Raw genomic sequence first — 144,179 nt, forward strand, 5'->3', positions numbered from 1 at the left:
TAGGGTTATTGTTTAGAAGATAATGCTGAGAAGAAAAAAACACCCCCAGGGCTCAATACGGCTCCTGCCATTACACAAAATAAGACACTCAAAGTAGTTTGGGCACGGTGACCTCTTAATTCTGTTATTCTATTAGAGATGGGGGAAATTGAATTTGGGTGTGCGCGTGTGTGTGTTTATGGAGCACTGCAAGGGGTGTTTCAGGTTAAATGGTGCTAAGCACTTTCCCTTATCACTCTGCTTTAGAAGATTCACCTCTGACCTTTGAGAGAGGTCCTCTCAGTCTCCAGTCAGAGCCCCAAGGCAACAAACCCTCCGACATCAGACAGCCACAATCAGCTCACATCATTGCTCACAATTGCAAATGAATATTTCCCCTTTTCTTTCCATCTTAAATCCGTCAAAGAAAACTTTAACTATGTTATTAACAGTTTATGATAGATAGTTAGATGATAGATAGTTAGATGATAGAAGTTAGATGACGAAGAACACTGTGCACAGTTCTATTTAAAGATGAAAGAGGTAAAAGAGGAGAAAAAGAAAATTTGAAAGAAATAATTACATCAGGAATATGATGTGGAATATCAGGTGTCAAATGACTGTCACAATGTAAAAAGGAAAAGAGGAAAGATGAAAGCTGTTGACACAGACCTGGATGAACTCATGTTACTATGCCCACATAGCACCCAACATAAGATCTCTAGCCCCAGCATTGGTGGAAAAGAGTAGCTTACGTGGCGCACTGCTTACTAGATCATAACTGGTCAAGCGCACTTTCAGTATTGTTTATTTGTATGAAGCTGGACAGATTTGTAGTTGAATTATATTTTTATTTATATTTTAATAATAAACAAAATTGTCTCTGACAACTGATCAGTTCAAGATTTGCTTGACTTTCAGCATTGTATTTCATCAAAAAGCAAAATTATGAAAATCGAAATAGTTTTGATGTAAATTCCTAAACTGTGTCTACAATTTATAGTCATTTATTCACCCTTGCCTTGGTCTAAACCTGTATGAGCTTTTATGTTGAAAACAAAAGATATTTAAAGGGAACTGGGAACATATTATGAGAGTTGTTTAGATAAAAAATAAGTCTTTGGTGTCCCCCAAGAGTTAAAATAGTCACTTTGTTAGTTCAAGCAAAAATGTGCAGTTTTGGGGTGTGCCCTTTTAAATGCAAATGAGCTGCTGAAATTTTTGACATCACAAGGGGAGCCAAATTTCAATGACAAAATTTTCACATGCTTGCAGAGAATGGTTTACCCAAACTAAGTTACTGTTTTATTTTCACATTTTCTAAGTTGATAGAAGCACTGGGGACCCAATTATAGCACTTAACGTGAGATTTTCATGATATATCCCCCTTAAAAAAATGATGGTAACCATAGAGCTGTCAGTACCCCAGTAGGAAATAAAATGCTATGGAAGTCAATGGCTACCATCAACTATGAAAATGTCTCATACAGGTTTAGAACAACATGAAAATTAGTAACTGATGACAGAATTTTTTTTTGTTTCCTATTTTGGTAAACTCATGTTTTTCACCCAATTTCACAGTTTTTACATTTTAAAACTGACATCCAAGTAAGTAAATAAATGCATAAAATAATATGCAGCGCTCTTCATTGCTCACAGCTCCTTGCTGGTGCTGAGAAAAACTGAGTACCAGTAGCCTGCCGTTCACCCCCAGGCTCGGGTCAAAGGCCAGGGGTGAGTGACAGGGCAAGAGGGCCATGTAAGGGCTATGTTTGTTTAACTCTTGAGAGGGCGAAATAGATGCAACAACATTAGTCACAATGAAAACACACATATACATGCAAATTTAATAGGACCCGTAGGGATGATATTTGAAAATAAATTATTAACATGAAATCCATAACATGGTGGAAATGCGTATTAGGACAACTGGAGGCATTTATAGGCCTTGTTACAGTATATTATATTACCGTACATTACTCAATACTCCTGCATGTTATCAATGAAGAGGGTACAGAAAAACGTGTGTTTTGGAGATAAATCCAGTCTGGAGAGTAAGTTTCACTTATTATTTAAAATAAAAATGTGATAAATCTAATCTAACTTTTACACTGTCAATGTGAAGCTTTGAAAACCTTTTACACATACATTTTATACATTACCCATACATACAATATATGCTGTGCACAACTACTCGTACAAGCAGCTCTCTGGCATCGCATTACCACGATCGCATTGTTTTGAGCATGGCAACATTTAAAATGCATCATTTCAGTTTGTCTCTAGGGCATAGGTGCAGTGCAAACAGAAATAATGCTGTTTTGTAGGCAAATTAAAATGAATTAGTATATAAATGAAGTCACGCTGGTTGGCATCAGCAGCTCGCAACTACAGCACCTCAGACAGATTTTATTGTGTTACATGCGCTAAAAGAATCACACTCAAGTGTTTTTATAAGCATTCTTTTTATAGTGGCATTATCATTCATCTCAGTTGGTGAGCTTTAATGTCTGCCCCGTGTGATAAATACCGGGTTGTGTTTGTATCTGTACTGTAGCGACTAACTGCTTTTGTACTGTAAATAATTCTTGGTGTGTTTGTCTGTTCAGACGCATAGGCCAACGTGGGAAAGCGAACGGGTCGGGCGGGGGCGAGTGTGTGCTCGCAGAGACCTTATTACCTCTTCCAGCATGGAGTGTGTTGTGTCTCGAGTGATTGGTGATCACATTTGTAATGGCACACTGCTGCACAACGCCATTATGCCCTTTGTCATCGTACCGAGCCACTGACAGCCAACCGGCTCTCAAAGACAAGAGATATAAATGGCAAACACACACTCACATACACTCCACATGTATGTGAAATGATTTTGCCATGGGAGACTTCAGGTGTGTGTTTAAGTAGAAATTGAAGTCTCTCCAACTCCTGGCTCCTTAAGCTGTGGCATATTGATTTCTTGTTGTGCGAAGAACCGTTCAAGCCCCATTTAAGATTTCTATCCTGCACGTAGCCGGGAGCACACCGAGGCCCGTAAATTAAGGAAATTGCACATTCATCACATGCATTATTTTAAGATACTTTGGGAACGCGACAGCTTGAAGATCTACAGTGGTGCATTACAATACGGCCTGACTCCTCCCTTTCCATCTCTCCCTGGCTTGCTTTCTTCTGCTTGGGGTAATATTAGGGTCATCGGTACACGCCCATGATTTAAAGGAGGGTTTTTTTCCTGTGTTAATATTCATTTTTTCCCTTTATTCTCTCTCTCTCTGTGTGTGTGTGTAGATCGCCTTCCTAGTAGAAGCGATTGAGAGAATTTATAAGGTGCCCTAAATTAGCATTTGTAATGGGAGTGCTTCCAAGGTGAGACTGCAGATGGTGAGTGAATTACAGCGCATGTAAATTACACAGGTTAAGAGAGACAGCTCGCCTCAAAGGCGTCCGCAGACAAAGTGAAGCTTTGGGTCAGCGCAGCAGTGAATCAATCAGGCCCGATTGTTGAGAAGTGCAGCGTGTGGATGCGCGTGTCGCCTGCATCATTGTAATTTGCTATGTGCAGGATGTGCCGGCGCCCGCTCATTGTGTAGGCCGCTTGGAAATAGTACTTGTGTGTGTTTGCCCGCGATAGCGTAAACACAGATGCATTTCCAGTACCGTGCTTAATCCGCAATTCCGTTTATCTGAGAAGTCCAGCAATACACAGAGACCCTCAGAAGCTCAATAGCATTACAATACGGCATTCATTTCTGTGCTGTGAGGGCTGGTTTGAGAGTTTCTCAGAGTTTTAGGCGCTCTGGTCTTTTGTAGCAGCAGCGCGACAGAGATAAAGCCACAACTTTGTGGTTCAGTTCTGCCCACGTAAACCTCTCATTCTGAGCTGATTATGTGTACAGACCAATTACACTCTATACATACTGGGAAATATACCCATTATTGAGACATAAGACAATTATTTAGGCCTTTTAGACACAAACACACATCCTTTATTGTATGTGTGCCTGTTTATGATCTGTCATGAACTGGGTCAGACCGTAAAGCACGTCACCATCTCCAGTCCGATATCTGAATATTGATGGGAGAAATACGTCCGACAACATCTTAGAATCCTTTAAACAGATATTATTAACAGCTTTATTTAATACATAAATGTATGTGACTTTTAAAAGATGCCACTAGCATCTTTACAGACTGGGATATTGTTTATGTGCGTGTGTGAGAATAGTTAAATGTCTTGTATTCAACCTTAATAACCCCCAGTATGGCTTGAAACGGAGGAGAGAAAATGGTTTTCTTAGACTTCAATTTCTCGAATATTTTCTTTGCAACTAATGAGCACCTTAAATATGGCGCCAGACTTCAGGAAAGCCTGTGAAGGCTGACATTTTCACACACAGCAGCACCTTGTCACCACACATGATGTAGCCTCTACCTGGTTCCTGACGTTTCCGAGCGTGCGCGTGTAGGTGTGCATGCCGAAAGCTCGCTGACAGATCTGACGAGGAACGTATTCGGTAACTAAACATTTGAGAAAGTGTCCCACCATTATGAGATATATCTTATACATGCTTCTACTTGCACTGATCTGTTCACAGAAGTTCCCTCTCTCTCTCTCCCTCTTAATGTGAATCTGTCTCTTCCCCTCTCTCACAGACATAAACATCAAGCCAGGCATCTGCAAACAGTACAGTATGCCATTTAGATTTTTTCCGTATGCAATCTACGCTAAAATGGAACTTTATAGTCGAACGATAAATGTGGGTTTGTCATCATTCTGGATGAGACCCAAACAAATCTGTCCCTGCAAAATGCAAGAGCTTTTGCTAATTACAGCAGTGAAAATGGTGAAAAAGAGACAGTTAATGCCAGAGCAATTATCTGTTACATTCCATTGTAGAGAGGGAAAGGCACATCGCCCTTCAAGCAGCCTGATGTTTCCCTAGTTAAACCATATTAGGAGATGGTGCGAGTCGATGTGTCACCGAGCAGGGATTTAGACGAGAGGAGTGATGGGATAGATCCGCCCAAAATATATGACACCACTAAAATCAGAGGTATAAACACTTTGTGCTTGAGAGACAGAGGACTATGCATGCACACACACACACACACACACACACAGAGACACACATGCTGATTCCTCTCAGTGTTGTGTAGCTGTAGGGTTAGACCACCGGACCTTTCTTTTCACACTCTTGTCGTCTGCTATTTAACTGACAGCAGTTTGCTTTAATCTCCTCATTTTTTATCCCCCGGCGCCCGACAGACTTGTGAGCCATGACACATCAAGTTATTGCAAAAAAACCGAAAACAATTTCAATTTAATGCTGCAGTAGAAAAAAGGTTATATGAAGTCATATAATGAGTGCTTCATTGTCAACAACAACAAAAAGGAAACACGGCACAGAATGCATAACAGTGCCTGTGCTGTTAACATGCCAATATTTTACACATAAGATTTCCATTCACTGGCAGCTGTCAGTTACTTCAGTAAATGAACTGCCAAAATGTAGCAGAACTGTCAATTGGAGGCAAGGTAACCATGGTTACCTTTCATATCCCCAAAAATGATGAAGCTGCAGTGTGGATTTATGGAGGAATAATTAGACAGAACAACAAAATTAAAGTTACCAATTGAAAAAGGCATTCTACAATATGAAACAACAACCGAGAGTGTTTATAAATAAAAGGTTACATTGTGGATTTCCTCCTTACATAATAAAGTAGCATCTTTTTTATACAACCATTTAAGTGAAATGATGGAACAAGTACTGTCTTGTACAAGAAGTTTAACCCTTTGAGCACGAGGTGGAAATAAAACTTTAGGGTGTTTCTCATGTTTTCTTTTCCCTCTCATAATCATATCTTCTGATTAAATAACATATTTATAAAACTATTGTGCAAAACAATTTCATTAATGTCTTCATATATTGTGCACCAGTAGATAGTCATACTCATCTTAAATTAAAAAATATAAAATGATGCATAATTTAGACAGAAATTAGTTTATGTTTTTATGTACACATTTTTACACCGACCTGAATTCATAAAGGCCCCTGATTTGAGCAAACAAAAAGACTATTTTGGATTCACATATATTTCTGCACTGCAAGCTAGCTGTCCGTGTATGTATGGGCTGGTCTATCATCAGACAATGTGATTCTTTTTGGGGTGGTCGATACAACTTAGAACTTGCCTCCTCAGATATACATGAACTTGGCAATTTCCAATCTCTAATTTCTCTCATCTTTACTAATAATTTCCTTTCCTTTTCTGGGGGTTGTAAATATCGAAGTATTAAGACGTACTCAGAGGGTTAAATTGTTTATGCTGAGACCAGCATATTTATGTCACGTTAAAAAAGGAAAACATAAGAGAGAAGGAAAGAGAGATAAAGAAAAGCCCAGATTCAGTTATCAAATATTGAACTTAACCATTTCATTAAAGCATGCAGCTTACTGCATCTCAAGGATGCCAAAAAATCCAATTTACACAACTTTCAAATACATACAACTTCATTTTAGGTCTTTTTTAATTTACCTTCATATTTTATCAGTGACAAAAGCACCTCTTCACTCAACACTGCACAGTTAGAAAATTATCATTTGTTTTTCTCTGTTATCCACTTTTAAATAAAAATGCAGAAAGTCTCTAGGGCTGAATGAGTGTTCCGGGGAGGAAAACTCCCAACGATGTGCCAAAACTAAACAGTAGTTTTCTGGCATGTATGTGCAGTTAGTTCTTCGATAATTTAAGTTCTTTTAATTTTTCCTTAAGAAATGTTAGTCAGAAGGCTTGAAAAAGGACAGAGATATAGAGTTTATGTCCTTGGCAATTGCTAAGGTTTGTCAAGTTCAGAAACATACATAAGATGGTCCTCAGGGGATTTGCCATGGGTCTTACTCAGATGGAGCTTGACAGCATGCTTGCTGGCAAAAGTCCGATTACACAGTTTACACTGATATGAGGTGCCATTTGACTCCTCGTCTGGGGAAGGGGAAGGGGAGAGTGAGTGAGGGCTGGGGTTTGGGATCGAATGGCCCAAGGAATGCGCTTGGGATGAAAGCAGTTTCTCAGAGAGCCCCTTGTTGTGGCGTGAGATCTGGCTAACAAGCTGCTCTCCAGATAACTTAGCCAGGTCCCTGAGCCTAAAGCCCAGATGTGACTCAAGATGGCTGACATAGGTGGAGGGGGAACGAATCTGTGATGCACAGTCACTGCAGAAGAAGACAGGGTGGCCAGAGTCAAGATTTTTTAAGAACTTTGTGCCACCTGTCCGCCTCAGCTGGTATTTGACGTTGGCCAACCAGTGGCTGATGGTGGTCATTGAAAGGCCGGTAAAACGGGAAATATGCATGCGCTCCTGTGGACTGAGGTCTGACATAATGTATTTGCCATCACCTGTTTGCCGCAAACTGGAAGCAAACTGTGCCTGCAGGATGAGTAGATGCTGAGGATTCCAGTTGGATTGCCGACCCTTTCGTTTCTGAGCGGGAGAGATCTCCTCTGATTCCTCGGGTGTCGACCCGTCTATATCAGATCGCTCTGACAGACTAGTCGGCGTGGAGGACTTGGACGCGTGGCTTTCTGTGAGGTTACGTAACATATCAGAGATGTCAGAGAGGGCATTCTCACGCAGAGGTGAACTGGACATGAAAGAGGCCACAGCAGATGAGGCTTTGGCCATGGTGATGGTTGACAAGGGTGAAATTGAGGTTGGAGTAGAGGTGGAGGAGGACAGGGCAGCAGATCCCAGGGAGCTGTTCTTATCACTCTTGCCTTTGGTCAGATCAATAGGCTGGTCATTGTTGATGTGGTAAAAGTAGCGATCCAGGTGATCATTTGTGTTTTTGGTCTGAGAAGGAGTGGAAGCAGCTACGGCTGCCTTCTCTGCTAAGCTGTTGCTCATCTTGAAGAGCATACTCATGGGGTCAAGGGATGGCAGGGCAGGTTTGGCAGCTTTACCGAGGTGAACATTCATAACCGACTGAAGAGCACTTAAAGGGTTAACAAACGGCTGCTCAGGAGGATGATCAGTAATAATAGCGGTGCTGCTGCATAAGGTGGAAACAGGAGTTTTAGCAACATGGTCAGTGCCATTTTCCACAGATTCTTTAGTGAGTGTTTCACCATTTGTGTCTTTGTGAGCGTTTCCCCCACCATTGGTCTCAGGAGTTTTGGCTCCTTTCCTTTCCTTGGGGGACTCCCCTCGGGCAGATTCCCCTGCATCACTACTGCAAGGAGAGGGTGTGGTCCGTCTAAGCGGGGAAGACCTTGTTCCAGGATCCCTCATCTTCTCTTCTACTTTGGCCACTTTTTCTGTTACTTTTTTTACAAGCTCCTCCATGGCATGAAAATTGTTTTTGGGCAAAGGAGATGTTTGGCAGCTAGGCGGAGAGATTAGCGGTTGGTTTTTGGTAGGAGATAGAATCTCTTCTCCAGAAAACATATATTTGAGAGGGGAACTTTTCCCAGAGTTACGTAGAGAAAGTTTCATAATGTTTGGAAGCTGGTACGCAGCGTGAATACTGGGGTAGCCTCCCCAGCTGGGTGTGCCATTCTGTGCTTTGTTGATGGCAGATGTTACTGTGTTCTCTAGAGATTTTAAAATGTCAAAACCCCCCTTAGGGCTTTCTTCAAGATCTTCTTCTGTCAAGTATGGATATTTGGATGAAACATCAAACTTCTCCTCCGTTTCACTTTCTGTTGCCTTCTTGTCTCTGCAATTATTTGGCTCCTTTGTACATTCTACTTCCTTCTCCTCCTTTTTTATCTCCTTGGGTGTGATTGCAGGGGAAATACTAGGTGGAGGAGGTGCGGGTGGTGGTGGGGAGAATGCAGTGGCAGCCAGTGGCACTGACTGTACTTTATCCTCATTAGTAGATATGGTGTTAGGCGCTGTTGTGGACATGGACTCCATGATGGGTTTGCCTTTCTTGATTGCAGAGTTAGTGACCTTGATGAAGTGTCCTGTGACCATCATATGAGCTGTAAGCTCCTGTAACGTGTCGTGTGAGCTGCCACACTCCATACACTTCAGGATCTGGGATTTCCGTGACTCAAACTGCCACGCATAGCTAGCACCATTCTGGTGTCCATATCGGTTGTTGGGTGTGATGTAGGGATTAGGGGTCTTTTGCAGAAGGTCATTGGGGTCAGATAAAGAGGGCTTGGGTGTTCCAGCATTGGAGTCTGGCGAGCTGGGGAGTTCCAGCTCAATCGGGGCTCTTTTACGAGCTGAGGAGATGATCTTGGCCGCCACAGGTGTAACAGGTTCCTTCAGAGGCACTTTCTGGTAGTGTTTTGTCTTAATCATATGAACACTAAGGTCCTGCAGTGACTCAAAGGAATGGCCACAGTACATGCACTTAAGGACTTTCTGCGCATCCTCTTTCCCCTCCATCTCCAACAAAGAACGTTTGCGGGGCTTCGACCAGCGCCTGGTACCTTCACTGTCTGTCTCGTGGTTGTCGTCCCGGTAGTGGCCTGTCTCATTCATATGCACAGTGAGCTCGACTAGTGTATCGTAAGCAGCACTGCAGTCTTTGCAACGGAATTTGCTCGCACCAGTGAAGATGGAGCCATACAGTTTGGTGCTCTGTCGGTAAAGCTGCACAGTACTGAAGAGGTTTGGCTCGGCTGCTGGATGCAGAACTCTGCTCTGGTTCTGTGAAACATTCTGCAATGTCTTAGCCACAGCTGTCTGGTGCCAGTCGTATCCTCCACTACCACAACTACTGCTGCTACTACTGCTGCTGCTGCTGCTACTGTGACTGCGTGGGGGCTTTTCTGCTGGCTGCTGGGACGTATTCAAGTTCAGCGATGACCAATAGGAGTTGGTCAAGAAACTAGTGTAGATAGCTTTCATCTGCTCCAGGCTGTCTGGGCCTAATGGTGCTGCCTCCTCACCGCTTGGCGTGGCTGTTGTTGTCATCATCACCGATGAAGTTGAGGAAAGTGAAGTGAGAGGCTCCTTGGCTGAGCTGTCCTCTTCGTTCTTTATGGAGGCACTCTCAAAGTCTGACATGCGGTCACTTGACTCACTTAGGTGGGACTCGCTGTCCATTTCATGGCTGGAGAAATCAGCAGGTGGAGAGTCATGGAAGCCTGCTCTGTCTTTAAGAAGTAAGTCTTTGTCCTGGCACACATACTTCATGGCAGGTTCCTCCTCCACAGCTGAATCCTCACCCTCAACATCCTCATCAAGTAAGGCAGCATCTTTCAGCTCCTCTGGCACATATGCTGCAGGTAAAAAAAAGAGACAAAGAAAAGACATGTTATCACAGTGTCCAATTATGAAGATTTGACACATTGCATTCCCACAATGCCTTGTATAGTGGATAGACAGCTGATAGAAATGTCAGGCATCCGTGTTTTCCTACAGCACTGACAAACAAAACAATCAGTCAGACTTTTTTCATATCATAAACTGCTACAGTAATTCCTTCCCTACTTTTCTATTGCATTACATTGCCACATGGAATGAAGTTATGTTCCTCCCTTTCTTTGTTCTGAAATAAGAGTGCGACAGAAGGGGGGGGGTAAAAGAACGGAAAAAAATGACTCTTCAAACCGAAGTTGCCACCTTATTCTTCTCAAGGGGCAACAGCTTGAAATTAAAACTAAATTTGAAATTAATGAAGCACATTCTGGAGGTGGCATTCGTTTCTGAAGTAATAAATTACTTGTATCAACCTCAGAGACAGCAGTTCCTGTCTGTCAATTAATATGTCTTACGCTTCTTCAGCAGCCCCTAATGCATTTCCAAACAGACACACTCGCCATTTAAATTAAGAAAGCATTCTCACTCATTACCTTGCAAAGGCTTGCCTGCTTGTAAATAAAAATGATTGTATGTACGTTTCCGACATAAAAATCCCGGCACCAAACACATTTGCGTCAATTACGAAAGATTAGAAAAGTTGAAATTTATTATTTACAGTTAAGCCTGGAGAACACAACTGCTCATAAAAAGAAACGGTCATGTTATACACAAAACTGTATGAAGGAATAAGAAACAAAAATATATTCTTTTTTTAACTTACATTGGATGAAGACAGAAAGAGAGAGAGAGGGGTGGGAGAGCGAAAAATATAACACTGAAATAATTCCCCACATTCCTAACTGCATCTGTTAATCTCGCTTTTGACCAGGTATGTAAACATTAGAGAGAGAAGACACTCTATTGGACACACTGGTTTTCTGTGAACACATTCGATCATGTCTAAATACAGCAAATGTCACACTAGTCATAATACAACTTGTACACACACAGCATATAGATTTTATTCTAAATATAATATTTCAACTTGTATAGAAGGAAGATCTGAGGGAAAAACATTGGGCTTTTTACTTTAACAAAGACAAAAGAATTTCTAAAGAATTTACTATAATTTTAATTAACAGCAGCCCATTAAAACATGGTTTCTTGGTTTGGTAAAAATATTTTATTTAAAGGGACACTCCACTTTTTAAAAAAATATGCTCATTTTTCATCTCCCCTAGAGTTAAACATTTGATTCTTACCTGTTTGGAATCCATTCAGCCGATCTCCGGGTCTGGCGCTACCACTTTTAGCATAGCTTAGCATAATCCATTGAATCTGATTAGACCATTAGCATCGCGCTCAAAAATAACCAAAGTTTCGATATTTTTCCTATTTAAAACTTGACTCTTCTGTAGTTACATCGTGTACTAAGACCGACTGAAAATTAAAAGTTGCGATTTTCTAGGCAGATATGGAACTATACTCTCATTCTGTTGTAATAATCAAGAACTTTGCTGCCATAACATGGCTGCAGCCGGCGTAATGATATTATGCAGCAGCCGAAAATAGTGCCCTTAGTATCTTTCAATAGCAGGGGACTATTTTCAGGCACTACCTAATATCATTGCGCCTCCTGCAGCCATGTTACGGCAGTAAAGTCCTTGATTATTATGCCAGAATGAGAGTATAGTTCCTAGCCATATCTGCCTAAAAAAATCACAACTTTTAATTTTATCGTTGGTCTCAGTACACGATGTAACTACAGAAGAGTCAAGTTTTAAATGGGAAAAATATAGAAACTCTTTGGTTATTTTTTAGTACGATGCTAATGGTCAATGGATTCAATGGATTGTGTTAAGCTATGCTAAAAGTGGTAGCGCCAGACCCGGAGATCGGCTGAATGGATTCCAAAACTGTAAAAATCAAATGTTTAACTCTAGGGGAGCTGGAAAATTAGCATATTTAAAAAAAAGTGGAGTTTCCCTTTAAAGGGATAGTTCATCCAAAATGTTTAATTCTGTCAGCAACTCATCCTCATTTTTTTCTTTACCTATATGAGATTCGTTTTCTTCTAAGAAACACAAAATAAGGTACAGCGATAAACGATGGTAGGCACACAGTTGATGGTAACCCATTGATTTCCATAGTAGGAAAAACAAATACTATGGAAGACAATACTGTGTGCTTACCATCATTTATCACAATATCTTCTGGGTGAACCATCCCTTTAAGTGACAATGACATTGGCTGTCTAAAAAAACTAATTAAAGAATGAATAAAAAGATAAATAAAAGTAAAACGTTTCATTCATCTCAACATGCTTTTAATGTCTTGTAATGCGGGCTTATACAGTAATTTTTATTCTTATTAGATTACTAAAAACCTGATAGTATAGAAACAGTATTTATATCCCACCAATATAAACTGTAAACATGCCATTTCATTTTCCGACATGCTGCACTACAAAAAAAAGTAATTAGGAAAATGCATAAGTCTACGAACAAAGGCTCTTCAATATTGACAGTGAAATTTTTTACAGCATTATTATTAGGATCCATCTTCTCACACACATCACAGCCAGCCTGTGAAATCGAATCGCCCCCTACACAAATCACAACCAACTGTGATCGTGCAGCACACACAAACTTGCATGCACACGCTCACACACAGCCATCTGTTCTGAATCAGCCAAAACGACAGCTGTTTAAGAGAACAATGCCTTCGTTCAGGAAGCAGAAGAAGCAGAGCTTTACATCAAGGCCAAATAGCAATGTAAAAACCCTGTTCCTTCAAATACATCCCCTGACTTTAAATCTCCTCACGGTGATTACAACACACACACACACACACACACACACACACACACACACACACACACACACACACACACACACACACACAAAAGGTGGTAGTTGTATCAAGAAATCTTTAGCTCCCCGTAAACCACTACATGTAAAAATGTAAGGTCAACCTTGAACATAATTACACAAAATGATTAGCTGGTGATTAAAGTTAAAAATGAGGGTGGGTGTGCTGGTGGGCAAAAAAGCAAAGAACCGAGAGAGAGAGAGAGAGAGAGAGAGAGAGAGAGAGAGAGAGAGAGAGAGAGAGAGAGAGAAAGAGCGTTTGCTTATCACTTTAAACTTGTCTCACTGTAACCTTGACCTGAACTTCACTGTATGTGGAGCACAGTGTATTGCTGGTGTGTAGGAGTACACCCTACAGCAAATCTGAGGAAGACGTGCACTCATGTTTCTGTACATGTGTGTATTTTGTTCAAAATTCATTTTCAGACACCAAACAGAGAATTAGCCCTGCTTGACAACACAACAATCAGCAGTAACCCCCCTCCGGGTAACCTGAGAAAGGTGGCGAAAGACAAGAAGGCGGCAAAGGCAGGAGCTAACAAGAGAGTCCCGACAATCTGCGACACACACACAGAGTGTCTGTGCACGTCCTGGCTGTAATCCAAATCCCAAGCCCCCAGTGTACCAGGAGTCTGTGTGATCTGGCTGGGAACAATATTGAGATTTCATCCTTGGACCTTCTAAATCCAGCGCTCTGGTCCAGGCCTACCCATACCACACAGGTGCTGTTTTAATTAGAAAACAGGATGCTTGGAACCAACAGTGGTGGTGGGGTGGGGGTAAAATGAGAATGACCTCCCAATGATTTGGCATTAGACTGGAAGAAAAGCTTGATCTAATTTACACTCGGACGTCCAGGGAGACGACCAGCAGAGAATGCTGTTTATCAAGGCAGTGGAGAGCGTAACCTTGCAAACTTGTATGGCCGCCCGGGTCTGGACTATTAGAACAAATACAGTCTTTGAAATTATCAGAGCGTGAAAACCTTAATACATATCGAAATGATGAAACTGATCCTCGAACCCTTTCATCAAAATAACAAGGCTGTGCTATGTTATGCAAATATGCTTCATCTTTACAACAAAGCTTAAACGCTTTAAAGAAGCAAGGTGCCCTTCTTAGTTAAAATAAAGCATTTGCTGTAAGCCACAAATATATGCCAGATTTTGGCATAGAAGGGGATGAAAGCGCTTTAGTCTGTTCTAGTTGTCCACCGCTCTGAGTTTTCAACAGCCAGTGCTGGTATTGATATCTAGTGAGCATGGTGGCCGATGTACTGCCAATGTGATGCAATCTAATAACACTCTGTCATAATACTTATTTTCACAATACTTCAAATTAAACATTTAAAAACCATGCACATCTGTTGACAGCGCTGTTAGATTTTAAAATCGTCCAAGTGGGCACAGTTAACAGTCGGTAATGTCAGAAATATCCATTGCTAGTTTTTTTTTTTTTAAGGAGAGCGCATTTATAAGCAGAAAATAACCTCTCAGCCTATCAGGTCTTTTTGGTGTACCTTTCTCCCTATACATGAAATACGTTAGTATCTATGAACCAAGCAGACACCCTCAGCTGCTACTTCTGAATCTTGTTTGCAATCAGCCTCACTTATACAGACAGCCGTTGAAGTCGGCAGCCCAGTCCAATACTTCTGGGTGTGTGGATGAGCTGGAGAGAGTGAAAGAGTGAGTAGTTGGTAATTAAAGCTGCTATATATAGCCCCTAAAGCCCACATTTATAATGGGAGGTATCTCTCTCTAATATGCCACTATCTGCAATGTGATATCATTAGGAGGAAAATGGTTTGTAGCCTTAAGCAGACAGGCTGTCTGTGTGCGGCTGGAGAATATGAGATAGCACCAATCCACTTCTCTTCTCCTCTTTCCTCTTCTCCTCCACCCTCGCTCCTTTCCTCACCTCCCCTCCATCTCCTCTCCTCGGCTATCATGACCCGCGTTAATGAAGTTAATTGAATCTGAGATCAATAATGTTTAATTATTGCAATTTGACATGCACAGACAAATTGGTGGGGAGGCCAGGCGGGTACGTAGAGGAGATGTGTGTGTGTCCCACGCCGGGGTGGGCGAGAGGGCACGGATGGACATAGGAGGCAGAGAGAGAAGGATGGTCAGAGCAGACAGGCGTGCCATCGATTCCAGTGAGACGCCCCATCGACCAGGCCCACTGACTGATGGAGGCCCTGCTCCAAGGCTAGCCAGAAAAAAAGAGAGCTCACTAAGACCACTCTAGCCAGCCTGCCTAGCCCGCAAACGGCACATTGAGATGGATTAGATGGACGGAGGAGTGTAACAGAGAGAGAGAGAGAGAGATACCTAGTAAAAAAAAAACAACAGACAGACACGAGTAGCTTCTACCTATCATCATTGATGCTTTGGTCGTTACTTAGTGATAGTTACTATGGCGAGTAGCGCGTTTCAATTCCCCGCATCATTACTCAGATCTCACAGTTTTATTTACGATAACATTAAAAGAATATTTACAGGGGTTGTTTACAAGTTAAAGTCTATGGACAGCTGTGACTTCCACAACAATGTTGATAGTTGCATATTTTAAACCTTTATTTGCGATGCTGCACACATGCCTGCCGGGTTGCCATTGCCAGTGTATTACCGTAAAAAGCATTTTCCATTCGTTTTTACAAGCTGTGGGGCGAGTCAAATTATTGCGATAATCGACAGCATGTGACAGATGCTGTACATAGACATTAAATTGTAAACTAACCAAAATATTCCCATCAGGAATGAACCAATAGGAACAAATCAGAGGTAGTTATATATAAAAAATATTTGCATTTGTTGTTATAACAATGATTGAAAATGAGAGCCGAGAAAGTGAGAGAGAAAATGAGCTGGTGTGGATTAAAGAAAAGGAAAAAAAACAGGACTGGATGTGCCTCGACGCTGGCAGAACCGAGCGAGAGAGCTGGTAAACACAGACGCTAGCACGGCTAATCGCCCGCTCATGCCACTCAGCGGGAGAGCCCCTGACAGTGTGTGTATGTGTGTGTATGTTTACACACCCTCGCTCGCCCCCCTCGCATGTGCACGGCAACCGGTAACCACGCTTGAGAACAGAGCTTCCCCCCGCTGCCATAGCACCTCCACCAGAGTTAACACTCCTACACGGCATCAAGATTGGACAGCCTCGTACACACACACACACACACACACACACGCGCGAGCGCTCAGTCATACAAATGATCTTGTGTGCAACACAATAACGTACAAACAAAAAGTTGATTTATATTCACCAACAGGCTCAGTGCTGATGCAGGCGTTTAGAAACCCCTTGCTAAGGAAACATAAAGGGGGGATATCACAGCATTAACCTCCGATGTGAACGCAATGATCACTGATTGTTTCAATAACTGCTGAACTGAAATATTGTTTGATCATTGACTTCAATTATGTATGGTGACCAAAAAACTGTTCTGTTGACAAAATCATTTCGGAGCCAAATCCTCTGGAGATACCTCCAATGAAAACCTTAGATGTGCTTTTTGGATCTATTCCTTCAGATATTTGAACTGTGGGGTTAAAACAGCACAGCACGAACGCTCTTGTGAGTAAAAATACGCTTCACCACTTCCAAAATGCTATCAGTCACTAATGAACATCAATGTCCGCCCAGAACGTCCCACACGTTTTTGGCCAGCCTTCTTCAGAAGGTTTGTCCACAGCTTACAAAGTTCCTATAACCTGTCCATCTGTCTGTTTGTCCTCTACAAATGTCTAAAAGACAAATAACCCAATTCAGTAGGTCACTGCTCTGGCAACCCTGATAAATATAGCTACACAGCAAGAAAAAACTTTGCAAAGCCATAAAAATAAACTTGTATAACAGCCAGGTTGATATAATTGGACGATTTTTTGCATCAGTCAATAATCAAAAAATCCCGCTAAAAGTTAAATGACCAAACCAACCACTCTATTTCTACCATCTTCAACTTTGTATTCTGTATGTATTCATTCTTACAATTTTTTTAGTTTTCTGTTTTTTTTTATTTTTCAAGTAAAGCTGCTTCGCAGCAATGCAACCTTGCAAAATGCTATATGAATTAATTCAAATTGAAAATTACACATTATAAGCTTTAAACAGAAACCTATACCAGCATGCAACTAAAGTTCACAGACTCTGGCTGCGTCTAAAACTCTAAATTGCTGCCTTCTGCGGCAGCTTTCCAAGGCAGGAAGGCATCAAGGCATGTCCAAATCCAAATGTTAGGTCTACTTCTGGACTCCTGAGATCTTGTCCCACAATTCTATGCGTGTGTGCGCACGGGGAATGTGATTGGTCGAGCCTGGTCGAGTTCGAAAAAAAAATGTCGGCCAAGAAAGCGGCTGGAGCACAAATTTAGTGTAAAAAATGCATATTTTCACTTTTTACACCTTTTCATTTCATTTCTAGCGAGAAATTAGTATTGTAGTTTTCAAATATGTGATCACATGATGTTATCACAAAGGCACTCTCTGTTTATATTTCAAACACGCTGCCTTTGAAGTGTGTCCGTAAGCTATCTCTTAGCTGCCTTCATGAAAACAAGTCAGCTGCCTAAAGTTTTCGGACGCAGCCTCTATTAGTCCTATAAGCTGCATTTCAGGACATCACCAAAACTTGTGGCGGCTGAGGTTGATCTCCAAATGAAAAGCGAATGTTCTGAAGGACATATAGGGAACACTTGCAGCAGGCTTTATGCAAGAGACACTGAATGAAATCCACCTGTGCAGACTAGACCAGATGTCAGATGTTTGGCCTTTATGTAGAAGGACCATTTATATCAACAATTTAACTGGGGCAAGTTGTCACATTTTGCATGTTTAAATATGTTTCATTAAATAAAAGTATTTTGGTCCAACATCAGTTCTGCGTTTTTATATATTGAAATAATCCCACTATTTTGTCTGAAACTAAAGTTTAGTATTTACCAATAGGGGTGGGCGATAAACCGGTAGATATGATAAACCGGTAGAAATTTGTCAACCGGTAGAGATTTTGGACTATCATCTCTATTGAGGTTACGCACCCACGTCACATTGCTGTGCGCGTGGCCATAAAAACGTAACGTTTGTACACGTATTTAAGCACAGCAGTTTTAAGCCATTATAACACAGTGTTATATTTCACATCCGATGCTCATTAAGCTGCTGAGCATTTTTGCCGCTTTATTGGCCTTAAATACATATATGCGTCAGAATTCCAGTCACTGCAAGTATCCATATAAACACAACTATTTAGGGCTTAAGAGAAAGTAAACAGCTAAAAGAGAAAACGCACGTGTAACAGTATATTGGATCCGGACTTTGGTCTTAAAGGAAGTTACCTTATACCTGTTAAACAAACAGCATTGAGGAAAGAATCTCTCAATGCTCTCGACTAAATAACTTTTCTACCTTTTTTTGTGAGAATTATTAAAATTCTATGGCATTAAATATTTTAATAAGATAAAAAAAGTAGATAAAAAAACTACTGTGATACATATCGTTATCATGATATAAAATGAATCATACCGTAATATTCAATTCAATACATATTCTTACTATTTATTTTAGCAGAAAATTCTATAATATTTTTCCATTATGACAACTTGCCTATTGTTTTCTAACCTAGCCTTTTAAAAATACATAAATTAATTTGAAAATACATATAAAACAAAAGTTGGGCTTTGACTTTAAATTCTACTTAATGATTAGTCTAGTTTATGTGCGTAGACCTCAAAGAAAGATCTCAAACAATTACAAAACAGAGAAACGATGATCTCCACCAAATGATCCACCCGCCTGCCTTTGTTATTCAGACGCGCTGCACTTGGAGAAGTCACATTCCTAAAGCACAGGGCAACCGGAGGTCAGACATACACACTCACACAAACACAGGGAACTCCCAAGAGGCCAAAAGAGACAGAGGGAGGGGTGATTGCCTTTGAATGAGTTTACATGTGTATCTTACTGAGATACCCCTCTCTGAATCTCAGTTTTCCTCTGCGAGTTGCCGTTCCTCTTCTACTTTCAGTAATCTTTCCCATAACGCATCTCTCCCTCCTTCTCTCTCCCTCTGTCCCACTCAGAATCACAGGAGTGTGTCAGTCTCCCATTAGAGAGGGTTGCTGGGTAATGGGAGAGAACAGATCTGCCTTGCTGTGATCCCCAGGGCCTCGCTCGGCTCGGCTACCACACACACGCAAAACACATATTAGCAACACAATATAAACACGGTTGTGTAGGCATAAAGAAAAATATATATATAGGGAGAAACATAAGATGACGTAGAAATGAAAAAGCGGTTTGATCCAAACAAAAAAGATAGAAAATAATCCATTTAAAGTCGAATAAAGTCTCGTACACAAGCCCTGAACTTGGCAGATACGTTATAATAGGCATTTTCCAACCCATAATGCAGAGTGTTAGCCGGTGGCAGTCCACTGATTTAGGTACTACGTTGAGACGTCAATCTAAAGGCCTTGGAACAGAGAGCGGGAGAGAGAGAGGGAGAGGGGGGTTACAAAGAGAGAAAGTGGACATGGAAAGCAAAGAGGAAAAGGAGATAGAGAGAAAGAGATGCTCCTAATGGGAGACATGTAGTCATCTAGTCGCTGGCTCTCTCCATTCAGAGTGTCACTGGGTATCCATTACCTGCCACTCTCCTCTGATCTCTTTGGACAGCTCTGATCAAAAGATGTCATTTGACCTACTCGCCCGCTCGTGCCGGCCCGCCAGGGTATGCGGGCCGCGAGCGCCGAACGAGGGGGGGCTGCCTCACCCGTAAATAAAACGACATCATCGCTTCAGCGTCCCGTCATGTTCTCTGGCCGATTATGATAATAGTGGATCTGTCAGCACGTAAACGGACAGGGCAGCCGCGGCGCTAATACGCAAGATATAGCCTCTCTGCCTCTTCCTCCTTCGCTCCTGTTCCTCTCTTTATTGGGTCGGCTTTTCCCCCCTCTCCCTCTTTTTCCTCTCATTGGATGGCACCTGAGAAGCAAGCCCTGCTTGTTGAGGATGTCAGGGTTAATCTGTTAGCATCGAGCCGGGCCGGCGAGGCAAACAGAAAGAGATTTGCCTTATTCTGATTTGGAAGCAGACAGGGCAGAGGGTGTAGATGAGTTGGGAGGGGAATGATTGTCTATGATATTGCTCGCGCTGCGTTTGAGAGGTCTGCAGTCGAGCTGCAGGGCAGACGTAAAAACAGACACATAATCTAAATAAAACCCGACGGAGAAACAACACATTGGCACATGGACACATCATAGAAAATAAAGACAAACACACACACACACAGCACACTGAGGTGCTTGGACTCGGCAGAGCCGAAACGGTAAAAGACTGGGAAACGTGCAGGGTTTTAGAGGAGAGAAAAACGGCGCACAATAAAGCGAGAAAACAACACTGCTCGAAGGCAATTTAGACTGCAAAACACAAACCATTAAGTTTGTGCATTATCTTTTAATTTAATCTGGAATGATTTATAATCCATCACGCAAGGCTTCAACCATATCCAATTATTCTCTGTGCCTTGATTGACAACAAAGGTGATTTATTAAGCTAATAAAAAGTGATGTGCACCCAACCCCACCACCTCCCCAACACTGCCCCCTCCCATCCACTTTAAAAATAGCCGGTTTACAAAGACACTGTTTAGAGCAGTGTAGCTATTCACCGTCGCCCTTGGCCACAGGCCTGGGGTCAGGTTTTTGCTTTAAAATGCAATGCATAACATTAGGAGGTGTGGTGAGAAAACTGGTCCGAGATCAGTAGCGATAACAAAACTTAAAGTTTCTTCATAGAAAACACACAGGCTGCAAAAACACAGTAGTCTGATTCTTGCAAAACCAAAAAACTTGTTTATCCCAGTTGACCAGAGAAATGAATATTCAAAGCTTATAAAGTTACATCATTGGAGAAGGAGAGAGAGAGAGAGAGCTTGGAGGGAAGAGAGAGAGAGAGAGAGATGTTGGAAAACAGAAGAGGAGATGTTCTCTACGTTTTGGCAGGGAAAAACAACATTATGTCTTTGATTTGCTCATTCTGCGTGTGTGTGTCATCTTGTTGCAGCTGCTATGGGCTTAATTGTGCGCTCCATCTCTGGATATTAATGAAAAGCAGAGGGCAGAAATGTTCGGCGAAATATCAACTGCTGCTTTTCTTTGGGACGCATCTAAATAATATTAAACTGTTTACCATGCCAACAACAGGCCCAGCCACGTAATGAGCCTTGAACGCGGTGAGTCAAATGCGCCTTCCGCTAATTTTTATACGTCCCCACAGCTACGAGGCCGGTTTACATTCACACAGCTGTGGAAGTCAGGAGAACCAATACGACGTTTCACCTCCATGTATCTTGAGGCTACAGAATAGTGAGCGTGCAAATTCTTTTGACTGTACAGTATAGTAAACTGTCGATTGCACGTGCGTGTGTGTGTGTCTGTGCACGTGTTCTGAATGGCTCATAAACCACAGGAGGACACATTAATGTCCACAATGTTCAGCCTGCCCTGGTAAACACACAACCCCCTCAACTAATGATGCAATAAGAAAACAAGCCATCACAGCCCCTCCACAGAGACACACACACACACCCTAACACACCCACTGTAGCTGACAACAGATTTAAAATCCTAAAATTACATATTTAATAAGGGTGGGGAAATATGTTGGTGGTCTATTAAAGAGGTATTTACTTTTTCTCCCACAAAATTCCCAGAACTAATATAGCTAGAGGAAAATCGCAAACACACCGGCAAGTGAAGGGTAAAAAGGATTGAGAAGAATTAAAATGTTGCAAACAGCTAATTTTCCTCAGTGATTGTGCGAAACCGTGGCCTGAAACCTCATTTTATTCTTTCTGGCTTCCTTTTTCCAGATAAGCAGACATGGCTCTGGCAGTTCATTCTATCGGCTCATAAAACCGGGCCGAGGGCAGAGGACCCTGTTCGGTTACTTTACAGGCTTCCACTGTTAACAAGAGAGCAGCTCTCCTTACAGCTGTCCCGACACTGATGTGGACCTTTGCTTTGAGACGTTTAAAAATGTCGGCAAGCTACACCAGGTCACCGTGATGCTGTGGAGCCATTATTTCTCAATCTTTATCCTCTGGCCTTTTCTTCCGCTCTATTTGTGTCCATTCTATATATGTACAGAAAGAAAGAAAATCTATATAATGCACGTATAGAAGAAAGCACAGGGTGGAGGGAAAATGGCACTTGTGTGCTACGTGCCGAAATGAAACACAATAGATGTAAACAGGATGTGCAATTAAGACACCACCAATTCAGACAGGCTGCTGCATGACATGACACATCCAAAAATACAGAAGAAGGGCTGAATATATTGACCATGATATTGAAATCATCCAATGCAATTTTCAGGTTTAAACATTCCTATCCTGTTTGAAAGGATTTATTTAAATAATAAAAATAATTTTCCTGAAAAAATTGTATTGCGTGAAAAAAGATTCACGTGAATAAAGCTATTGCACAGCGTTTAAATAATTTATAATTATGGTAAAAAACAACCAAATATATATATTTGGTTGTTTATATATATAATAATCAAATGACTGCATGGATTCAATTCTTCAATTCATTGAAGAATAATTTATAATTATGGTAAAAACAACAACCAAATATATATATAATAATCAAATGAACGCATGGATTCAATTCTTCAATTCATTGTCTTAATGTGTTCATTAAGCCTGCTATCGCGGGAATTTGATTACGGAAAATATACTGATATTTTCCGTAATCAGTAAAAAATAATAAAAAAAACCCTCCCCTAACTTCACAGGGGCAAAAGCAAGTCATTCAAAAACTTCCGAACATGATCGTACAAATTAATACGAACTAGCCACCTCGTAAAATACTTACAAACTGAGATAAGATTGTGTTGGCTCACTGCATAAAAATACCATTAAAATGTAAATGATTATTTGTTTAAAACTGTAAAACTCAAGAATCTGAGGTTCCAAAGTACTGCATATCAATCAAAATTCACAACTCTTCAATGAGGTTTGTTTTTCTCGGTGTCGCATTGCATCCTGCATATTTTCTCTTTAATTTGATATCTCAAAACCTGAGCGCTTATTTAGAATAAAACTGTGATTATTCTGTTTGTCTTTCTATGATTTATTGCATGACTGAAATTAAAATGCAACCCTAGATCTTTTAAAATGGCATTCGCTCTAAAAGGGCATTCGCTTACTTTGATATTGCATTACAGACAAGTTATTCCTAAAATCACAGTGAATGATGGATAGCTTGTGCTCCATTGCCATCAACACCTCTTATAGAAAGCTGCGGTTTGATTGGTCGAGCCGCAGGGCCCTCATCCCCCTCCGCCTTGAGTCCTAGGGGCCACAGGGCCACTGATCGGGGCTGGGAACTGATAGAGTATCCATTTCAAAGGCCTGGTCTGTTCCATGGCTCCAAGGAAGGGGGGTATGAAATATAGCAGGAAGAGGAACGCCACATTTAATTATCGCATTATCACACAATGGCAAACGAACACAAATGCAGCGGACTAAAGTGAGTGATCCCAGAAACTTTAAGCATTAAAACGGCCCCTCTTTGTGTGTGTGTGTGTGTGTGTGTGTGTGTGTGTGTGTGTGTGTTGCAAGAAAGAACTAACAGCTCATATTTAGATGTTTAGATGTACAAGCTCTTTTAAACTGCCATTTAAACACACACACACACACACACACACACACACACACACACACACACACACACACACCCTCAGGGCTTATGCTTGGGAAGATCATTAACCTCTCCGTACCCAATTAAAGTGAGAGTTTGTGTGAGTGCAAGTGTGTGTGTGTGTTCAAGAGTAAATGTTTGCCTTCATGTGTGTGTGTGTGTGTGTGTGAAATATTGCATCTTTTCCTTTGAGTGTTCTTGATGGGAATGTTTTGTAAATTAATCACACAGTGGATGAAATCTGAACAAACACATGCACAAAGGCTAATCAGCGTGTCTGCTGTAAACGCAGTAAGGATGAGGAAGAGTTACCACCTAGCATTGTGTTTGCAGGATGGAACTCCACAGGGGAGCACAGAGAACCACGCCGCGGCCATGAACCTCACAATACCACCACAATACAATCAATACCGCACACATATTCTGCACACAACTCACGACTGCAAACAAAAACCACGGTTCCTGCAAAAACCAACACAGGCATAGCTGTACACTACGAATGGCTAGAAAGTAAGTATGCAGCTATCTCAACGTCACAATTGTACAAAAAATTGTGTGACACTGTGTGAATAAGTTTACCTGAGTACACACAATCTCTACCCTAGGGATGGAAAGTGATGATTGACTATTGTGTATCAACAACATACTTTTTAAAGCACGGTCGTTGTAGCGATACAGCAAGCAGACAGATATTTTTAGCATTTGTGTTGCAACTTGTGATTGCATCTTGTGAGCGTTGCATATTGAAAACAGACTGTCAAATTTAAATTATTCCAACTTTTAATAACTTTGCCCTAATCCAATTTATTGAGATGTTTTTGAAAGCAATAACACATGAAGAAAACCCTCAAAGCGAGTCTGACTGGGGATAGGGTAAACCCAACACTTTTCTAATTAAACTGGGCTTTCTTGGAAGTTTCTCATCTAGTGGTTCAGGAAAACATCAACCAGTCGATTTTGAAAATATGTATTTTTTCACATCCCTACCTATACCATGTCAAACACAACTACTTAAAGTTTTTTTTTATTATTATTCACATTTTGCCTTTTTACAATTAAAGTGACAGTAACAATAATTTTTTAATTCATAAGTCAGACTTGAACTTTGGTACCCATTGGAATACCACAAATGTACACATCAGAACACAAGTTTTAAATTTGTATAATTTTTTTCCCCCATAATAATCTAATGGTCAAAGGACATGTAGTATTATCAAATGTATTGTTATAAAGATGCTACCACCCCTCATTCAAGTGAAAAGAAAAACCTGCAAGACAAGGGCAGACAACATGAATACTCCCATCTTCCTGAGCAAATCTTTGTTTGAGTGTGCGTGTGTGCGTACCAGGGAAGATGAAAAAAGACTCTAAAGTTTGCCAATTTTTGCTTGATAATATCTTCTCCCTAGTCTCATGTTTTTTCCACTACCACTTCTACACTCTCTCTTTTCTTGCACCACCTCCAAACAATAAATAAAGCATGTGTGTGTGTGTGTGTGTGTGTGTGTGTGTGTGTGTGTGTGTGTGTGTGTGTGTGTATATACACGGGCTCTGTTGATAATCCTCCAGAGCTGAAGCTTATCTGCATTGTAGAGAGGTGCGAGGCAGACAGTCCCTATCGCAGGTATTAATGTAGCGCAGTTCCCTGTGTCACGATGGAGAGATAAGCAAACACACTGCCACAGCAGTCCCTTACACTCCAAACACACACACAAAACAGAGGCATAACAGATTGTTTTCCCCTTAGCCTTCAATGGAAATGGAAACTACTAACAGAAGAATAGTGAAAAATTCAAAGCGCCTTTATAGTTGAACCTAAACATGGGTCCTATAAAATGTAATACAGCAATAAGAGAGAACACCGCAAAATAATAAGGAGAATATCCGGCAGGAGGAAAAGTGTGTATGTGTTGCTACGACTGTGTGTGTGTGTGTGTGTGTGTGTGTGTGTGTGTGTGTGTGTGTGTGTGTGGACACCGAGACAGCTGCAGAGTCCTGACTTAACTGCTATAATCATGTCCAGCATGAGTGGAATTCAATTACAAATGAATGCTCATTTCATGCATACATGTGTGTATCTAACACATTACGGTGAAGGTACGCAGTTATGATCGCTAGTGTCATACCATTTGCCGTTTTACACGCACAGCTGGGAGCGAAGAAAAACTTTACCCCCACTGAATTCCAGGGTTGGGTGACTGGATCGAGCCAGAGGAATTCATAAACAGTGGGGGCCTTATCAGCCGTGAGAGGGACATCCTCTCGAGCACACACACACACCAGACGTGATGTGGACCGTGTCATCAAAAAGCGACGCGGACAGCCGCAGAAGAGAGATGGGAGTAAAGCTTACTCATTAACTTCTAAAAGAAAGTGAAACACTGGAAAGATGAAAATATTAAGAATATAAGGCATAATATTAAACAAAATAAAAATATGCAACAAATAATACAATAAATTTTACTGATAATAATATGATTGCTTAATACATGAAAATAATGCATTTAAAATATTTTATTATTATTATCATTTTATTTTTATTTTAACTTAAAAATAAAACAAAAAAATAGCATTACGATTAAAATAATTTGTTTTAATTTAAAATAATTTTGTACAGATGTTATTTGAATTTTGTTTGTTAATGTGTTTTCCGTCTGTACCTCATAGATGTTTTACCAGGGCTACTTTTAAAAGTGTGCAACTCAATAAGACTGGGAAAAAAACACGACTGCCCCAAAGCGAAGATCATATTAACAGTCCAGTTGTAAACAGTTAATCACATTAGGGCCATATTTTGTTTCAGAGGCATTGTTTTTAACATTAACAGGATCTGTCAAACTAAATCTCTGTATTAAAGTAGGCACAATTCGTGAAAGTACTTTACACGTAACACGTAGTGTAATGTTTACAGGAGCTGTGCGGCTAAGTGTGTAACCAGCGGCTTTAGGGACTGACCCACGACTAGGTCAATAAATAACCTCACAGTGGCTCAATAAATCACTTAAATCCATGTTTGACATAACTGCAACGACGAAAAGAGATTATGCTGATAAGCCATTTAGCTACACATTTACTGAGACCCAGTGACCGAACTTAAAATTGATTATGTACCAGAAGCCGAAACGGGATGTTAAGAAAACATTTTTAAACATGGTCGTTTGCCCTAACGTAAACTAGCATTTGATGTAATTGTCTAGGTTTAAAAAAAGAAAACTAAGCTGTTGGTGATCAATTCAACTCTCGACGGTCAGTCAATTAAAATGTAAAAACTTCACTATTAATTAAAGGGCAAATGTAAAACTTAAAATTTAAACTAGTATTAGTTTACAAATTTAATTTTGCTTATGCCAAATATATATATATATAAAACACTGATTGGCTTAAACGCCACAAATTTAGCAACCTTCCTGTGAACAGACGATTTTAAAGTTCACACCGAGTTAATAGCCTTGACATTTACATCTCTATAATTTCATCAGAAAGGTATGTTGAGGAGATCTGTGAGTAGTCGTGTCTATCTGAATTATATTTGTGGTGCGAGTCGACGCTAAAGAGTAAAGCTATTTTTTCTCCATTTACACAAAGGGCAAACCATGTCAGTGTGACGTCTATGAGTGTGTTTTACTCTGTTTTGACTGGACTCTTGGTCTGCACCTGTGTGAGAAGATTAGAGCCGGTGTTTTATCTGATAATGACTAACCAAACACTACTTACAACACAGAGCATGAAAGCTTACCCTCATGTTTAGCTAGCACACGATAAAGACTTTATTCATGTTTTTACACCCTCTATTCCCATTCCGAGTCAAAACATTAAAGGAATATGCAAGGCAGCTATGTGAATTCGACAATTTACAAGGAACCTTGATAGAAATACAACGTTTGGGACAAAAACGTTTTGGTTTGAGACGTGAGCGCACTGTTCTGGGTCTTATTTAAGTGTGTGGAAAGAAATGATGTAGAAAGAGCGAGACAGAGACAGACAGAGACAAAAAGACAAGCCCATGGGAGAGCTGCTGCTAGAGGCAACATGACCTCACATTACCTCAGAGACATGTAGGTGCAGGAGACACTGCTGTCTAACCAAGTGAACAGAGACACTGGCACAAACACTCCATACACCGTGTTACTTTCAATTATTACACAGTACGGGTGGGCGGTCGAGGTAATCAATATTTCAAAGTATATGGTATCAATACTGTACGATTCTGTATCAATATTATCAGGCTGAAGAATAATAATATTTTTGGGGATAAAGAAATTGGACACCATGCATTAGGTCATTCCAGGCTTAATATATTCTGTTAATTATTTCTTTACATTTCTAAAATTCAAAACCTAACAAAGTCTAATGCATAAAATAAATAATAGCAGAATTAATGTCTTTTTTAATTCCTAAATTAATATAGTGTTGCCAGAAACTATGATATTGACTGATTTGTTTTTTATTTATTCTATGGCTATATTCAACTAGTTAATCCATAAACACATTGGTGGAGGGGCAATTTGACATCTCCAATTCACCTGCATGCTTTTGGCCTGTAGGAAGAAACTGGAGTACCCGAAGTAAACCCACGCTGACACAAAAAGAACATGCAAACTCCTGACCTAGCCGGGGCTCGAACCGGGGACCTTCTTGCAAGCTCAGCATGCATTAGTCGAATATTTTTATGAGCGCTCAACTGCTGTACCACAGCCGTCTCTCGATCTGCTACAAACAGCAGGTTAAACGCAATATCAATGATTTTCTTTGACCGGAGTGCCTGTACTAAACCCTTTTAATTACTGACATGGGAAAACAGTGTAAGACAAGATGCTTATCTGCATTACATGAGGACCGACCCCGCACAGGTGCCAATAAGGCAGTATCCCAACACCCAGTCACTCACCCTTCTTAGTCAAAGTGCTGTCGTTCACTCACTGTACCCAAATAACAATCTTGCACTTCCCTCCTAGAATAACATTAGCCGCCAAAATAAGCGTGAGTGTGTGTGCGTTTCAACAGAGACATCTTAAGCAAGAGCTAAAGATGGCACGCCGTGTAGGCCTGAGGCTTTGTGGGAAAGTCTCAGCACGTATACACACACACACAGACACACATTCAGGCACACAGGAGAGCTAGCGACATGGATTTGAAGAGGAACACTTTTAAGTACGCGTTTGTAGCATTTGCTCGTATCAGAGCGAGGTACTCAACCCTTTCATGTGGTTCCTCTCTCTCCCTCTGCTCACTCACTCTCATCTCCTCTGCCAGCCCTTTTATTATTTCTCTCCCCTCTCTTTTTTCTCCTCCGATCTCTTTTTAATTAATTACAACCTGGTCTAGTGACGGAGAGAGTGAGCTTTATCTTCCTCCGCTTCACTCCCTCACTGTGTTGAGAGAGAGCGACTGAGTTGGAGAGAGAGAGAGAGAGAGAGAGATGCCACACGCCAGTGCTTTCCTTCCTACCTTCTTCCTATCCCTCTTTTTTCCTCTTCACTCTCTTCTCAGGCAACCCTGAGCAAGTGCTAGCAAGGGTCATATCTTTTTAATTATCTTTCTTGCCTTTGATTAATTATTCCGTCTGACAATAGCGTGTTTCTAATGCTTTTCACCTGCCTGTCTTGATTGACAGTGCCTCTGTCTGAGTCAAAGCAAACAGCTGCTGCCATGATTGCCTAGCAACCAGGAGGTGATGGATGAGACCCAGAGATGGATGGCCACAATAAATCATGTCTCCTGCTATAAAACTGGAAAAAAGAGAGAGAGGGAGGGAGAGAGAGAGAGAGAGGGAGACAGAGAGGGGTACTAGGAAGGGGAAGAAATAGAGCATACGAAAACAAAACAACCTATTCTCTCCATCCTGTTTTCGCTTTTCCTCACGCCCCTATGTTTGCTTGCATAGTCTCCCTCTCGCTCTCTCTTTCTCTCTCTTTCGCTGAAATGGGTTTGAACCTCTCTGAACAGTTTGACCTGGGCTCTCAACCATCAGAAGGGTGCAGCTCAAATGTGAGATTTCTACTACATACTATCTACTACCTATAGGGTTATATAGATTCAGACTGTTTAAACCTCAGTCTGAGTTTGTCATGGGTGGGGCTTGTCATAAGTTAGGACACGTTCTAGGTGCAGGAAAATTCTGGAACAATGAATCCAAGTACACCCTCTATGTCCAACAACGAGACTGCAGTGCTTGACACAAAGCAAAATAATTCATCAAACCCGTTTCAATGCGGCCGAGAGCGTAATGTATCTTACGTCTTTGGTCGAGTAGTCCCCTAGCGCAACAATGGACAAATATATCAAGCATTGTCGAGCGCTCAGCTGCCAACGCCACAGACGACAGGAATCTGACCAGCCCGTGAACTTTAGGCGCACAGCGAGAGCTCACTGTTATTCGAAATATCAGACGCTTTGATTTTAATGTTTGTGATACTGTGAAAATACGATTGGCACAGCTCGCAAGAGAGACGAAAGAAAACATGACTGAAATGTTTTTATTAGTGCAAGTTAAGCGGTGAGGATCACGTGTGATGAGCGCTCAGAGACGTGTTTCTTTTTCTTCTTTCGTTAAAGGTCGGCTTCATTTCCTGCTAATGAAGCCCAGCTGTTCCCGCTCTTTTCGTGTCCATATGACGACAATGGTCACTCGTCCTGAGGGGCTGTCGAAAAAACTTTACGACCTCGATGAAAAACGTGTCAGTGAGGCAGTGCAGGGGGAGGGAAAAAAAGAGAAAAAACTGGGTTACCTAGGTTACGAGGCCACGGTGATGACAAACAAAAACACTTTGGGTTTGTTTTCAAGCACCGCCACCCCTTGTTTTATTTTTGCCCTTTCAGGCACAAGAAAAAATTGGGTAGGAGTGAGTGGGTGAATGAGTGAGCAAAAGAGTGCGGCTCCTCTGGTATCTGGTAACGAACAGTGCAAGAGCTCGGCCCATCCATCAGAGGAAGCCCACGTCCTGCTCCGAGCTCTCTCTTGTTCCCTCTCTCTCTTTCTGAGCCCTGCTCAGGTTACAGCTTTACACGGCCAGTCTAAATAATATTCAAAATGATGAATGACATGGCCAGCCTCGTATCCATCATCAATTTCTTTTTTTAAGGAGCATCCATCTTCAGTAATGCTCCTTTGAATCATGGGAAAGTGAAAGAGCTCCGATTCACTCGCGCAGGCCCCTGGAGAGTCGGAAGGAGGGACAGGAGGAGGGGAAGAGGGAGGGTAGAGGACGGCAGATTTGGGTTCTGAGTGATACCTGACGGCTCATCTCCGCACTCAGGCACGTCATTCAATCTGATGAGAATGAGAGATGTGACTGGGCACATGTAACCAAGATCCAAAATTAACTTTCTGCCGCATCTGCCAATGCCAAGTGACTTTAACAGTCAAAAATACTTGATTTATAAATAATGACAACTATACATCAAAAAAACGTCCATACTACATCATGTAGATAAGCTTTGGTAAATGTTCTGCTGAAATATAGAAGTTACATGGGTTGCAACAGATGTTTTTCTGTACGTCTTTGTTGATGTATGTGACACGAGCGATTCAAATCAAAGGTCAGATATTTATACATATGTTGCCATTTCAAAGGAAGTTACTGTCCACCGGAGAGTTATTGCTTTGAATTGACAATTTTTACTCGTATTTGATACTAAGTGAATGTTAACTTTGGACCTTGCATGTACCCTACCCCACCTCAAGTTATCTAAACAACTGTTGTACATGCTTGTTGCACATTTAATAAGTGAATACATTTAAAATACAATTTGTTGAGTTAATTAAACAATACAAGTGACACACCACAAACTTATAGGGGAATTGTGGGAAAATAAAGAGATCTGAACTACTGGAACAATGTGTCCAACAAACCCCCCCATCCCAAACACCCTCCCCTTCCTTGGCCGTACAGACCCCTCAGTGGCGTGCAGGCAGTGGCAAATCTCTGAGGGGGGGACAGCCCCTAACACTGGGCTCCTTGGCAAGGGCCCGTTTGATAAATGACACATGTCATTCTGTCAGGAGAGAAGGGTGGGTCCATGATGTATGACCGTGCTGAGAAGCAGGGGAAATCGACTGTTTGGCATGGAGCGCCTCTCTCTCTCTTTCTCTCTCTCTCTCTCACTCACTCTTCCTGTCCTGCTATCCGAGTTCAGGACACCATCAAAAAAAAAGGCTGAAGTGTTGTGTCTGTGCGCGGGAGCTAGCGAACAGGCCGGCCCTTCTTTTCATTCTCCTGTTCTCACTCTCTCTCTCTACCGTACCATCCTATTTAAAAAAGGAAAGAGGAAACAGGCCAACGAAGGAAAGAAAAGGGAAAAAAACATATGTATGAGAAAGACCGACGCTAAAAAAAACTGGCTGGGAGTAGCGGAGAGAGGGCAGTGGTATCAATCAAAGTCAACTTCGGCAACAACGCGACTACTATTTCAAATAAAAACTACATACGGCAGACAAATGACCTTAACGCAGGAATGAAACCTGAAACGCCTCGTCGACCGAAACTCTACTCATCCCTTCTCATCTCTCCTCAAAGCTCACCCCCTTTACTGTAAATCCCTCCATCTTCTCTTTTTCCCTACACTATCTCATGCTATTCTCTTTCTTAACACACTGGCAGTGGGGGCCTGACATCTGCAGAGTGCATTTAAAGAAAAAAATGTGTCAAGGAAGCGTGATCCCCCACCCTCTCTCTCTCTTTCTCTCTCTCTCTCTCTCTCTCTCTCTCTTTCATTAGCTCACTGGCAGGGTGGCACTTCTCAAGCTCATTACAGCCAGAGGATTTATGGTGCCGAACCCAATGGCGGAGAAAAGGCATCTGTCAATAATTGCAGGGAGCAGCGCACACACATCTCGAGAAGCTTTGAAATCTCATTAGGTATGCAGTTATCAGGCATAAAGATCAAAAACATTACTCAACTCAGACAGAATCCTACCAAGAAACATTAATTAGCAACAGGGCCGCAGTATAAAATAAAACAGACTTCCTCTCTGCTTCGCTCTCTCTCTCTCGCTCGCTCTCGCCCTCCCTCTCTCTGCCCCTCACACCTGCCCGCCTCTGCCAAGAACCAGAGCGACTAACCCAAGCAGGGAAGCGTACAAACACGCATGTACAGTCGAACGCAAAACCACACTCGGGATCGTGCAGGAAGGAAATGCCGACATGACATTACACACAGGAAAACACACATCATCATACGTAAACAGTCATACACTTACGAGGGGGTTCCGTAAACGTACCCAGACGTGGACACACACACATCAGGGACATGGGCAAAGTTAACAACATCCCCTATCCCTCTACTCCATGTTTTCCATCTTCCTTTGCCCCCATTAAATAAAACACAGCACAGAGGGAGGAAGGATAATTCCCAGCATCTGAGACTGATCAGGACATGGAGAGCTCTTGGTCTTGGTCTGGGTAGTGAGGAGAGGAGGAAGAGGCCTGTCAGGCCAGAGAAGGATGTCAGAGCTCAGGCTGGCCCTGATTACTAGGGCCTCTCTCGCTCTCTCTCTCTCTCATTCTCGGCTGCTCTGTCTTTCATCACCAGCACCGCCATCAAAAAGCAGCCTGCATGTCACATACACACATTCACACACCCTGATAAAAAAGCAATGCAAGACCGAAGGCTGTCAGTTTTCAGGCTCGGACAGAAAGAGGAGCTTTGCCGAGCGTTTGGGCAAGACCCCTGCCATTCCTGTGGAGGACCCACTCATGCGCACACACAAACACACTCACACAGAACAAATACAGGCTTACAGCAAAGGCCCGAGTGCCACTCTGAAACAAACCCCTGCCGTGAACCAACAACCAGGCCCCTGCCAAAATTTTTACTGTCTCGTCCCTGCCCCCAACAAACTCTCTCTCCGGGTCATTTTCTCTCCCTCCCTCGGCACGTCGTCATCCCTCTTCGACATGACAACAGCACAAACAGGGATTACTTCCAAACGGCCATATTTCACCAGACTACACTGGGACTCTAACAGTTGCATGTAGCTGCCAGAGTGGACCGACCTCACAGATACACACACAAAGAACTACAGTATCGCTCAGAGAATAAGAGAGAGAAGGCGGGACGACTCAAGTAGACGAAAAGAACGCGGGCTGGGTGATTCATTAGTGCTGTGATACTCAGTACCACCTCTGTGCAAGGCTAAGCTAATATCCCTCACGGTACCGGGCAGGCAGGGTAAAAATAACCATTTACCACAACCAGACACATAGATCCCAGAAACCCTCTTCATTTCCTGTCTCCTCCCAAACCGCCTTAAACTCCCCCCCAACTCCCTCTGGAAGAGGTGTGGGCCACGGTAGCAGGAAATCATACAGCGCAGCTGAGTTTTGACCAGTAATCTCCGTAAACCAACAAGTAGGTCTGAAGGTCTATTCTAGAAAAGTGCTTCCCAGCTGGCGAGTCATGATCCAAAAAATGGGTTAACAGGTCTGTCATGACATAGACAGCATGGCGAAAAAAATAACTACATGCAAATAAAAAAGTTCAACTAATAATTTAACGGTTTATTAAAATAAAAAATGCTAAAAATTTAAAAAGTTACCAAAATATATTTTAAAGTTGAAGTCTAACAGTGTACAACCAACCAAAGTATAATATTTTGGTGCAAATTCATTAATATGTTTCATAACATGTCTATTGGGGTACTTGTGGTTTTTATTCTCCGAATAATTAAAGAGGAAAAGATCAACAAATAACAGCAAACAACCAACTTGACAGGATGTTGAATTTTTTCACACATAAATAGTGGATCATTTTGTCCAACGCTAAAAATGTTTAATAAATTCTTTTAAAATAAGCTGTATACAAAAAACCACCAACAAGTCAAAGCGATAAAGTCCTTAAATAGAAAATAAATTCATATTTTAGCAGACACAAAGGATTGTAAACCCTTGGAGGGTTTCGAATTTTGTCGATATTAACAAAAATGCAAGACGCAATAAATGCCAAGATATTTAAATAAAAATATACATTATACATTACACAAAGAATATAAAAAATGGTAACGATATTTATATCATCAAATTACTGTGAAAAACAGTAATGTACTGTGTACAACCTAAAGCTCAATACATGCGCCCTTCAATAGCTTAAAAAATATTTTGTGTATAAACGGAGACAAACACACACTTGTGTGTGTCACACGGAATCGCCCTGCTCTCTCATTAACCCTGCTGCGGTCTCCATTCATCGTCATAACTTTAGCAAACAATGAAAAAGAAGGAAAGAGTGAGAGAAAAAGAAAGAGAGAGAGATAGATAGTAGGGGGGTAGAAAAGGGAAAAAAATGAGGAAAGGATGCAGCCTTGTGAGCCAATTTAAGAAATAAGTGCTGATGCATCAGCTATTGACTGTGTGAACGCTCCTGATAACGCTCAAGGCGAAACTGTGAGGGAAATGACAGCATCAACCGCCTGCAATAAACTGCAGCCCGCGAGACCAAGGGAGCCCTAATTGACAGCTGTCAAGCTAATGGGAGCCATGACGGAGGATTCAGGAAAAAAATCCTGTTTATCAACCATCAACCCTGGTGTGGATCCACAGGGATGAGAACATCCCCTCCTCTCTCTCTCTCTCTCACTCTATCTGGCTCTTAGGTTATTCAGCTTTTTCCTTTAACCCCCATCTTTCTTTCGTTCATTCTTTCTCACTCTTTCTTTTTCGTTCCTGTGCTTTTTTTCCCCGCCTTGCCTCTACTCCTAACCCTTCTCATTGTTGCTCACTTCTTGCGGTGAAAAAGGCGGAGGACAGCCATAACTAATCAAAGTGTCAGTTGGCTGCCGGGGAGCGCAGGTTTTGGGCCAGAGCAATGTGAGCAAGACGCAGACTCAGGCCCCATAATCCACACACACACATACACATACACACTGCTGAAGAGACACCTAGACAGGGCCAACTGCAACCCTCCATCCAACTACTGAGTGCAGAAATCAGTACGAGACATGTGGAAATAAAAGGAAAAATATGCAATAGCGTCATTTACTTTGATGTAATCTGCGACTACACCGATTTACAATTTCAGCGTAATTTAGTTTCATTCTGTCCAATGAGCAAAGTAACATTATGTTAGCTCTCTTGATTAAATGACAAGTCTAGAAATAAAATATGTATTCATGTGCTTTCTTCAAAATGCTGTCAGATGAGAAAGGAGTTAGATGCAAAAATGCTTTTTAAAAGCTTCAGATGATCTTTAATCAGATCTCTTGTCAGATTTGAAGATTTGACTCTTACGCTTATTCCATGCAAAACATCTAAATTGAAATTTTATCCATCTGGATATGCATTAGCATGCAAACTTTGTTTTATTGTTGAACTAAATAATTTTATAGATAGAAAAAAAAAACATTCAGTGGAAAAGATGAATGCCATTCTGGACAGTGGTTTACATGACATCATTCTCTGTCTCTTAATAATGCATACAATTATCACGACTAGGGTTTTAATAAGGATAATTAACCTAATCAAGTTGCCGTGTTTCATTATAATTTAAGTAATTAAATTGCAGCAGAAAAGAAATCTTGAACTGAAGTGGACGACTCTTCGTAATTCGTAAGGAAAGTCAAAAGGTGCCCGGGCACACGCACAAAAACTATATTCATGCACTGCTGTATTGCTCGACTACATACGCCACCAACTGGTATGGTACACTTTCCTTTATGCTAATCACAACTAATCTGTGTTCACGGACACGTTATGATCCAAGTATTCACGTATGTGTGTGCAAATACACGTTCATTAATCTCCGCGCAACCGTATTTACAAGCTCATCGGTGGTCTCCCATATAATCATACGTATCCAAAGCTCCACACCCTCTCCGGAACAGGCTTTGAGTTTGATTAATCATTGCTCCCTGTCTGCAATCAATCAAGCACACACGAAATCACAGATATCAGCTCCTTTCCCCAACTGCAATCCATCTCAGAGCAGCCTGCGTTACATTCGTCACAACCCAAATATTTTTATAAATCATATTTAGTCGCTCTAAACACAATGCTGAGAGTTTGCATTATTCTAACCCAGAAGAGATAAACTAACTTTATATATGCTATGAACGGTATAATAATGACCAATATCAACATCATCCGTCTTCATACATCAAATCCGCTCCGTTCAAAGCTCGCATAGAGATTCCATTTCATCAAACCGAGATCATTATGAGAGCCAAGAAAGAGGGGTCACGTGAGGATTTTACTTTTGAATTTAAAGTATTGAGTTACCCGAGTAATGTTTAAGAGTTGTGAATTTTGATTTTAAGATGGGGAAATAAACAACTAGGGAATGAAAGTATGGCGTTCTCTACGACTACCCAAAACAATTGATATGTTTGGTCTGGAAATACTTTAAAGCCTGCGAACAAAAACATGGTATGTACGCTGCATTGCCTGCACCTGAATAGGTGTTTTTTTTTTGTAGGGGTGAATCACGCTTAGCCTACTAGACAGAGAGTGTTGTGCCTGTCTGTTAAGAAAGGAGAGGTAGAAAAGACTAAACAAATACAGAGCAGACATGTTCCCCCTACAAAAAAAAATACAAAAACAATCGCAACAAAGGTGTGCAAGTACACGTACAGAAGCTGTGATGCATTTCTACACTTTCACAACGATTTTTCTGCAGCGTCTGATTCTGTTTTGTCACCTCGCTGCTATTATTGCGCTTACTCTCCTGACCATTAAAAGCGTTCTATTCCAGCCAACATGATTACCCAGGTACCCCGGCCCATTTGTCACCTGCAGCAGCAAATTGAGTTAGTGCACCAACTAAAGGCATGGAGGACTGTGTAATATCAACTTGATTACATCAAACTAGCTGCAAACCTAATTGGGCTGGATGACAGTGTGCGGAGCTTGTCATCTCCAATCATTAGGCCTGTCAGAAATCCATCAGCTTTACAGCTAATTAGGTGAACACTAATGAAGCTGGCAAAACAACTTTTCTTTTTCTACGGCTGAGCGGGCCTTCCAGAATTGGTGGTGGGAGGAGGGAGGTATGGAGAGACAGAAAGTAGAAGAGGGAAAGAGAGAAAGCGAGACAGAAAATGTGAGGGAGGGCGAAATTTTCTCATGCAAAGCTCAAGGTTGCAGGGGACTGGATTTCCCAAAGTTCCTAATCAAGGCCCATCATCTGCCATCTTTCCTTTGCTCTTTCCATCACGACGGCGCAATCAATTTGTCATCACTCTTTGTATGCCACAGTGCAGTCGTCAACCTTATAACTTGCAGCTGTGAGAGGGCTGCTGAGAGGGAGGGATGGAGTGAGTGAGAAGGAGAGAGTGAGTGAGGGGAGGGGCATTGGGATGAAGAAAGGAGGGAGTTAAAAAAAAAAAAAAAATCACAGGAAGTTGCCTCGTCTAAAGAGAAAAAAGGCTCTCAGCCTGCTCTCGTATTTGTCTTCATCCGCTCATCAAAGGCATAAATGCCTGATTTTTTTCTCTCCCTCACTCCTCTGAAATGAGAAGCCTCTCAGTCATTCTTGTTCGCCTCCTCCCTCTTTCTACCTCTGCGTGTCCATTAGGCAAAAGCATTTTGATAAAGTAAAGCACAAGCCGAACGTATTGGGAGAGGAGGGGGGGACAAAATGAGAGCACTCACTCTGCCAACTTCTGATTGACCATTAGAGCTATTGATGAATGTGGCTGTCAAAAGAGAGACAATTAAATCAAATATGAAACAAAGTTGCTTTGACGGGTCAGACTGATGGAGAAACCATTCTTCCGTCTCCTGATTAGATTATTAGTTTTATGCTTTTTTTAAAACCAACTGCATGATTGTACGTTGACTTGCGCCCTTCGAGTGCGTTCATGTGTGTGTTGGGTTTACGTGAGATTTTTGTTTGTTTACGAAAGCGAGCCAATGTTGATCATGGCCAGCAAACGGATACAGATACCTGAAAATTTTTATGATAGCGCGTAAATACTTCTGGTACAATGCATTGTATTTTGTAATAGCAGCGTATAAAAGAGCTTATCATCTATTTTTCGTTAGATTTGATCTTTACTTCAAAGTTACAGCGCTTAATATTCTCCTGTGTCTGATACACTGACGGATAGCCTGCATTTATAATGTAATTCATCAATGAATAAACAAAGACCTCTGGTGTCTTCCAGTAAAGTTTAGACAAGGACTCAAGATCACAAGACATATGGTTTCTAGTTTGGGACACAACTAAAAACATCATCTTAAAAGTCTCCACTTTGTGTCAACAAATTTGTCAACGTCCATTTATAATGTAATGTAAACATGATATATCTGTTATTCATATTTGTTCATTAAAATAAACAAAAGCACATTTCAGCATATCATTCTATAAATGGTTTACTTTTATGATGCAACTCATATAAGTGTTCATGGAGGACTGGGAGTAATTGTGGCCTTGTTTTCTGCCTATCTGAAAAAGTAGGAAAGCAGAAATTAAAGATGTTTTAATGAGTGGCTGTCTGAGCAGACGTGACGTCACGGGGCTCTGGCGTTGCCATGGCGAGTGATTTATTGATGTTTATCAGGAATGAATAGATCAAAGAGCAGCCGCATGACAGGCGATCAATCAGCCGTCAAATCAAAGATGCCAATTGTGCATTAAAGCCTCTTCTTAGACCCCTCGTATTCCACGGTGTCGGCTACAAAATAATCTTTGAGTCTTTCCCTTTGTTTGGGAAAACTAGGTGAAAGTTGGATTTTTCTGATCAAATGTTTTTGTACAGACCTCCCCCTCCAAAACAACGAAGGCGAGCATCAAAGAGAGTCATGACAGTCAGCTGACACCCAAGCGTTTCTTTATAGATCTCTAATTCATGGAGTCAATATCTACGCCCTACAAAGAGAGCGGCACAAAACAGGCTAAATAGAGAACAATCAAAGACTAACAGTCGACTCAGCTTAAGCTGGAAAGTGAAAGGTGCCACTATAAAAATAATCCAGGGAAACTATTATTCTTCCATACAGTTAAATAATGTACACGCATCTGAGTATTCAACCTAACATAAAAATATTATGATATGAACCTATGTGCAATACTGACATCATAAACTTAATAACACACCACCCTTCAAAAGGCGGGGGACGTGGTGTAAAAAAGACAGAAAGAAAGAAAACTTTTTCGGATCCAGTGTAACCATCATACGACAGAGAAAATGAGCAGTGGATCCTTCCAGATCACACACGCGCACATACATCCTTAATATGAAAATAGCGCAAAAACAGAAAGGTGAAGATGAGGAATAAATGAAAAAAGAGGAGCCGTACCTGCCGAGCGCCGGGGCGCTTGCTGTTTCCTCCGCGGCATGTTTCTCTTTCAGGGTTTGTTTCAGGAGTTTCAGCCCCTGAGATCCCGAGAGCTGCTCCGCTTCTGCTCTGATACACGGCACCTGGGGCGCTTTCACACGCCTGACATGTATCGGCAGTTTTCACAAAAAAAACAGACGGCAAGATCTGAAGATGATGAAGACGAAGCGGGATTTTCCCCTCTTTTCTCTCTTTCTTTCCCCCCAGTCGGCTTTTGGATGTGACGGAGAGTCGAGCCGCTACAGCGGGGAGAAAAAACGCTCGTGCCTCAGTGCGATCCTTGCTCACTCCGCGCTGGAAGCTGCAACAGGCAAGCTTAAAGGAAAACGAAATGATCGCGTCACTCAAAGTCTGCAAACAGAGGCAAACATCAAGCACTGTCATATTAACTCCTTCCATCTCGAATGGGTTAGCTAGCTTATGTCATATGGGTAGGCATATGTCTCTCTCCCTCTCCCTCTCTCTCCCTACCGCAGCCAACCCCAATGCACACTAACAGTAAAAGTAGCAAATCACAAACACAAGACTATAGATATGAAATGATTGACACTTACACGAGCGCCGATCAAGCCAAGAATCTGAGTTAATTTCTTAAAACAATAAATAACTTGACTGTTTCGGCGTAGAAACGCATGACGCGTGAAGGGAGCAGTCAGGTTTATCAATGATTTACCAATGTGAAGAGCAAAGATTTACTTACTCGATCGCTTGAATAAATGTGTTATCCATCGGGAATCCGATCCGAGTGATCGAATCCAAATTGAAAACAAGAAAAATCAGCGGGGCAGCGTTGTTGAGCGTCGCCGACTGCTTTTCTATGAAAAATCCCAAACACTCCAAGTCCCCGCAGCCTTTCAAACGTCCATCTCTTTAATAATAAACAATCGGGGGAAAAGACAAAAAGCTTGAAGGAGGAGATGGACGGACTTGTCGCCCGCGCGCTGCCTCGTTTGCTTATTTTGTCCGCGCGCGCTGGGAATCCGCTGAGAGCGGTGCGAATCGATGCGATAGGTGTTTGATTGGGTATTCCTGCTTGTAATAACGCACATCAGAAGGAGGGGATGGACTCGGGCTGCGCCTCAGCTGCTGCTGTTGCGATAGCATGGATCACTGAGCTATTGCCAAACACTTTCTTGGCCGCTAATAGCACTTTTTGCCCTTCTTTGTGCGGCTCGTAGCAGGTATTTAAAAACAGCAACGGGTGAAGCAGACGCGTCTTCCTCTAGCTCCGAGATGATTTCCTCTTCAGTAATGTCACTTTCAAAATCCGTTATCACACGCTTTACTTCACAGAGTGGACTTTTTGAGACGGTAAGACTAAAATTTTCCAAATATGCCCATCATTGCCGACATCAGACTATTACTTAAATTCAATGTTAGGATGCAAGTTTTTTCCTTTTTTTTGCACGCGTAAATTGGAGAGTAAACTCTTTCAGTGGACAAAATGATAAACTGTCCGTATTATATTAGAAATGCAGGTCCGTTCACACATTGAGAGGTCGAGATGGCAACTGTTTCCTCTCTGTTTACTATGTCAGACACTGCCTTCTCCACTAAAAGCGTTTAAGTCCGCGTCTTCGCCTTGCGTTCGTGCTGTCTTCTCTCACGTAAGTCAATCTGACCGCAAAGGGAATCGCATCGAGCCCACTGAAGGGGCAATTGGGAGTCGTGTCGTTCAATAAGCCAGAATATCTTGTCCGTATGTCCGTACACCGAAGTCACAGGGCAGATTGGAAGGAAAGAGCAGTCTTTCATGGATCCAGGATGTTTTTGCCCAATCTCACTCTGTGTGTGCATGCCGTTAGATCCGCCCAAGCATCTGTCCGTCTAACCATTGGCGCATCCATCAGTGTCACACACACGCAGACACACACACGCCGCACGGAGTCGCTTTAACTACGGGAAGCTTATTTTCTTCATCAAAGGACTGATAACGCAATATATTAACGGAAGGGTTCCCAGTTTCGTACTACAAAAGAACAGTTTGACAACAAGTTACCATTTTCTGCCGTTAATAACCTATACAGTTTAGTACTCGAGCAGTGCATTAGATGACTGAAATTGGCGTGCATGCAGATGTTCAAACTGATGATTCTCTTATTTTCAAATATAACCTAATATACACTGATTGCAGTGATAACAGCGACAAGTTACGATCGAAAAACAGCATGTTCTTTTTAAAAATGTTACTCATAAAAGTGGAAACAAAACCTGCTTTGGTTTTTATTTTACCTGAAGTTGATAACTTACTATTTGAGTCACCATTTTAAGCATTTTTTTTTTTTTTTTTGCAACTGTAAAATTTGAGTGAGGTGAATTTTGTTCTTTAATTTATGTGAAATACCGTGATTTACTTTAAATTATCGAGTGAATCGACACGTTCCAGAATGTACGTATTCTGAAATATTTTCTTTATTTTAGGGCACGTTTCATGGATGGCCTGAGTCTCTGAAGCTGTTATTATTTGCCATTAAAATAACTTTATTTTATAATTTTAGTATTTTCTATTAATCACGTCTTTATTTGTAGTAAGTGTAAAACAAAAATAACCACAACTTATTAAACTATGCTAATGTTTGTATATAGACTTCAGAACTACTGAACTGACAGGAAAAAAGTTATCTCTTTCAAATGTGTGTTTTTTTTACTACAAATGCATATAACAAAACTGACTAATATAAACAGAGTAAAGAGAATGTCAATACACGCAAAAAACTCTTCCTTCTTTGGTGTGTGTGTGTGTGTGTGTGTGGTAAGAAATTACAGCTGCATTAGTATATGAACGTGAGCGCGCATTGTGAATCGTTACCGCCCCCTTCCATGTTCAAAGGCTAAAATAAAAACCTAAACATGTAAAAATTTGATATTTTTATTTAGATTGTGTTTAAGTATGTATTCATATTTTTGTTTAAAAAGTACATCACTAATCGTGTTTTATGCTCCGTTATCCAAAAAGAAGAAAAGGTACGTTATTATCTCATATCTCATGTTTTACTTCACTTTATCTCGGTGTCTTTATGTCTATACCTATCATGCCTTGAGCTAAACATGTTTTTTTCTGGGTCTTTTGTTTGTTGACCTGTCAAAATATCCAGTAAGCATTGTTTTAAATGCCGAAATTAGAGACATCTGTTTAATATGAAACACATTTTAGCTGCCAGAGGCCTAACAAATGTACACAGCTTGAAAAGTCTTTTGAAACTATTATTATAAAATCAGCATTGAAATTATTATTATTATTATTATTATTACTATTATTGTTACTATTATCATTAATATTATTATAATATCTACATTTTGGGTACATAATCTTATTCATTCCAAAATGTAAGTATTTATTGTTGTTGATGTCAAACCTAGCGACAGAACATTCAAACAGAGATTTTTTTAAGATTGCAAATTAATCTAAACTGCATTTCTAAGACAGAAAACAAACTTTAAACTTCAATGAAGCTTTAAAATAAAAAAAAAATAGTAGCTTAATGTTTTTTTTCTAATTTTGGTTTCATTTTATTTTATTATTGCAGTAAATATGTGCAATTTTTATAGAGAAAGAGAGAATATATATTAATGACTGTTAACCCATTTAATCCCACCGGTCTAATGATTGTTTTAACATTACAAGGGTGTTTTTATTGGTACATGCGCTAAAGATAGCAGGAACGCTTATGTGCCGCAATGGCATGGCTCTTTCTTTTCAGTGGCATTTGCTTTGTTTGATTTATAAAATGTCATTAGTTCAATTAAAAGAAAGTTTTTCCACTCTAAATAAAGTTTCTTGATGGATGAATTAATAAAGGCAACTGTAATGTGAGCAAAAAAAAAGAGTAGATCACAATTTGATGAGTTCTCCAACTAATCATTAAAGTTAACTTTTTTCTGAAATTCAAAACACGAAGAAAAGTTACTACCAGTGAAAATAAAATTTGGCAAAAAAAGGGAATGTTATTTTTGTCTTTGTTGGCATATTAATACAGCTCCCACGAGAGATTTGAGAGTTTGTGCTTTAAACTCTGGGCAAAGGCTTAAAATAGCCCCAATGGACGCAAATCATAATAGCCTAACCATTCCCACAACATGTTTTTAATTTGCAATACGTTTTAATAGTCCAAACGAAAACTTTATTGGAATATTCATACTATTTTAATTACAAAGATTAAATATCTGAGATGAATGAATTTAATTTGTCTTTACGAACCCACATTTTAGGTCCAGCTTCATAATTATAGGGTGTAGTAAAATAAACGAAATTATAAAAAGGACAAAAAGTTAACAAAAACAAAACACCAGACCTCTGTTTGCTGCTCGTTTGCAGGTTTTTGGTATTCGTTTGTCTTAAAACTGACTTATCCATCTCTCTTTTGTGCTGAAAAAAATAATTTAGAATCACATTTTTATAGTTTTTTTTTTTTGTTGTTACGAGGCAATTGTGATGGATAATCAGGGGCATAACTACAAATTATATATATTTTTTATTTTAACCGTAACATTAAGGTCGGATAATGGTGTGAGATCTCCCAAAAATGTAGTTACATCGAATAACAGGATATCAATTCCACCTTTTTTCTAAAAAAAAAAAAATAACACGTTTTTATTTGACACAATCTTTTCTTGCTTTCTATGACTAAATTCAAACAAAAAGTTCAGTAAAATTCCTGACTGCATAATTCCTTCTCAGTTTAACGTCTGTTTCCCATTTTGTGATTTTTCTACACGCAAGCTGAGCACAGGACCACAGGAGGGCTTTCAATATCTAATATCTCCGTACGATCATATTAAAGCGAAACAAAGGCGTACAAAGTATCAAACGAAAGAAGTTAACCGAAATCGTAAAACATTTCCACTTCTGCTGTACTAAATTTACCAAACATATTTGCTATGCGGAATCCAGCGCAAGAGTTAATTATCATTAGTTTGGTGTCTCGTGAGTAATGTCATTATGTTTGTGCACAATAAGCATTTTTAACATTGGGGCAATTGCAGACCCACACGAATCAACCACACATAACTTGTGAGAAAAATGACTATGATTCTTTCTTCTCTATTAATATTATTTATTATTATTATGCTTTTACTATGCGTGCATGCTATGACTCTAAACGAAATCTATAAAGTTTCGTAACACCTCTCTCACTTTGGCGAGGCTTACTGATGGAGCATGAGCCATTGTCGATTATTTATACTCTTATCATAGCGACAAGAGCACGTTTATATGAAGCAGAGGCGCAGTTGGGTGTGATCGATATATGAATGGATAGCATCAGTCATCAGTCAGTGGAGGTGAATTGAAGTTAAAGTTTAAGTTGAGGTTTATCGGCCAAGTAGGATTGCTCTTGAGACTTTTCTCAGCATTAAATAGTTCAATACAAAATAAAACACTGTTAAAATACAACACAAGATACACATTTCACACAGTTAACCACTGAAAAGCACCTTATTTAACTCCAGCACACAGTTAGACAGCAGGGGCTCCTTGTTTTTATCTCTTATGCATAAAGGTTAATAACAGAGTGTATGTTAACAATCACCACCCATGAGATTTGGAGACTCTAGCTGTGCCACACCAGGGTCAATCTGATTCATGGTACAGTATGATCAAGTGAGATCTATAAAATAAACTCTATAGATTAGCGTACCCAAGTTCCTTTTGAGGTTCAGAGAGGGCAAATGGGCTTACTGCCCTTACCTTCTTAAAACAATGACTACGACTAGATCCAGGCCGGCTATAAAAAGCATGTGTCGTAATTAGAGCTAGAGGAGAATTCCCGCTTCTGGAGCGTGCACGCTCTCCTGCACCGCACGCATCTTCACGGCACACTTGTTCCTAGTAGTGTGTGTAAAGAGGGTAGGCATCAGAGATCTCTCCTCAAGAGAGGGAAGCATTTACTCAGTAACAGGCAGCAAAATGCTCATTCTAGGTATGCAGTGGCATCCCACATCAAATCTAATTCTCTATCGCTCATCCACGGCAGTTTCACAGGATTACACCCACTCTTCTTTCTGCTCGCCACTCCTTATTGAAAATTAGCTGTGACGTAATAAGTAACTTTTCATAAGCAGCTCCCTGTGCTCCCTTTATTTTTGTTTTTGTTTTGTTTGATGTATATGCATCATATATGTAACTTAAAATGTTTTTCATCCAGGCCAGGTAGAAAGGTATACTGTATATTAATAAAACAGCAATTATAAACTAGGATAGGTGAATATAAAAATTTACATTTTGAATAACAAAAAATAATTGTATTTTGATAATTAAGCATGAATGAGATAATTCAGTTTTTAAGCATGGAAATATGTGTCTAAAACAAGCGTTTGCTTCATGTCTGGTCCCTCCACTGATCCAAAGCAGTAGTTAACTGCCCCAGCTCTAGAACTTGTTCACCATTTATCTAGTTTGGCTCATAACTGTTCTTGCACCATAAGAGTTAAAGTGCTGTCTGACTGCTTCCTCCACCTCTTACCAGTGATGTGTGTCTTGCACTCTGCTATGTACTTTTTCCTTCGAAGAGGAACCGTAAGTGTTAGGGCCTGCTCTTGTGTGTGCGCCTCTCTCTCTTCTCTCACTGGGTGTGCTAGCTTGCAGGGTTGAGAGGGCAAGTGCTGACCAGCCCTCTTTCTCTGCCTGTTACTAGGTCACGGAGCACCCCCCCCCAGCCTTGTACCTCTTTCTCCAGCACCTTCCCATCCACTGCCACCAGGGAGAGGGTAATTTAAGCCCTGCTTGATATATCCAATTCATCACTGTCCCACAGACCAGCTTCAAAATTAAAGTCTGATCTACAAAGTTAAAGCAGGTTGCGATAAAAATTGGCATAGGTCAGGGAAGGAGGGAGCGGTCAAAGCACGTGGCGCTTTTTCATCTCTTTTGATTTATGCTTTCAAGGAGAGCCGTGGAAAAATTAAAACATTACCCAGTTATATTAGGTTTAACCCAAGGTGTGATCATCAGAGAAAAATGTTAATTATTAATGAAAATTATGTTGTTGTTAAATATATATAAAAAGGTGAACAAATTTGGCCTGCAGTGCTCGAAAGAAAAGGCTTAATCTTAAATTTTGGACTTGAAATTGAATGAAATTAGATAAAAATAGAATGGAAGCTGAAAGAGGGATATGCTGGACATGACAGAATATTCAGGCTCCTCCCCCAAAAAATAAGTTTGGCTGTGTTTATGTTCACAATTACACAAAAATCAGTTACATTTAGTTGGAATCGTTCAAAATAGTTTCCAATTTTGATGTTAGAGCTGCATCCCGCTACGACATTTGTTTTTGATCTTGAAAGTAGTTTTCTTCAAATGATCACTTTTGAAACACACATTGATCGACATTTCTGAGTGAGATAAAGATTTGCAGCGATTCTACAATGATGGAGCAGATGTGGCTGGAGAGTTTGATTACGAGTGAATGTTTGTCTTTGATGTAGCAGTGAAAGAATGACCAAGTAAAAGAAAACAACTTTCAGTTTAATGGGCTCGTGGAACTCTCTCTGATTGGACGCAATGACGTAAAGCAGGCAGGAGTCAGTCGTGATTGAAGGAACATGAGCGTCTGAGGGACACTGAGGTTTTGGGGGGCAGAGGAAAGAGGTGGGTGGAGGTACTACAGTATCAGCTCGCAAGAAAGAGTGATTGTTAGTGTGTGAGAGTGCACATGATATGTGTGGAAGAAAAGAGAGAGAGAGGAAGTGAGTGTGTATGTGCGTGTCTGTGTGTTTGCGACCATGAACGCAGACATATGAACTTAAGCAAGTGTGTATAAAAGAATGCCTGTGTGTGCAAAACGGTGCATTTTCATTCATTCAAGTGTGTGCATAAGTATTTTGTGTGTGTGTGTGTGTAAGCCTGCATGTGATTGCCTTGCATCTCTGTGTGCGGGACCTGATCCACAGCACTGTATGGTAAACAGGAACATTTTCCCTGGAAGGAGGAATTTCCCCCAGCAGCCCCCTATAGCAGTAATGGTGGTGGTAATGAGCTGCAGCTGTCAGACCTCTTTCCGCCTCTCGTCCCTGATTCATGTTCCTGCCGCACAACATCTACAACTGGAACAAATGTTTACCCCAATGAAAACCAGACAAACACGGCCGGCCCGAATCATAGCTCCTAACGGAATAACTAATGGCCCTGGCCCTGTTTTACGCTATCAATGATACATGTGGGCTCTGAAACGCAGACCCACAAGGTCAACAGCGTGGACCATCAAGCTGTGCTTTTCTTATATATGAAAAGACATGTATGAGATTTAGATAATCTGAAAAATATGAGTTAGCAGTTCGGACTTTTTACGGTTTAAGTATACGGGGAGATTTCGGGTCAAGAACAGCAGAATAGTGTAAAATACACTGCAGACGTAGTTGCTTCGTCAAATCTTGGTGCTGCTGGGCATTTGTGTTTTATTGAACAGATGGAGCTTGACTCATTCTGGCTTCCTGACTGGGTTTACTCCCAATATTAGGCTCCCATGAGGTTGATATTACTAGAGAGCACAATCTATATTCATTGGAATGAGCGTCATGATTCAGAGATCAGCACGAATCAGTGATTGTGACTGAGCTGGAGTGGGATAATTCGAAATGCGTTTTCATAACTTTTTATAACATGCTGTCATTATGCTGGTGTTCAAATATAGCTGCTGTCTTTTTACATTCGCTTTCGTCGTTTTTCCTCTTTGACATTCTTACGTGCTTTTTTATTGTCAATATTTCCCTTCTCTTTGTTCATTATAAAGTATCAAACGCAGGCGGTCATGTAGAGAGATAGACAGCGGCAAAGTGTGTTTACCCCATGCGGCCATTAATGCTACGGCCGCATGCCAGCAGCGACATTAATCCATTAATCACACTTTTCCATTTGCCCAGGCCTGCTATATTAATTTGGCGTGAGGTAACGCTAATACAACCTCTCTCCGTCAAACTTCCTTCTCATTACAGGTACAAAAGTCCCACCACCCACCTGTCAAGAGGCCATACCCTGGAAATCACAATAGACTTTGTATATGGCAATAAAAGATGTTATAACTGTGGCACAGAGGTGCGCAGAAGGAGAAAGAGAAAGAATAACAAACAATAAAAAAAAGGTTTTACAAACAAGAAAACTGAACTTAAAAGAGGAAGAACTTACAGATAAGGAGAGCAGGGCTGAGAAAGATCAAAAAGGCCCGAACCAACAGTGAGATGCACAACCGATCTGAAAGATCAACCTTTCTTCCTCTCTTTCTGGTGTCTTGTCAAGCATGTGAAAGCCACTTCACTATGCTGCTGTTTATCTTGCGCTGACATTCTCTGCTCCATCTATTTTTCAGGCCTCCTAAGCAGAAGCTTTACCTCTAAACACACTCTTGGAGAGACAAGCTTAATCACAGAGAAAGAGAGAATTAGAAATAGAGGAAGAGAGAGAAATAGAAATAGAGGAAGAGAGAGAGAGAGAAAGAAATAGAAATAGAGGAAGAGAGAGATAAAAAAATAAATATACTTTAAAACCAAGGGAGTTTCTCTGTGGAGACAAGGGAGGCAGTTCCTCCCCCCCAAAATTTATGTTATTAAATTAAAACAAAACAAATATTAGTTAGTAGTGTCAACGATATGATAAATCAGATAAAAAGCTTTTAGTTTTACTATATTATTGTAGTTTTATTTTTTTAAGCTCTCTGATGCGAAGTGGTTGATGTCCTCAGGGCAACATTTCAATCAACCAATCAGATTTCAGAAATAAGTTTACCGTTTGTTTTATGTTTAAGCTTACAACCAGGATTAGCTGTTTCTAGACCATTGTTTTTCACTTATCATGTCCCTCTGATTTTAGGGTTTGGTTATGGTTATGGTTGGGGTGGGTTTAGGTTTTATTTAGAAAAATGTTGTCCTTGGGTCAACACAATATGTTGAGGACATCAACCACTTGGCAAAATCAGTTTGATCGATGTGACATACATTCAATAAATATAATGTCAATATAAACATGCCAAAATATTAGCCTATAGTATTTTTGTATGTTACAAAGAATATTATTTTTATGAGTAATTTAAGGTAAAAGCTGTTCCAAAACTAAACAAACACACCTAGAGAGAGACTTTCAGAAGTCCACCACACATACTATCATACTACAAACTGGCTGGTCAGGCTAGAGAGAGAGAGAAAGAGACTCATTTATCTGGTTAGTGTCATAGAAAGTTGTTTACATGTGGTTATGTGGTCATACACCACATTTTCTCGCAGAATTGATGCCACAAAGAGACAAGATCACCTCAATAAAATAATCACTTCACAACTAAACCAACATGACACAATATAAATCTGATCAGGGAACAAATATAAACATCAGTCCACACACATCCAGATCAGATGCCATTATGTTGACCCCTAGGTAACTCTGGTTTATAAAGAGAGACTCGGACTGCACCCAGAGGCTTGCCTTTACAGCCCAATTATTAGCATTCCCGTGGCTAAACACAGATGCTAGAAAAAGTGACACGAGAACTGGCTACAGTATGCTTCCTGCCACTGTATATCAACACTTCTCACATCCAAATATTCTCCTAATGTCCCTCTAAGGGTTATGCAGGGCACATTGATGATACACAGGCAATGCATAAGACATGACTTAAGATTTAAGTGTAATTGTGATAAAAGCATTGTGTGATCACAGCACTTTTTATTTAATTAAAATCATATATTCTTAATATTTAATGTCTGTTTTGCCAGCGTTGTGAGTCTTTTCTGCTATACAAAGCATGCAGATGAAAACTATGTGTGTGTGTGTTCTCTGAGGAGTTTCCCTTTGAAATAGGATCTGATGTGGAAAGACGGAGCTGCTAGCCTGCCCTCTCTGTGGCAGGATTTAGGAAGTGTTACATTTTCACCCTATCGTATATGATCGAAGATACATTGCCCTAGAGATCGTACGTTCATGCTGTTTCTCTTAAAACAGGAATGGGTTTGCACCAGATTTCAGACAGGTGCAAGAGGGACCCAAAAATTTAAAAGAAAGTTCATAATAAAATGACGCATACGTGTGTGTGTGTGTGTGTGTGTGTGTGTGCAGGAAGAACTAATTAAATGAATATATTATTACACATTAGATGCATAATCTCCATATGTGTACATACGCTTCAAACATTTCAAAACCATGAACACAATGGTAATATTTGAAAATAGGTACATACCATTCGTGAAACGACTTAATGAAATGAAGCCTGGTGTTTTTCCTGGGCTTATTGTGGCCTGTGTTCAGCTATATTTTAGTGCTGTGTTTCCCAGCCAAGTGTCATGCAAAGTGTCTGCAAAATGGTTTGATCTGAGCAAATTAATGTTGGACATAAAAGTCTAGCTTTCTCTTGGGCAGAGGCCAGGCTTTTCAGAGAGAAAGGGAAAAAGCACTTAGTTGTAAAAGCGAGTTGCGCTTTACATTTTGATTAGGTCGTTTTTCATGACTGAAGAAAAAAAAGAGAAACACTTGTGATTTCAGGGGTTAATGTGAAGTATTTACAGTATTTACTGCAATGCTGAAAAGTTTAACATTTCCTTTTTCCTCTTTTAGAAACGTATGAGGTAGTTTTGGCATACTTTTGGGAATACTTGGAATACTTTTCACATGTCCTGTGGTGTGACACGCGATACTTCATCAAAAACTATTTCATAGCATTTTGCTAATACTTAAAAAATCTAATGAATGAGGCATTTATGAGTCACATTAAGAGACTGCTTGGAATAGTTTTAAAATATATTTGTTATGACTACTAAAGAATTAAATAATGAAGGTGTCTGATATGTTGTGTCCACTTTTTATTCAAACTTTAGATAAATCCATATCTACTCTGAATAAGACAGATCTGTAAATATTTTAAGCTCAATAATATAAATGTGAAAAGCTAACATCTATTGTTGTACATAGTTTACAAATCAATCTCATACATACATGCTCATATGTGATTCCACAGACATTTATAAAACAAGACAGCCCTTGAATAGTTTATAATACTCATATCCGTAATTATAAAGCTTCTCCCTTTAGTCAGCGAGTAAAAATAAAGGCTTCCATCATAACGTCAGTCTCCGTTCAGACGTGGATCATGATCCACGAGCGGTCGGCTCCATGGTAACCAGTATTAAGTGGACACTATAATCATATCATTAATTCAGCTTTGTGACCTCTTTGTCTCTATTTTTAAAATCAGGTGAGAAGGTAACAGAGCTCCACACACCTCACAGCAGAGCAATTTTACACCACTGCACATCACTGGAGAACCAGTGGGAGGTGACTTAATGCCTTTACTGCCAAAACAGATAGATGGAGGGAGAGATTTTTATTTTCTTATATCATACGTTTAGTAGACGTGAAGCCTGCTGTGACTTGACAATGTGTATTGTAATAGGGATATTTGTTTTTCTCTGTCGCTTTGTTTCTTTAATTGTGTTCTTTGATAAATGCACGTGTTAGCTTTATAACACTGCACTGTAAAAATGTCTCTTATGTTCTTACATTTAAATCATCTACTTTAGTTATAAAATATTTAATGTGACGGTTTAAACTTAACTATACTGGGCTGCACCCACAAAAGTATTTTTTAAAGGTTAAAAAATAAGCAACATTTGCACAATTCTGCTTTTGTAGTGAAGCAACCAAAATACAAATGTGCTTTGAATTGTTTTCCTTTTATTTTTCAGAAGAATGGGCTTCATGAAGAATGAGATGGATAACACTTGGATTGAGGTCATTGCCAAAACACATCGCATTCCTGTCCATTCACTTCACATTCATTCATTCACTCACATAAACAGACGGCTCTTCCACCCATGGCACATACAAGAATCAATCTAGTCACACTTACACCCCAAAAATGTTCAAATAACAGACATTAAGAGAAAATACACAAGGAAAGGACCACATGCACAAACACGCAGGCATGGCGTGCGCACACAAACCGCTGATGCGCATAGAAAGGTGTCTGCCGCTGTTAATATCATTCAGGATACTAAGTGAACGTTTCAGTCACCTTTCATTTCCTTCTCCTCATCATCGTCGCTCTCTCTCACTTTTTACTCTTTCACACACAAGCAGACACATCATCATCATCTTCATCATCTCTCACATTACCATCACTGGACACACAGAGACACATATCCAGAAATGGAGAGATGACAAGGAAGAGGGGAGAACACAAGAAGCACATTAGTTATCGGTCTCTGTCGTTCTCCCCCTTTCACATCCCATCAGAGTAACACTCTTCCATCTGTTCCCTCACTCTTCTTCACCTCTAACTGTCTAACAGCCCTGCTGCACTTCACTACACTGGCCTACCTGACTAAACGACACTTCACACTAGACACACAGATGAAACTGAAATATTTACAGAGCTACGGAATGGAAAAAGACAGAATTGATGGAACAGAAGGAATGCACAAAATAGGACAGTGTGTAGCCTACATTTTTTTTCAGCTGGTGAGAGTGACTAACACATAAACATAATGAGGCATAATTATATATAAAAAAAGATTAACATGTAAAAATCACACAAAAATGGTCACAATATTTACCCCAGCTGTCACTGGGGCAGTACTCTTTAAAAAAGATATGTATACATTTGGTATCAATATACTGTATGTACCTCTGAGGTACTAATATGAACTCTTTAGGTGCAAAGCTGTACTTGTACCAGTGACAGCTGCGGTACATATTTTAACCATTTTCTTCACTGTGGCCATACTTTCTATATGTGTATAGTTAATGCACAAGACAATATTTTAAACACAATTTTAAATTTACAGCAGACAAAATTGAGAAAAAGTAATACTCTGTATTTCTTCTAAAAGTTATATGTAATTTAAAATAAAGGGTAGAACCGGGTCGAAAGTAATGCGGGACAAAAGTAACAAAGCAGTTTTCTTAGAGCCTTGACCACATTTGCATTTTTAAACTATGACAGCATCTTTAGCACGCAACCCTTGACAGAGCTGACAAATACAGCATTATTTTGTCACCATTTTGCGCGTGTAGGTCCAGAAAGCCTTTTTGACCATGTAAGTAAATTCCTAAAGCGGTACTTTTTTCTTATAACGCGTTGTGATTCTCATTTCATGTGTTACAGTGCTGATCAATTCACAGTTTATTTAGTGCTGTAACACATCCTGAAGTTAGTTTTTCAAAATAAAATGTTGGGAAGAAAGTAACACCTGGTACTTTGTTAAGTGCCAATACTGTTGCATTTTGTTGAAAAATTATATTATTCTTATTTTAATAAGTTCAAAGTGTTGAAAAAATATTTTATTCTCAACAATTTAAGTTCGTACTGTCGAGTTGCTGTTGAAACATTTGATGAAACTGAAATTTAAAATGAAAATGTAATTTAATAATTTTTTTGCAAAACAACATGTCCTTCCAGAAAAACGAGTTTTTTGTGATTGTTGCAGGCAAAAATCCTTAATCTTGCGGCATGTTTTCTTAAAAAATGCGATGGAATATGCAGGATATTTATGCGATGAAATTGTGGGAACTTTCCAAAATTGCGGGAACTTGCAAAAACTGTTTGCAGCTTTTGCCGATGTTCACGTCACATAATCACGTCACTTCATAACGTTCTCATGGCAACAGGGGACATGGCTGCGCTTGTGTGAAGTAAATGCAACATATGTGATTTTTGCTACAAAAATGCAGGGATTATAAAATCATCAAAGCCCCACAAATTTTTTGCGCACGAAAATGTGCAATTTATGCTGCGAAAGTGCGACGTATTTGAAGAAATGCGGCCCCCGCATAAATATGCGGACCTTGGCTGATTATGCCTTAAATTATGTGATCACATAATCGCGTTTTTCTGGAGGGACTGAACAACAACAAAAAAATGTTTGCAGCTACATATAAACAAGGTCATAGTCATGTATATTTACTACAAACAAGTGTAACACAAAAATCTATCTTGTTCTGTTGTGTTACTTTTAACCCACCCTTGTGTTACTTTCGCCCCAGCTGACACGGTCAAAAGTTACAATGTGCTACTTATGTTCAAAGCGAAATGATACTAAAGTCATTTTACATTAGTTAAAAAAATGTAACCTGGTATTGATAGATCACACTTGTGAGTTACTGCCCACAGCAAAAATATATCTCTGTCTAAAACATTATCTATCTAAAAAAAAATAATAATTATAATAATATTTTCGCCCCTGCTCTCATCAGTGTAAAACTGTGATTTTGGAAGACATATCACAGAAGGTAGAGACTTACAAATGCCTACTATGTGTGTTGTGTGTTTGTTTATAGGTGGGTGTAGACACACATTTGTTAAAACTTACATTATTATTTCATAGAAGCTGATGATCTACTTATTTCACTTTCAGTCTATCCATGATGTTTGCAGTTGACAGAAAGTCCCTTAATGCACACTGTGTTTTGCCTCCAAGCAAATGTAAACCTATAAAACACAATTCCATCATTATAATTATCATAAATCTCTCATTTACAAACCTCCTTCTCCCATTTTACCTATAAGTAAACGTCACGGCAGGGGGCGAAGAAAAGACACGGTTTGTGTTTGTCCCTCCAGACTTTCCATACACACAGGGCCTTAAGGGGAGCTTACACAGAAGCTCTTTAGGGGGTTGTTAGCTGTGAGCTTAGCCACCACAAGAGCTCCAGCGCACGCACTAATTATTTTCATAGTCAGCCGGGTGTGCAGAGCTGGCCTGCGAGTTGTGCAAATGCTTATTTAAGCTGTTTAACTGACATCCATATGGTTTTTATCACCATGAAGAAACGTTTGAACTGGTTTTGTTTTCCTGCGGCCAAGGCTATGACCTGTCTGTCAAAAACTTTCATATGCGTTTCTTTTCTGGGAAATTCTATTCCATAATGTTCTGGATCAGTGTGTGTTTGTTTTATTTCAACGTTGCTGTATTCAAAAAGTGTTAATAAAAACTAAACCAGATTTGGCTTGTATAGTGAAGTGTGTGTTTTCATTTTAGAATGATTTACAGTATTTATGAATGAATGTGAAATTGTGTAATCCATTAGTATTAATTAAAATAATTCTATAAGCAATGATTAGTCATTTCTGACGTGTGATATTTGCTCGTTTGAACAAACATCATCTCATGGGCTCATACGAAAAACAATTGTCCACACTTCCCGAACTACATGCAAACTGAAGTAGATGTGTGACAAAGCCTCACACATACATAGTTAAGCACAGTGTGTCCTTCACATCTGTATTGGCAATCCTACAGGTTTATGCTCCGCAATCCTATGAGGTAACTTCCTTCGGAGCCTGTAATGCTTCCTGTGTCTAATACGCTGACCAAGGAACGCTGAAACGATTACGATTCCGTTCATGCAAAACATTAAACCCACAACCCCGCAATGCAGCTTAACCACAGGCATTGTAAGCGACAATTGTTTAGGAAATGTAATTCTGTGTAAAAACGTTCAAATGTCTCTCTGTACAGTAGTTGTACGGGCAGTATTACTTTAAATAAACATTGCCATTCCAGCATGGGTTTGTGAATAAATAGAACAAAAGGCAAAGAAGCGGATTTCCTCTGCTGATTGCAGCCAGATGTTAGCCAGGGTCTGCTGCTGCTTAACTGGCTATTAAGAGGGAAATTCAGAGTAATTCAATAAATAGAGCCGCCATAGGAACTATAGTCTAATGTGTTATAATGCAGGCCCAGAGCTTTCACGCTCTTCTTTTTCACACAAGCACTTAACAAAATGAATAAATGCGTATACACATGCTTTATATTTTACAAGCGAATAAAAAAAAAAATTTGTGGATATTTAAATAATATTTGAATTTTATGCAGATTCAGGCACAGTCATTACAAACAAAATCCATCAAATAAATGCAAATAAAACACATTTTAAAATAAAATGCTTTTTAATATTGTACCCTTCAGGCAATTTCTGAATTGTTTTCAAAATGTAAAAAATAACCCAAAACTCTCTATGCTTTAAACGCACATATACGATAGATACAAAGATGTTACAGTGTCCCAAGTGGATTTATTATGGATCTGTTTGCTTTGGTGAGTACGTCAATTGCTTTCAACATCCCAGCCATCTCTCTCTGATCCAGACCCAAGTGTAATTAAGGAAACTATGCTAGTGTTAGGAATGTAGACTTGAATCAATACAAATAACTGATATGACCCTGTATCACTGCGGGAAAGAAAGAGAGAGAATCTAAATAATCAAACACATAATCCCACAGCCAGTAAAACACTTGTCATTTCATCGTCTTTCTGTTCTCTCACCCCACATCTCTTAGCTGTCTCTTGCTCTTGTGTGTGCATGTGTGTAAGTGTTACACAAATCGTCATACGAATAACTCCAGGATGAAGGAAGAGAGAGAGAGAGAGATGCAGAAAGGTCAGAGATACTGAGTGAAACGGATTAAGGCTAATGATTATCTCAACCTTTATCTAATCAATAATCATTTATCCAACAATATTACCGCCAGCTACTGCCCATTCTCTATTATCCCTGCACAGACGCCAGCGGCTGTATTGTCTCAGTCTGTCAGCTTTATGGCCTGGGTGAATGGTAGGTGAACATCAGGGCTGTGATGCTCTCTGTGTGGCGGGTAGTTCATTGGTATGGCTGTGCGGTATGAGGATATTTCCCATATTGAGATATATTTTATATATTTATTAGTCAAATTTATTTAAGTTTTTATTGAAATTTATATTAGAAGTGTGTAGTATAAAATATATTTTTTAAATAAATAATAATGGCAGAATTTTTTTGGTGTTTAATGATAGCAGGTACTCGAGCTGGCATGTTTTGTAGTAACTTTTTGAAATATTAACAAACACATTAATTGTGATAAAAAAAAAATCTTATATAAAAGTAGTTTTTGAATTTAACATCAGATGAAGAATTTAGCTAATTGTTCATGTTTTATTCGAATTAACCAAAAACACAGAAATGACATCCCTCACACACACCCACCCCCTCTCTCAATGTCTCTGTCTGCCACTGATGCCATCATAACCTCTCTCTTTATTGCTTTTAATGACTCCCTCTTTCCTTTCATTAATTCTTTATCGATTTCTCTGGACGGCCGTTGAATTAATTTCCAATTACCAAGGATTAGAAGAATAGACAAATGTGCATGTTTGCATCTGGCGTGCGAGAGCGCATACTGTTGTGTAAGCACATATGTTTCAGAAGAGTGGAAAACGTGTTGACAAACATGTTTTTTAGATCAAGCGCATTTTTTAGCAGTATTTTAATGTGGCTGAGGATTTTATATTTTTTTACAGGCCAAAACAAGTCTAAATAAAATAAAATTTCCACACGCAATCACAGAAATCGCAAAAGCAAACGCAGAGTCTGCACAGGGGAGTGTTGTGAATCTGACAGAAGGAAATTGCAGTAAAGGTCAATGTGAGCTAATGGCTAGGGTACCTTACATGAAATAAGTCCAGACCCTTTTGACAGCTCCTTCAGTGTCACAGTCTTTAACTACTGCTACTGACGTGATCGGAAAACCAGCCATGTTTTGTGTGCCTGTGGACGTGAGCGTGTGAATGCGCTGTTGAGCCAAAACGTTTCATTGCAAACCCCAAAAATCAAGTACCTCCAGTCTAAAATGAGCAACACTTCACAGCACTCAAGAAAAGACTATCGATACGAAATTGCCAATGGTTATTAATTAGGGTAATTATTCACTTTCATATCTGTGACAGTTATTGACTGTCGTTTTTAAAAGAGCTTTGAGAAAGCTATCTCAAAGAATATGGACAAATCTATTGAAATAAAAAACTAAACAGTTTTAAAATGAAGTGAATTGATCAGACAAGGACACAAAGCTGAAGTTGTTTTGATTGTATAAATCCAGTATTGATGTTTAGTGTACTTCAGTAAGCTCAGAAATAACCTTTACCGTAACTTCATAACTTTAACAAGAAAACAAGTCTTTGTTGTTCCTGTTAGTGTAATCATTTGTGTGTGTTTACCTCCTTCCTGCTGGTCCCTGAGTAATCTATACTTTAGTGAGCATGTGTATGTGTGCACGCATCTGTTTGTACTCTTAGTTATTGTGTGTACGTGTTTGTGTTGACCCAGGTCTCACTCAGCTCATCCCCATGTGCGGGTATGTGTGTGAAATACTGCACACTAATAGGCAGTGCCGGCCTCTTACATTCACAGAGGGCCACTGTGCGCTGTCACTTTAACAACCGGGAATTATCACCAACATCCAGATTTGGGGTTAAGAGTGTCTCGAACAGTATATAGATACATTTTCCATCAATAAATTCACTCCGAATCCAGCCTCCTCAGCCCAAAGCATCCTGCCGCCTGATTGACGTTTTTACCACAAAATTATACCATGTCTGTCGGCGGAGGAGAAGAAACATGTCGCCATTCCAAAATTAGCTAGCCATCAACATAAAACAGGATAAGTCCACTGTGGTGTCATCTCACAAGAGTATTGATTCAGACAGACGTTCGGGATACAGAGCGGATTTCCCATAAAGCCAGTAGCCAGTGTGTCTTCTGGGGAGACAGTGAAGGAGAAAATATAAATGATACAATACACAGGTCCAGAGATTTAAAATCACGAACCCAGCGCTTTAATTTAATGTTCAAATTAACCGAGAGCTTTCAGAAACACACGTTTCTATATTTCACTTTAATACATGTTAAAATATATAAAGCTTTGTCAGGCATGTTTTACGTCAGTAGGTGAGGAAGGCACTAAATTATTGAAAATACAAAATAGTGTTTAAAGGAAAAATTTAAAATTTTAGTGACACCAGTGGATAAAGATTCCTCTCTTGAATCGGACTGAAATGGAAATTCATGGACTGATTTAACAACTAAATCAGAATAACTTTGAAATGATGATCCCTTGGTGTCAAGATGCTTTCAAACGAACCCAAGTTTGCAACAAAAGTGATGCGTGGGAACCCCCAGGTGAATTTAATTAAAGGTGCTCTACAAATGCTATCCCACTGACACCAAGGATGTATTACCAAGGATTTAATAATAATGGTAAAAAAAATGTAAATATTAATAATAAAGTGTTCCTCTATCTCAAATGGTAGCCCATAGCCTTAAAAATGCCAAGGGTGTTGGTTTGGTGCCCATGTAACACATGCACTGATTAAATATAGGTTAAATACACAAAACGTTTCTTTTGATAAAAGTGTCTGCCAAGTGCATAAATGTAAAACAATTTAAGCAAATTCCAAACATAAGATGCACTAAATATTTTATACTTCAATACTGTGATTGCTATTTTTCAAGCAATGTAAAAAATAAAAAAGCATGAACTTGATGAGACTTTGATGTGGCTTCGATTTAAGAAATATGTTAATATGGGCAGAAATATCATGTTGCTTGTTGATATTCCCCAAGAGTAATGTAAAGCCTGTTCCATATGCCTTTAACCCAGAAACTGTTAATTAAAAATGGAAGTGGAACACGAATTTACATTGGACTAAAAATATAGCAAGGTGACTTAAGACCACCACATGCCATAAAGCTATATACAGTGTATTTATAAATACACATACATACATTCATAACTTTTAGCTCATGGCAAAGCAATGTTTCATGCTAAATGACAGCTTAAACATCCATTTGAAATTATGCCAAAATCTTTCCACTCGCCAATCAGATTACATGCAAGTACTCTGACAGTGGTGAAAAAATGGATTGTTTAGCCGGCCAATCGGATGCCACGTAACAGCTCCGGCGTACATGAAGCAAAGCCCTGCTTAACCAGTCACAGTCGCGGCGTTGTAATGAAATCCAGACTGAGACAGAGTTTGGATTGATTTCCAACATCTTGATTTAATATCCTGAATTAATTATTTTAACTTGAATAATATATAAAGGAAAATAAATGTAGAACACTCTAGGGAACAAGAGAGGGCTTCTTTCTTGCAGAGTTATCTCATGGTCAATCTCACCCTGAGACTACTTTCAGCTGTGTGCGTGCCTGCCTGCGAGCATGTGTGCGATCTGGCGTGTGTGAATGTGTGTGTGCGTATGTCTTTGCCGAACGATTTCCTGTAAATTACTTTTGTGGGTATGGGCTTGTGCGTGTGCAATATCACAGAGAGAGAATGCATGTTTGATTGAAGTTTATTTATGTATCCTTACTTAAGGACGTTGCCTTTAGTTGAGCTGATACACACAGGTCATCATACATGAAGAGCAGATGGAGTTTCTGCAGGTGGGAAGAGGTGAACATAAGCGTGACTCCAAAGGATACCCATATCCAGAATGAAGATAGATTGACATTATGCATTTTAGCCAGAATACCGACAGACAAAACTGGTGCATGTACACGGCCTAACTGCATGCACAAATGAATAGAAGATTAGGGGCGTGTAGGAGCGAGTAGGGGGCACAACCTAATCCAGGATTAAATGTAACAAACATTTTATATTGTTAAACAGGGTTGAACAATACGTGTTTATTTTTTGGTCTTTTACCTTCACTGTCTGAGGATGGCCTCCTGCAAATTTATGAAACGTTTTGATACTGGACAAGATACTGGTGTTTTGGCTAGAACGTAACATTTTTATTTCTGAGTTGGGTATGCAAGTCACCTCATATTAATTTAATCTGTCTTGTTGCTTAAAACATACCATTTTAAAACACGTCATTAATTGATAGCAAATGTTAGCTGAGATTGGAAACATTTCCACACAGTGGGGTTAGTTGTATCACAGTCTTACAACTAAAGGCCGAAGAATAGTCCAATTTTAGTCCAGTACGCATGACGCAATTTTCGTCATCAGAAGAGTGCGTACTTACTGTACATGCACAGTGGGAAACCCCACTTACATTGTAGTCAAATAAACTATACTTATAAGGCTTTGCGCACTTACACAAGTACAAGTACACAAGGACATGTGTACAGACTATTCTCTTTTTTTGAAAATATGCTAATTTTCCAGCTCCCCTAAAGTTAAACATTAGATTTTTACCATTTTGGAATCCATTCAGCCAATCTCCGGGTCTGGTGCTAGCACTTTTAGCATAGCTTAGCATAATCCATTGAATCTGATTAGACCATTAGCATTGCACTCAAAAATAACCAAAGAGTTTTAATATTTTTCCTATTTAAAACTTGACTCTTTTGTAGTTACATTGTGTACTAAGTCAGACGGAAAATTAAAAGTTGCGATTTTCTAGGCCGATAATAATCAAGGACTTTGTATGGCTCAAAATTATCAATTTTTATGCAAAAAATCATTAGAATATTGAGTAAAGATCATGTACCATGAAGACATTTTGTACATTAACTACTGTCAAAATGTGTTTATCATTAGTAATATGTGTTGCTAATGACAACCTTAAAGGATTTTCTCAATATTTATTTATTTTTTGCACCCCCAGATTCCAGATTTTCAAATAGTTGTATCTCGGCCAAATATTGTCCTATCCTAACAAACTACACATTAATAGAATCGTATTTATTCAGCTTGTATAAATCCTAATTTCAGAAATTGACCCTTATGACTGGTTTTGTGGTCCATGGTCACAAATGAGTAAAAAATGGCTGTATAAGAGAGGTCGTGAGGAAGTAATTATATTGGGATGGTTTGCTTGTGATTGTTCACTTAGAATAATTCAGATTTATAAACATAAAAACAAGGGCAAGAACAAATAAAACGTGCACACACCTGTTTTGAGTCTGTGAGAAATGTGTAAGATTTTTTTTAACTATTTAAAACACACTAAACACCTTTTATATAGCCTACACATAAGCAGCTGCATTTTGTGATTTGAATAAGTTTTAAATTTTATCCTAAATTCTTTAAATTAATTTACCAATTCTTCTGCAAAAATGTACGTGTATATGTTTGATTGTTAAATAGGACCCATTTAGTGATGCACCGATGTATCGGCCGCCAATATTTATCGGACGATTTTTGATGAATTTGAAACCATCGGCATATCGGCAATAGCACGAGAAAGGCCGATACCGATTGTTTATTAATTAACTGCATAAAGAAATCCATTATATGTAAAAAAATGAGTTAATGTTGTTAATATAATAAATGCTGAATAGCAAAAACCACCTTTGAAGGTTGTCATGCTGTCTTATTATATTTGTTTTAGCTTAATTTGTGCCTCTTTTATTAGGTTGGTCAGTTGAATGTTAATTAGATCAAATCCATGTTCAGTAAAAATAATTTGATGCAGAAATAAATTAGCTAATAGACCAACTGTATAGTATTGTATAAAAGTGTAACAGGCCAAAAGTTGTTTGTTTAAATCAGTATCGGCCCAAAAAAATCCTATCGGTGCATCCCTACCATTTACTACTTCTTCACCTGTACCTAACTTAGGTTAGATCTCTCTTTAGCTGTCTACAGTACCTGAGAAACATCTAATATTAAACATTTCTGTGATGTCTAGGCGGCCGCTATTGGCACATCACCTTCCCATTCGATTACGTTTATTGATTAGTTAGCCGGATTTTTTCCCTGGCTGAATATCTGAAACAATCATCAGCTCATAAGCCTTTTTTCTCACCTCATTCTGAAGTGAAATGAGAAGGCACATAAAAACTCATATTGAGCTGCGTCAGAGCGTCTCAGCTCCATTTGTAGCTGGCTGAGTTGCTTCTCTCCTTGTCAGTGTCTTCATATCCCGCTCACTTCTGACACGCGGATTATAATAAAAGAAGACTACTGTCAGGGAAGGGTTGATTTAAAGACAGACCCAGTCAATCAATCACAAAGTTCAGATTAAAAGTACATGTATTGTTCTGTCTCACTCTGTATCTCTTACTCTCATTCTTTTTCCCTCCTTCACTTTTTTTTCATTTTAATCTTAGCAAAAATAAAGGAAGGCCTTTAAATTTCACCGCTTCCACAAAACTCTGGCAACTATTCATTGTGTTCTACTTTCTCCTTTCAACCTCTCCGCAGGAGGCTGCGTTCATGACAACTTTATATACGATGTTCTCCTTTCAAAATGCCATCGATGCCTCAGATGAGCTCTGCACTATGATCTCCCAACACAAAAACACCAGCGTCAGATCCTTCTTATTGACACACGCTTGCTGGAGTGGCCTGCCTGTGCGAGGCAAAGGGCGTCGCTCCCCGCTTTAAAAAAACACTGCTTTACATTTCTCTCCGCAGAAAGCCGGCTAATTATAATAAGGGTGTTTAGATGATAAAATGATATCGAATCCAACAGTTTTTCCTTCTTTTTTCCTTAGCAACCGGAGTTCAACAATGTCACCAGGAAAGAGGTAGCACTTAATCACCCAGACAAACACGCCATTACCCTGCGGATCCTCAGAACACCGAGCCGAATTAAATATGGTAAACTATCTCATTGCACAAACACATGCATAAAATCTCCGTCTCGGAGCGATCAAAGGTCAGAGGAGTGAATATGTAAAAATCCTTCTTTGAATTCATTTAGCGTTAAAAGCAAACACTCTCCAGAGATGGCAGTCACCTGCTGCTAGCTAGACTCAAGTAATGACTGTCGTCTTAAAGGCCTGTCTGGTGCAACAATGCCATTTGTATGTTGGAATTTATCTGGGCTCTCGTTTCGAATGCTTCCAAGAGGAGATCACAAAGTCATTAACTATTTTCTGTCTTTCTCAGCAGTTAGTGTTGATGCAGCCTGCTTGCAATAATGTATTGTGTCGCAAACAAGAAGAATGGCCACTTCCCTGCCTCCTGGTGCAGAGGGGGCCCGCAGTGACATGGAGGCTCAAGTATATGGATGGCCTGAGGAGGTCTCCATCATTCATAAAACATGCCGCTGCCGCACGCCACCGAATTGATCTTGCAAAAGAAGCAGGGTGGCATGCCGACCACTTCATTAGTCTTCCACGGCCACAAATCACACTCGCCGTAGCCTCCAAGGGACCTGACGTTACCGCAAACTTCACCGTAAAACGCACTTGCCTGGGTTTCGATTCTGCGCTCCCAAATATTTTTACGAAAAGTTGCACGCTGACCGCATTGTTTATGGTCAACTGGTGCCGGTCTGAGAAAATACATGTGAAAAGAATGACAACAGAGACCAAACCCCACAAAATAAGTAATGGATACAATTTTTGATCTCTGTAATTGATTGCTCATTTTGGGTGTCATGGGACGCTTCTCCATAAGACAATGTCAAATATTGATGATATTTCTCTTCTCCATCCTCTGAATGAATTGCCCCACTCACTGAGGCTTTTTGATGAATGCTTTTTATTGCCTTTTCTGTTGTTGTTGCTGGAGCAGCTGGAAGAAACTGGGCCTGGTCCTCTCAGACTCTGCGAACCAAATTGCCCTGAGAGGACCGCGACCATTATAGTCCACAAATCAACGCCGCGCCGCCTTTTATTATGCATCTGTTCTTTGCTTTTCGAGAGTTTAATGGCATTAAAATGCATCCACATTTCTGTTCTGAAACAATCCCACGATGAAGCAAAAGTCAATTTTATGCCTAATGTTGACTAAACGAAAGAGCAACAGTATTAATTTGTGCAATTTCACAATGTCCAATGAAACCAATCTTATCCAATCAGCATAAAATGTTTCTCGGAACGCAAAGACCGCCAACAAAAGACCGAGCAGATAGCGATCACTGATGGAGAGCGTCGAAAGGGGCCCGCATAGGCTTGTAAATGTAAAAAGAAAATAGAATGTCTTTCTTGCTCTCTTCTGCTTTTGTCTGTCTGTTTCTCTGTGTCTCTCAGAAAACAAACTGTTCTTGCATTGTGTTGTCTCTTTAAAGTTGCATGCTTACCCCTCAGCCCCCCCATTCCTGCACAGTCTATTCCCTTAACTGTCATGCTGCCAGGCCTAAAAGCATTTCTTGTGAAATGTTCAACATCAGAAATGGTTTGTGTGCATGTCAGTTTGGCCTACCAAAAAATCCTAACAGTTAGGCCAAAGGCACCATCGGCACGTTCCCCTGTGAAGTTTTGCTTGTGTTTTAAAGGCCACTGGTTGTAGCTAAGCCAGTATTGCTGTCTAAAGCTTATTTATGATCTCACTGCTATATTAAGATCTCATCAGGTTAACACGACCTACGACCCTGTCTATTTTTAGCACAGATATTGTGATTGAGACATTTTAAATGACAGTGAAGCTACAGTAATCATATCCTGTATGCATAGCATCCATCTGAAACACAATCAAATACGCTTTGGCCTGAACGGAAAAATCTGAACTTTTTCATAAACGCACATAACTCTCTCTCCGCATCCGCCCCTCTCTCACAAAACTCCCCGTTTGACTTGTGAAACACGATGAACACAACGAAGATATGCATGAATAATTCAGTCCACTCGGGCTGTAGTGGGTGAGCATGTAAGCATGCGAGTGGGTGAAGGTGGGGGACGGCAAACAAGTCCCTCCTGGTTAAGATTTTTTGAAGGACGGCCCGAAGTGCTCAGCGCAGCGTTACAAGTGCTCCGCGTCCGAGGGGAATTAGGAGCATCTCCATTACCAGTGCGGAGCGATTTGTTTGGAATTATGCCAAGCTGCAAATATCTGGACCTTTGGGGACAGCGAACATCCGATCCCACAGCGAAGCAATCTTTACAAGTTTGCTTTATTCCCTCTCTTCGCTCACCAGACTCATCTATCCTCAGATGTGTCCTTCTAAATCCTTTATGTTACAGATCTTTCTTTTGAATCAAAGAGCATCTTTGCCTTACAATTCATAATGCTATAGCAATGTCAAGGTCTTTAATTTGTATCCTAGGGAACACCCATATACTCCTAATGTGTATTTGCTGGATCCTGAATGGTGCTCCTGTACCTCAACTGTGTTAGCAGCGGAAAAGATTATGGGTTCGATTACAAGGGAAAATAAATACTGATAAAATGTACACATTGAATGCACTGTACATCACTTTGGATAAAAGTCTCTGCCAGACGCCTTAATGTAAATGCACAGTTAGTTTGCTTTGGAGTGAAGTAGCTCCCAAATGCCTAAACGCAATTTAAATATGCAAATTAAAGGTGCACTGTGTAACTTTTTGAAGGATCTATTGACAGAAATGCAATATAATACACATAACTATATTTTCAGTGGTTTATAAAGACCTTCTTTACATACACCACAGGTCCCCTTATATGGAAGTCGCCATTTTGAACCGCCATGTTTCTTTTTTACAGAGCCTGGTTCATCACTACGCTGTTTCAGATGATAACATGTTTTCCTGTGGCATCTACTGTAACTTCTCTATGCGTTTTGAAAAGGAAGGGTGAGCGGTGGACTGAGCCATGGTTGCAATTTGCGATGTCACACCTAGATGCCGCTGAAATCTACTTTAAAATATCAGCCAAAATTAATAAATGCATTCAACATACAAATAAAACTGTGTCAAAGTTTGATGTATCCTGCACACAATATTTTGTCTGGTAATTTAACATAATTCAGTGCAACTTGAATCAGCGATGTGGCACAGACATGAGTGGCTTGTGTTTAAACTGAAAGTCAAAGCTTGACTATTAAGAATTTCTATTACCCACAGATGCAATTTGTGTGTAAATACCATTCATCTTCAATTCATACTTGTGCAGAACAGGCCAAGATATACTGCGACGTGTTGCTAGGACACAAGCACAAAGAGCGAGCACCAATAGTCTATTTACACATCTCTCTCTCTCTCTCTCTCTCTCTCTCTCTCTCTCTCTCTCTCTCTCTCTCACATAAAGTGCTGTGACAGCAGAAATATTTGTGTGACAAGCATTTGGGGGCTTAGTCCATTAGCAGCCTCTTATGGGTCTCTTTGCCGGGTTATTGGGGAACATTCTTTATTGCATTTGTATCATGTGGTAGGGGGATAGAAGGTAAAGACACAGAGGAAGAAAGAAACAGACTTGTTTTTGCATCTTGTAGCAAATGTGATGAGACAACTTCAAAAAGAGTGCACAAAAGTGCATGCATGATGGGGACGGGATGCACCGAATATCTGTGGTGTTATTAGTTAAACAGGCATGCGTCCATAATTAATGCCCAGCGTGAGCGACTGGATGTACTTTGGAGGCATCCAGGACAGCCAGCTGTAGTTGTCAATCAAACTGACACATGGCCATAAAACACTGTTATGTGTCTATATCCATTCCACTTAGCCAGAACTAAACACAGGGAAATCAAACATGGGCTAACACATATCTCGTACAACACAGTGTATGCAGAATTCAGCAAGCATAATATACACATCACGTTTGCCAAAAGTGAAGCATTTCAGTCAGAAAATCCAAGTTAGCCTCACCCCACCCGAACCAAACCCCACCTATAAAAATCATGTTGCATTTGACAAGCTCAAGTTATATCTGGAATCTGCTTTATGCAGTTTTGGTTTCAACAACAAGCTAAAGAGGAAACATATCTGTCATACATTACGAGTGTGGGGACATCTGTAATGATTGTTACTTCATGTTATGACATGCACTGAAGTTCCCAGCATGCATCTTGAACTTTTCATTTCCAACATGACAGTTCGCATAGTTCTTTATTAACAAAATTGATGGTTTCTGACCGCCGGCTGTCATTAAAAGTCATGCGTAGAGGAAAGCGTGATAATGAATCAAATCTAAATTGAAGGACATAACAAGACAAGGCTGACCCTTTCATCTTAATCATGAAATGTTTAGTGTGATGGGATTTTTGGACCCAGCTCTATCTCCAGGGGGCTGCTCGTGGTCTGGTGCCGACTCTTTCTGCGTGACGTGGCCAAGCATCTTTTCCCAATAAAGAGCAGCGGATGTTGACAGAAAATACCGTACCATTTTCATTACACTCACCATACTAATCTGATTTCTCTTTCCCTTGTTTAAGGTAATCACATGCCACCACACGGCATGTTCCAGAGGTGAGGCTACAGCTGGGCAGATGTATCGAAGATTAGGGCTCACGCTATGTGATTATGTTCTGATAAAGAGAAGCATAATTTCGACCGAAATTAGGCTAGATATTGGTATTTGCATTAACAATAGAAATTACAAACATATACGCTTTGTTGGAAAAACTAATGAGCTGTCTATTTGAGTCTTAACAACTGAATTATATTGCATCCATGGATGGCTCATTTTGGGTAGTTTTGCATGTATGCATACGCTGTAAACAGAAGAGTTGGATCAACTTAAAAAAAAACTTAAATTGGTTAAAAAAATTAAACATTTTTGTTGAAAAAAAATGAGAAGAGAAACCAAGACATTACATCTTCATTCGGTACTGAAAGGCTTAGGGACAAAATAGTGTGGATTTAAGAATTAGTTTACCCAAAATGTGTGTGTGCTATTTATTTAATGTGAATTAAAATAATACATGCCTAATGCAAAATCTATTAAAATCAATTGTGATGAAAGTCTCTTGTGCACTTTGCTATTTATATTACTATACACATTGAGTTGCTGCCTATCCAGAGCTTTCCATATCAGTCACACATGAGGTTCCATTTCAATTAGGATGCTGTGTTAGAGGGTCCTTGGAGGTACATTTACTGTGAGCACTCAGTGGAATAGATTTAAGCTTACATATATATGTATATTGTGTGTGTGTATATATATATATATATATATATATATATATATATATATATATATATATATATATATATATATATATATATATATATATATATATATATATATATATATATATATATATATATATATATGGGAGGTTTATTAATATGTATAATCATCAGCTGCTAATTCCAATGCAATACCAAGTAAAAAGGTTTGGGGCAGAATATATAAAGTGCATAATGCACTAACTTTTAGCTTCATTTAGTTCTAATCCCCCTTTCTTCTATAAAACATTAAGGTTGAGCTGATTGTCACATCAGAAATTATGCTTTACCAGAAAGAATATAAAATTAATAATATAGTCTAAATTTATTTATTTTTCACCTTTGTCCTTATCATTGTACTTGCACTCTCTCTCTCTCTCTCTCTCTCTCTCTCTCTCTCTCTCTCTCTCTCTCTCTCTCTCTCTCTCTCTCTCTCTCTCTCTCTGTGGTTGGCTGGGCTAATACAGTGTCTAAACAAACTAATTAATCACTAGCATTGGTGGAAGACGGACAGGTCTAGAGAGGTGATGTTCTTCAAACTCCCTCCGATTTTTTTTAATCCCTGTAGTCATTTATTTGCTGAATATGCACATTTCTCCTTCCCTGAGATCTCTTTGCCATGGCCAAGGTTAACTGTACACACGCTCATTCACTATTTATGATTTTGCATAGCAGATAAGTATTTTTCCTCGCCCTCCTCTTACATTCACAGCATCCGGGCGCATTAATCAAAAATAATGAATAAAATGATACGTCTGACAATGCTTGTATCCTCCTAGGTTTCAAGAGAATGTCTGACCAACTTTATTAATCAACATCCAGATTAATTGTAACAAAGTGTCATCCATAAATTTCCCTTTCATTTTAATAGTACATTGCCCAACACTAACAATATCCCTTGTGACTTCAGATTTATTGAGGGCTTTGGCTATCGTGGAGAGGATGAGAGGGTGACATGATATCAGGGGAGCCACGCAAATCTCCGCCGCCAGACGTTCAAATGATACACACCAAACATCCCCACCGTGGACCAATTGAGGACATTTAAAGATCCCATTTGGATCGAACGCTTCTTCGGCTAACGCTTTGGAGGTGGTGTAATGGTCATTTGTTGCCCTTCTGTGACTCTTACCCCACCCCCTACTTTTTGGTCCCGCTCAGCTCTCTGTAGAAGGTGAGGCGCTGAAGTAAACCATTACGGATGACAGTTTCACTTTTCTCCCTCTAATTACTTGTTCCTGCCTATGTGGCATTTCTTAGAAAAATTTGTTGAATAATGACCGGCATTAAAATGGAGACTCTTAAGAATTTATACGCGCCGCTTAATTTATCATGTACTTTCTTTATCTCCTCAGTGGATTTATGTCCAAAGTGTCGCAGGGCCCCTCTGCCTGCTGACAGTGCCGTCATTTTCTTAAGGGCACAGCATGTATATCAGTGACAAATTTCTTTGCCGCCATACATTCAGTCCTTGTAAATTGCATGCAAGCAGGCCACATGTTTGTTTGTGCTAAAAACACACTGGTGTGTGCTTTACGCAATTACTGATGGCTGTCTCAAAAGACAAACATTGTTATAAGAAAGCCAAACAATATTCACTTGAATAATACACATGCAAATGTGTAATATTTTTTCCAATTAAAAAAAATGCACATTTTGCAATACTTTGCCATATATATATATATATATATATATATATATATATATATATATATATATATATATATATATATATATATATATATATATATATATACACAAACACATACACATACTATACGTGTGTGTGTTGTCTCGCTCGTAGACATCTGTCAATAACAGCTTAGTCAATTAGAGAGTTGCTGCTATGTTGTAGATCACCCACAAATATTTGGCATTTCACTCTTAAAATATGTCTAAACATTGTGAGTGAACACAAGGGTGGTGAGAGTGTATAAATAAGCAAGCTTCTTAAAATACACTGTTACGTACTGCAAATATGAACACCCGTACATCTGTGACTAACTTCAAAAATTTTCCATCTCCCTCTTCTTCATTAAAATATGCACCCTTTTTAGACCTGCATTACTATGATTTATGTAACAGATCAGGCTTGTGGTTCCAAGAACCACCTACTGCCTTCACTTTACCGCCATTGTTTTTTTCCACTCGTGGTAATGTGGCCCCACTCCCTGGAGCACACGCCCAATTTTTTTCCAAGGGCGTAAGAGTGGGTACTCCCTCACAGCAGTCTAATATCCACTCCAGCGCATTGCGAGGGCATCCAACCGGGCATCTCCTAAAACTGTTGCAGATACCCACTGTTACATTCTCGAACGCTATGTTAGATAGCGGGACCCAACGCGGGATGAACAAGGATGCCGTTAACCAGTCACGAGCTACTGGAGCACCCCTACTGCTGAATTGCATGCGATACTGCTCTTTGAGTTACATTACAAATGAGGTAAAATTATAAATGGTATGAGCTCAGAGAGAGGTTGAAGGTAAAGACCCGGGACAATTTTGGTCTCGCTCTCCTACGTCTAGTACAAACAGAACATTTTCCAGCGTGAGCAAATAGATTCTGGTTATCTTGCGAGCCTATTTCAATGGCGATACGACAACAATGAATACATTATCATGGGCTCCAAGTTAAACACTTAGATATGTGACCTAATGAAATTACAGGCTCCCCCTGTCTGTATGGCTTTGCTTTAGCCCCCAATGAGCATTTCTATGCTAATCAGATGCAAATACATGGAAACGATGGCAGATATTTAACCCTGGAGTACTGGAACGCCACAGAATTAAAGAGATTCACCCCTCCCCAACCTCCCCGCGTTTTCCTCCCCATCTAGTTAATGGGGGGCCTTAGAGAGTAGGCAAATGTTTTACCTTTTTGAAAGTTAAATGCCCACTTTCGCCTTGATATTAAACCACAGATACAGGCCTGAACTTCAACCTTTCTAAATCCCCATTTCTCTTGTAAGCCATTGCCTGGAACACTTTTAGCCGTGTTTTAATGAAATGTAATTTTTGTTAGCTGCGCTCGTGGTATTACAGAGTATACCTCGTATTGGTCTGCGTAGATCTGGCAGGGGTGTTAAATATGCAATAGTTAGCACAAGCTCTATGTCACATTATTGTAATACAAAGTGATTCTTTAAGCAAATGTGCTTGGCTTGCTGTTGGCCAGTGCTGTGTGCAGTGAACTATGCTCTCTGCCTTTACAACTCACGTAAACACAAACATTTTATTAGTGTTTCACGGGGCTGCGATTTTCATTGCTAAACCAGGACACAGCCAACACCATTTTACCCAGAACAGACAATTGCATTTTTTTCTGTGTCTTGCTTTCATCCTTTTTGAGTACAGAGAGGGAACTTGGATGACCCACTGACCCATTAAGTCGACTGATAGCAGTGCATGCGTGTTATACAAGATTAAAAACATATATACATGAATAATAAAAAGAGCTTGTGTTAGCTAGTGTGAGAGTTTGGCTTTATATGAAAGTAGGTGGTGAGAAAATCTTTTAGGTATTCTGATGCCAAAGGCAAGATCACCACTAAATGTATATATATATCAGCTCACCCAAAATTAAACTTCTGTCATTATTTGCTAACCTTTAAGTTGTTACAAACATGCATACATTTCTTTGTTCTGCAGAACACAAATGCAAATGTTTGTAATCAAGAAGAAAACAGGAGCACCATTCACTTCCATAGTAGGAAAGAAAAAATACTGTGGAAGTCAATGCTGCTTCCAAACAGTCTGATTACAAACATTAATTTAAATATTGGTTACATTTTACTTGAAGGGGTGTTCATAAGACTGACATGAAACCTTCATAATCATGACATGACACGTGATTTTATGCACGTTTTTGACAGCCCAGTCACACAAAATTATGTAGCTATATTCACATATTTTGTTTATTCTTTTTCGTGATACTGTCACAAATTATTCTGCGTGATAGTATCACAAACTTCTGTTTATGTGTCATTGTCACGTATTGGTTACTAAACTGTTTTGTCCTATTTTCTTACCATTTTCGCTTTGGTTCAGGGTTAGATTTACATCAAATGACATACTTGCCCAAACCCAACTCTAACCCTAACGCCAGGCGACAATCGTTTAAAATTTAGTAAATATACAAAATAAATCTGAAATATTTAAAGTGACATCCTAAAGCAAACAGCAAATCTAACCCTAAACCGAAGCGAAAATGGTTTAAAAATAGGATCACGAAAAAAATTGGAAATTCGTTACAGGATCATGAAAAAGAATAAAAGAATTACGTGACTATAGGTACATAATTTTGTGAGACTGGGTAGTTTATGACAACTGTGATTAAGTGTAATTTGTTAAATTATGTCATTTTGAATGCAAAGATGACATTGTTTGAGATGTCTTTGTTATGACAATCTGACATTAACCAATACATCATAACTTGTCATGACAACTTGACATTACCATGACAACATAACTGACCACTTTTTTTACCAGATATACAAATTGAATTTGTCATTAAAGGAATATTCCATTTTCTTAAAAGAAAAATCCAGATAATTTACTCACCACAATGTCATCCAAAATGTTGATGTCTTTCTTTGTTCAGTTGAGATGAAATTATGTTTTTTGAGGAAAACATTGCAGGATTTTTCTCATTTTAATGGACTTTAATAGACACCAACAATTAACACTTAATTCAACACTTAACAGTTATTTTCAACTGAGTTTCAAAGGTCTATAAACGATCCCAAACGAGGCATAAGGGTCTTATCTAGCAAAACAATTGTCATTTTTGACAAGAAAAATAACAAATATAAACTTTTAAACTACAACTTTTCGTCTAAGTCCGGTCCAGCGTGACCTAAAGTAAATGCGTAGTGACATAGGGAGGTCACGTGTTACATTTATAAAACGCACATTTGCGGACCATTGTAAACAATAAACTGACACAAAGACATTAATTAGTATCAGTTGACATACAACAACGTAGGAACGGTCCTCTTTCACCACATTTGTAAACACTGGGGCGGAGTTTCACGTTCGTCCTCTGTGACCTCTTGACGTGATGACGTATTGCGTCGGGTCACGCTAGTGCGTGACGACCGGATCTAAACGAGAAGTTGTGGTTTAAAAGTGTATATTTGTTATTTTTATTGTCAAAAATGACAATCGTTTTGCTAGATAAGACCCTTATGCCTCGTTTGGGATCGTTTAGAGTCCTTTGAAACTCCGTTGAAAAAACTGTTAAGTGTTGAGTTAAGTGTTAAGTGGTGGTGTCCATTAAAGTCCATTAAAATGAGAAAAATCCTGCAATGTTTTCCTCAAAAAACATAATTTCTTCTCGACTGATCAAAGAAAGACATCAACATTTTGGATGACATGGTGGTGAGTAAATTATCTGGATTTTTCTTTTAAGAAAATGGAATATTCCTTTACAATGTCATTATGTGTTGACATTATGTGTTAATACTCTGTCAAATAGTTTTAAAACAGCGTCATAAATATTCTTCAGTTCATGTTTCCTTCAGGTGTTAGAGAAATAAAATCAATCATCCAGTAATATTAATAACACTAGTTAAAATTGATAAAATTATATTTTTATATTTAAATGAAAACAGTACAATAATGGGTTAAGCCATGTAGCGCTGGGTCCATATTGCTGCAAAAACATTAAATTAATTAATTAAATACATTACAAAATTTCTGAACCCTCTGTGTGAGGAAGAACAAGTTCTGTTAGTTGTCAGTTTTTTATGTATTGCGCACATACATAAAGTTAAGTATAATCTTTTGACGTGTCTGTTGCATTTTGTTAAGGTATTCAAAATTATTTGACATAGTATTAACACTTATTCACATTTTAATGACAAGTTTGATTTGTACCACTGTAGTTGAGGTCAAGAAAAATATTCATGATGCTTTTATAAGTATTAACACTTAATGACATTTAAATGGCAGTTTAATGTAATGTTAACCCATAAAGCTATGTAGTTTGATAATTCTTCTGCTAGGTCATGTTTATGACAGAGTTATGACAAGTTATGCTGTATTTGTTTATGTCAAGTTGTCATAACAAAGACATCTCAAACAATGTCATCTTGGCATTAAAAAATACATAATTGAACAAACGACACAGTTATAATAAATGCCATAAAATCTCCTTCAAGCTGATGACACGTGTCATGTCATGATAATAAAGGTGTCATGTCAGTCTTATGAACACCCCCTTAAAGAAAGTGTTACCAAAATATCTTCCTTTGTGTTTAGCAGAACAAAGAAATGTATACAGATCTGTAACAACATTTGAGTGAACTATCCCTGTAATGGTAAAAAATCATCAACAGGCCACTTATGGTGTTAGCATTGACTTATATTCAGAATGAAGTTGTATAGTAAAATGGTTTATACTTATAAATATCTTTATAAACAAAAATGTATGCTTTTGCTAATCTGACATGTTCCCTATTAGAGAAAAATATTTTAAGTTATACTACAAAAAATTGCACTATGGTATAAAAATGTAAAAGGTGAATCATATCACTCAGACTAAAAAAATACTGTAGTAAAAAGTCAAACAGGGACAGGGAAATAACAAACAATGTGAAGTAAAATGAGCATACACACACTAGCTTTCTTCCAGTTGCTGTGATTTGCAATGAGATGTGACTTCTAAGTCTGAAAGGCAGACATGAGGACTGTACCGTTACACAGGGTTCCGGTTTTTACCAGCACTCAGAGACCTACAAAATTCAGCTGCAAGGGACAGACATAAACACCTGGCCCCACACAAACACATCTGCTCTGTGATGACTAGTGTCATCTTCACAAAGAGAAACAGAGGGCAGGAGAGACATTAGTTCATTATTTTTATGACTGATTTTTTTTCCCTTTTTGTCCATCCTGCTATTACTAGCACAATGAATTTCATACTTTTATTTTCCTAGGGCGAAATTTGGGGAATATCATCCATGCCTCTCTCCCTGGACACCTCAAGCAGACATCATTCTGTCTTGTCTCTCTGGGTTTATGTGTCCCAGCATGTGATGAGAAAGAGACGGAGATAGTAGAACAAAGGGAGGACCAGGATAACATGGAAAAGAGAAATAAATTATTTGCCTAAAGCATGAAAATATACATTAAGGTCACACAGTTGAGACCACCTTGAATAGTGCAAAATTAAACCTGGAAGAACAGTTTAAGGCTTAAAATAAATAAATGAGGATGTAAAATATCTCTGTACTATTTCTAGGTTACTACATAAATTTGTGACATTGACTAAGTTACCGTCAAACAAAGGCAAGCTGTTAGTAATATCAAGAGATGCACTTTGATGCATACTGAAAATAACATAGATTGTCAGGTTTAGTATAAACGTGAAGTCCACGTCAGTTTGAGACATACAAAATATTTTAATGTTTGCTTTTGCAAATTACTATGAAAATATAATTTATAAGGAAAAAGTATTACATTCGAAAACTGCAAAATCTAAGCATTTTTACAAGTGGTCTGTGAAAAAAAATACTTCTGGTGTTTAAAAATTTGTCAGAGAAAACAATAGTTGTGTTGATTTATTTTTAGAGCTCAATACTTCCCTCTCATCTGTTGTTCCCTGCATTGGCGTTTGTTCTCATAACATTCATAATATCATGGTCTTGATTTGGCCATGGACATTGTTTTGATTTATATGCAGGAGAAAATAATTTTAACATTTGAAATAAAAAAGAAATCCAGTTTCAAGCAGTCCAGCTCAGTCAGCCAACTCGTCACTCATGCAACACATACATGCACAGGTGCCATCATGCAGCACTGTATGTCAATGGATGTGTTTATCGCATGTTACAGCAGAAGCAGAAAAACAAGCAGACACAAGCCTGTCCGTGTTCAGTTGACCAGAAAGTCCTGTAATTAAATGGCTGCTTACCCTGTCGAGTGAACTGAAGTTAACCTCTTCAACACTGACAAACATGCAACAGGGCCTGCGCATCTGCTACCCATTGAAGCGGCCAGAGGAGTGGTCACAGAGTAATCCAGAAATCTGAGGTCTCTTTGAGGTGTGGGTATGGGGGGGTGAGCTAATTGTACTGAAGAGCCTAATGAGATACTAGTGGACACCGTATTCGTTTCTCCCTCTTGTTTATGCCACATTATTTTGAAGGATCGCGCAGCGCTTAGATATCGTGCTGCGTTCCGCGCTCCTTTCCAGGCAGGTTTTGGGAGAGGATAATTTATTAAAATTACTTTTTACTCATTTTGTTTAATGTATGCACTTTAACAATTAATAACCCAAGCGCGGGAGATTTTCACTAAAGGCCATTAATTTGTATAAAGCTGCCGCCGCTGACAGAGGAGATATTTTAAACTGATCAAGAGAAAGTCAAATTATTCTCTAGCCTCAGGTTAAATATTACTTTCTTCAGGAATTCTTTGCTGTGCAGCCCCGCTTTTTTATGACCTTGTCATTGATTGCAGCTTTCAGAGGCATCTTGTGAAAGCCGCCGCTGCTTCGGGGAAGGGGCTGTGGGTTGTATTGTTTGTTTTCAGATCAGCATCTCTTTGTCCCATCAGCAAGGAGAGTGTCGAGCATGTGAAAATTCAAGGCCTTGCTGAAACAGACCCACTTGATACCAGTAACATTAAATCGTCTTTCTGGTCATGGTTGCTAAAATTTGTGTTTGTGTGCGAGTACAGCTTCTACAGCTGCCTAACTGTGCGTTCACACCAGATGCGAATGAAGCAAATAAATCGCGCTATTCACATGTAGTTGGACTTCACATTTTGGGCTCTATCTTACACCCGGCGCAATGCAGTGCAAAGCGCGACGCAAGTGTCTTTCGCTAGTTTCCACCCTGCGCAATTATCATTTTCATGTTTAGCGCCACGTTGTTTAAATAGCAAATGCATTTGCGCCCCCTTTTGCGCCCATGGGCGTTCTGGTCTGAAAACGAGGTGTGTTCAGGCGCATTGTTGGCGCGTTGCTATTTTGAGGCAACTAAAATAGACTACACCATTGACCAACCGAAACCTGGTCTAAAGTCTAAAGTCAATGGCGCAATATGTTTTTTGTTATTTAAAGAGCGCATTAGTAATATGCGCCTATAAACGGGACGACAACGCGGGTTTGCTTATCACATAGCCTAGTACATGAATGCGCAGCAGTACAAAAACTTTTTTAAATATGAAAGATTAAAGGATTAAATGTAAAAGATTATTATTGAGTCTCTTGGACATAAATGAGGACTAATTATGAGACGTTAGAAGGCGCAAAGAGCTGCTTCACCTGTAGCCTGGTAAGTAAATAAATGCTTTGCTTTGAACAAATGCGTCTGTTTTTAAATGTTTTTTTTATGGTACCTCACGGATTTATTGTATATGATTACTCTGTACCTGTGGATATAGTGAGATGAGAAACATTTTTAAGTCATGCTTAAAAAAACTCTTTGCTTAAAAAAAACGCTGTCCAAGTGCTGAAACGAACATGCGGAGAGCCGCTTGTAAATTCTTTATCTCCTGTTTGTTACAAATAAAGTATTTTTAGAGTACAAACCTTATCTAACATACTTGTAAATTATTTTTTGATGATATTGGATAGCCATACATTTAAGGCAATTACAAGCCTACTTTGTTACTTCCATGACTAAAAGAAAACGATTTTTAAAGGTTTTAATAAAAAATAACAATTTCAATACAAGTGAAAAACAACACAATTATTTAACATTAATCTTAAACTGATGGTCTTCTTCCTCCGCTTAGTTTTTCAGTTGACAAAGTCCGTCATCTAAATAGGGATTAGACATAGCGCCAGCGCAACAGGCTTGTAAAGGGGATGAGAGGTGAGACTCTCATTGGTTTATTGCATGTTACGCCCAAAACACTCTGATTACAATAAGACCAACCCTTTTCAACCATATGCTTGGCGCACAAACCATTTTTCCCATCGTCAAATTAGCAAAAGTGGGTTCGGACACGCCCATTTAGACTTTGCGCTGTGCGCTTTAGACAATGCGCTTAGATCGTTAAAATAGGGCCCTTTGAGTTAACTCACGTGATTCGCGCATGAAATTCAGTCCAGACGCTTAATTTATGCGTAATTTGCATACATATATATCAACTAAAACGCGATAATATATATAAGAAGAGTTTGGTTCCAAAACGCAATAAATCAATTTTTTTATGAAAAATAAGTCTTAGATTTATTATAAAAACAGATTTTTTTCTGCAAAGATTGTTTTTCCAAAATGCTATAAATGTATCAATTTATAAATGTACATTCATCTTTGCCATATTATATACATTTAGTTGACTAGTGGTATACACTGATAAAAAAAACATTAATGGCATTTATCAAAACACTTACTTTGTCATAATAAGAACACTGTCATTGCTGCTGTCATCCTTGAGACGTCGTCGCTGAACGCTTTTGACAGCAATCAGCTGTAAAATGTTTTGGTACTGCTCAATTTTCGTTGACTTCGAGTAAAATAATGTAAAGTTTTTCATAAGATCCCCTGGGGTCAATGTGTTAGCAGAAGCTTGAAGCTGTCGTGTGAGAACAAGCAACAGCTGGCATTTTTCTTTCGCCAGACTGCCTCTCACATAACTTTAAAATTTTGATGACTTAAGGCCCTTCCCCGCCATAGAAAACCTACACAGGTTTATCAATGACATTAAATTATTATTTTGTTTTTGTGTGTTAGTAGCGTAGTAGCGTACAAAGAAGATGAGGAAAACTAGGATTCCGTCAAAGAACCGCCATTGTTGTTTACAATGCGTGGATTGGTGCGCTGTGATTTGATGAGCAGATTTATTGCATTCTGCAGAGAAGGAGGACTGCCGTTTAGCGCGATTTGGAGAAAAGATGACATAACAACATGGCGGATATCGGATCTTGCGTAAAATGACGTTTATCACGTTTTGGAATCAAACTCTTCATATATATATATATATATATATATATATATATATATATATATATATATATATATATATATATATATATTTATACAAACACACAAACAGATGCATATACAGTATAGCTCAATTTGCATAAACAGCGTCCGACCCCCTCACTCACTTTCTTTCAGGAAAGATCTTTTTTATTCCTTTTTCTATTAAAAAAAAGATGTCTCGCAGCTCCGGGTGTTTCGTATTTCTGTCTCCACTCACTACAGTACATCGTAATCATGTAACTACTTGAGCAAGCTAGTAAAGCTAGTCATTCGTGCAAATCGCGTCATTCGCGCAGCCTCATTCACACGAATCGCACCGCAGGATGTCTATTGCGTCTTTGCCTTGATTTAACATGTAAATTCCTTGCGCTTATTGCTTTATTCACGTCAAAACATTTTATAGATTGTAAGATTGTGTCAGTATGTGGGCTAGTCACGTATTAATTATTCAGACCACAAACACAACATTCCCATTTTTTACTTTTGCCTCCCCAACATGGCGCTCCCTCCACTGGCGAGAGCTTCTTTATTCCTCCTCCTCTTTGAAAGCCTCCCTTATTTTTTTAACGGGTGGAACCATGTTTATCTTCAAACATTTCTTTCGCACAGCCTGAGACCCACGAGAGGGTCTTCTGCTAGCATCTCCGAGCTCCTCGGCTAGATGTTTATTTACACTGCTCAGCAGCGCTATCAGTCATCCTGGGCGTTCATTTTGAAGTCACACTTTTTCATTGGCACGGTTTTTGGTCAAGCAAGCCAAGTGACAGTGGTTTTATTGCTGTAGCAGAATTCAAAGATGCTTTTTATTACAGTACATTAATTGTGAGGAAAGGCAGAAAACGTGACTTTCGCCGAAGCAATATATAGTGATTACTGCGCACAATGTCTCGCTAATAGTCCATTCTGTTTGGCTTTGTGTCTGGTCTCTATGTGGAGTGTGTTTATCAGAACATATGTTCACTGATAATGCTGATCCTGCTTAGGAATAAAACAAAGCCTCCAAATGTTGCAATTAAACCAAGCGCTCCTATCAAATTAATATGGCTGATCTGACTGGATTCGTCACAATGGGTTTTCATTTTCAGCCTTTTTTCCTTTTCTATTTCCCTCTGCCATCTCTTTCTCTCCCTCACTCTCTCTCTCTCTTTCCGCAGTGGTACTTTTAAGTTCAGAAACTGAGAGCATGTCTTCATTAGCTGCATTAACATTCACAGGCTGTAGTAAATTCTGACAGTGAAAAGGTCCCCGTAACCTTTAGTTGTGCAGAAATTTACTTCCCAAGAAAATTACAGCTGGCACTGTCTTAATTAATGCTCGCTTTCTTTGCTGAAAACCCAAGGCTTGTCAGAAGAAGAGTGGGGAAGGAGAAAAAAGGAAGGATAATAGGAAAAGAGGCAAAAAGTAAGAAATAAGACCTGGAGAGCTGAAGACTAAGGCTAAAAAACGATACACACCCAAAATTCACAATATCTTTGCACAAACATTACAATATCGGCCAAGGTTTTTTGTAGTTGGGGGGTGATAGCTGAGAAGTAATAAGCAGATTCTGAATGTTGATATCCCTCCCTCTGTTTTTGCTTTGCGTTTCAGCTCGGCATAAAAAACCCTTTTGGCAAAAACCAATACATATTTTATCCCCTGCTATCTTCTGGCTGCACGCTGCGTACTATAGCTTGCTTGGGAAGTGACGATCATCTTCTAATACCCAGGCCATCAGCAGAGAGGAGGTCAGAGAGATTAGAATGCTACAAAACAATTTGTTCTCACCCCAGGGAAAGTGAAGGAACCCAACGGATGTTTAAAAAAAGAAGATGACTAGACGAAGATAGACGTTAATGTGCGCGATGACTTTGTGTCACGTGAACGTTGCACAATAAGTCGTGATTAAATCACGCTGGGATACAGATTGAACCTTGTGCGTAGCTAAAATGACAGTAAATATCAAAAACCTGCACGTAACAAAGTTAACACATGATGCTGTATACTTTAAAAAGAGGCTCCCACTTTCTTGGTGTCTCTCAATCTGGCATTGATGTGGGAGAATCACATATAGCCTAAGTTGCTATTGGATTCGAGACTGCGGGCTAATGCGCACGTACTTTTTTCTAATGTGATGTTTGCCTATATTCTGTCCCTGTCACTCATGACAAGCCCTCTGGGTTTGATCATTAAACAGCACTGGAGGGTAAAGCGAGACTGTCTGTCTGCTCTCTGACACTAATTAGTGCTTGTGACTCACAGTGTGGTTGATAGACAAATGTCAGAAAGCTCATGTGTGGGGTATTAATTGCCGAAATAAAAGCAGGGTAGGCATGCGGAAGATCTTGTAAACCTCGCTGCAGATGTGTCTGTTACTGAAATCTGCAAGTCAAATTACGGCAACAAAAAACGTCATGTGTTAATTTCAGGTTTGTTTCATGCTTTTTGCCGATATAGACAAGATTGGTGTCTAAAGGAATTAGCTTAACTATTAAGCAATTAAGGAACACTACTATGTGAACAGAAATATCTGGCTGTCTGATTTTATCAACGTTTTTGGGTGAAACGTGCTTTTATTTCAACTATGTTTTTTTGCAAATCTGTTTTCGCAAGTTTACCAGCCCATACTGTGCTAATAGAAATATTTGTAGATGAATCATCACTGTAGACAGGTTGCTTACTGAATATGCATGATGATTGGCGGGACAGAATCTGATTAATTCATATGAATTCATACAATCTTATTTGTACTTCATCCCAGTGTTTTTTTTTTTTTTTTGATAATCATGTTTTCTTATGATAATCATATGTTTTTATATATTGTTTTGCACGAATTCATATGAAATCCCCACTTTATGTTTTACCATTAGATCAGGTTAGACGATCAGTCTTCTTCTGAACCTTCGAATCAAACTTCATTTAGCTTAGCTTGGATGACACCGCAGCTTAAAATAATTTCTCCAATAAAAACGAAACTTCACCCAAGTCTAATTCACAGTACATGACACAGCTGCGAAGACTACAAAATGATTAAAAAAACGGGACTATCAATAGCTGATTTTAATTTATAAGTACTCTGTAACTCAACAGCATGCTCCAAAGACATGAATCTAATTTACAAAGCACATCCACACTGAGATGAGAACATGAAGAGAATCATTTCTGTGACTGTAAGTGACATATTACCATCACTCCAGTGATACAATAAGGTAGGCCAATTACATCAACTAATTAAAACAATTAAAGCATGGAGGGCCTGGTATCTAAATTTCTGTCAAGCCTGGAGTCAGCTTATTAAAATAGTCCTTTAATGAGCTACAGACTCTCTGAGTGTGTCTTCTTTAGCTGGCCTGTTTCTTCCCTTGAGAGAGAGAGAAAGAGCGAGAGAGCTTTTATACAAAGACTGAGAGCTTAACTGTGCCTGCATGGATGAATATCAACCATTACATCAGGTTTTGATAATGTGATGTCACCACTTCACTTATGGCACATTCTGTGATGTGAGGACACGGCCACAAAAAAATAATGTTTCTTTAATACACACTAATAAAGCACAATACTGTGACTAAACTTGCCTTTCATGATAGATTGCAATAAATCCTTTTTGACTAATTTGAAACAAGAAAGTGACAAGATGAAAACCACTATTTTCTGTTACAAGTTTTCACATCGTTAGGTTATAATAAAATTAAAATTTCAAATCCATAATTTGATTTTCAAAGATTTATTATAAAAAAATATTATTTCTTCTGCAAAATGCTATAAATCTATTGAGACAATATATACATGTGCATTCATCTTTGCCATGTTAAATTCATTTAGTTGACTAGTGGTATACACTGATTAAAAAAATGAACATTAAATGGCATTAATCAATACACTTACTTTGTCCATTGCTGCTATCATCCTTGGGACATCGTTGCTGAACTTATTTAACAGCAATCAGCTTTAAAATGTTTTGGTCCTGCTCGATTTTCATTGACTTCGAGTAAAATAAAAAAGTTTTTCATAAGATCCCCTGGGGTAAATGTGTTAGCATGACAGAAGCTTGATGCTGTTGTGTGAGAACCAGCAACAGCCGTCATTTTTCCTTTGCGTGCCTCTCGCGTAAATTATTCGATTTTAATGGCTTACATTTTTCCTCGTCACAGAAAACCACCACAGGTTTATCAATGCCATCAAAGTATTATTTAGTTTTTGTTTGTGTGTTTGTTGATCACGAAGTATGTAGTAGATGAGTAGATGTGTATTCAACGCGCCACCATTGTTGTTTACAGTGCATGGAATGGTGCGCTGTGATTTTTTGGGCGGATTTATTGCATTCTGCAGAGAAGGAGGACTGACATTTATCGCGTTTTGGGAAAAAAGATAAAAGACAGAATAACACCGCGGATATCGGTTTTTGCGTAAAATTAAGAATTGACTTTTTAATACTGACCTGATACAATACTGATTTTGGCGGTAACAATTTTTTTTAAATGGTGTTTATCGCGTTTTGGAACCAAACTCTTCATATACAAGCCCATTGAACAAAATATGATGCCACTTATTCTACCTTTGCTTCTTATTACTATTGAAATATAAAACAGGCTTGCCTTGCATACATTTAACATCAAGTTTCCACAGCTTTGGAAGGAATCGTATTTTGTAAATTTCCATTGCCCGCAAGCATATTGCCACTGGTCTTTAACCCCCCACGCATAACATGTGCTTCGCACGGGCCGCTCCAATGAGATGATAAACTGCCCCTGATTCCATGATTCCAATTTGTAATTTTCCGAGTGCAGAGGTAGGACTTAAACAATTGATCAAACTGAGCAGCAAGTTGAGGGACCCTTTTCTCTCTCACCCTCTCTTACTCTCTCTTGCCCAAAGACCCTCTTTAAATATTCAGCTAGATTTATGAATGGTCACTGTCTCCCACAGCTATTTATATCTCTTATATTGACAGGAACACATTCTGGAAGAGGAATTAAATTTTGGTTTCTGCGAGTGCGACAGGGGAAGTTTGATGGAGAATAGTCTCACTCGGAGGTGGGGGTTTGAAACACTCAGATTAATGTATTTTTTGGAACAAAAGTAGACATGGATTTATTCATATTTTCTCTCTCTTTTTATGAAAAATTCAAATGAAGGTCAATTTTCAGGATTACCTGCCGCTCCGTAAAATGTTTCGGAACATTTATCATAAAGTGAATCAAAAATTAAAGACGCAGGAGCCTATTTTACCAGAAGAGGAGATGGAGGTTAAAACAATGGACGTGGCTTTGTTTGATAACATTGATAGCTATTAAATGTGTGGTGTTTGAGGTGGGTAAGGTTATTCGATTTTATACTCTGTTCTAGACTATGCTTAAATCATCTTTACCTTTAACACGGCGATGTTGATTTGTTCCCCGTTTCAGTGTCCTCCTCATAGTGTTATATGCTACCGTACCAACCCTGGCCTGGACCTCAAGTGACATCACAAACACGACGGTCTGTTGGGACGACTGGGACCCGCCATTCGATCCGATTATTTAGGAAGGACAAAGTGCTTGTGTTGATGAAGAGCCTGCTGGAAAATCTAAGAGTGCAGAAATCAATGTGGATCCAGTGGACCCCGGAGCATTGATCACAACTCCTTCTGCATTGACAATCCATGCCTTGTTTGGCTATGCTCGTGAATAGGGCGAAACGAGCCTCCAGTGTACGTTTCTTGTACCATCTTCCTTGTGATCCCTGTCTCTCGCCCCCCTTCCCCTGCCTCAGTATTGACACTCTTCCTGCCATGATTTATAATCACACATTGAAAAGTTTTGAGTGAGAAAACAAACTTTTCTGCTCAGGCCCTAACCAGTAAGCAATACTGGGTGAAAACAACATTTTTCTATTAATTCTCTCTGTTTTTGCTTTAAGCGATGCTGTTGAGCGGAGGGAAACATCTCGGCTTCTAGTTTGAGGTGGAATCAATCCCTGTAAGCAAGGAGATGCTCAAATGAGGGTCTCTCATTATGGACGGACATTGTTTGTCCAGAAATCCTTTCCTTCGCACCTTGTTAGAGATGTCCAGCCTGCATAATTGGAGCCCGCGCTGACAGACGCCTCGCGGAAAGCCTTTGTAAATGACAAATGTTCCACCTTTCTGGAAAAGATGACCGTTTAAAGGAATGACGTCTCATTATTAGTCCCGGAGACGATTCGGAAAGCTCTGGCAATCAAGCTTCTCTTAACAGTACCAAACCATCTTCTCTAAACACAATGAGAAATCGCCTCTCTCCAGGATGTCTGAATCCATTTAAAATGAAGGAGATGCTTAGTTTAGAATAGATTTACAATGAATAAACAGTCTGTTTACGATTAATTGGAGTTCAATTATGTGAAAGGCATATTGCTGTAAATTGACCAAGACAGGGAGTCTGATGTACCGTTCCATCTCGCACTGACTATTTAAAACATGTCAGAGGCATGAGATAACTATAGCATCCAGACTAACCAAAGACAGAGGAGTTGTTTCGTTTCTCCTCAAAACAGGTTAGAGTTACACATCTGTTTTGAGACGCTCAGGTTCAACACGGACATTCCAAACACAGATGACTTCTCTTTGGGCTGTTTTTGTTTATAAAATACAAGATGCCTCTGATTAGCTTGGCACTTTGTTTGGATCCCGGGTAATCAAGTAAAAACCTACATTATATGAGTCAGACTTTTACTTGTGGATGCGTATCGGAAAGAGTCTCGCAACGATGAATTCCGTTCTATGAGGAACCACCTGTAGGGAACTTTGCGATGCAAGTGTCACCCTATTGCATCACGTATGCCGAAAGATTAATCTCACAGACTGCGCATTACCCACTCAATAAATGCAGGCACGAAGAGAAGATGCATATCTTGGATATTTATTTTTCTATTAAATGTCTTAAATACTGCAGTATATTAATATAAATACAAGTGTTTAATTGTTATACATCTTTTTATCACTGATGAACTAATTTTGGGGTAGAAAACTATTTTAGCTATTTATGTGAGATATAGAGAGAAAAATGCTAAATATGAGAAATGCAAAGGGAAACGTTGGATAATTATGAACAATTCAAACTGAATGTCCCATGCTTGTTTGTTGGCATCAATAGCTGGCTGATTTGTTTGATAGCAGTTGGGATGTATAAACGTCCAAGCCATATTCCAGCTCAACACAAGATGAAACTAAAATAATTAGCAGCACTCATATTCTGCCCATAAAACTAACATAATAATCATTGTAGACGTTTTCAGAGCATGTTAACGTTAACATAAAATGTTGTGTATACACCATTTTACTCTCATAATCACTCCTGTAATCACTTCCATAAAAACATTTTTTTATAATGTGCACTGATATATTATGCACCACCATAAGACCAGGATTTCACATTAAGAAAATAAATACACTTTTAAAAATGAAGGCTCTAAAAGGGTTCTTTGCAGTAATGCCCACAAATAACCATTTTTGGTTCCCCCAAAAACCTTTAAATGCTTAAAAAGCATTTCTTTCTTACATTTTAGAATGTAAGAAACTTTTCGGTAACACTTTATTTTACTGTGTCTTTGTTACACATGTTACATGTAATTATTATAGTAATAACAGTTAATTATGCATTACATGCAACTAAACCCTATAGTAAGTACATGATGTTAATGATTATTACTTAGTACTTAAATATATAATTACACGGTAACAGTGATGCCTTAAAATAAAGTGTGACCAACGTTTCTTGTACACATTTTTTTTGGCATAACAGAAAGGTCGTGTAAATGTTAAAGGTACTTTATGGAACCATACATCCCAAAAAGAACCTTTTAGGAACCTTTAAGTGTACACTGTAAAAAATCCAACTTCAAAATGTTCTTTCAACAAAGAAAATTAAGTAACTTGAACAACGATTTTTTTGTTGAAGGGCATCAATTCATTATTTTGTGTTCACTGAATGAAAAAAGCATAATCATTCAGCTAACTAATATTATTTTGTTGACTGGACTTAGATATATAAGTTTTTGTCCAATTTGGTTCACCCAACTTGCCAACCTGAGTAATCTGAACAAGCAATTAAAAAAAACAATGGTCGGAATGGTTCCCAGCATGCATTGCGAAATTTTCAGTTCTTAGTCACTAGTTGAGTAAACACAGAAATTTGCCTATTGCCTAATCGCTTTAAGTTGGTTCAACTTGTTGGTTTAAGTTGAAATTACTTAGTAAATTGAGTAAGGTGAACTACATCATCCAAGAGTTGAGTAAACTCAAAAAAGCTGTGCAGCAAGTCAACTTTTTATTTTTTACAGTGATAGGGTATATTATGAATTCATGTCAAAGGCATTTATTTTGTTTTCCACATTAAACTAAATTAAATGTATACAATTGGCAAAAGTTTTATCCAAAGTGACTTACAGTGCATTACAATATATACATTTTTATCAGTATGTGTGGTTCGAACCATGTCCTTTAGCGATGCTAATGTAATGGTCTACCCATTACAGGAATCAGGATAAGACTTTGTTCCTCAAGATGCAGTCAATATTTGTAAACTTTATTTAACATTCTTTTGTCCCACAAAAAGTTGTCAGACACTTTAAAAGATGCAGATTCATCTTGTAGGGAAATGAGATCAACCCCACAGAGCACCGGTCTCCAATGCATCCCTCTTCTTCCTGCTCACCGGCTGATTTAACACCAACCAGGTCAAAACTCACTACATCCTTCCTGTTTGAGAGAAAGCCAGAAGGGCTTACAGGAACCCAAGTTTGTGTTTATACGCGTACATAATGTTTGCTGTATAGAGTTTCGCAGGAACTGCCGTATTGTAAATTAGTTTCAAAAGGTGAACGAAAGTAATTCGCATGTTTAAATCATTACATAGGAAGAAGAGCTTGTGAGTAAGGAAAGACCATTCACATTACACATTACATATGAGGAGCTCATATGCAAAACCGTTAAACACCACATCTGTCAAAAATTAGATTATGATTAAACCAAACCAAACACTCTCGGCACAAACTAAACATTCATAATTTTTTCGTGTCAAATCTGCTTTTCAGAAATACTGTTTTGTTGGCAGAATCCATTAAGAGTCTGTTAGAAAATGCTCATTTACAAGAAAACATGTCAGATGCACTTTTTTGCATATTAGCTCTTCATCTATATACAACAAGTTTCTGAAAAGTCACAACTTTTACACACATTTCTGATGGTTCAATGCAACTCCAACACAGTTTTATAACTGCAGTCCACCCGTACTGTCATGTATTATAATGTTAATGGAAACGGTACCTGCTGGCAAACATAGTGTATACAGAATGATGCCATACAGCTGATAGATTGTGTTGCTGCTAAAAGTTTAAGCTGTAGTGTTTACTTCAAATTCACTGTCTAATTTATTGTAGTAAAGATGAAATGCATAGAGGCGAGGATATCAAATTAGTTTTTGTTGAAAAATACGTGAACACACAGACTGAGAGCATTAGGCGGCTATCACTGCAGCACACAGGGAGCTCAAGGTACCTCAGTTGCAACCTCCTGGCCGTGAGACTTGAACCGGCGACCTTCGGGTTACAAGCCTGACTCTCTTACCATTAGGTCAAAAAGTATGATGTTGTACAATGCTAGTATACTGTTGGAAAATAGTATTACTTGTCAAAATCAACAAATGATATAAGGTAGAGAAGGTGGTTTTTAGTGCACCTCAGGTTTAGATCTACAGATCATTTTAACACAAACTTTGAAAACCTAAGCAGAATTGCTCAAAAGGTATTTACAATTTACATTTTAAGACACAGCAACAATACGTGTAGTGTGTCTATTGCAATGCTTAGATTTCATGCAGAAACAGATAATCGGAAGAGAGATTATATTCTTGGCAAATACACATCACAGAAGGTGCAAATTTAACACTGACCCGCTCAGTACATAAGTATTGACAGAACTGTCAGCCATTTTTTGAAGGCTAACCCAAACTCTGTTCACAACAGAACTGAGCAGGCAGAATTTATTGTTATCAATTTTATTGTGAGGCAAAGGGGAAGCACTCTTAGGACCAGGTGTCACTATTTATCTTTTATCAAAAGTAAAAAAAAGTGCTGATGTCTCTGCTATTACTGATAAAATGGAAAAACAACTGGAACAATATTTGATATTGTTAAATGGAGTTGTTAAACTCAACACTAAGCAAGTTAAACTGCACATTGACCCAAATATGAAACCAGTGGTATGGCTGCTCAGACGTACTGCATTCTGTATGACTTTAGGGGGAACAGAACATTAAAGAGTTAATGAATATGGTCATATAGAACCTGTTCATGGTCTAGCCCAATAGTCATTAGGCCTAAAGCCTAATGAACACTGAGTGACAATAAACCCTAAAAGAAATGGCAGCACAGCTAATGAGAACTGTTATCAGAGAAACTTCCAATGTTTTAGTAAATGTGAGTCTGTTAGGGTAGGGTTAAATGCCGTTAGGGTTCAGATCCCATTTTGATACTGTACATATTAAAATCCATATTTCTTATATATGCAACTGTTTAGCTAGGTTTGCCCCAAAGCACACTGTGAGAAGAACTATACAAAGAACAGAAAGACGATGCCAATATGTCATGTGCATCACTGTCTGACTTACTATGAATGCAGATACTCAAAGACAGTAAAAGAAGTCCTCGCCCTTGTATGGGCTTGTAAGGTTTTCCAATCCTGTGTTTATGGCTAAAGAATTAATTTGGATACCAACCACAAACCATCAAAGGCCATATATAGCCCTGGCTCTAAACCCTGTGCCCGTACAGAGTGATGGGTCCATAGATTACAGCTGTATGACTTCAAAGTTGTGTTCATACCCAGTAAGCAGAGCTTTGCAGACCCATTGCCAAACCTCTTGGGGAGGGATTATTGCTCTACGTGCAACACCAAAAGCTTTGACTTCCAGAGATATAGAAGAAGAATCTGCTACTGAAGCAGAACTAATGCAAGTACACAGAGCAATTAATAATTTTGAGAACTGCAAAACATATGCCCCAATAAACAAGCTGTATTACATTGGCCATTTAGTTAGCTCTTTTTGGAACACACTGTACCGTGCTCGCCTACATCTGCATTAGTTTGGGTGCTAGTAGAAAGTTAGTGGTTGGAGGACTCCAGTTATGTTTTACATCTTTCTTTTTGTCAAAAATTAGACTGACTAGTCATTGTTAGCAGCTGTGCTGGTTTGCAGGCAAAGTATAAAGCCTGTGTTGCATAGCTAGACTTTGAATGCAATGCATTGTAGAACGCAACACTAGCTGCGTTTCCTCTTATAGGTTTGCTCAAAATGTTAGCATTACTTTCGAAATGTCTACAAAAGACTAATTGCAAAATAACAGCGTTTCCATTAACTGATGATATGGAACTGAAACATAGTTTTTCCTCTCACAATAAGTCATTCATCTTTAAGATTAAAGATAAATGAGGCAGATAGGTTAGATAGGCAGTTTTCATTTAAACTACTTTGTAAAGGACTTTTAATGCTTATTTTAACATTTTAACATCACGTTAACTGATGTTGGTAGGTTTACTAATATCACATCCACGCACAAGGCATTATTTTAAATCAAATGAGACATAATTATCCAAACATTAATGCCAAGAAAAGTCCTTTATTCTTGCAACGTATAGGTGTTTCTTGGGGGTAATAGTACATTATTTTAAATCAAATGAGATGGGGTGTTATCCAAACATTATTGGCAAGAAATCCATCTTATACTTGGGAGCACACACATAATAAAGTGTTTCCTGGAGGTTTTAGTACAGCGTCATCTTCAAATAATGATAATGCGACTTGAATGAATGACTTGAAAATGCGAATAAACTGTTGTCATTGCAGTAAAAAACAACTCATGTATGTGTAAAAACTTTTTGCGATATATGGGAGTTTTTGCTAAATTGACCTGTTTTCATTTGCCGTATTTTCAATTCGCAAGGTCAATGGTAATGGAAACGCATCTACTGGTCAACATATGTACCCTAACTATCAATTCAATTCAATTTTATTTATATAGCGATTTTCATAATTGGTAAATTTTACAAAGCAGCTTTACATAAATATAAGCAGGGGAAAACATAGAAAAATCGACATACAATATAAATAGCAAAATAGAGTGGCTATGAATAAAATTTACAAGCGAGCATATTAATAATGTTTCATATATGGCTGACTCCCCAGGGTTGAAAAACCCCAAAGGAGAAAACCCCCCGACTTTTTTTAGCCTGGAGGGAAAAAAAAGTCCTAGGAGGGAAAAAACCCTTGGGAGATATATATATATCGACTGTATATATATATATATATATATATATATATCGACTGTATATATATATATATATATAGAGAGAGAGAGAGAGAGAGAGAGAGAGAGAGAGAGAGAGAGAGAGAGAGAGAGAGAGAGAGAGAGAGAGAGAGAGAGAGAGAGAGAGAGAGAGAGGAGAGAGAGAGAAACAAAATCCTATTAGCGTAGTGGCCGTTCGCATGTAATGCAAGTGTCACACAGTGTTGTGTTTTAATATATGCTCGGTTCCAGGATAGCTATTGCGGCATTAGTATATTACCCAGACGAGTTATGTGAATACTTTGTTACGTACAGGCTAACTGTTGCGAGATAAGTACATTTACTAGACAAATTATGTGAATGCTTTGTTAAAAAAAAGTCTTAAGTTTTTAATGTATCGTATACAAGATACATTAAAATATTATGTACTTAATATTATGTATAAACAGGTACAGATAAACATTTGGTACCAATGTGTAATTTTGAGGTATTAATATCAACTCTTTAGGTGCAAAGCTGTACTTTTTGTGTGTGTAACTTTTGTGTGTGTAGCATCGCATTAGCAGCACAAACGTTCATGACTTCGACTTCCAGGGACCACACATACTGATAAAATGTATAGCCTGAATGCACTGTAAGTCTGCCAAATGTATAGATGTAAATGTAATGTCATACAGCTTATTCTTAGTTCTCACTTGTCCCACAGGTCTGTACAAGAGTCTCAATTGAAATCAAAAGAGATCGGGGAATACTGAGAGACCTGGGAACATTACAGCACCTTCCAAGAGTTGCTGTTGAAAGTAAAATTCAGTTCACGATACACAAATCACGCTACAGGGTGTGCGTTTGATTCAGATTCACTCTTTAATTTATTGCAGCAAGGCGGAGGTACAACATCTACCTTTTCAAACCACTGAGTGTGGAGGTAATTCTGCCGAGCAGTCCCTGTTGTTGCTATTATCTGCTTTATTGAACATAGCACTCAGTTTCCACGGCCATTTACATAAACGGAGGAGTCTATATTTTAAAGTAGCACCAAATGACTCATGACTTGGGAGAGGGGGGACCGGTGGCCCCATCCCACTCGCCTCTTTATGCTCCTCTATGCTTCTCCACCTCTGCATTGCAAAGCCCCTTACATTAAATTGTGATAGATGAAGAGCGGAGGGCATTCATACAAATCAATGACTTTAGTGTATGTGTCATTAGCTTGAGAGATGCAGGCAACGGTCAGTGCAATAAATCAAGCGATGATCGGCCTGTCTGAGACGCAGAGCGCCTCCTCACACAGCCGCATGCATTAGCGGGCGAGGAGAGACAAGAAGAGCCAGGAATGAACAGGAAAGTGGCCCGTGCACTTATTAGCAGCATGCTTGTTTTGTGTGTGAGCTAGAGAGTCGTACGGTATAATGCTGTTGTGTGTATTTAAAACTGAGCTAAACCTGAATGTAGTTTACCCCTGATGAGTAGACAGGCCGAGACCGGTGGATTAATGACTCTATGCTTTTGCTAGTTTGACACCAATACTGATGGCAAAGATCTAGTGACCCAGAACTCCAGAGAGACAGCAGTCAATAGCAAAACCCTTCCACCCAGTGAACCACAGCAAGAGAAAATCATTCTCACAATTTACCACAGAGAATAGGATTTAATACAAGCTAAAACATGCAAGACTGCAGATACAGTGAAGTGTAATGAGAGCAAATACCACAGGTCCCAGTTTCTGAAATAATCTACCAGTTTCAATCAGAATTGCCTTTTAGTTTTACTGTAAATTCATGCTTTAGAAACCTTTGAAAAGCTTAGATGCAAAGCCGCTAAAAGACACCTCCGTAAAAAATGAGATAATATGTTTTTCACTTCAGATCTGCTTAATCCCGCCTCAGACTATTCCAAAATACAGTTTTCTTGGCAGAATCCAGTAACAACATAAACAAGCAGCTGTCGTGGTCCGCACGTAATTTCCTGTAAACTCCGCTAAGAATGAATAACAACAAAGTTCTTTAAACGTAGTTTATTTTATATAACAAGCTAAAAACAACACATAGATTACCTACGAAACCAAAACATTTTTTAATTTAGATGAGGCATTTGTTCAAGAGATCAGTTTAGCAGCTAAAAAGGAAGTAAAGTTCGGATCCAGACGTGTATCGTGTCAGCGCACGTGCGTCCGATGAAACCGTCTATACTCATTCTCACAATAAGTTGTAGGTAATACTGTCCGTGGATTGGAACTTCGAAATTTTGAAATAGACCATCCGGGTATTTTAAGGATACTTATTTTAACATAATACGATTTGGGACATACTCATTCTTATTTCGAAAGCTGTTTAAAATGAATAGTAGGCAAATTGGGATGCAAGCATATGAATTTAACCATTCTATACATCCGAATTTTTGCATACCGTGTAGCAGTGAATTATACATACAGTACTTAAATTAGGTAGGCATTTATAGATTATGTAACAATCGTTAACGTTGTTTTCTTAAAAACCTGCAACTTCTGTATTTTACACATCAGATCTTAATGGGATTTAATTTTCTAGCTCTTTTGAATTAATATCTTGTTGGGATATACCAGGCAAAATAATAGCTGTAATTAATTTTACAGTCTTTGCTCTTTACTGTCAGTTAATAGCTGTGTGGTGGAGACATTTCAAACTTTCCTAAGTAGCTATCACGGTACTTTCTAAACGTCTATTTGATTTTATTGAATCAAGTAGCTTTCTTCTTTTAAACGTAATATGTAAAATTGAAGAAAAAGAGACAAGGAAAGGACAGAAAGAGAACAACAGGTTCTTGAATGTGAACGACAGCAATCTTCTGGAGCTTATGAAATGCATTCATCTTGTTGATGCTGGTCTAAGAGAGTGAAGATGATTTCAGTCTGGAAATCACACACTTGCGACTCATTTCACATGCTCATTTTGAAAAAAGAAATGTCTCATAGACTTCAAACAAAATCATTAGCATATAAAATATAACACTTTTAAGAAAAACAGTATGGACAAAGCAATCAAATTAATAGCACTGAGTAAATTTCCATAGTTCTCTCTAGAGGCCATATCTGCATTTGATCTCAAGATATTAAAACTAATTATATATTTATAAACACAGTTCTTCATTCTTTCGTCTTTGATGTTTGTGCTCTTTTAGTCTTCTGGAGAAAATTAATCAATTATAATTTTCTCTAATGATACTACCGTCATGCAGATCACATACAGTCTCAAAATACGTGCACCTTATAAAGTGTACAGCTTCAGAAGAAATAAAATCAGATACAAAACAATTGTGTTATAGTGTAGGTGTAAAGTTTTAGTGTTTCTACAGTAATTCTTATTAAAGTTGGTTCACCAATTTTAACCCTGCCTAACCCAGCTAAAGTCTTTTTTTTTAGATCTACTCTTTTCTACATAAAATCATCCTACATAATGCAAAGAACATTCTGTAAGAAAATATAAACTTGATATCTTTAATAGTGACTGGGTATGATTAAGTGTTAATTAATAAAATTAGTAAAAGATCAAACCTTTGGCTACACTTTGCACAGTTCCTATATAAGGTGGATAAGCATAGGTTATGGTGTACATTGTCATGACTTTTTAATGAGTTGTTTTAGTTTTGTGTTGTATTTTTAGATTTGTAAATTTTTTTATGAGTGTATGGATGGCTGAATTTCCTGTCTGCGCAACAAATTTATCTTTGGGTAATAATAAAGATACCTACCTACTTTTAATCTCGCTATTTCAGAACTTGATTTTGAGACATCAGCCTGGTTTTCACAGGTAGGGTCAAAAATAGGGTTGGAAATCATTTGGACCCTCATGAATCGATTCTTAGGGTCCTGATTCTATTTTGAAACGATTCTTGACATACTAATTAGCATATCTGTGACATCATTACGCCACATTTGCTCTCAAAGCCAGACTAGTGTTTGCACTTTTTGAACTAGTCTGTCTTGTAGGCTTCTATCTCTGAACTGTCATATACTGTAGTGCTCAATAAAGTAATTCCTTTATACATATATGTTCTGTTTCTGATGTCAGACATTTAAACCATAAAAACGTTATTATTTTGTAAACTAACTTTTAGGAATCGATTTTTGACATTTGTGAATCATTTCAGAATCTTCCCTATCCTCATGGAGATGCATCGAAGAATCAATTTTTTGATTCCCATCCCTAGTCACAAAAATGTCCTTCCCCTTATGCCGCCTCAGATGTATATGACTGCCTATCTTTATATCAAATGTCATGTTATCTTTTTATATGGTAGTAAACATGGCAAAGCTCAAAAAACCAACATCAAGCAATCCACATGACTCCAATGGGTTAATAAATGACTTCTAAAGTGAAGAAAAAACATAAATATTTTGAGCTTATTTAGAAATCAATTTGTCACTCATCAATGGCAACATATGAAAAAATGGTGGTACGCCAATAACGTCAAATCTCATTGGTTCTTGGAAGTTGTAGCATGCATGTCTCATCAGGTGATGGAAGAACTAATAAGTTTCAACATTATTGACGTGCAGCCATATTGTTTCAACAGTGTAACATGACATCATTTTATCATCATCACTGTAAAAAAAAATGCAGCATGAAGTTAAATCAGCTTGGTTTTGCAAGTCAAATTAACCTACTATTATAAGTTTGACCTTTGATAAGTTAACTTTTTTAAGTATATTTTTTTAAGTTAAAGTAACATCTGACAAAAATGCTGCATTTTTTTTAAAGTGTAGGAAGTCATATACATCTGGGATGGCATGAGGGTGAATAAATGAGACAATTTTCCTACAGTATTTGGATGAACTACTCCTATTCTCTTGACACAGCTACACTGATGTATAATCCCTGCAGCTGCCTCTTTCAAAACGCACACATATCTTTACGACCAGACACAATCTGACCATCTGCTTAGCATTACATTATTTCCCTTTTGACAATCCCATTTCTCAGTTCTTCCCCTACAGTATCACTCTCTAATATGACCACTGACGCTATTGGACATAGGTATCATTACTCGATTAGGAGAAACAAGATGGGGGCAAGATGCCACGAAGCTACAGAATAGGGGGATTAAAATAAAGAGGTGCCTGCAGCGCGATGAACCCTTCCCAATTACTTCGCTCTGGGACCTGAACTTAGGGGAGTCATGCATTAAAGCGAATAAATGTACCTGAAATGATCCCTGTGCCATGAAAGCAAATCAACATCCACCCTAGGGTTTAGGAAGGATGCTACTCCCTCTAGGGAGAGAGACAGAAAGAAAGAAAGAGAGCATTACCTATAAGCCTACTATGCCATGCAAAACCTTAAAAATTACGAGTATGAGATTGACAGAAAAAGAGTTGCTGTAAAGGCACACAATTTTCAACGCTTCTGGCGACTACCTGTTTCCTTCCTTCCTTCCCTTGTTTTCTTTTATTCTTGAAGGAGCCTAATTAGCCATTGCTGAGGGCCTCTTTTTCCCTGCCCTTAAATCTGTAATTGGTTTCAGTGCTGAGACTGTCAAGAAATTAACACATCACACCCTGACAGCAGCTGTTTTTTTCCCTCTTATTTGTCATCTGAATCGCCACTGATTTGCCAGAGAGCATAACAAATGAGTGGTTGGTAATCAGAGGCTACTCTCTCGGGTGGAAGTGTACGAGAGCACTTCTGTCTAAAGGACGAGAGCGAGAGAGAAGAGTTGGTGAGGATGCTGATGCCCGTTGTGTGTTTTTGATTACTAATACTTTTATTTGACATGCGTGTGTCTTAATCTGCCTACAAGTTCAGTAGTAAATCCCCACCCGGGAGTCAGACATTTTTAGGGTTGGCCCATTGTAAAAATCATTTCAGACTGAAATGTTTGCACCATAGAAATTCTGTATTGAATGCAAATTAATATTTACAAGAAATATTTAAGTGCTATATTTATGTTTGGTTTCCACTATAAAGAACCTATTGTGCAACAGAAAGTATTTGTGGATGTTATTTGTGGAACCTTACAGCACGACAAATATCCTTTTAGGAGCCTTTATAGACGGTTTCAGCAGAAACAACATAAACAAAAGGGCTTTTCTGGACTAAACGCAACTTCCGGTAGACTTCCAGAATCCTTTTACAGTAGTGTATTTCTGATAACAAGAAAAATAAATGACAAGTAAATTACCTTTGTTCATACTGTATATCATATCTAGCACATATCAACTATTACAAAGAGCTAATGTTACTGTGTAAAATTAATGTATACAATGTTAGCTACAGGTCCTTGAATTCTTGCTTGGCTGCCAATCCTCTCTGCACAGTTGTGACCCATCCTCATCGTCTCCCTCGTCCTAAGCAAACCAAAACATTTTATTTTCTCCAAAGTATTTGTTCCAGAGATCAGTTAAGCAATTTAAGAAATACACATGTTGATGTTTATTGCTAAGGCATTGTTAGGCATATTGCCAATTTATATCTGTCGTCTTTTATCATACTACACCTGTAAATATAGCACAAGATCTGCTGTTAAACTGCTTTTAAATGTTCCTAGAGTACGGTCAGAGTTTGGTAAAATTGCCTTTTCTTCGTATGCTCCCGGTCTATGGAATGAACTGCAGAGTTTAATAAAAATAGAAACACTCCCCACTTTAAATGCTTTTAAAAAGCTTTTATTGATTCATTTAAAGGAAACATGTGTATGTTTTGCTAAGTATGTTTGAAGGTCTATGCGTTTCAAATGTTTGTATGTTGTGAAACTTTGTGTGAAACTTTGTGAAATTTGTTGAAATTTTTGTGAAACTTTGTGTATGTTGTGAAACTTTGTGTGCTGCCATTTTGGCCAGGACTCCCTGGAAGAAGAGATTTTATATCTCCATGGGACTTTCTTGGTAAAATAAAGGATAAATAAAAAAAAAAAAGCCACTAGCCAGACCGATAAATACATACAGAATGGACGTTTACTTCGGTTTATGTGCGTAACCGCGAAAACTATCTATATTTAACCTCCTAAGACCCGACTTTTGGTTTGTCTTTTTTCAGATTTCTATTTTGGGGTTAGGAAGAACCAATAAATATAATAACCAAATTGTTTTCTAAGAACATGAACTAGTGTAATTGTCCATGTTTGTGTACAACAGGTTCCAGTTACACAGAATTAAGTATTATGGTGCAAACATCAAAAAAATGTCATGTCCACATATGGGGACATCCAGGTCTTAGGAGTTTAAAGGGATAGTTCACTCAGAAATGAAAATTCTGTCATCATTTACTCATCCTCATGTTGTTACAAACCTGTAAAAATGTCTTTGTTCTGATGAACACAAAGGAGGATATTTTGAGAAATATTTGTAATCAAACCATTCGTGGACCCCATTTACTTCCATAGTATTCTTTTTCCTACTATAGAAGTCAATGGGGTCCACAAACGGTTTGGTAACAAACATTCCTCAAAATATCTTCCTTTGTGTACATCAGCACAAAGAAATTTGTACAGGTTTGTAACAACATAAGGGTTGAAGGGATTCATTTGTAATTTTTGCATAATGAAAACCCAAAAAAAGTACATATTTCATCATGGCACTGTACCTTTTTCTAGCTGCAATGTTGATTAATATCAATTACAATGAGTGATGCACAGCCTCGTAATTGCATTGCAGGTAATCAAGTCATCAATGTTTAGTGGATCAAGGCCATTGAACTTATTCATGTTCACAAACCGATGACACAGAGAACTGAGCAGTATAAGACAGCCCATTTATTTACTTTTTAAAAATGGCCCACTTTGCTAGCATGCACACTGTATAATATACAGTATGTGAGGATTCACTTATACAGTAGTATTGTAAGATGAAAGATGCACATTCTGTAACAAATAAATGAAACATCTTTAACTCAAACTCTTAAGAAATTATTTATGAGGGCAAAGTAGCAGACTGCTACTGGCAGATTCGAACAATCACATTTGAACAATTACGACAGACAAGAGGACCATTTGACAGCATAGATAGGTTTAGAGGATGACTCTACATTTCCTCTTTGACCATAACTCTTAACTCTCCTGTATAAAAATATTACTAGTGTTACCATTAATGCATTTCGTATATATTGTTGTTATATTAAAATCCAATTTAGTTTGGCATTATTGGTTTAAGTCGGCTTTCTTCAACCTTGTACACTCTACACCTGTCCCTCTTTTACAAAATGGATAATACAGCTCAGCTGTTTAAAAAAAAGTGAGCGGTTTTGACTGAAATTTCGACATATGATGCTCCAAAAGACGCATTCCAACAGGTTTTATCGTAGTTTTTGTCCAACTCCTTTGACTTGTATTAGATGTGCTGTGAGGTACGGTACTACTCCGCGAAGAATGTATGGGTGTGAGGCGTTTGGAAAAATAGGTCCACAAGTTTACAACGAATGGTAAAACACCTGTTGGAAAGCATCTTTTGCAGCGATTTTTGTGTGAGCATATCAGTGAACACCCCTGACCACTCGGTGAGTTTCACGTCTTTGTAAACTAAAGTTTAATGCATTTTAGGAAGGATTGTTCCAGTGCACCTATTCACCCATTGTAGAGGTGGGAGGTGAAACAACAAACACCCGAAAATTCTCGGGGCAGCCGCATATGTCAAAATTTCAGTCAAAACCGCTCTATTTCATCATAAACAATCTGAAAACAGGGCTTTAAGTGTAAAATACCGAACTTGTCCTTTAATCATCATTTCTACATGTATTGTGATCATTTCAGTCCAGTGTTTGTTAAATTCCAACAAAAGCAAAGCTCAGGAGTGACATAACATCACCCGCAACAGCAATGTAAAAGACTCACTGAGCACATGCCAAGACACATGAAAGATGTCATAAAAAATCTGTGTTATTCAATAAAATATTTATTTTTGAATTGTTTCTAAAATACATGTAAAAAAACATTTCCACATCTGTACACTGTCAGAAAAAAAATTACAAAGCTTCTGTCTCTTGTGGTATACGGTACAAAGGTTCAGTTTTGTATCTTTACAGATATACAAAACATATACAATGTTGTACCTTTTGGGTACATTAGTGTACCTTAAGGACCAATTGTGTACCTTTAAAGTCAAAGATAAATGTTTTTACACCTAACATTTAAAGGTACACAATAGGTCCATAGGGTATAGCTTAAAAGGTACAATATTTCAATGTGTGGTATACCCATAAAAGGTACAAAAATGAACCTACCTGTACCACCCCAGTAACAGAAAAGGTAAAGTTTTAAAGGGGACATATCATGTGCTATAATTGGGTCCCCAGTGCTCCTGTCAACCTCAAAAATGTGAAAAAGAAAAACCCAGTAACTTAGTTTTGGTAAACCATTATGTGCAAACTTGAAAAAATAGGTCATTGAAATTTGGCTGCCCTTGTGATGTCAGAAGGGGATAATACCGCCCCTTAATCTGCACTATTCCACCACAGCACTGTCATTTAGTGCAGAGATCAACTCATTTGCATGTTGTTGCAATTTTAACATGTTATAATAAATTATTTTTGAGCTAGAACTTCACATACGCACTCTGGGGACACCAAAGATTTATTTGACATCTTAAAGTCCTTTATTCTGACAGTGTATACATCCATAAATTAGACTTTAAGTGTAATATATTTCCTCATCAATTTAAGGTTTCTGGTTATATGTTTACTAGAATATTTTTTTTTTTTGTGAAAAATATTAAAGCAGAAAAGGCACTGAAACAGAGGTACACAATAACCCTTGTATTACATAAAAAATGCATCTTATGCGTTTCTCATTTATTTCTAACATTTATTTATAACATGTTCTTGTATCACAGAATATTAAAAATGCAGATGGTGAAAGTCTCAGTCTGCGAGAGGAAGAGACATCCATAAATCCCTCAAACTCTACAGGCAGATAATGGCCCAATTAACCTTTTCAAACTACCACTGTCAGCACAATTTGCCGTGGCTTTTTGTGAAATGAACTTCTCCTTGCTGCAAACTGCATGTGAGCATCACATCACGGTCAGGGTCCGCCAGCCCTTCAGTCACTTTGGTCATCTCTAACCGACCCTCAAACGTCTTCTTATCTTCTAAGCCCTCCATTTTACCTACTTACGGCTCCTTAACTGTAATCAGTGAGGTGAAGGACGCTGGGCTCGAGTTGGCTTTAGAGAGGAAAGGTGTGTAGGTCAGACTGGAGTCCAGATGAAGAGTGCAAGGTGGCAGCGAAAATGTGGTGGTTTCTCGACAGGCTTAAATTGGCCCTCTTGCACCTGCGCTCGTGATACCGCAGTCACTCGGTCTTTAACGAAGAAAGGTCAAGAGGACCATTGTTAGGTCTTCACCTTCTCAAACCAAGCGCCCACCTTAAGAGTTCAGGGGTAGGGAGATCGCATCATACCCGTTCTCACCTTAAAACCGTAAAGCTAAAGTCCTCATTAGTCCTCGTTCGACATAATTGCATTGTGATTGCACACCACAGAAAATTGTTGCTATGCTTATTTAGCTTACCGACATAATATCTTGGCTGTTTAATGTATAGCACAAATTGACACTATTAGTCTCACACACAAGGTGACAAATCAGTGAGGCTAAGTTTAAGTAACAGTTTATCCGCTAGAAAATATTATTCATTTGCTGTGTGATGCAAAATAATGCTCATGTCTTTTAACAAACGTGCCAATGGTAGGAACTTGCATGATTTATTAAAGACCCAGCTGCAAAAAGTCAACAAAACATTTAAATTATTACGTGCAAACACGGATAAAACGGTGTGGATGAGTTGGAATTTCCTGTCATTTGGGAAAATATATATCAAGAGTGTTCTCAAAGGTCCTTGTTGTGTCTTTTAGTGTCTGTGGGTGTGTATGCTCGCTCAATCTCGGCACTGTCACACAACAAGAACAGTCTATTTGGGTCTTGCATGTTAGCCAGTGTTTGTTTGTGTGTGTGTGTGTGTGTGTGGCTGCATGTGACTGACACCCCGAGGCTACAAATACAGTTATACAAAACAAGGGTGGAAAGAGGCCTCTGTATGATATTTCTTGATTTTGACAAGCGCCCTGCCAAGGTGAAATTGTTTTTGATGTGCTTTTGAAGCGCTTCTCTCTTCCCGGAGCCTCGTACATGAAGTTAGTGTTGTTTTCTACCTCATCTCCTTTCCAACGTGGCGGCGGGCTGGGGAGAGAGGTGGCTTTTGCGCCTTCGTGTTTCGTGAAATTGGACTGCCTCTCCCCATTATTGTAAACATCATCCCCGCCGACATGGTTGGCAGTTGCCGTGGCGTCCGACCTGGCTGCCTTGGATACATCTGCTAAAACACATCCATTAAGCCCAAACTACTTTTGATTTACATGTTGAGACTTTTTAAAAGTGTCACATCCAGTGGCATTCGCCCAGACAGCTTGACTGTGTCGCACAAGATCCACCAGCTCTCTCTCTCTCTCTCTCTCCCCCTGCCTTTATTTGCTCTTTTCTTTCTCTTTTTTGTCAGTTCTCTCCCTATTTTTTCCTCAAAGGAAGAATTCGCTTTCGTTCAGCACTGGTCACATCACAAAGAGCAACCTCTCGTGGCTGTGTAAACAACGCTCGGCTCGCACCCTCTCCTTCTCTCGCCTTCTCCGTTCTTCCTCATTACTGCACAAGCACAACTTAATGACCTTATCGTCAATGCAGTTCCCTATCACCTGTCACACCGGCAATTAATTTGATCCCGGCTATAAATTATGGCAGATCTTTTCTTTCTTTTTTCCCTTTTTTGTCATAATGTAATTTATAATGATTAGGGAAAAAAAACGTATGTGACATCAGTATCATGTAAAAGGACAACAAAATGCTCATTAAGGATGTAAAAATTGTACACGAGGCTTTTGTTGTCGAAGGTCTTGGTGTAATTAAACTTGTATCAGCTAGTTCATAAAGAACAGACAATTAAAGCCGCAGGAATGGCTAAACAATAGGCCATAGGTTTTTAGAGCCGCACAGAGCACAGTGTTAGAGACAAAAGTGATAATTAGCTATTTTTGTCACATTACTTATAGAAGTTGTAGAATAAGTTATGTGTTAGATTTCTCAAAACAATATACTGATTGAGCGTCATCAAAATCGCTGCTTAAGTTCTCATTAAACTCAAACGATGGCAATATACCCATCTCATACTTGTTCATTTCATTGATAAATGTTTCCCCCAGATCAAAGATATGGGAAAAAAGATCTTTACATTAACATGCGCCGTGAGTTTTGTTAAAAGTATTGTTAGAGACAGTTGACTCCTCTGACTGACAAGTTCACGTCTAAAGTACGGTTACGTGTTCTACGTATCAATTAAAGACCTTGATCTGATTATATCTCACTTACTAGACGTTGTATGTATTACATGCCTGCCTTTAGATACGCCGAAGGGCAATGCTTCATCTTCACATGGCAAAGATTTTATGAATCCAAGCGATTTCATAAAAGTCCCATTATATCTGAATTTACTGCTGTTATGGCTTACGATACAAATATCTCAGCAAGGTGTGAATGTCGCCAGTGGCTATGCGTGTAAAGAATGAAGCAGTAATATGTACTGTGTGTGTGTGTGTGTGTGTGAGAGAATATGTTCTGAATGATAATATGACTTCCTTTATATCCTACTTGCACAGTAGGACTATATAAAAGATACTCATGAATGTATTATGGGTAATGGATTAGTTGAGCGTTTTTATGGACGTTTTGATTCTCACATATGTTAGCGAGCAAATTACTTAGTTTTCACAAAAAATAACGCTTGGGGCATATCGTCACAACACCGCCATGTTGTGATTCATTTATTAAAAGGATTTTTTAACGCTCCATCAGTCCCAAAAAAGGAATGGAGAAGAAAGAAATGTATCTGGAAAAGAAAAAAAAAACGGTAAAACTCCTGGGCTATGTTTTTGAGGTAAATGACTACTGTTGGGTACTAAAAGGGTTGAAAAGGTTAGTCTAGATTTACAAGCGCATAGATTTCTTTCTTTTTAAATTTGGTCGTTATTTTATCATTTTCATTTTGCCATTGTCCCGATGAGGACCTCAGTGACTTTTCCTTTATTGGGTCATAAAGGCTTGTATGTTATGACCGGTTAAAAGGTGTCACCTTAGATTTGAGCCCCCGCACATCAGAAGGATATCGGATATGTTGCTAATGTTAAAGCTGAGCACCTTGACCCCATTATTAAGAGAAATCTTTATGCGCGGAGATAAAACTCATCTGAATGTGCGATGAATGCACTGAGGACGCCTTTATGTGACTTCTTCAATCAATAGAATCTTAAATATTTTCCACAATAAAATGAGAATTATGCATCTTGAGCTGATTGAATTATACAGGTAATTGCACATCTCATCATGTTTCCCTCGCCTGTTCACTTGATCTATTAACACAGTTTCCTGATTATTCTTCCAGCACTACATCCGAGCACAGCTTTCTTAGGAAGAGGGTCAAGGGCACTTGAATTTTATCGTCTTTTTCATCCCAAGTATTAATACTTGTACAAATAATACGATAAAGCATTCATAAATAATAACACTAACATTTCTACTTTTACTGAAAGTTTGAAATGGCATTGAGAACATTTATCAAAATTCCTCCATTGTGTTCTAAGAGGAAGAAAATTACATTGAATGTAATTTAGGGTGATTAAAAAAAGCAATTTTCATATTAAGGTGAACTCCCCAAATCCTGTACTGTGTTTAGCTTTCTTCTGTAATGAGACATCTTTCGTATCAAAGCAGAAATATGTCACTGTACCAGTCCAGGTTTCAAGGACAATTGAACTCTATTGAAGAGAAATTAGGTTTGGTCCACAGCTTATGACAAACTATGGCGCCACTGCACCTAATGACCCTTGTGATGTTCTTCTGAATGGGTCAATGACTAATAAGCAAATATCACACTTAGTATTCAGTCGCTATCGTCTGTCACAATTAAGCTTTTTTCAGTTTTCTCCTCCTTTTGACTTGTTTTCCAAAAGAAATCTGGTAATAACTCAGAAAAGTGTTGAATTAAGCTGTCTGTGTGTTTTTTAGTACCTTTTAATGCTGTAGTATGAAGATCCATAAAATATTTATTGATTTAAAAATGTATGGATTGAGTGTACAAGTACTATTTTTGTATATGTATGTTATATGAATACATATGCATATGCATTATTCATTGCTGAACTAATAAAGGGACCATTCAGAAAAGCAGTCTAGGAACCATTCAGGAATTCATTTTGGAAATAGCTTGTTAGACGATGTATACTATTAATAAGAAAAATAAATTGCATATAGATTTTCACGTGTGCTTATATGAACAATTACAGTCTTTCAAATTATCTATTATTCTCTTTCTTTGGCTAAATAAGTGTATATGATACCATTCATCAAGTGCGGATGAGGGGCTGACGTGTCTTCCCTCCTCCATTCATCATGATTATAGGGTGATCTGTCTCATTTTGTGTCTGAGGACGTGTGGGCAATGTTTTACCTGGTTCCTCTCACATAGTGATTGACAGACTTATATACATAGATGCAGGTTTTCTGCTTTGTTTAAAAAAACGTTATGTTAAAATCAGACTGAATGCTTGCTTGGATTATGTTAAAAAAGTATGTATATATATATATATATATATATATATATATATATATATATATATATTCAGAAAAGAGTAGGTGAGAGCGGGGCACAACGCTTTTTGGTCTTGGCTCAATCATTCAAAAAATATTTGAGTTTGATTAATACAAGCAACACACACATCTCTGCTACAAATGAACATTTGAAGTTTGTTTCTAGTAGTTACCATTCTTGGACAATTACACAAAACGTGACAGAAGTGCAAATGTTACAACTTACCCTATAGGTGGGGTTAATTGTAACAGGCAGGGGGTTAGTTGTAACACTTGCTAAAAATTAAGTTTGCAGGCAAATATTTTAATACCATTTTGTCTATATAATTGAAGTGGATATAGTTATATCTGTCTATAATAGACAGGTATCCACACTGTATTCATTCATCCACACCTTTTCTAACAATAGTTCAATTATAAATGGATACAAATGTCTAAATATGTGAGAAAAAGCAGCACAATTATGACAAAACATTTTTTATATGTGACCCAGTCTGTAATAACCATACAAATCAAATAGATAATGAGCATCAAAGTCTGATTTTAGCCATTTATTTCATTATGATTTCAATCATTGACATGATCTTATTTAATCAATATCAAAGATATGAACAAAAATAAATTTGACACACAATTTTTGATAAGACAGGCACATTTATTTTGTTGGCAGCCAGCAATCATATGTGTGTAGCCTATTTAAAACAACGGCAAGAATTACGCTAACGTTAGCGGTTTTCATATTGTAAGTGCTGAGGGGTTAGTTGTAACACAGGGTTACATTTAACCCCGCTGGGTCAAACATTTTTCAAGTCCACTAAAAAAGTTGCTAAGAGCTGCTGACATTCAAAACGATGCTATGTTTTAGTCAACAAGACACTGATTAATATGACATAGCATTGGATTTGGTATCTTACACCCCCAACTTAGCCGAAAAAAAAAACATATAATGAAAAAATGTACTTACATGCCACCAAAACACTCGTTCATCAATAACTCTCTGGAAAAACTTTATACATTTCCAAGAATTTGTGGGAGATCGTCTTTTGGCAGTGTGAAAAAGTACTGGAAAAACAAAATGCTCAACTTTGTGCAACAGTCCGTGTTACAACTAACCCCGCGTTAGTTTTGCCCCACACACTCCTATATTAAGATATATAGCGTTCCGTTATTATAAGTATAATGTCAAAATATGACAAAAAACAACATGTTCAATAAACACGCACATTCAACATGTTAAACACATTGGTTTGTATTCATTTAAAGATGAGCTATTTTGCATTATAATCTCCTCATCATGCTGATAAAAATCTGTTTAAAAACCCTATTTACTAAATTCAAAAACAAAAGCCACTTTCTTTCTGCCAGGCAGATGCATGTTGTTGCTAAAACAAAACAATGCTTTACTCAATTAAACATCTGTTAATTGTCTTTTATATAATTTGCAGCTGATAATAACACAGACACGAATTTCACAATCGTTCTGCCACAGATAGAGAAAGTCACACTGTTTCCTATAACTCATACCGAAGCAGTCAAACGAAAGGCCGTAATGCAGTCCGTATCCAAAATCACATTTCCGAATGACACAAACGTACACTCCACTCAACACAGACAATTCATCGCATGACAATCTGAGACACAAGCAGAGATGGAAGGCATCTCTCACGTTCACTTCGCCCGCCTCGTTCTGCAATGCAAAATTAACCTCACTTTAATCTGAGCATGCAGAGCCGCTACCAACGCAAGAGTTCAAATCCGGTGTGTCACTCAATTATATTTCCTTGTTTCGCCTGTCCTTGAGAGGAAACCCCAGTGCTTAGCCACATTAGTCTTGTCCCGTAACAAATGACATTGCGACACCCCAAGTGCGGCCGCGCAGGTGTAACGTAAAGTGATATTTTCTGTCTATTTGGCAAAAACGAGTTGTTTTTGATGTAGGTGGCACGTATGTGGAGGAGAGGATGTGAAATTGTCTAATGCTGATTGTGATTGTCAAACGCAGGCCGGGCCAATTATATCGCTGAATCTTTGTTAAGCAGGCCTTGAGAACGCCTGACAGTATAATTAATCTTGCCATATGAACAAAGAGACCTTGCTCAATAGTATTGAGGACGCTTATTAAAAATACTAAACATACTCTGCCCCCTTCGGAAAGTGCCGGGTGGAGGGGGCTTTTGAAATGGCAAGACGCGAGTCATTATCTTTTTGTTTAGCTTTTTTTAATTCGGAGGTGAAATTGATATCGGGGGGAGGGAGCCGTGATTTTGCAGAATGATGAAAAATGATGCCTGTGAATATGAGATATCATTTTGAAAATGATGTTGCTCTCTGGCGGAGCTGACGATATACTGCTTTAATTAGAGTTTCAGTATAATAAGATACCACATCACAGACTTTGAGGTGTTATTCACAATCCTTTAATTTATAAAATATAACAACATTACACTCACACTAATTGCGCTGTGTGTAAAAATGAATGATCGGTTCATGTGGAATGGCCAGTGTAACTAAAACAGATATATGATTGTTGCTGGTAAAGTGTTAATATATCCCAACACTTGCTCGCTTATATGTTCTGCGACACTCATTCCTCTGACACTACAGAACTGCTGTAAGGTCATAGCTTCTAAAGAGATTAGCTAAATAACCTCTTTATAGAGATTCAAGATTTATGCCTTCATCAATAAAGAGCCAAAAAATGAACAATCAAGGATGAGGGATGATTTCATCAGCCGGGCAAAGGTTACATATTAGCAGTTTTAGATGACATTACTGTAGTGTAGTCTAGAACAGTGTGCGGGGTGGGGTGTGTTTTAAACACGTTTGAAGCAAAACAGTTTGTGATGTTTTTTGTGATGTGTAAATCTTTAAAAAAAGTGATACATATTAAGTGTTGTATTGTCAAATTCAAATCGCAACACAGGTGCTTGAGTATACTGTACTGTTGCTATGGTGACATGTCTACAAGTGTTCGCGGGCATCTACTTATTGACGTGTGACTAACTTATAACTTTTATGGTAAAAATCTGTTTTAAGTAGGGCTGTTAATTAAATGCATTAATTAGATTAATTAATTATGAGGGAAAATAATGCGGTTACATTTTTTAACGCATTTAACACACCAAAAAAGCTATTTCTGCATTGACAAAAAAAGTTTATAATTTTACATGCTTTCAGGCCTTGCAAATTATAATATTTAAGCCCAAGAAGAAATAAAACAGATCTTACATGCTGTTCGAAAAGTTATGTGTGCTGAAGTGCCCAGAAAGCCGCATCTAAAGCTTTAGACAGCACACAAATATGCGCAAACGGCAAACAAACAGCGCACATCTTCTACCCGAGTCTACCATGTTTTTTTGTGTTTCAACTGGCATATTTACACAAAATTATCTTAAAATACTGTGATTATTCTCGTAAACATGCTCTGAAAGAACATAAAAACGCATTGGATCCCCTGTGCACTCAAACAGACAAAAAAAAATCATTGTCGACTTTAGTGGTGCAGGCAGGAAAGTGCATGATGGTTTTGATGCAATATCACTGGTTTGTATCTGCCTTTTGCTGACCTCCCTTTTCTCTCTTTTCCTGCAGTATCACCCATTACATCAAAAATGTTCAATAAAAATTAAGAAAATGTATGAAAAGTGGAAATAAAGTGACTAACGAATGCTTATAAGGAATAAAAGTATATATATATATATATACAACCCCAAAACAGAAAAAGTTGGGACACTGTAGAAATTGTGAGTAAAAAAGGAATGGAATAATTTACAAATCTCATAAACTTATATTTTATTCTCAGTAGAATATAGATAACGTATCAAATGTTGAAAGTAAGATATTTTGAAATGTCATGCCAAATATTGGCTCATTTTGGATTTCATGAGAGCTACACATTCCAAAAAAAGTTGGGACAGGTAGCAATAAGAGGCCAGAAAAGTTAAATGTGCATATAAAGGAACAGCTGGAGGAGGACCAATGTTTAGGAATGGGAATGTTGTCCTATTCTTGTCTAATACAGGCTTCTAGTTGCTCAACTGTCTTAGGTCTTCTTTGTTGCATCTTTCGCTTTATGATGCACCAAATCTTTTCTTTGGGTGAAAGATCTGGACTGCAGGCTGGCCATTTCAGTACTCAGATCCTTCTTCTATGCAGTCTTGATGTTGTAATTGATGCACTATGTGGTCTGGCATTGTCATGTTGGAAAATGCAAGGTCTTCCCTGAAAGAGACGACGTCTGAATGGGATCATATGTATCTAGAACTTGGATAAACCTTTCAGCATTGATGGTGCCTTTCCAGATGTGTAAGCTGACCATGCCACACGCACTCATGCAACCCCAAACCATCAGAGATGCAGGTTTCTAAAATGAGCGCTAATAACAACTTGGGTTGTCATTGTCCTCTTTAGTCCGGATGAAATGGCATCCCAGTTTTTCAAAAAGAACTTCAAATTTTGATTCGTTGGACCACAGAACAGTTTTCCACTTTGCCAAAGTCCATTTTAAATGAGCCTTGCCCAGGGAAAACGCCTGTGCTTCTGGATCATGTTTAGATATGGCTTCTTTTTTGACCTACAGAGTTTTAGCTGGCAACAGCGAATGACACGGTGGATTGTGTTCACTGACAATGTGTTCTGGAAGTATTCCAGAGCCCATGTTGTGATTTCCATTACAGTAGCATTCCTGTATGTGATGCAGTGCCATCTAAGAGCCCGAAGATCACAGGCATCCGGTATGGTTTTCCGGTCTTGACCCTTACGCACAGAGATTGTTCCAGATTCTCAGAATCTTTGGATGATATTATGCGCTGTAGATGATGATAACTTCAATCTCATTGCAATTTTTCTCTGAGAAACTCAGAAAACTATTTTTCGCCGCAGCATTGGGAGAATTGGTGATTCTCTGCCCATCTTGACCTCTGAGAGACACTGCCAATCTGAGAGGCTTTTTTATACCCAATCAGTTTGCCAATTGACCTAATAAGTTGCAAATTGGTCTTTCAACTGTTCCTTATTTGTACATTTAAATTTTCTGGCCTCTTATTGCTACCTGTCCCAACTTTTTTTGGAATGTGTAGCTCTCATGAAATCCAAAATGAGCCAATATTTGGCATGACATTTCAAAATATCTCACTTTCAACATTTGATACGTTATCTATATTCTACTGTGAATAAAATATAAGTTTATGAGATTTGTAAATTATTCCATTCCTTTTTTACTCACAATTTCTACAGTGTCCCAACTTTTTCTGTTTTGGGGTTGTATATATATATATATATGAAGAGTTTGGTTCCAAAACGCAATAAATCCATTTTGACAAATTTTGGTGTTTTCTATAAAAACGTGTTTTCTATACCAAGAAAGTGACAAGATGAAAACCACTATTTTCTGTTACAAACTTTCACATAGTATCTTTAGGTTATAAAAACATAAAAAATTCAAATCCATAACTTGATTTTCAAAGATTTATTATAATAACTGATAATTTTTTTTCCACAAAATGCAATAAATCCATGACAAGTTTTTATTCAAAATGCTATAAATCTATTGAATCAATATCCTATATTAATGTGCATTCATCTTTGCAATGTTATATTCATTTAGTTGACTAGTTGTACACACTAATTAAAAATATAAACATTAATGTCATTAATCCAAACACTTACTTTGTGATATTAAGATCACTGTCATTGCTGCGGTTATACTTGACGTCGTCGCTTAACGTTTTTCACAGCGATCAGCTGTAAAATGTTTTGGTCCTGCTCGATTTTCGTTGACTTTGAGTAAAATTATGGAAAGTTTTTCATAAGATCCCCTGGGGTCAATGTGTTATCATGACAAAAACTTGATGCTGTCGGCCCGGGCAAACAATAAGCACCCGTCTCCCAAGTGCCTCTCGCGTAAATTATTAGATGTTGATGGCTTACGTTTCTTTCCCGTCACAGAAAACCAACAGGTTTATCAATGCTATTAAAGTATTATTTCGTTTTTGTTTTGTTTGTTGATCACGAAGTACAAAGTAGATGAGGAAAACTAGAATTCCGTGTACTCATCGCGCCGCCATTGTTTGTTTACATTGCGTGGAATGGTGCGCTGTAATCTGTGGAGTGGATTTATGGCAATCTGTAGAAAAGGGAAAGTGGCGTTTATTGCATTTTGGGAAAAAGCGAGAAAAAATGACAGAATAACACGGCGTACATTGGATTTTGCGTAAAATTAAGAATTTACTTTTTAATACTGACCTGATATAATACTGATTCTGGCAGTAACTCATTTTTCCCCAAAATGGCGTTTATTGCGTTTTGGAACCAAACTCTTCATATTTTTTTTGTAGGGGTTGTTGTATGGAATTATTCTAATATTGTAGGATCCGTTTAATATTTTTAATAAATATTATTACGGTTTATCTACAAAAAATACTGAACAAATATAGAATCTGCCAATATAGATAGCATCTAATTACTATTCATGCTTACTGCAAATGTAATTTATTAAATAAAACTAATTTTCATCTAGCATATTGCTATGAAAATATCTTACATTTTTTTCTAAGTGTAAATGGCAACTACATTTTGTTCAACTACACGCTGCCTTATTTGGTTCAGTTATATTCAATTTGAGGGTAGTTTTTCCATTTACATGCCAATATTTATGTGTGATTAAATGTTACAGATCAAATTAATTAATCGGCACATCATGTAATTAATTAGATACAACATTTTTATCCCTTCCCAGCCCTAAGAGCATGTGTGCATTTTGCATTTTTCATTGGGTCAAAAGGGGGCAAACCCAGCCCGATATGTTGTAATTTAATCTATGGCGGGTTGTTTCAACCCAAAATGCTGAGTTGTTGGGTCAAATATAAACATTTTCTATTTTTTGTTTGTCCTTTTTCGACCCAACAATGAGTTAAAAATAACCCAGCACTTGTTAGAGTATAATTGCTATTTTTAACTGTGCATTTTTTATAACACTGTTTTAATGGGTATGACATGGAGCAGATAATGATGAAAAGCAATCCGATAAGAGTTTTAATACTGTTTGATACTATTCAAAAGCACAAATTCTATCCCAAGGATGTCAACTTTAAAGGTATATAACATAAGAAATATTTTTTTTATTTTTTTAGACAAAGCATTTATGTTATTTAATAGTTTAATCTCTAAACTTTGTGTATTACATTCTTAACAAATATGCAATGTCATAGAAGAACCATTTTAGCCTGAATGGTTCCATAAAGAACCTTCAACATCAACATAGCCGTTCTGTTTCACAAAACATTTAATGAGGGTTGGACCCCACAACCCTCTCATAATTCACAGCCTGCCATAGCACACAGCACAGACAACAGATTCCCATCCCTCTATTTTTCCAGCATTGCTTAAATCATTGGAGAGTTCCTCTTGTTCTCATTCATGGTTCATAAGCCAAAGCTGCCCCGGCCAACAGCCCTTATCAGAACCTCCTCAGTACCTCCACTGGTCTGATGCAGACAGAGCGCCGGGTGAGGTCGAGGGGGCACGCAAGGTGCCACAGAGGTGGAGGCGCCTAATTTAGCAGAAACACCATCTCACGAGCTACAAGCCAGATCAGCCTTGTAACCGCGAAATCATTTTAATATATTCCCAGTGCTACTTGTGAATATTAATTTTAAAAATTAATTATTAATTTTGCCCCTGGCACGGCAAGATATACTCGTTTTAATTAGTGTACCGTACTCCCCTACAATTAAAAAATAATTGATGTCCATATATATTGACAGCCACTGTGATCGCTTTTCTTGTTGGTGTCAACACAGGCAGAGCAGAGATCCTTCTGTCCTCTTCAGATCCATTTAGTCTGCACCCCTTTTAAGATCCATCCCACCAGCCATGACATATAGAGACAAAAAATGGCCTTGATGCCAGTAATTAGGAAGGCACACACTCTAATCTGAAGGACGTTGGGTTAATGGATCGTAAATGTACTGATGAAGGTTTTGTTTATACATCTTTTCTTGCGGGTCTTATTGTTGCACCAAGCAGCATTATATGCACCTTTCATTCGCGAGAAAGGGGGAGAAATGGCAGTCACTTTAAGCCCTAGATGAAAGGAAATAAACAAAAGCTTCTATAAAACTAAGGAAAATTAGACACATTTTTTATTAATGATTTTTATGCATTATTTTTTACCAAAACCTAGACACATTATGCAACCAAATGTAATCAATATTTTCTTTAATTTATTTATTTTTTGAAAAAAAAGTGCATTCCACTTCACTTGGTTCAAAAATCAGGTTGGGCAGAGAAAGCACATGCACTAACGTTATAAAAGCAACATGTGCTGGTTGTGTGTAATTCTGTGTGATTTGCAGGGCATGCGTGCAGTTCCTTCTCTATCCAACCCGCTCCCCCTTCTTTTCCTTTCTCGTTCTCTCTTTCTGCATGGGGAGGTGGCAGATGGATGTGTGAGAAGCAGGAAATCTGCTTCTGTCCGTGTCAGTTCTGCTCTACGGAGCACTGATAACTGAATAATAATCCCTCTATCTCTCTCTCTCTCTCTTTTCTCTCTGCACCCCTCCCTTTTTCTTCTCATTCCCTTCTCCTTTCTCTTCTACTGTTTATCACATCTCACTAGTTCATTTGAAACTTTCTATATCAGCTTTCACCATCCACTGTGTTAAAAAGATCCTGTCATCACTTCCCCTCACAGAGCTACAAGCTGACCAGGATCAGCAGAGGAGACAGGCAGCACAGAAACGTCTGCAAAAGATATGTAGAACTAAATATCAGCTGCTGTTTTTGTACTAAACTGAGGCCTGATCAATCAATCGTCAGAGATTGGAGGCAGCAATGAAGAAATGAAAGAAAAATGTGAGCTAAGGATCTAGAGGAGTCTGGGGCTGGTTGTCACACATATGAAGTTATCACAAGGGGTTAGGTCAGTAACTACAAGATATTAAGAAATAAAAATTCTCTTTTATATTTTTGTTAGCCTCATCTGCTCAAATGAAAGCAACTTTTGTAACTTCTGTCTTCCAAACAAAATGTTCAATAGCAGACACTGAAGCCTGCATTTGCATGACTGATGGCTTATTGGAAACAGCGTCACAATCTATTTTCATTTTTTACTTGCTTTCGTGCATAATTGTCAAAAACACAAAATAATGATTTACGACATCTGCTTTTCAAAGCACAATGACAGAAAATAACTTTAGAACCTATTCTAATGGATTAGGCGAAAGATTTTAGCCTTTAATATTGCATGCGCACTGGGTTTTCGTGCAATTGACCAACATGACACTCCTAAGTGTATAAATGGGTAGCTTTATGATGATAAGATCACTGGCTATTAAGATATTTATGTGACACGCTCACTGACGGATCCATCTCCACACTGCCGCCTTTACGCCTCAGTGGGCCGGTGAGGATCAAGCGCAAATTCACCAAATGGGCTCGTTAAATGGAGAGGAAATTTAATAAATTAGTTTTTCTGCTCTCAAAGTCATGAGGAGAAAATCAAACATTTTGGGATTGATGGAGTCCATATTAGGATATTCAAAATACATCCGTTTCTCTTTAATTATATTCTTCTGACCAAAATCTGTCTATGGTAGAGGAGAGCAGGGGTGTATGTGACGTTCATGTAACACTGATAATCAATTAATGCACAAGCATTGCACTTGATGTACTTAGTGTTGCCATATCATGTGCATACAAACAGTCATGATCAACTGTTCTGCATGATTTAATTTTTTACAGTGGTTTAAGTCATCTTTGTTTTAAAAGTTGCATGTTTTTATATTACTATCAGTGGTAGTGTCATTATCATTATTGTTAACAATCTGAGATGATACGGTTTGTACAGTATGCAGAAATGAGGCTCCCGTGCACATTTTGACAAAATTGGCACGTGAAAAATGCTCAGAGGGCAACCCAGCTTACATTTGCCATAACTGTTATCATTTAACTGTGTAGGTGGGGTGGATTTTAAACTACTGTTGATGATGGAAAGCATTTAAACGTGTCTTTATGCAGTTTAATGATTATTATTATTATAATAAAATATGCATTTTACATTTGCATACATTAATTTAGCAGACAATTCCATCCAAAGCAACTTATAAATAACAGAGTATTTAGGCAAGGCAAGGCAAGTTTATTTGTATAGCACATTTCATACACAGAGGTCATTCAAAGTGCTTTACATAGAAATGAGAAAACAAAAAATCAAAGATACATGAATTTAAAATATCAATTAAAATAAAATAAATGTGATTTTAAGAAAAATGTATAATATTTAATAATATTTAAAGAGATTTTTTACTCAAAATTAAAAATTCTGTTATTATTTACTCAGCCATATGTAGACTGCACACAGTAGGCTGTACCCATTGACTTCCATAGTAGGAATAACAAATACTATTGAAGTCAATGGGTCTACTATGTGCTAACCATCATTTTCAAAAAAACTTATTTTGTGTTCAACAGAATAAAGATACTAACACAGGTTTAGATGCGTAAATAATAACAGAATTTTAATTTTGGGGTGAATTATCCCTTTAACATATTGTAATTTCCCTTATTTTGCTTGCTGTTTACGCTGTACAAAATGCTCAGTTATTTTCAATCCAGCGTTGGGTCAAAATAGGACAAATCCGGCCGCAGGGTTAAATTAACCCAGAAAATGTTTTTATGGGAACGATTCTATGTTTTATTTCCCAGTAAAGCAAAATGTGGGCAGTTGTGGCTAGAAAAGTCAGGCTTGAAACCTGAGAGGTGCCGGTCCGAGTCTCACGGTCGGCAGGTTACGACTGAGGTGCCCTTGAGCAAGGCACCTGTCCCCCATTGCTCCCCAGGGTGCTGTAGGGATAGTTTGTTCACGACTTGCAGTGCGTGTGTTTACTTCTCACTGGATGGGTTAAATCCAGAAGTCACATTCCCAGTATGTTATCAATCATTGGTCATCATGTCACTTAAAAAAAAATCTCCTGCTCTGGAAGCCTAGTTAGGTCCACTTTCATAAAGTGTACACAAACAAATGAAAAACCTTGGAGTGATTTTTGATGTTACATATTTGACACGTGTACTGACTGCTATTGTCAATAATGCAAAACACTTTCTGAATAAATACGGAAAAATCAAACAGTGTTAAGTATTAAATTCAATGTGTTAAATTATTTAGGTTTTTTTTCTGAAGAGGAGCTGTTGAGTCAGTTCTATGCTTTGCTGTATATGGCGGCTGAGTGTTACATTTGATTGGGTGTTTGTCAGACACAATGGCTCTCTCTAAGCTCACACATTGGACGTGTTGTCTGAATTGTTTTATAGGTCTCTCCCGGTCGAGTCTCTCTGTTAATCAGTCCTGTCATGACTAATGCCACGGCTCCTCTCGACATGTTGTGTGTTTACACCACTCATACGCTTGTTGTCATGGTGAGCGTAACCCATGGTAATTAGCCTAATGGTGCTAATGAGGGAGCTGACATGAAAAAGCCAGTGTTAGGACAGCATCTGATCGACAGCATTACAGATTTACACACACGGACACACTTGTGTACACACACACACACTACTTGCCATACAGAAAGCTACCTCATCATAATAATGGTCTCAATTCCAGGACATTACATAGAAAAACAAATATTTTACTTCTAAACAGTTACTAAAAAATCACACTCCATTTCACCTTAGGACAAATTAGCTCTAAAAAAGATTTTAAAAAACAAAAGGTTGAGATACAGCAAAAATGTATACAGCTAACCTGTCCTGCTCACATCTTATTTTGCTGTTAATGACCATCTGACCACTGCTGTTAATGACCATTTGTATCCTGCTTATTACATGCCTACTTATCAACATGGACATGCAAAATTGATTTGAGTTGAAATTTAATTGCGTAAGAGAAAAAGGCCCCAGAATGATACAGAGGATATGAAACTAGCAATATTTTTTTTTGGGGGGGGGTTACGCCAAAGCATTTTAAAGGGATAGTTTGGCCAAAAATGATATTAAACCCATGATTTACTTACCCCCAAGTCGTCCGAGATGCATATGTCCATTATTTTTCAGACTTACACATTTTTTGTTATTTTGGAAAGATGTTTCAGGGAATCAAATGTAAAGCTATGGGGTCCATTCCTATAAGTCCAAAAAATGTGCATCTATCCTTCACAAAATAAATCCAAACCTCTCTACAATGATAAACAAAGGCCTTCTGATGGTAATCTGCGCCATTTTGTTGTAGAAATATCCATATTTTAAACTTCATAAATGAAAATAACTAGCTTCCGGTAATGCCGCCATCTTAGACTCCTCTGTATTCCGAAGAGAGTATCAGCATAGTGTACGCACTTTTCTTAGTAATATATGACAAATTCGGAGGGCAGGGGCACAGAACCCTCCATATTTTAAATGCAGACAGGACTAAGATGGTGTTGTTACCAGAAGCTAGTTATTTTCGTTTATAAAGTTTTAAATATGAATATTTCTACAACAAAAGGCAAAGGATGGATGCACATTTTTGGATGAGTGGACCCCGTAAATTTACATTTGATTAACTGAAAGATCTAAAATGTGTTCGTCTGAAAAAGATGGACATATGCATCTCAGACAGCTTAGGGGTGAGTAAATCATGGATTTGATATCATTTTTGGCCGAACTATCCTGTGTCTGAAAATGCCAGGCGGATGCCAACTGTGGGCGCTTGCCAGTGTTTCTTCACCTGGGCACTTTGGTTGCTATGATAGTTCCGCTTTGTTTATTAGTTGTTTAACGATGCGCTGGTTGGTTGTTGTGATATATCCACGACCTTCACTGTGATTGGACGGCTGAGTGAAAAGTGACATTGACGAGCTGAACATTTCACCCCAGGTGCTCAGTGCTGGGCGTGGAAACACTTGAAAACATACGCCGGTCATGTACACATCCCCTTATGCAAGAAAACTTCTGTATAGCTTAGTGGTAGAGCATTGCGTAAGCAGTGCAAAAGGTCATGGGCTTGAACCCAGGGAACACACATACGGATAAAAAATTTAAGTCGCTTTGAATAAAATCATAAACACCAATGCATAAATGTACATTTAAAACAGTTCCATTCAGCATTCAGTTATGTATTTTTAGTGGTTATTACACAAAAATATTTGATTGCAGAATGACCTGTTCGACCAATCAGAATCATATTTTTTTAAATATTATATGTGCAATGAAAATCTATTACAGGCCGGTTAGTAGTTGCACTTAGCTGGAGTGTGTGTAATGCATTTCACTGTGTATTTCGATAATGATGTGTTTCTGTTGGAGTGTGTGTGGATCATGGCTACACACATCACACTGTCTAAGCACCATCTGTGTGCACTGAGCTTTGCAATCACAGTAGCATACACACTCAAAGAGCATGAAGGCGCTATGTGCAACAGAAACCATAATGCGATGAGTGTGTGTATGAGTGTATGAAGACTCAGAGTGGTACACATGACACAAGCCATACCCTCAAGTTCATCTGTCTGCATGCATGATATCATGGTAAACCTGTTTTGAAACACCTCCCTTTCCTTTCCCACTCAGTCTCTCTCTTTCTCTGTCTCTCACACACTATCTCCCTCTCCCTCCACCTCTTGTTCCCTTTTCTAAATCTCAAAGGAGACTGTGTGTACTCTATATTTATTATCCTGGGTGGCACTGTTGATAGATGGGATACCTGCACAATTACAAGGGCACAACATTACCTTTTCCTAGCTGATAGGGTGAAAAACACACTTTCTAGCCCCTCTCTCACCATCTCTCTCTTTCTCTCTCTCTCTCTCTCTCTTCAGAAAGGCTGATTTTATATTATGAAGACATCTCCTATTCTGGACAGAAAGTACAATCCAGACCTCTTAACAAAGAAACCCCTAAAGTACACACGACACACAGTTACCTAACAGAAAATATTCCCCAATGTGAAAATCTAGGTCTCTGCTTTATGCATTCTGCAGATGTAAAACGTAATGGCCTTTTCCTTTCAAACTGTAATTTTGAATCCGGTTGCAAGGACCATCAACGCTCATTCAAATAAAAAATAAAGGTGTCAAGAAAGGGCGAATAAAGAGTTTGAACACTGTTTTCATAATGTTCCCAGATGCACAGGAAAGTAGCAAAACGCTCACCGGCGTATATGTGCAACACATTACATTGACACAGGCCCAGAGCATCATATTAAAGGTGTTTCTTTGTGGCATAATGTTAAGGCAGCCAAAGTCGGGACATTTATCTTTATTCTGCTGAGATTCGTGAAAGGAGAGATTGAGAGGAGGCCGATGATGCAGGGTGTTCTGAGGCGGACATCTTGAAGCGTGATGTTGAGGTATGTTCCTGCTCGGGCAAGGGAGGCATCGACATATAAAATGGTTGTAAATTTGCATTAGGCTCAATCCATCATAGGTGAGAGGAAAGAGAGTGGGGACAGCGAGCGGGAAGCTGTGTTGTACGCTGTGGAGCAGGCAGCCTCTGACAGATTCCTCTTTAAGTGACTGTGAATGCAACAATTCCACAAATAATTTGTCAAGCGCTGCAGCTGAACTAGCTCTGAACCCAAGCTCTCTCTCTCTCTCTCTCTCTCTCTCTCTCTCTCTCTCTCTCTCTCTCAAGGCCACAGCTATAGAGTTACAAGCCTTGCCCCTTTCTCCAAAATGTGAAAATATTATTAGTTTTTAGAAAAACAGAAATAATATATTCAGAACTTTTTTATTATTTTCAATTCATAATATGTTTCTTCAATCACATGACTTTATCCAAACCACAGATATAATTTATCTAAATTAAAATTCAATAAACACTACCTCCTGTCTTATAACTTAAAGGTCACGTTCTTTCTGATTCCATTTTTTAAACCCTAGTTAGTGTGTAATGTTGCTATAATAGCGTAAAAAAACTTGTGAAATGATAAAGCTCAAAGTTCACTGCCAGGCGATACATTTTCTTCGCCTTTGCCTTCGAATTCGCCTTTCAAAGCCTATACAGCGAAAGAGTCGGTTTGGACTACACCCCTCAAGTTCCTGCTTTAATGACGTCAGTAGAACAGATTTTTGACTAAACTCCGCTCACATGAATACATCAGTCGCCAGCTAAACTAACGGCAAGCTAAGCTGCTATTGAATCACAACACACTTAACAAGCTACACAATCAGAACTCGATACGTATTTCTGAAGGAGGGACTTTATAGAACAAGGAAGACATCAGCCCGTTTTGAGGACAGTAAAAACAGCGCAATACAGATAAGTAAATTGTGTGAAAAATACAGCGTTTTTTTTACACGTGAAACATGAACGTTATATTGCGCACCGTAAACACAATCAAATATGCAAAAACACAGAAAGAACAGGACTTTTAACATCATGTGGAAAATGGTCAATTCAAGTCAGAAACTTGTTTATGAAAATTGCCAATTGTCTAAATCATACTCTTATGGCTTTTAATAATAGCAGGCCATTTTATTATAAAATAATGAAAAATTCCATTTAGACTTTAAAGCACTGTACGATGATTAAAAGTGGTGAACAGGCAGTGAGTTGTGGGTTTTAGGTCTACGCTGCAGACATGGTGAGTTTTTAAGGCACTTGGTTTGTAAACTTCATAATGACAATCAGGCCCACATTATGAGATCAAATGAGCTGTTTGGGCTGATGGTCAGCAGAAACTTGGCAGCACTTGATTGCATTTTTGTATTTATGAGCTAATTTTACTGGGCACTTGTGTTCACTGTATACTAACACAGCCTGTGCTGTCTTTCAGTCATGGTGTGACTTTTATTTGAAGGAGTTAGAGAGTTGCTTGTTTACTTGTAATTGAACATGCAAGAGAGAGAGGAAGAGAGAGGGAAAGGTTGATGAATTGAAGACCTTTCAACCGTTCAACACACTTTTGTAGAAAAATAATTTAGATGACAAATCACACAAATCAGAAAAGCAGACATGTGCTCTGCTCCAAAATCTTTTAAGCGGCCTGGAAGCGGTAGCTTTAAGGCATCATAGGCATTAAAGGTCCCTTTTATCGTATGTTTTTAAAGCTATGATTGTGTTTATGGTGCGCAGTATAATGTGTGTTCATGTTTCCTGTGTGAAAAAACAAAACAAAATTTACTTATCTCTATAGTGCTGTTTTCACTATCCTAAAAACGGGCTGATGTCTTCCTTGTTCTATGAAGTGCCTCCTTTAGAAATACGTAACGAGTTCTGATTGTGTAGTTTGTTTAGTGTGTTGTGATTTGATAGCAGCTTAGCTTAGCCAAAGCCGTTTGAGCTTAGCTGGCGACTGACGTATTCCTGTTGGCGGAGTTTAGTCAAAAACTGTTTATTGAAGTCATTCAACCGGGAAGTAGAGGGGTGTAGTCCAAACTGGCCATCGCTGTAGGCTTTGAAACGGGAATTCTGTTAAAGAAAATATATTGCTTGGTATTGAACTTTCTTTATAATTTTGCAGGTATTATTTATCCTCTAACAGCAACATTACACACTAACTAAAGTTTGAAAAATGGGATCAGGAAAAATTGCACTTAAGACAAGTATGGCGGTTTCAAAGATGTAATGCTGCTTTTTTGTGATTTACTATGGTTTCATCCTACATAATAGGAAAGAACTTTCTGTGAAAATATAACCTTGATATCTTTAATATTGACTGAGTAAGATCAGGTCAAAGATTGAAATCAATGTTTAGAAAGCCAACTTCCTTAATTAAAATATGATACTTTAGCCTGGATTTCACAGACAGGGTCACAAATGTCAAATTTTGGCTGAATTCTTATGAAGCACTGGATGTGTCCTTTGCCAAGAAGGCAAACCCAGATCCATAATGCTCAGAGAAAAAAAAAACATTTATATTTCATATTTAATTTACATTATATTTATGCAAACATTGACACTTTTACAGGTCAACGTTTCTTTTTATCAGAATGTGTGTTGCCTGGGTTTGAAGCAATGATGTTTTGTGATGATAATGCAGTGCTCTACCATTGAGTGACACAGGAACAGATTTCAAAAGTGCATTTAAAAATGTTTATTTATTATTTTACCTAATATTTGTGTCCTATGTTTTATTAGGCTTATTAGAGTATTTTTCATAATAGTATGTAATATATGTTGTCTTAGATGTCAGGTGCCTAGATCAGAGATGTTCCCGAGAATCTCATCTGAAGTATGAGTCGAGTCTGGAGTCTTTTCGTCACAAGTCCGAATCAAGTCTCAAGTCATTTCATGCGTGGAAGAAGGGAAAAAAGTCTTATTAAAAAATTTTGTAAATACATTAGAAAACGCAAATAATAAAATATATGGCACTGCCAGTCCTGCCATGTCACACAGTATACGTCATTGAATTCTATAATAAGGGTCCGGTCCAGTCCGACCTAAAAACGCAAAAACGCATATAATCCTTCTTAATGAAATCAGTAGTCCAGGATTAAATAATCGAGTTGATTTTAAAATATTCATGAGTCTTTTATGTTGAGTCAAGTCTGAAATCATTTTCAGTTCGAGTCTAAAGTCCATAAAAATGCGACTCGAGTCCGAGTCACTAACTCGAGTGCCCATCTCTAGCCTAGATTGGCAGAGAGGCAAACTTCCCTAAAAAATCTATTTATTGAGAGTTGCTTTTATGAAATGGAAATGTGCACACTTTAAAAAAATATGAATATATATTCAATACAGTTAGCACTTTAAACTCAAATACTTTTATGGGACAGAGGCCTAATATCATATGTATCCAGGAGAAATAAGGCTTGATATTGTAGTATTCAGACAATAATGACCTCAGAGCTCGCCATCAGTAGTGTTATTTATCAAAAACAGGCCGTGAGCGGGGTGAAGGATGTCTCTTATCTTTTCCTGTCAGCAGGGACATTAGTCATGGGAAAGTTTGGCTCCGGTCTAGGCGAAGGGGGTCCTTGTTGTCGTTTTAAATTGCTAATCAATCACCAGATCAGGTGCTTCTGTTGACCGGATTACAGAGAGGGGTGCTGCAAACACACAGGGCCATTTGCGAAGGGTTTGGTCCATGCAGATGAGGACTTCAACATTGTTGATCACACATTGAAGAATGGGATGAGGGGGTAAGCGAGAAAGAGAGAGAGAAAGAGGGGAGGGAAAGAGCCTTAAGCAATGACTTCTGAGAGGGCAAACCGAAAAGGAAAAAAATGCTCATTCATCATTATTGTCATGGGCTTTCCCAAATGATAACAATTTGTCTTCATCCTATTTTTAGACAATGAGACACAATAGCCATTTGGCCAGATGGGATAGCAGCCCACCATTGCAATATGTTACCTTTCCCTTTGATGTCCGTTTCTTTGTTTAATTTAATTCTTTTTGATGTTTCAAAATCATTATAATCAGCTTTATTTGACCAAATTAAAGAAGTTAGAAGACTAAACTGCACACTTTTACAGTGCACCATTAAAACCACATAACTGTCCATAATTTGTGATTTGACCCACAGAAATCATGTTAAAAACGAACATGATACAGAGGGACAAACAGAGTGAGACAGACAGACAGACTGGCACTTTTCAAAAGCAGGTGGCCGGTACGTGTGGGTCCCTCTAATGGGAAAGAGGAGGTCAAAGTTGTGACTGAGAAGGATGAAGACAAATGGTAGTAGAGAAGATGTATAGAAGTGGTATAATTGACATCTAACGTGTGTGCTGACCCTCTGACTCCTGGGGTTACCCAGGCCACCAAATTAAAGGGCGGCATTAGTGTATCCAACAGGGAGATTCAGATTGATAGAACTGAAAATCAATGCACAGACATTGTGCAGTAGTTCATTTGGATTATGAGTTGTCTGTAAATTTGTACTGAATCAGTAAATTATACATTTTCAGTAATCACTGGGTTATATTTCACCGTTGGTTCAAAAATGAGGAACCCAGTCGTTGGGTTAAATTAACTCAGAAAATGTTTATATTTGACCCAAAAATTGGTTAAAACAACCCATCATAGGTTAAATTACAACCCAGTCAGGTTTGGGTTTGTCCTTTTTGACCAATTGCTGGGTTGAAAATAACCCAGCATTTTTAGACTACAGTCTTGTATATATAGGGGCGGTTTCCTGGACAGGGATTAGACTAGTCCTAGACTAAAACATTTTTAAGAGCTGTCCAAATTGAAAACAACTTGCACTTACATATCTTAAAATACATCAGTGCCCTTTGTTTTGCCTCAAAATGCACACAGGTAATGTTTTTAGTAAGACATGTTTGTTAAAACTAGTTATATTTCCTAATTAAACTAAGGCCTAGTCCTAGATTAAGCTAATCCCTGTCTGGGAAACCACCCCATTAGGTTTAGTTCTCCTTCTCCTTAGTTCTAGTTTTGGTTTTTATTCCTTGTTTTTCTGTCTCCCTCTGTCTCTTGTCTGGTACTGTTTGCACTAGGTTGCAAACATGCACTTGGCAAAAATTTTACTTTTTAGGTCTTAGCCCTGTCTTGTTGTCTGTAGTTTTATGTCTGTATGTAGCCAGTGTTTGAATTATGTCAAAGATTATGGGAGTCCCCTAGCTAAACTAAGCTAGTAACTCAAGGTTCTTCTCATCAACGAGGTGAAATTAATCCACACGCAGAGACATTAACAATTATAAAGTTGATCATTATACTTAGTAATCGTGAAATTGTTAAATTGCAAATGTAATGCTCAGTTAACTTAACTAAACTAGGCATGGTGACGTATGTATCCTGCATATGCAACCTCCACATTGACTCGTCTGTCAATTCCTCCAGAAAACAGCGTGAAGCACACTTGAGATTTTACATTTATATGCGACAGAAATCTTTTGGATTAGTTTATTGCAAAATTGGGACAAAAATGAACAGTATCGCTTTGTGGAAGCGCAGAATGAGAATTTTAACTTAAAGTTTTAAATTCATTTTTAAAAAAGCCTGGGGACCCCCCAATTTATATTTTTTGTGCTTTATAGGGGGTCCCTCAATGCTTATAGGAGGTCTGGGACCACCCCAGCCCCCCCTCATTTCGAACACTGTATGTAGCAAGATGGTTCTGAAGAAACGTTGTCTATGGTTGAAATGATAATAAAGCAATAATGACTTTTTTATTGTTTTAGTTTATTTAAGATAATTATATGTGAAAAGGAAAAAGGAAAAGAAACACCATACATATATAATGACACAGACACCAATAACCTTTATCTTGCCCAAGTGTATTATACAAAAGAAACAGGTATATAAAATAACAAAATATATACAAGACAAACAACGATTTCCAAGTAATACCATGAATTTGCGTGTATTGTATGTGTGTGCGTGAAAGTCTCAAGTTCAGTATATTTACAAGTGCGGTTACTCATTTGAAGTAAAAATGTTTATGTTGGATGTAAATTGTGCACAAGATTATAAAAAGGTCAAAATACACAGTACTACACTTATTACAGTTTACAGGGGGCAAAATTATACAGAAGTAACATCCCCTTCAAAGGGCACCTATTTTATACATTTTTGTACCGTAGCTCCAGATTTTACTCTCTTCCTGAAACGCACTATCCTGACTACATCGGACTTCCTACTTCCGCTCAATTTCAGTTCGCTTCTGTACTCACTCTGAGATAGCAAACCTTCTCCCAGTTTTCCTCCGGTTCCGCAACAGCCGGCCAATCAACGAACAAAGGGCTGGCTGAGAGCCGTGACGTAGACGCTAAGCACAGAATGTAAAATTGTAGTTTAGGGGAATCGAAAACGACAGCGGACATGGAGACACGGGATGCTATTCGCTCTGTTGTGGAGAATATTCCCGGCATTTGCCAACTGAAGTCCGAACAAGAAGAGTGTTTGTTAAACATTTTGAATGAAGGTGATGTTATGGCCCTACTAGATTTACATCCCATAATCTGAAAAAGTCGATCACAGCCATGTTCACTCAGGTGTCTTGCTTGGTAGATTTGTTTTCGCATCATACATGTGTTTACAGCAGAAGTTCGATGTGGCTGAGCTGGCATATAACAAGTCATAACCAAACATTATGTGATGGCTTACATTTACACCAATGATTTTACACCTAACCCAAATGCCCCCATTGTCAATAATGCCCTTGTTGGTATTGGTATTACCAGGCTAGAAACGCACAGATTTTGTACAAAACTCATCGATGTGAAAAGCACTGTGTCCCTGATTGGCCAGCTAATCTGTACGTTGTGATTGGCCTGAATACCTCTGATGTCAGCTGGAAATGTGACGCTCCTTACAACGTTCGAATGATTCAGTCACAATGCAATGCTAACAGGAGTTAACTTACAGGCTGAGTTTGAAGCGGGAGGATCCCAGTCCCAGGAAGTAAACTGTTGCCTACAATCTGCGTATTTGTTGTAGTCCAAGAAAAGAGATTTACATTGGAGACGATTACTCGCGTCATCGTTTACGTTGGGGTTTTTACCTTTTGCATATCATTAACATGTACTAATACACACTCACACAACAAACGAAATGTAAAATCATGAATCGGACAATAGGTGCCCTTTAGAAGTAGCTTTACTCAACACTACAGTATATATAACAAATTTCTGTGTTTTTGGTGAGCTGAAGAGCTTTTAACTTAATATAAGTGTAATGATGACATTTACATGCATTGTAGTAAAGCCGTGTCTTTTGGTATCTCTACAGAGGCCTTTCTCTAGACACTCCTGTGGGATTCTGTTTACACGGCTCTGGTAAATCCTTACTATGTTTCATGCAAATTTCCCCCAGATCCCTCTTTGAAAAGCTAGCAGGAACTGCTGTCTCTAAACAGTGTTTAAAAACAGATTACAGCATAATTGCGTGTGTAAGGCTCCCTTTAATCCCCTCTCCTGTTCAAATCCACCATGTCGCCACCTCCAATCGCAGAGGGCACGTATATGATTCAAATTTTAAATGCTTTCATTTTCCAGTAAGTCTTTTGCTCTGTCTGATGACTTTGTAAAGATGTGATCAAATGCTTATGCAACGATGTGACTTTTTTAATGATGGTAAATTATATGAATGAAATCATAAAGAGACAGAGGTCAGTCTCTGGCTCACCGGAGGCAATTAAACAAATGCAGACATGCAGATGAAGTGCCAGTGAAAAGGAAATGAGTGCACTTTAGACCTCCCTCAGAAAATATAAAAGAGAAGGTAAAAACTTTAAGCGATGAGTTAATGTTGTCAATGTCTGTGCATTTGTTATGACTACAGCATTTTTTTGCAAACATTGGATTCGGACATGCCTTGAAGCCTCCGAAGGCTGCACTTTAGAGAGATTTCAGACTCCGCCTACATATTGTTTTAATGTTATGAAGTATGATAAGTAAGTATCTGTGTATACAAAAATCATATATTTAATATCTTTGTAACGTAACAATCATATAATATATAATCCATAATTTAAATACATGTATTGGGGGTCCCTGCTCCTCCTCTCTATCAATTAAGGGTGTCATTGGCCTTAAAAAGGTTGAAGACCACTGCAGTAGGACACTGATTCCCCTTTAAGTCACTTTGGATAAAATAATGTGCATTCTTTATGTTTGCATTTTTCGCATCCAGCTCATGAAACGATTTAATTTGCATCATTTATGACTCAGTGTCCTACTGCAGTGGACTTCAAATGTATTATTTACAAAACAAAATGACGAAATGATCTTGCAACACCAGCTGGAATTTCTAGTCCCACTTATACATTCAAATTAAGTGAAACACTAAGCCCAGGTGTCCGTAGCAAGCAAATCCATCCCTTTCTAGTGTGTGGGTGTGACGTGTGTTAGTCCCTCCCTTCCACTCCCACATCCCAGAATGCTTTGCTGTATTGGCTAACTCTGAGTGATAATTTATCATGTACCTACTGTGTTCCTCTATCCCAGAGATGAGCAAGGAGCTCTTAAGACACCATTGATTTTTATTTGATTAAATGTCCGCTCGTTCGCAGCAAATTAGCGTGAGTTTAATCAAATAAAAATCGATAACTACTTAATAAAACAGCCCCCATTTACGGTCGAATTGAAACTTGGGATGGTTCAAGAAAAACACTGAATGTAGTTAGAATCCGAGAATGTGTCTACAAGGGGACTGGAAAAAACAATGCAGTTTAAATTGTATTATTAAGAGAGAGTAAACACCAATAAGAGCTTTGCACTGTATCAGCATTGAAGCTGAAATGGATCTCATTTACCACCCCTGAAAAAAAAACAGCGTATGACAGAACATTTCCATCTTAAACCTCTTCAACTGTCAATTATTTTATTAGCCATCTGCAGGAAGGCTTCTTTGAAAACAAAGCACTATTTTGACAGTTCAAGCAAGCTTTAACACCTACAGTTTCCTCAATATATAAAATACATGATTGGAAACATGTCGCTTCTACGTTTCATGTGTAGTTTGTAATTGTTTAAGTGTTTATGACCATATTTGATCCATGTTACTTCCCTGCTGGTCACACAACATCAAATCCCTTTGCTAAATGTACAAACGGGTGTGTTGATTGTTGTGTGCAGAGTCAAGAATCCATGCATCAAAACCGCTTGATAGTCCCTGGCAGTTCCTTAGACAAAGCTGACCTAGATCTATCTAGGGCTCTTAACAGAAAGGTCTTAAGACTAGTCTGTCCCAGTCACTATGCCCACCCTCTCTACAGTGCCTGAGGGCAGGCCTGAAGGAGAGAAAGATCCACAAGTCCTCTGGGGCTCCAGGTAATAGTCTCGCTCTGAGCACGGGCGTTTATGAAAGGTTATGGGGGGGCACTGCTGGCCAAATTTCAATTCTAAAGGTGTACTTCAAAGAATTTTGTTTTACTGACACCTGACTGAGAAACTTCTGATTAAAAGCAAAACGTGACCTTCAAATGTTGTGTAGTTGTCTGAAAATGTGTTCACTATGCATAAATCTGGACTAATTAAAACATAGCAACCATTAACGAGTTCAAAATTGCATTTGATCTGTAATTAATAATAATTTCATGAAATAATGTAGGTGCTGACTACAGTCTGGTTTCGTACTGTGAAACCTCTGCCCTTGCTAAAGAAGCACCGACTTCTCTCCGAGTCTGTTGATTCCTCTGTAAAGCTACACCTTTCTTTACCAATATAACATCACGTCAGATGAAGCATTCATAAACCTTTTTTCCTTCCCTGGTGCTTGGTAAACACAATTTATCTTAATCCCTGCAGTTTTAACAAAGGCTGTCTTCAAAATAATGAATGCTCAATATAATTAATTTAGGACAAACCACAGCACCCTAACCTCTCAAAACAGTCAAGGGTTTCATTGATATCACAATCGACAACTGATATAATGCCGTGTAATTTGATTTCCGCAGGAGCCCTGTTTTTGTAATTACAGCGTTATCTTCCATCTCTTTTTATCACACCGTGTTATCTATTTGTTGGTGGACACTGCATTTAATATAATTTAAATGAGCAACACCAGCCTTTAATTTCAAAAGACAAGGCCATCTTTTTTGTGCCGGCCTTCATCTTTTTCCTCTGTAAAATACAAAGTAGAACCCTCTCTCGCTCGCTCTCCTTGGCTCAACTTGTCAGTCAAAACATGAAGCTGACATGCTGGCATAAATTGTTCAAAGTAGTTTTAGGTGAAGAGGAACGGAGACGGAAAGCCAATGTGGATATTTTTCCCCTCTCTACAAAAGCCAACCTCAATTTGCGTCAAACGGGGTTAAAAGACCCTGGGATTAAAGCAATAAAGCGACTGCTGTCAGCCCTGAAACCCCATCCGATGCTTAAGTGCCAAACTAGAGTTGTTCAATATCATCTCACATTAGATCATGTCATCGCGAGGTGACGGGCACGCATCACGAGTTTCGACAGGTCCGATTCCCGCTGAAGAATTCATCCCTGTCTGCCGCAATCAAACCCCACTCTCCTCCGCGCCCATCCGAAATGGAAAATCCAATCTGATTGCGCCGGAGCGGCGTGAGAACACACATCAGGGGAAAATGTGCGATTCCCATCGGCTGATGAAAACAGAAAAATTTGGGAAATGGAACGTGATGGGGGTCCGACGGAAGCGCCCGGCCTGTTCACCTGCGTCTTGATGCGCTCCCTTTGAGACAGTGTTAATGGAGTGCTCATACACGCTGACTTGGGGCGAATAATACACTTGGACAGGGGGGTAGGTGGGGTTGTTATCTCAAAATTGGAGTCTGAATGGATGTTTATTTTTATCATTTTTCCACAAAATATCTGCCTCGGCCTGTCTTTCCACCCACTCTGTGTGCACTCACAGGCACACGTTTCTCATTCACAATGCAAGCAAAGCCATTCAGACAGCTGGAGTCTGCGGACTGCCCGGCCCGACAGCCGAACGGCTCGGAATAAATAAAGACTGCCACAGGCTGGAGAGAGACTGACTGACAGACAGCCGACAAGGCCTCAGCCAGCTTGCTGTCACCTACAAATCCCCCTGCATACACACACGTACACTTATTCCTCTCTTCTTTCCTTCACTGGATGGCTTCTAGGCCTTATCACTCAAGGGTCTGCTAATTCACTAGCCAAGGTTGGGCTGATAAGCCCTGCTCTTCACAGCCTCCCCCGTCCATTTCACTTGGAAAGGGAGATAGACAGGTCCCATGGATAAACACCGCTCGTCCCCCCTCCAACATGTGTCTGTCTCAATGACATGGCTGCCCGGCGGGTTACAATGCACGGTGCCCTTTGAATTAAGGGACATAAGCGATACACTGATAAACTGACAATCCGAGTGCCAGAGGAGGAGAGAACAGAAAAAAGATCCTATTCAAACTGTAAGCGGGGTGTGTGTGTGTGTGACACGCAAACAAGGACACACAGGCCCAGTTTTCAGCAGGGAGTGAATCATGCCCAAAATATCAATTCTGTCAAATAACAAGTGCACAGTGGTATTTAGCAATGTCTGTAACTCTTCGCCGCTCTCATTTCCTTCTTTCTTTCTCTCCCGGCACACGCCAGTGCACGATGAAATCCACCATCTCCCTAATGAGACAAGATGTCGCGAGTGATGGGCCGCGTCGCGGTGAAAAGCGTGGCGGATCTCACAGTGTGAATTTCCAACTTGAAAGTAAATGGCAAAACACTTGCTGGATATATTCACCACTATATCAGTAAAATACGACAGCTAAAGGGAAAGAGAGAGTGTGCGTATCTTCCGTATCTTCCGATTTTCAACAGCAACCGCACTGATTGTATATATAATGGAAATGCTCCAAACGATTTAAGCTTGTTTTCACTAAATGTCAAAAATAGCAAATTAACCCTTCGAGACCTAAGTATTTTCCTCCTTAAATGTGTTTATTTCAGGTGCTGGTTACAAAACAATGACATTTATGCAAATTGTGTTTTGGGGTGAAATTTTGAAGTGTTGCAGAATTGCGTCACTGTCAATATCAAGTTTCTAACTGCATGCTTTTTTGAGAAGACTTACTGCAAACTAAGGAGCAGATATTTGGATATGTTTATCATAAAGCGAATCTGTAATCTTATAATTTTCCTCCACTGTAGCTCAAACAGTAGTGCACGCCACTAGCAACGCTATTCATGGGTTTGATTCTCGGGGAATGCATTAAGTAAGGAATAATTGACTCTGGTCCTTTGAATTATTTAAAAATAACAAACACCCACGGTGTAACGGCATGACGGGAGGGTGTGCATATTTTCAAATAATTCAAAGGACTGGAGTCAATTATTCTGCTTATACCACGATTACCACAAACATTGCCCTGGTGTTTATGTTAAGACATTTGACAGGTTAGGTGTGCGTTTTACAGAAAAATAATTAACATAGCGACTTACAAATGAGGTAACAATAAAAGAAATTAGAGCAACACAAGCAAAACATCATCTGTAGGGTTTTGGTTCTGCAGGCTGGGAGTCCAGTCAGTAACGCATTGTAATAGTCCAGTCCGGACAGGACATGAGCCTAGACTATGACTTGTGTAGGATGCTCAGATAGAAAAGGTCGAATTTTCCTAATGTTGTAGAGGATGAATCTACAAGAGGGGGCGGTGCTCGTAACATACTCTGGTGAAACTAAGCTGATCATCAATGACCACTCGCAGGTCTCTGTCCTGGAAGGCGCAAAGGTCTAAGAACCTAGTTGGATGTAATGATTTTGATGAATCTTAGGGTCAGACGATATGACAAGCAGTTCTGTCTTGCAAGGTGCAGCTGAAGATGATGATTCTTTATCCAAAGTGATATGTCACTCAGAAATGCTAAGATGCAGGCAGAAACCATGGGATCGTCAGGCTGGAATGGCAAGTGGAGTTGTGTGCCATTCGCATAGCAGTGGTAAGAAAAGCCATGTTTCCAAATGAAAGAACCCAATGTCTTGTATATAGAAAAGATCAGTGGTCCAAGCACTGAGCCTTGAGGTACCCCGGTATTAAGACAACCCTATGTTGGGGTTCGCAGACGTCACCTCTCCAGGACACTCTAAATCAGGGGATTTCAAACCTGTCCTGGAGGACCACTAGTACTGCACAATTTGCATGTCTCCCTCATTAGACACACCTGGTTTAAATCTTCAGCTCATTAGGAGAGACTGCAAGACCTGAACTGGGAGTGTAAGGTAACTGAATGAGGTGTGTCACAAAAGGGAAACATGCAAAATGTGCAGTACTAGTGGTCCTCCAGGACAGGTTTGAAAACCCCTGCTCTAAATGACCTACCTGAAAGGTAAGACCTGAACCATAGGAGCACCTTTCCAGAGACACCCATAGCCTTGAGGGTCGAAAGGAGGATGTGATGATTGACTGTGTCAAAAGTGGCAGATAGATCCAGTAGGATCAGTACAGATGATTTGGAGGCTGGCCTTGCCTACCTGCTTTAATGACTGAGAGCAGCGCAGTTTTGGTGGAGTGCCCGCTCTTGAAACCAAACTGGTTGCGGTCCAGGAGGTTTTTTTGTGTGAAGAAGGAGGAGAGCTGGTCAAAAACCACAAGCTCAAGAGTCTTGGCAATGAAGGGAAGAAGAAATATGGGTCTGTAATTCTCTGAACATTGCAGGATTAAGTCTGGGTTTCTTCAGCAGCGGGGTTATCCGGGCCTCTTTAAAAGCTGTGGGGAATGTACCAGTAGAAAGAGATGAGTTGATAATGTGGGTGAGAGCAGGGACAACCAATGGAGAAATGCCCTGAAGGAGATGGGTGGGTTTGGGATCTAACGGGCAGGTTGTTGGGTGGTTAAAAGCAAAAATCTTGGAAACATCTTAAAAGGTTCATATTGGTACTCCTAAGTTACATGCTGGTACATTAAATGTACATATATTTTTTTTGAGAGTGTACACATTACAGACTTGCAAATGTACAGGCCTGCAGCACAGCTGCACCAGTTGACCTCTACGAGAGCCTTCCAAGAAAGCTTGAAAGTTAAAATGTCAGTATTTTTATCTCTGAGATTACAGTACAATAATGAGGTGGAGGATCTTCAAAGCAGCAGACTAAAGCCAATCAAATGCAGTGCTAATCTCACTGATATGTGACCAATTGAAACTATCAGTTGAACACTTTTTAATTGTTGATCTGCCCTTTGAAATACTCATCAAACTGACATCCCACATGCTTTAAACCCGATGCTTTTATTCTGATCTCTCGTTCCTTCTCCGGCATGACATATTCTTTCATTTCACATTGAACTTCAGTTGCTCAGGGAGTCATTTGGCTTTTGTTAAACACCTAATAATATTCTTGCACAGATGCTCAGAAGCCACTCAAATGACCTGCTGTTATTCTCAGAAAGAAGAGATAGAAAAAGATCAATAACCATAATAGAAAGTTTTCAGATGCTACGCGGAACAACGTGTCTGACAATAGCTCTGGGCAATAGGAGTGTATTGTTTAAACAGTGTTATCTGAGCAGGTTGCTACTTACTGTATGCTACAGAGAGGAACAGAGATGGTCTTATCCTTTCTCTCCTGTTCCCTTACATTTCCATTCTATCGTTCAGGGAGGGCAAAGATCTCTTTCAAGGTCTTTTTATTTTCTCTCCTTTGTGATATGAATGTAAAAAAGGCAAACCAAACAACAGAGAGAGATCATTTAAAAAAAACATCATGTGTTGTTTCTCAAAGCAATTCTTTTGCCTCTGAAAGGTGTTAAAAGAAGAAAACGGTTATCAAAAGATTAATTAAAACGATCCAAACATGCTGTAATGTAACTACCAATTAGATCTAGTTTTTCTGATTTCTCTTTCCGTCTTATCTGAACTCAACAAGGTGTTATGAAAGAGCATGTGGATAATGTGTAAAACTGTAGTTTATCTAAACTGCCCCTGCATGCCCCGGTCATGCAGTCCACCCTCTACTATACATTTATTAAAAAGGCACTGAACAAATGTAAGTGACCTGCACTAATCTTGATGTTATTCCGCCCACTAAAGGTTAACCAATCTGCTGAATTAACCTTCCTGTTTCAATAATTAATCTTCTACCATCTATTTTTTAGAAATGCGGTTCCTATTAAAGGGAAGATTAATCGTCTCCAGGTTTGCAACATGTAGGAGGAGAACAGAGATTGTGAAAGTGTAAAAAAAGTAAAACGGCAGAACTTACAATGAGATTTTCTTGTTTATTTTGACATTCACATCTAAAAATAGAAATATCATAACTGACAAGACAGGTTGGGGGGTAACATCAGGGTCGTTTCTAGCCATTTTGACACCCTAGGTGAAACCCCTATTGTTTGGCACCCCCCAAACAAGATCATAGTGTGCAATTTAACATGCAATATTACATACCAAAATAATCATGTAAAAATGGTGTGATCCTATAACACACAAATCTAAAATGCATTAAATTCAACAAAGCATTTAAATAAAAAGTTACCAATTTTTATTGTCTATTAAAGTTTTATAAGGGAAAGGAATTTTGTGTTTTTTACTAACCAAATTTTACTGACCAGGGGTAGGTTCTTGTGCATATCATATTTGCAGTTCTAAAGTAAACATCACAGTCAAAGTTCTAGCAGACCAAATGCCATGCTTGCGGTCTGCATAGAATTGACACAGTGCTACCCTGGCTACAGTTCTCAGTGATATGTAAACTTTTTAGAGTGTGCACCCAACCCCCCCCCCCTCGTATAGGGTGCATCCCTCCGCGTCCCCCAATCTCAAACTTACAATTTAAATTAAACAAAACATATTAAATTATACAATCTAGTGCTGTTGGCTAGTAGCATTTTCTGAGGTTTATTTACACAGAATTTATAATAAATTAATTCTGTTTATAAAATGTCATAAAACTTGTGGCCCTTTAGCACCATTTCGCGCCTCCCAGTTTGAGAACCACAGGGCTATGCTGTGCCATGGCGTAGGTCTGATGCAGAAGTGTAAATCAGACTTTTGTAGATATTAAGCAGACAGTCTACTAATACTCTAGTAACTGGTAGTTGACAAGAAGTTGCAAAGATACTTATAGTTTGTAAAATGTGCACTATCGGAATAAGTACATTTTTTATTTAAAATCACATTTTGTAAAATTTGATACTGTTCTTTACAGTTTACATCATTTTTGTCAGACAGAAAAACACATTTAAGTCACATGCCATAAAATTATACGATTGTACAGTTGTCCATTCAATACCGGTTCCAAATATGTGAGAAAGGATCACGCAAGTCTGTTTTACCTTGGTGCAATCCTCCTCGTTTGCTTATTACACCCCAGCCCTGAAATGACAAATGTGTGTGCTCTTATCACCAATGAATATAGATTCCTGCTGAGCAAAACAGAATATCTTGTAGTTGCAGCCGGAGAGAAAGCCTAGCAAGATAACATCTGCATAGATGTTGTTCAATTACTCCCAAGGAGTGCACTGCTGTTTAGAGCACTGTACAGTTTTAACACTTTTTAATACATAATTTATAGTTCAAAGGTTTGTGTGACAAACATGCCTGGTTGTAAACATGCATCTGAGACAGACACACGGGACAACATGTTGTAGACGGAGACCTGACCTGACCTAACATCAACGGTTTGTCTGCAATTTATTGGTTGCCCTAAGAGAGCAACTGTTGCAAATCAACCCATGATTCACATATCTTTCATCTTCCATTCACATGCAAAGGTAACATTTGGTTTTAGAATGGATTCTTTTCTCCATTATTTTAGGTTCCCACTTCTCATCATGCAGATATATAGGTTAATGTCTTTGTGGCATTTCACCAAAAGGCCAGGCTGAATGGTCCCTCCTGCCATATGAATAATTGAAACCAAACTGAGCATTGTAAAAGTGAGCCGGTCACGGGATCGAGGAGAAACGAACAAATGAATTGAATTCAGGAATGGTTGACCATGGAATATGCCAATCCCAATGGCAAAACTGCTGTTTAAAAAACATAGCTTTCTTGGATTACTGAACACTTTCTTTATGTATGTATTAACACTGAAAGGTACAACGCTGACATTTGAACAGCATCTAAATGGCAATATAGGACAAATACTTACAAATTCTATAGTCTCTAAAACTTTAAAGGTTGTATTTCTTAACATGAAAAAACAATAAACATTATAAAATGTAGTTTATGTTAATTTAAGCATTTATTAATACATATTTAAATTAAAAGTTAAAACTGTTAACATTAGTTAATGCATAGTGAACTAACAAGAACAATTGTATTGGCATTACCAACATTAACAAAGATTCTAAAAAAATCTTTTTTTTTAGCTTATATTAGTTAATGCATTTACTAATGTTAACGGATACAAGCTTATTGCAAAGTATTACTGCTGTGTTTTATTTTATTAATTTTAATACGTAAAAAAAAATTAAAGGGGACATATCGTGAAAATCTGATTTTTCCCCCATGTTTAAAGCTCTACTGTGTACTTTATTGAGTTAATTCTTAACAAAAACCCATGTTTTCTTTCAAAAGTATGTGCTCATTCATGTGTAATTACTTCCCACCCACTAATGAAAGTATTCTCGTAAGTGTAGAATCTGCTATTTAAAATGCATAGCGTCGAAGCGCTCTCTGGCTGAATCCATGTTGTGCCTCCATCTTTGAAATACATTCGCCGACGAGGGACATTCCTGAAATTCAAGCTCCGCCTTTCGCGCTTTCACTCTACACTCACGCTGCCCGATAGCTGAAGCCTCCAGAGGTTGCATGTGTAGGCGCTATACGTCATCAAGACAGTCTTATTTCAGAATATTAACAATTATAAAGCTGACAATTATTCTTAGTTAATTGTAAATTGATGTAATATGCGTATGACTTGCGAATGTAATGCTCAGTTGATTTAAATAAACCAGGCTTGATGACGACCTGCGTAGCTGAATCCTTCGGATTTTAAAACAACCGCACACCGTGATGAACCTGCGATCTAATGCTTTGATTTGAAAGCCTGTTGAAGACATATTCTCGAGGACATTAAAACAAATCGCCAAGGATGCGAAACGGGGATTTTAAACGACAACGTGACAGGAAAAACATCAAGACCAAAGTCACTATTGGAGTTAGTTTTCCAAGAGGGGGCTCAAGGGACACTGAAGTTGCACTTTCTATATTCTCCACAGGTAATTCAGCATATTCGTTTACATCTATACAGTCCATGTTGTAAACTTGAAGTTTTATAGTTCCTTGGCTAACTTTAGCATGATTATGCATAACACTTGTTAGTGTAAACATGCATGTGGTTTAATGTGTTCAAACAGACACACGCCGTCTCTCCGCCCATTTATGTAATCTGAGGTACTGAGATAAATGTTTTTCATCTTTTCTGACCTCTAGCACAAACACACGGTGACAGCGCTATTTTTAGCCTTTCATTGATAAAAGCGTCTGATCTGCGCGTCTTTCGTTTCATTTTACAAGCGTGTGAAAGTTGCGCGATCTTTTTTCACCAATATAAGAGAAAGCTCTTACATATACACGGACATGTAACGTTTACTTAAAACATAATAGATCAGCTCATTTGCATTTTACAGGACATACCTCAAAATAACAAATTTTTGCCTCGCCCTACAACGTGGCAATTTTAACATGCTATAATAAATTATCCATATGGTATTTTGAGCTAAAACTACACATTTGTACTCTGGCGACACCAAAGATTTATTTGACATCTTTAAAAAGTATTGTGAAATGTCCCCTTTAAACACAACAATTTCACTTAATTAAGTAAAAACAAATATCAGATACCATCGAATGCAATGTAAATTTTAAAGAATGTGTACATATTTGTGTAAGAATTAATATTTTAGGTGTTGTCAATACACTGACATTGCTAAAAATATATATAAACAGTACTGTGCAAAAGTCTTAGGCCACCACCACCAGCTTTGTTGTTTTAGCAAGTTTTAATGGCCATCCATATTTATTTTTTACTCTTTTTTTTTAAGATACAAACTGAAAATACAGGAAATATGTACACAAAATTAAAAACAAAACAAATTTCAGAACTAAATGTCTTCTTCAGGCATCAGTCTGTATTTAGTGTGACCTCTCTTGGCATGAAACACATCTTGAGCTTTTTTTGAGGAGACTGAAGTCCTGAAGTCATTCGATTAGGATTAGAAATTAGGATTTATTTTCATTTAGGTTTAAGAGATCCTACAGCTGCCTGCTATTGCTCAAGTGAAGGGCGAGTTTACACTAAATACTTGACATTTCAGCTTATACTTTTATAATGTTTTTAATTCTTCAGTATACAGTATACACATTTCCTGTATTTTCTGGTTGTATTCCAATAAAAAGACAAAAAGAAATAATTATATATAATAATTATATATGCTATACAACTGCAAAAACAACATGGTGCCCTAAGACTTTTGCACAGTACTAAAATATGTATATACAACCACACTTTAACTATGAATACCTTTGAATACTAATGAGATCAGTTTGATTATTCAGACTCCTTGTTTGTCTGGCCTTAGATGGCATCTTTGGCCCTCTACTAAAGAATGCATGCAGATTTCTTTCTGATTCTTGTTGACACGCTAAGAAAAGAGACAGATGTGCGTAACACTAGTCCCCACATCCAATCACAGCAATACTCTCTCACTGCATTAGCCTCTGGCGCTAACACTGCTACTGTAGCTTTACTTCTATGGTCATTCTCCTCCCATCTCATCCTCACCGCTCTTTCACACGCCCTGGCACACACGGACCACATTGCGTCCATCTTCTGTTGACGCTAATGTGACGCAGTGACTCCTAATGATTGGTTCGTCTTGATGAATAATATATTCAGCACACCATAAACATGATAAATTATGTGCGGAGTCTGTGTGTGCTTCATTATACATGAGGCAGCACTTATAAAGAGCGATATAAATGACATTAAAGGCTTAATAAATGGGGTATTGATGAATAATTGACTGCTTTGGCATATCTTTTTGGAGGCCTGCGGTTAGCCTAGCGGTTGGTCGCCGTGGACATGTTTTTTGAAGATTAGGGCACATTACTGGAATGATGTGCTAATGTTATCAGCGGTACCCTGTACGTCGTGCAATGCAAGACAGAGGGATGCGTCTCTGCACTCTGCGATGACAGCTGTATTTGGATGTGCCGTCCGCGCACTGTTCACTGGCATTGCGCATCAGTCTCAAGTGTGCATGGGCTTCACATCACATTTGCAAGGCTGATATCATTCCTAGGGAGTCATGATGAGGATGCGGCAGTGTTTGTGTGTGTGTGTGTGTGTGTGTGTGTGTGTGTGTGTGTGTGTGTGTGTGTGTTGTGTGTGTGTGTGTGTGTGTGTGTGTGTGTGTGTAAGAAAGTTTAAATGTGCCCACACACCAATGCGCATTTGTTTCTATTTAAGGTAGCTGTAAGCAAAGTCTGGATTTATCACACAAATATTGATGTGTGCTTAGATAGACTTTGCAACATACTGTACAGTGTAAATGTATTTAACTCTTTAAAGACATTGTTTACAAATGTTTGCATGTTCCTTAAAATGTTTACAATGCCTTGTGCTTTATCAAATTTATACAAGTAGGTTGATGTTAAAGTATTTATAAAAATAAGATACTGTAAATTGTTAGGTATCATATTTAATTACCACAGTAAATCTAATTTATCATTAATATGTTTTTATTCTGTTCTGTGTGATTTCTAAAACCAAGTCAGATTTACTGTGACATCACACACACTTGAAAATGCGTGCACCCACACAATTTAAAATAATTTTTAATATAATTCATGAATAATTTTTTTCTTATTTTAATAGTTTTTGATTTCTGACACAAAATATTATGTCTGATTACTGAACACCTGAACATGCAACATGAACCTAATCAACATACCATCAATTTATTTTCTGCAGATTCATAAAGGCCTGTACAAGTCAAGTTGTATTTACCGCCTAAAAATTTTAAATAAACAAATGCCCCGACACACACTGTCTAGACTAGTGTCCCACACACACACAATCATTACGGCAGAGGACCATTGGCCATCACAGGAATGGGGGAAGTTTCTCTCCTTCAGCGTTTGACCGTTTTAACATCCTGCCACTCATTTCCAGTCACACTCATAAATCTCTGGGAAAATGAAGTAAAGGAGCCCATTACATTCAGATCTGTGGGCTTTTAATCAGGCCGATGTGCCACATAAACTTTCTCCTTCTAAACCTTCATCCTTTTAACTGAGATTGCTGAGCTGAGCTCAGACATGTGATGGGAAGGGAACTGCTCACGGTGATGCCAGGACGAAAACGGACCAGAAATGACCAAGGAGACAAACATTCCCGCTGTTACCCTCTAAGATATGGGTTGTGTTTTGTCAGTGATATGACTACATTGATTTAGGGGGAATTTTGCATGATTGCATTTATCAGTCCTTGGTTGTGCTGAGCTGATTGATGTGTCCAGACTCCGGGGATCATAAATCTCTGAGTCTCTGAATTCAATGATACGCACAGTAGGATTTTTGGTTAATGGTGTCAGATTGTGATTCTGACCCACCACAACATGACCTGCTTTAAAAAATGATTTATAAAAGCAGTAAAAACTAGCATGATTTCTACATATACAGTAAGTCAAAAGTATAAAAGCCTTAGGACACCATTAGATTTGTTATTTTAGCAATGGTATAATGACCTTACTATCAGAAAAATGATTTAAATATGTATCCCAGCTGTCACTAGGGCTGTACCCTTTCAAAAAGTACAGCTTTGCACTTAGAGGGTTCATATAAGTGCCTCAAAGTTACAAATACCTGGCCAATATATGGAACACTTATCTGGACATTTTTAAAGGGTACTGCCCCAGTGACAGCTGGGATACATATTTTGAAGATTTTCTCTAACAGTGCACACTGTATATAATGATTTCTCAGCCTCTTTATTTGAATACAACCAGATGCAGTTCAAAACAGTATTAACTCTTTCACCGCCAGCGTTTTAAAAAAAAGTTGCCAGCCAGCGCCAGCGTTTTTCATGATTTTCACCAAAGTTTAATGCCTTCCAGAAAATGTTCTTCTTTAAATATATAAACATACAATATACCAAATGAAAGAACAGACCTTCTGCTTTCAAACAAAAAAAAAACCGTTTCATCCTACCTTTAGTGGTTCTTTTGTAATCAGCTTTTGAATATGGGTAGGTTTCTGCAAAAACACTACATTTTGATAAAAAGCAGAGATAATTCCATTTTTGTGACAGACTTTTTATAGAGATCCCATTCAGAGCGATCTTTAAAACAGACACGGACATGCATCCGCTTGCCATAGGGCAATACTTCCGGGTTTAAAAAGTTGCGGAAGGGCGCCACCTGGTGGATAATAGCGGTATTGCGGAAAGACGGAAAATCTTGTCATTGGGGGGAAGCGTTTTCTCTTAATTGACGAGATATCTCGTCAATG

General features: G+C 38.7%; 1 protein-coding gene and 1 long non-coding RNA gene across 4 annotated transcripts; one reads left to right on the plus strand and one right to left on the minus strand.

Annotated features, from left to right (window-relative positions):
• Nucleotides 1-5,266: 5,266 nt before the first annotated feature.
• Nucleotides 5,267-42,332, minus strand: tshz3b (teashirt zinc finger homeobox 3b). The gene is made up of 3 exons (XM_065289266.2): nt 40,799-42,332; nt 40,060-40,413; nt 5,267-10,218 (listed from the first exon to the last, which is right to left on the minus strand). Exons 2-3 carry the CDS (start codon nt 40,097-40,099, stop codon nt 6,815-6,817), a joined length of 3,444 nt encoding a protein of 1,147 aa, XP_065145338.1. The 5' UTR covers nt 40,100-40,413; nt 40,799-42,332; the 3' UTR covers nt 5,267-6,814.
• Nucleotides 41,269-67,379, plus strand: LOC135778740 (uncharacterized). 3 transcript variants are annotated; one of them, XR_010544614.1, is made up of 4 exons: nt 41,269-41,409; nt 52,759-52,804; nt 64,281-64,386; nt 67,195-67,379. It is a non-coding gene; the product is annotated as an uncharacterized lncRNA (long non-coding RNA). The 3 variants fall into 3 exon arrangements; XR_010544615.1 differs by lacking the exon at nt 67,195-67,379 and adding an exon at nt 64,678-67,184; XR_010544616.1 differs by lacking the exon at nt 67,195-67,379 and adding an exon at nt 64,681-67,184.
• Nucleotides 67,380-144,179: the final 76,800 nt, after the last annotated feature.

This window comes from Paramisgurnus dabryanus, chromosome 2 (assembly GCF_030506205.2).
Source record: "Paramisgurnus dabryanus chromosome 2, PD_genome_1.1, whole genome shotgun sequence".
Classification (NCBI taxonomy): Eukaryota; Metazoa; Chordata; class Actinopteri; order Cypriniformes; family Cobitidae; genus Paramisgurnus; species Paramisgurnus dabryanus.

Coding starts and splice junctions, on each gene's coding strand:
- tshz3b (XM_065289266.2), bottom strand. CDS start 40,099: ATGCCGCGGAGGAAACAGCAAGCGCCCCGGCGCTCGGCAG. Junction 10,219..40,059: donor AGCGCCCCGGCGCTCGGCAG/GTACGGCTCCTC, acceptor TTTTACCTGCAG/CATATGTGCCAGAGGAGCTG.